The 144,179-nt window shown below is 38.9% G+C and overlaps 1 protein-coding gene across 1 annotated transcript; it reads left to right on the plus strand.

Moving 5' to 3' along the window:
* The first annotated feature begins 23,263 nt into the window (after positions 1–23,263).
* LOC118584135 (hippocampus abundant transcript-like protein 1) lies at positions 23,264–69,885 on the plus strand. The gene is made up of 12 exons (XM_036188152.1): positions 23,264–23,727; positions 39,950–40,045; positions 49,331–49,393; positions 49,791–49,918; positions 52,371–52,485; positions 56,953–57,171; positions 58,560–58,673; positions 60,384–60,455; positions 62,001–62,113; positions 64,523–64,620; positions 66,926–67,068; positions 68,097–69,885. The coding sequence occupies exons 1-12, from the start codon at positions 23,614–23,616 to the stop codon at positions 68,343–68,345; spliced, it is 1,524 nt and encodes a 507-aa protein (XP_036044045.1). The 5' UTR covers positions 23,264–23,613; the 3' UTR covers positions 68,346–69,885.
* Positions 69,886–144,179: the final 74,294 nt, after the last annotated feature.

Raw genomic sequence — 144,179 nt, forward strand, 5'->3', positions numbered from 1 at the left:
ACCACAACCAGCCATACATGATTGATTTTTTTTCCATGTATCATCAAGAAAGTTCTACTGTATATATACTGGTCTATAAAGTAAGTTTAAGGCCAGCCAGAGTTACATGCAGAAACTCCCTCTTAAAAATCTTCTAAAGTTACATCCTATTTATTCAAGTATTCAAAATTCATTTTAAGGAGTGGCTTCATCTTGTTTGGAAAGATGTTTCTATACCTATTTCAGGTCATAATGCAACCTCAAGAAGAAAGCATTTCCTGTTTCTGAGACAGTTGGGAAATTCAGAGGGTGAGCCAAATGGCAACACCCTGGGGCCCAACTATATTATCTCAACTGGTATGTCAGATAATAAAGGCTGTTACAGGGGACAGTTTGATCTGGACTGAATTTTATTTTGACTATTTCCCAGGTGGGTGAGCAATATCACTATCCAGGTTGGAAACACTATCTTGCTAACATTGGTGAGTGGTTAGACTGCTTTCCCAGCTAGTCTCTTGCAATCAGCTAGAGCAATCAGGCCTTAGAAGATAAAAGCAAAACAAGAAACAGCTTTCTTTTCATTTATAGTTCCCCAAACAAAGGAATTTCTTGGTCTTTAGTCTTCCTTTCTCTTTTCATAAGTCATTTTAAAGACCTTTGGTAGCTCACATGATACAAGATATCTTTTAAAAGGAGATCTTGGGACTAGTGTCTGAAATATATAAAGAATTCTTACAAATCAAACTACCCAAATAAAGTATGTGCCTTAGTAGAAGGCTTAAGTTTCTTATGTCTGCTGTATTCGATTCATTTCATTTTGACCTTTTTTTTTTTTAACACAGGGTCTCATAGGCTGGCATTGAACTCACAATCCTCCTGCCTCAGACTCAGAACTTGAGTAGACACTTTCCAGAAAAGATATACAAATGTACAACAAATACACCAAAAGATGTTCTGTATCATTAGGGGAATAGAAATTTTAAAAAAGGGAACTTTTAACACAACACTCATATCATCTCCTTCAAGGAATATCAGAAGAGGTGGTAGGAAGAATATAAAAGACTAGCAATAAGAAGGAGGACCACAGGCTGGAGAGATAGCTCAGCAGTTAAGAACACTGGCTGCTCTTCCAGAAGTCCTGAGTTCAACTCCCAGTAACCACATGGTGGCTCACAGCCATCTATAGTGGGATCTGATGCCCTCTCTGGCATAAAGACATGCATGCAGATAGAGCACTCATACATAAAATAAATAAATAAATCTAAAAAAAAAAAAGAAGGGGGACCATGAAACACTGTCTTATGGACACAATATGGCTTTGCACTCATGAATTCACAACAGCTGTGATTGGCTGCATAGGACCTAACTGAGGCCAAGCCAGTAAACATTCAGTCATAGCTGAGTAGTTCTTGGCGGGCAGGGGAGCTAATGACAATCAAAGGCTACTGAGGGGGAGTAAGTCATTGTCTTCAGTGATGTTGTAGCCACTGGTGATCCATGCATTCAAGTGGCCCTTGCTAAGGTGTGGGAGCCTATTTTCAGGTTCCCTAGTGGCTTTACCCAGCAGGTCTGCATAGAGAGGATGAATGAACCATGAGCCTGAGTGCAGGTGTTTAAAATGGTCTGCACTTGGCTGTGCTGGGGGGAGGGCTTTTGCTCCACCACTTGGCATTTCTATAAATACCATAGGGCAGAGACAGTGAGGGCCCCATTGGAATAGGTTCCAGGCCCTCTTGAGGCTGTCCGGTATTTTCTAACTGTTTATCTCCACACTCTAAATTCTTCTAATATTTCCTACTGCTCTCACTTAAGAGCACTCTCTGGAAATGTGGGAGTGGTGGATAGTCCCCCGCACTAATGCCAGTGGATCACAAAACAAAAACAAAAGAACATGAAAATGGAATAAGGATTTGGTGGGGGAATGAAGCAGGTGGTAGAAAGAAGTTAAGGGAGGGTAGAGAGAAAAGTACATCCCACATGCATTTTATTCATATATGGAATTGTTAAGGAATGCTACTAATAAAACCCATAATGAGGGTACCATTTAATATCCACAAGTATAATGACAGTATAACTATAACTTTTAAATTAAAACCTTTTGTGTGTCTAAGATTTTTTGTTTGTTTGTTTTCTTTGCTTGTATATCTATGTACCATTTGTATGCCAGGTGCCTGCAGATCTCCTGAAATTTGAGACCATTGTGAGCTGTAGTACAAGTGCTGGGATTTGAACCTGGGTCCTTTTGAAGAGTATCCAGTGGTCTTAACTGATAAGTCATCTCTCCAGTCCCCATAATACTTTTATAGCTTTATTTTTGTGATACTGAAGAATGAATTCAGGTCTGCATGAGTCTAGATAAGTCCTCTACCACTGATATATGTCCCCATCTGGAAAATAATAAGTGTTGGTTTGAATGTGGAAAGTGAAACCTTCCTACACTGGTGGCAAAAATGTAAAATAGGACAGCTACAGGTGGCTCCTTAAAAAAGTTAAACAAGAAATAAGTAGCTAATAATCCCTCCCCTTAGATAGGTACCAAAGAATTGAAAATGCACAATTAAATGTGGTATATGCATTTAATTGAATCAGCTTAAAAAGGGGGAAATTTGACAAATGCATGAACCTCAATGACACAAAAGGGTAAATTTGAATAATTTCATTTATTTAAGGTATCTAAAATAATCAAAATTGAAGAAATAGAAGAATATTATTCTCCAAGGGTAAAAGGGAATGGGGAGTAGAAAGTCAGTTTTTTGTGGATTCAGAGCTCAAGTTTAGAAGCTTAATAGTTACGGAAATGATTGATAGTAATCAATAAATAGCAATGCAACTTTGCATTTGAAAACAGTGATTTCTGTTTGAAAACAGGGATATCTTACCAATATATGTGTGTGTGTGTGTGTGTGTGTGTGTGTGTGTGTGTGTGTGTATGTGTGTGTGTTTAAAATCAGGCGTGGTGGAACATACCATTAATCTTAGCACTCAGGAGGGAGAGACCAGTGAGTTCTAGGCCAACCTGATTTACACTGTAGGTTTCAGACCAACAAGGAATACACAGTGAAACCCAGTCTTAAAATATATATATATATATATATACTGGGGGACTGGCAGGATCAGGAAAACTCAAGCTACAAATGGTACCCAATGGCTCAAGTTTCCACCTTAAACCTGAGAATATTTAATAAGCAATTCAAAATGGAGCTAAAAACAGCTTCTTAGTTGCCTCTCAAGTTGGCAGGTTTCTGGCATGTACATATGACTAGCAGTATGTTGGGAATGAGGCGTCTGCAAGTGCTACATTATGCTGCATGGTGGGTTTAGCCTATGCTAGTACAAAAAAAGAAAAAAAGAGAGGTTTCTCGGCTACATGCTACTTTGATAAAAGCATAGACCCGCTGTTTCTAAGAGTTAATGGCTCCTAGGGCTGGTGATAAATGTACCACCACCATGTTGGGAAGCTGAGGTGGGCGGAGCCACAAGCCACAGCAGCCATTTTGGTCTTACAAATGCTACAGTTTAAAGCAATAGTTACACATTAAGACAGATTCAGATGAAACAAGACTTGAAGTGCTTTACAATGTGTGTAAAAATGTACATAGGCTTGGAAGAGAGACAAAAAGGAATATATGCAGTTATATAAAGAAATACATAGTTTTAAAAAATAAAGTCCTTAAAGAGACAGTAAAGGTAGTCTAAAAAATAAGCCATGTAAAGAGGGATATCATACAGAGAATCTGGATTATGCTGTCTTTGGTATTTTTAACTGCAGAGAGACATTTGATTGTAAAGGCTGCTGAGTTAAACCAATATGTATATTTTAAAGATACCTTGACTTCAAAATTTGGATGTAAGGATATGTTGCTTTGGAAAGGAGGCTCTGCTTTTGTTTCCACAGAAAGCCAGAGGCTATGGATTTGTTCCAGATTAAGATACATCAGGTTTGACCAGCCAAGACCCCCTGAAAAGTCTCCAATGACACCATGGCCCAGATGATCCAACATCCAAAATGATTTCAAGGCAAATGACTCAGAGGATACACCCTCATGGACTACTCCAAAATCCTAAAATTTTTTTTGTGTCCCCATAGATACAGCGCCCCCCTCCAGCAGGAAGGGGGGACTACACCCAAATTCCCAAATATACCAAGCTGGCTTTAGAGATGGAATTGGCTCACTCCTTCTCTAAATCCAAGCATATTGCTTAAAAAAAAAAAAAAAAGGTTAAGAGATTCTTTTGTCCCATATCAGAAGAGCCCTCTGGTGTGAGACAGAGAAAAACCAATTTTTATTTAATACAGGTTGATTATAAATGTGATCTCTTTCTAAAGAAGAAAAGGGGATATGATATAGATATGACAGAATGAACCTACTTTTAAAGAGCAACAACTTGTTTGAAATGTTTTACATTGGTATAGATTTTAGTTTATTGATACAAGTTTAAACTTAATTTTGTTATACTGTATATATATATATATTTCTATTCTTGTTTGAGGTATTATGTTTGTGTAACTCATTTGGATTGTAATGGATAATGAAAAAATACAGATTAATAATTAGTCTTCTATGATAATCATACTTGTAGTCATGTTAGTTAAGTTTTCTAGGTATACATAGATATATTTCAGATAGACAGGTAATCTTCAAACACACTTCAAAGACCTACAGAATATGACATTTAAAATGTTTTAAAAATTTAGACTTTCTGGACAATAAGACATGTCTGCTCCTGGCAGCACCAATTTACTTCAGAGAGGAGGATGGGCATCGAAGACACTCCATATGGAGTTTATCTTCACCTTGGCAAAAATAGCCATTTGGACAAGAAACTGTTCTTTTCTGGACTGCTTGATCAACTGGACATACAGTACCCATAGAAAGGTGACCATAGAACTTTGCTTGGCGAAATAGTCCTTCAGGTTCCTGCTTTGCAAAGGAAACTGCCAGGCAGAGAGACTCTAGATCTATGGGCTTAAGACAGATGCCCTAACTTTACAAAGGAACATTAGGTGACTGTCCAGGCTGCCAGCTGTCTCTGTCTACCCTGCAAGACTCCCGAAAGTTGCTTGCATCCTTCTCCCGGTTCTCAGGTAATAGTATATCTTCGGGAGTCTTTGATGTAGCTGAAGACTAGAGTTATAATTTCCTCAGTTATGATAAAAGATAAGTTAGATATAAAACCTTAGACTCACAAATATAATAGAGATAGGATATCTTTAATATTGCAACTGTAATTCTTGCTAATTGCTTTTTTATATGTAGTTTTACTATGTTAAAGTTAAAACCTTCCTTTTTGAAAAAAAAAGAAAAAGGGGAAGTGCTGTGGATGATTGATTGATAAATAAAACACTGATTGGTCAGTAGCCAGGCAGGAAGTATAGGTGGGACTAGCAGATAGAAGAATTGGGAGAACAGGAAGGTGGAGAGAGAGAAGAGATGCTGCCAGCCACCGCCATAACAAGCAAGATGTAAGTTACCAGAAGGCCACGAGCTATGTGGTGTAGCTAGAGTTTTCCTGCCTGGCCCACAGTCAGGACAAATCTCTGTCACTTGCCAGGCCCATAGATACTCAGACCCAACCAAGTAAGCACATAGAGACTTACATTGTTTAAAAACTGTATGGCTGTGGCAGGCTTCTTGTTATCTACTTCTTCTATCTTAAATTAACCCATTTCTATTAATTTATACTTTGCCACGTGGCTCATGGCTTACCATTACCTTACATCCTCCTAGTCATGGCGGTGGCTGGCCGTATATCTCTCTCCACCTTCAACTTCCCAGAATTCTCTTCTCTGCTTGTCCCGCCTATACTTACTGCCTGGCTACTGGCCAATCAGCATTTTATTTATACAGAGTGATATCCACAGCACTTCCCCTTTTCTTTTTTGTTAAAAAAGGAAGGTTAACTTTCACATAGTAAAATTACAGATAACAAAACAATTATCAAGCAAGAATTACAGTTACAATATTAAAGAAGATATCCTATCTATCTTATATTTGTGAGTCTAAGGTTTTATATCTAACTTATCTTTTATCATAACTGAGGAAATTATAACTATCTAGTCTTCAACCACATCAAAGACCTCAGAAGGATATAATATTACCTGAGAACTGGGAGAAGGATGCAAGCAACTTTTGGGAGTCTTGCAGGGTAGACCGAGACAGCTGGCAGCCTGAACAGTCACCTAATGTTCCTTTGTAAAGTTGGGGTATTTGTCTTCAGCCCACAAGGCTAGAGTCTCTTGGTCAGTTTTTTCAGTGTCCTTTAGAATGTCTGGCAGTTTCCTCTGTGAAGCAGGAACCTGAAGGACCATTTTGTCAAGCAAAGTTCAGTGGTCATCTTTCTATGGGTCCTGCATGTCCAGTTAATCATCAGTCCAGGCAAGAACAGTTTCTTGCCCAAATGGCTATTTTTGCCAAGGTGAAGATAAACTCCATATGAAGTGTCTTCAATGCCATCCTTCTCTCTGAAGTAAATCGGTGCTGCCAGAAGCAGACATGTCTCACTGTCCAGAAAGTCTAAATTTTAAAAATATTTTAAATGCCATATTCTGTAGTCCTTTGAAGTGTTTGAAGATTACCTGTCTATCTGAAATATATCTATGTATACCTAGAAAACTTAGCATGACTATAAGTTTAACTATCATAGAAGACTAATTGATCTGTATTTCTTAATTATCCATTACAATTTAAAATGAGCTATACAAACATAATACCTTAAACATGAGTAGAAATATACACACAGTATAACAAAATTAACTTTAAGTTGGTATCAATAGACTAAAATCTATACCAATGTAAAACATTTTAAATAAGTTGTTGCTCTTTAGAAGTAAGTTCCTTAATCTACCCTTTCTTCCCATTATATCTATATCATATCCCCTTTTCTTCTTTAGAAAGAGATTGCATTTATAATCAACCTGCTTTAAATAAAAATACTGTTTTTTTTCTGTCCCATATCAGAGGGCTCTTCTTATTTGGGCTTCTTGTTATCTACTTCTTCTATCTTAAATTAACCTTAAATTAACTAACCTTAAATTAAACTAACCTTAAATTAACCTATCTCTATTAATCTATACTTTGCCACATGGCTTGTGGCTTACCATTACCTTACATCCTCCTAGTCATGGCGGTGGTTGGCCGTATATCTTTCTCCACCTTTCACTTCCCAGAATTCTCTTCTCTGCTTGTCCCACCTATACTTATTGCCTGGTTACTGGCCAATCAGCATTTTATTTATACAGAGTGATATCCACAGCAATGTGGTAACTTATAGACTGATAGACATGGGTTAATTTAAGATAGAAGAATTAGATAGCAAGAAGCCTGCCACGGCCATACAGTTTGTAAGCAATATAAGTCTCTGTGTGTTTACTTGGTTGGGTCTGAGCGACTGGGGGACTGGCGGGTGAGAGAGATTTGTCCTGACTGTGGGCCAGGCAAGACTAGGAAAACTCAAACTACACTACAGTATGAATGAGCTCAGAAAAACGTGCTTTCTAAAAACAATCCAGGTAAAAAAGTTACTTAGAAAAAGAGTCTAGATTCTTGGAACAGTTTTTGGACAATCAACATTTAGTACCTTTCAATAGTTTCAAATGCAATTCACTGACTACATACCAGAAAACCAAAGTCAAAGTTAGTATTACATGTCATTTTAACCAGAGTTCACATATCCAGTATTTTCTTCTTAATCAGAGATTTTCAGTTTATTGCTAATTGATCACCACTTTTTAAGTCCTGAATATCTCCCAAAGACTTAGGCTGGTCCTCAATGTGGTGCTATCTCTAAGAGAGAGGGTCTAATAGGAGGCTCTTAAGCCACTGAAGCCATGTCTTTGAAGAGTTGTGTGGGCTCCTGGCCCCTCTTCTTCCTCTCTTTTGCTTTCTGTCTTGTAAGTGGGCTTGCTCTATCAGATATTCCCTGATATTGACAGTAGGTGCCCAAAGTAATGGTTGAGCTCAACTTTGGAGTGAAATTTCTAAAACCACAAGGGAAGCCTTTTATCCTTATCAGTTAGTTATTTAAGATACGTGTTATATTGGTAACACTACAGCCCACAAAGAAAGCAAAAATCCACAAACTATTCTGTACCTGGTTTTTTCTTTTGGGCCACCAACCAGCTCCCAAATTGTGACACAGAGACTTATTAGTTTTGAATGCTCGGCCTAGATTAGGCAGGTTTCTGGCCAGCTCTTTTAACCTAAATTAACTTGTTCTTTATCTACCTTTTGCCTTGGGCTTTTTACCTTTTCCAACTTTCTTGTTGTCTCAATGTCTGGCTGGCTGATGGCTGCCTGACTTCTGGCCCTGGATGTCTCCCTTGTTCTTTCCTCCTTTTCTCATTCTTCTTTCTTATTTTCTTTTTCTAGCCTAGATTTCTCCTCCTATTTATTGTCTCTTCCTGATAGCCCTGCCTATCCTTTCTCTTGCCTAGCTACTTGGCCATTCAACTTTTTATAAGACCAATCAGGTGCCTCAGGCAGGCAAGATGAAACAGATGCAACAACATATCCTTACATAATGAAACACACATCCTTACATCATTAAACAAATGCAACATAAAGAAAAGTAGCATACCTTTACACAGTTGAGGTAATATTCTGCAGCATAAACAAATGTAACACATCTTTGCTTAGTTAAAATAATATTCCACAACACTATTCAATATCTCTGTTTCTGTTTCAGTCTGTCTCCATCCACCACCACCATTCTCTGTCTCTGTCTCTGTCTCTCTCTCTCTCTCTCTCACACACACACACACACACACACACACACACACACACACACACACAAACAGCACAGAGTTTTAAATGGAACTATTAAATTTTTTTGTAATTTGTTTTTGATACAAAAATATACTTCCCAGGAGATAGTAGACAGACTTTAAACATATTTTTGTTAAACTCTTCAGCTCATTTAACTTGTGTACCTTATGAAATATTACTATCCTGTGACCTACTTGCTAAAGCCACCAGTATTCACTATCAACTCACTAATCAAATATAAATCACAATCTGAAAGAAAGTTCTTAGAGTTTCTGTTTGTTTGTTTTGTTTATTTGAGACAGAGTCCCAAGTCACCAAGATTGGTCTTAAAATTCTGATCTTCCTGTCTCTACCTCCTAAATGCTGAGATTACAGATGCTTATCATCATACCCTGTGAAAGTTCTTATTCTATGGTCCAATTAAAATAAACATGTCATTCAGAGTTTCTGACAAGAGATTTAACAAGGGTCTGTCTCACATTAAAAGGATGCTATTGAGGCAACACTTTCTCTTCTGTGTTGCTCTTCTTGCCTGGAACTTAAGATGCTGAGATACCAATATGTGCTCCTTGATTAAGATAAGAAATTGTAGGAGGCATTACTGAAGTGGCAAAAGAGTCATTGAAGTGTTATAAAAGAAGAACTTTTACAAAAAGGACACCTTTGGGGGGCCAGGTTGACTATAGGAAAGAGTACACTCTAGCACAGTGTTTCTCAACCTATGGGTTACGACCCCTTTGTGCCACATATCAAATATCCTGCATATTAGATATTTATATTACAATTCATAACAGTAGCAAAATTATAGTTATGAAATAGAAACAAAATAATTTTATGGTTGGGGTCCTCACAACATGAGGAACTATATTAAAGTGTCTCAGCATTAGGAAGGTCAAGACCACTGCTCTAGGGAAAAAGGCTTAGTAATTAGTCATTTGCAGACTATTTGGGGCCATATGAACTCTGAGAAACTAGTTACATATCTCCAGGAAAATACATACTCTAGAATAAACACCAAAGCTGTAGGTTCCCTGAGTTCATAGTATGATCTAGAATTAAATGAGTTAAAAAGTATTGTTCTGCTGCTGGCTTATGTGTTTATCTAATTATTCTTTATCAATAATAAATCATGGGTCAAATAATGGGATAAGAACCCAAATGATCAGCGAAGTGGTGAGAAGTGACTAGTGACTTCCTATCTCTTCCATTCATCCATCCAGAAGATCCAGAAGGCTGAGATCCTCTCTAAGCCCTGCCTTACTACTTCCTGTCTCTCTATCTGTCCTCAGTCCTCCAAAATCTCTAGGATTAATTTTGGTCAGCTGGTGGCTCTGCCCTCTGATTTAAAACAAGCTTTATTGTCAGAATGTGATCACAATATCACTCAACAGCTGACTGTTGTGGCACATACTTGTAAACCCAGCACTTGGAAGGATGAAGCAAGAGGATTCATGAGTTTCAAGCCAACCTGTGATAGCAGTCTATTTCAAAAAACGGGAAGAAAAAGAAAAAAAAAACAGAGTGCTAAGATAAATTACAAATTTAGGAATAAAAGAAAGATGTGACACTAATTGAAATGACATTAGAAGATAATTTTCCAATAAGCCATCTAAACATCGTTAGAAAGCCGTTATGACTATTTATCTTTGGTATTATATTATTCATTAGGCCTTAGTATTTAACATCCATAAAAAGTTTGAAGTTAGGTAGAAATGATGAGTTAGTTGATTGTCTTTTCTGGGATGAAAACTTACATGATAAATTCTACAGTTTAATTAACTAGAACTGTATTTAATATGGCAGCCATTTCTTAGGATTCAAATCTTGGGCTGTAGGTATAGCTCAGTGGCCAAGTACCTACCTAACATGCAGTTACCTGTGTATTCAATCTACAGCATCACAGATTTCAATTCAATTATGCAATATGCTATTCTATCATGTTTGCACTAACTTTAACAATCTTAGCTTTCCAAATTCTCTCTCTCTCTCTCTCTCTCTCTCTCTCTCTCTCTCTCTCTCTCTTTTGCTGGAGCTGAGGACCTAACCCAGGGCCTTGTGCTTGCTAGGCAAGAGCTCTACCACTGAGCTAAATCTCCAACCCCCAAATTCACTCTTTAAGCCATTTTTATGAGTTCTTTTGGTTTTTGTTTTGTTCATTTTTTGTTTCTGTTGAGACTAGGTCTCACTATATAGTTCTGGCTGTCCTGAACTCACTATGTAGACCAGGCTGGCCGCGAACTCACAGAGATCTGCATGTCTCTACAGTGCTAGGACTATAAGACTACACCTGGCCTGGGTTCCTTTATTAGTGAAATAAATGTAGTGTAGCCATATGCTCAGTATTTTTGTGTGCATTTTTCTACACAAATGTAGAAATGTAATTCTGTAAATGTTAAAGAAAAATCTTACACAAAGTACACAGAGGATGCAAGCAAATGGAAGGTGATATTGAGGGTCATCATGGAAAGATCTGGTGGAAAAGATACCTGAGCTGAGTGTTGATGTAACAGGAGTTGTAACCAGGTTGGAGAGGACAGAGAAAAGGAGGATTTGGGCAAGGGAACAATAAGACTTGGGTATAGATGGTGTCAAATGAGGCTGAGAAGCAGGAAGAAGTCAGATCCTAAGCTGCACAGGTCATAATAATGAGCAGTCCTATCCTGCATGAAAGCATAGATGTGACACAATAAGATACCTTTGTGTTTTAGGAAGACCTGTTTTATCTGGAGAATGTATGCTTATGTGGAAATGGAAGATAAAGACACTACATACACAAGTAATAAGGCCATGAATTAAGGCAAAGCTGTAGTGAGGAGCAGGAACAGAGTGATTTGTAATAAATAGGGCACTACAGTTGCTTGTGTATAGTAGGAGTGGGAAAAAAGTGGTAGGAGGTGAGTGAGATATATGCAAGATTTGATAAGTAATCATGAGTGGGAGGCTAGGATAAGGAGGGGTTGACCTACATTAACAACAGTTCCTACTTTGGGCAAAGAGATAGTATCACTACTATTGTAAATAATGCAGGGACAGCAATTACCAGGTGTATATCCTTCCAATATGATAAACTAGGATGATAGCAAAGAATTCCTAGCTTTTTACATGGTTACACACATTAGAGTATTGGTGAAATTATTAAGGCCACTCCATGTAGTTAAAAGGGAGGTTTATTTTGTAGGGTAACTTACAAATGAAGGGGTAGGTTGCAGGGTCTGGCAAAGGTATAGCACAGTCCGGCGGTGTTCTCTGGAGAACTCTGCTTGGTCTACCTCCTGCGTCCAGGGTCCCCGAACCAAGAGAGCGACCTCCTCTTGATCCTCAGTCTTCCGCTCCCTCCTCTGCCCCGCCTTGTGGGCGTGATCATTACTGAAGCCTCAATGGGGGTTGGAACTTCCAGGCCAATGGTGGGATGGCTATCCACTACATCTCCCCCTTTTGTCTAAATAAGAAAGTTCTAACCTAATACAAGAGTATATACAAAGAGATGGTTATCAAATATTGTCCAGGAGTAATGAGGGATAATGACTTAGATAAGTTGGAATTACAATAAGTGCAAACAATATGAAGCAAAAAAACACATATTAAAATCCAGGGAAGTCTAGGGCATGGGTAGGTGGCATGTTACAAGGATCATTCCAAAAGGTGTACTATCCTAAAGAACCTGAGTCTAATACTAAATATATTCTATCTAAGATATTATATATGTATATATACTAAGTTGTAACTATAACTGTTAATCTCCAACCTCATCAAAGACCTGAGAAGGAATATAATAATACCTGAGAAATGGGAGAAGGACGCAAGCAACTTTTGGGAGTCTTGTAAGAGTAGACAGAGACAGCTAGCAGCCTGGACAGTCACCTAATGTTTCTCAGTATCGTTGGTGCATTCAAATTGGCTACAGGCCTAGAGTATCTGACAGACCATTTTCAGAAGCAGGAATTCTGAAAGACCATCTTACCCTGGCTTGGCAAAGTATGGTGGTCGCTTTCCTTGTGTCCCGCTTGTCCAGAAAGGACAGCATTTGTACTGTCAGCAGTTGAGGCAAGGGCAGTTCTTTGCCCAGTAGGCCATTTTGTGCCAAGAAGACAAACTTCCAAATGGAAATGTCTTAGAAGCCCAACATTCTCTCGGGATCAAATTGGTGCTGCCAGGAGCAATTGTGTCTCACGTCAACAGAATTCTAAATTATTTAAATGCCATATTCTCTAGGTCCATGAAGTGTTTGAAGATTACCTGTCCATCTGACCTATGTGTTTATAAATCTGGATAACCTAACTAACATAATTATAGAGATGACAAGCATAGGTGACAATAACTCTGTAAGTCTCATCTACCTAAACAACCTAAGGACTAAGGCTTCCTATAAATAAGGCAAACAGTCTGTAAGCAAATGTACAGTAAAAGGACAATGACTTCAAATTGTGACAATACACGAAATATCTTTAACAGAGGTAGGAATGTATAGTGCAATATGCAATATGATAATAATCCTAAATATATATCAGTATGCAGAATATCTTAAACAGAAGTAGAACATACATACAGTATGACAGACATAAATTCACATTTGTATCAATATACAAATATTTCAAATAAGAGTAAAAATATGTGTACAATATAACAAACATAGTTCTGCATTTGTATCAATATACAAATTATCTTAAATAGGAATGTAAAAAGTTCATATTTGTATCAACATATAAGAATTCATAACAGTGCAAAGGCTGCTATATTATTAAATTTGTTTACTAATGTATGTGATAGTCTACCATAATATCTTATACGTATTCATTCCATTTCTTCTTTTCCCCCTTTTTTTTTTTTGAGACACATTGTCTTTCCTTAAGGAGAGTACTGAGTTTAACCATTTCTTCCACCCCCAACCCTAGAACCATTATCCATAACTCTGAGAAATATGAAACCTAAGGGATAAGGGGCGTTGTGTGCTTCCTGCTGTTTAGGGGGCGATGGTATCTCTGTTGGGTATTGTGAGAAAGCTCAGATAGTTAAATCTCAGTTAGATTAACTGTAGATTCTGCAGCAACTCTTAGCGTAATGGGTAAGATTGTCTGAAATTCTGGCAAGAAGTGTAGTATGATGATGATTATCATGGCATCATTCTGGATTGGGTAGAGTTGTTGTTGTTGTTGGGGCTCCATCTTCCTTCTGGAGACTTCAGAGATTGCTATTGGAAAAAAACTTATTTTTTATCAGAATGGAAGGTTTGGATTTAAAGATGTCATGACATGTAAGAAAGGATTCCAAGAAATCAAGAATAAGCATGGAGAGAATTAGAATCTTGAAGATAATGGTCCCTTATAATTGGTTTCCTTCTGTCTCACACCAGAGGGCTCTTCTGATATGGGACTGAAGAATCTCTCAAACTTTTTTTTTTTTAATCAATATGCTTGGGTTTAGAGAAGGAGTGAGCTAGTTCCATCTCCAAAGCCAGCTTGGTTTATAATTAAATTGGAACCACAACTATTCTAGATTGATAGAGATATAGATGTTAGACAGTTATATCTTACCCTGTGTAGATTGGTACCAATAGATTCTTTCTTTCTGCTGTAAACATCCAGATATCCAAGGCCTTATGATTTCTGGAAGATGGGTATTTCCATTATCCTGGAAAGACAAAAACAGAAGCCTACCCCAACCTTTGATTGTTAACTTTTTCTTACAACCTGAGGAGACGTCATATTGGTGGATGATCTTTTATTTCTCCTCATCAAGGGGTTTCTCCTGTTCGAATCGAACTTTTATTAATTTTGTTGGTATCCATAGCTTTTCTTCTCCTGTGGAAACAAAAGCAAAACCCCTTCCCCAACGTAGGACATATCCAGGTTTCCATTCTGAGGTCAACACATCTTTGAAATAAACCGGTTGGTTTAGCTCAGGAATTTTGTCTGTCGTCCAATGTCTCTCCACAGCTGTTGTTCCTTTCTCATCAGCATTGAGAAAATTCAAGGTTAATAAAGCACTATGCAATCTATTTCTAGGAGTCATTATTACCTGTTGCTGTTTATTTAGCATATCCTTTAAAGTTTGATTGGATCTTTCTATGACTGCTTGGCCTGTGGGATTGTGTGGTATGCCTGTAACATGCTTTATATTGTAATAAGCAAAGAACTGTCTCATTTTATTGGAGACATATGCTGGGGCATTATCTGTCTTAATTTGTACAGGTATTCCCATGATGGCCATAACTTCTAATAGGTGTGTAATCACAGAATCAGCCTTTTCAGAACTCATAGGAGTTGCCCACTGAAATCCTGAATAGGTGTCAATGGTATGGTGTACATACTTTAATCTTCCAAATTCTGCAAAATGAAACACATCCATCTGCCAAATTTCATTTCTTTGCATACCTTTTGGATTGCTCCCTGCAGGTAATGGCCAACCCAGACAGGTTTATTAGTTAGCCATTTTAAAGGTAAGGCAGTTGGTACTTCTGAGAGTTCAACAGCAGTTGTGCTCTGTTTGTGTACAGCCTGAATGGTTGGTGACTGGCTTTTATAGCATGTTATGATATTATTCCTAGAAACATGCATTGGCCTGTATTCCCTTTCTGAGAGTGTAGGAATTTTAATCTGGGTATTCCACTGTTGTAACAGATCTCGGCCCCATAGATTTACTGCTACATTCGCTACATATGGCTTCAGCCTTCCTCTCTATCCTTCTGGCCCTATGCATTCAACCCATCTCGAACTCTGTTTTATCTGAGATAGGGTGCCAATTCCTAAAAGTTGGACTTCTACCTCTTGAAGAGGCCAATTTGGATGCCATGATTTTGGTGTAATTGTAGTCACATCTGCACCTGTGGCTACCAGGCCCTCCAGAACCAAGCCATTAATTCGAATTCTAAACTTTGGTCTTTGTTCATTTATGGAAGTCTGCCAAAATATTTGTTTTATTGTGTTCTTTGTAAACTGTGATTCATCTGTCAGAGCTGTTTTATCATCCATTGCAGTATTGGTTTTTACAATAGGCATTGGTTTATTCAGTTGTCCTGGAGAGGAATGTCTTCCACAGTGGCTGGGAATGTTCTTACCACATTTGATTTGGGGGCCTGCAAGAGGCCCCCTGAGGTGTTTCCCGCCAGTAAAGGGTTGCCTCGTATATCTATTTTTGATCTGCACTCATTGGTCCAATGTCGGCCTTTGCCACATCTTCTACATAATCCAGGAGGTGGTTGGGGTCTCCTGTTTAGGCTATTCCTAGAAGGAGTATTACTTCTAGGATTACCCCATGTACAGTTTTTACTTATATGACCTGGTGTACCACATTTAAAAGATTTGGTACCATGGGGCCTTCCTTCACCTCTGGGATTTGTCTCTCCTATCCAAGCCTCATTACTGTAGTTAAGAGATTCAACACCATTAGTATATTGAATCCATTCTTCCAAAGGAGCTGATCTGATCTTTAATGGTGTAAGTATTCTTTTGCATTCTGCATTAGCATTGTCAAATGCCAAGGACTCAGTTAATACTTTTCTTAAATCTTTATCTGATACAGCTTTTGTTATAGCTGTGTTCAGCCTTTGTAAAAAATCAGTGAAGGGTTTGTGCGGTCCCTGAAATATCTTTGTGTATACCTCAGTTGCTTTTACAGGTTCTGGAATTTTTTCCCAAGCATTTAGAGCTGCTGTACAGCATAGGGATATTGTATGCTCATCATAAATGGCTTGTACATTCCTGTCAGCAAAACATCCCTCACCAAGTATTTGATCTTGGGAGATCTCAAAACCTCTGAGTTTACCTTGTTGTTCTAAATTTCTTGCCTCTTCTCTCAACCAGCTTTTCCACTGTAACTGCTGGCTATATTCTAGAACAGCTGAAATTAACTGATGCCAGTCATCTGGAATGATTCTTTGTGAGGTAGACCACGAATTTAACATCTGTTTTACATATGTGGAGTGTATCCCATATGTAACTACTGCTTCCTTTATATTTTTAAAGTCCTTTGTTGAAATTGGTTGTAATGTATATGTCATATATGGCTCGGGGTTAGTGTCATCTGCTGGCTTCTCATGGATGATAACAGGATAAGCCATTGTATGAGAGCCATTTGGAGATGTTACAACCTGTATGGTCTTGCCCTTCTGCTTATTAGATCCCTTGTCATGTTTATTGAGAGTTTCTTCCAGGGCTTGTAAACGAGCATCTAGGGTCTGTTCCAGGGACTAAACCTCCTCTCTTGTAAGGGATTCCAGATTTTTCATGGAATCATGGAAGTTTTTAATGTTCTTCTGAAATACATGATTCCATGGACCTTATCTTATCAAGTAATGATAATTTTTCTTCCTTATATAGTGTCTGAGTAGCTACAACTTCACTCTGGAGAGTTAGTGTTCTATCCATTAAATACTCATATTTATTATCAATAAAAGCAATTTTGGGTACAAGCTTGTTTTGTAAATTCTGGTTAGCAGATTCCAGAGAGAGAATATTTTTATGTAAGTCCTGCCCAGCAGATTCCAGAGAAAGAATATTTTTCTGTAAGCCTTCATTGCTATCTTTTAAAACCTGTAAATCCTGGTTAGCAGATTCCAGAGAGAGAATCTTTTTATGTAAGTCCTGGTCAGCAGATTCCATAGACAGATTCTTTTTCTGTAAGCCTTCATTGCTAACTTTTAAAGCCTGTAAATCCTGGTTAGCAGATTCCAGAAAGAGAATCTTTTTCTGTAAGCCTTCTTTGCTATCTTTTAAAACCTGTAATTCCTGGTTAGCAGATTCCAGAAACAGAATCTTTTTCTGTAAGCCTTCATTGCTATCTCTTAAAACCTGTAAATCTTGGTTAGCAGATTCCAGAGAGAGAATCTTTTTATGTAAGTCCTGGTCAGCAGATTCCATAGACAGAATCTTTTTCTGTAAGCCTTCATTGCTAACTTTTAAAGCCTGTATCAGTCCCAATAATGACTCATCTTTGTTCTTACTATTAAACCAGTGTTTGAACATTGTGTGAATTATTACAATGAATGTCAAAATTGTACAGGCCAGATATGTCTTAAGAAGGTCATATATTTCCAGGAAAATGTCATTCATCATACAGGCAAAAAGGTTTTTAAATTCTTGTGAGGTAATGTTGTCAGCCATATTACAAGAATTACTCAAAATTTGTTAGTCAGTTTTAAGGTATAAAATTATCAAGTACTTTTACTTGAAAGAAGCTTACCTTTCCGTGGTTTTGGGTGGTGCAGTAGCACTTTTCAGCCAGCAGGAGGCGTTGGTATAGCTCCAAAGCAAGGCCTGCTAGCGACCTTGGCCACTCACAGCGGTTTTCGCTGGTCTAGGGGCTAAGCTAGGGAACTGAGACCGGACTAGCTGTTCCCTTTTTCGGGAATGGAACCGTGTAGGCATCCCCTGGTTAAATGGAACTTTGAAGGTGGGTTTAGGTACCCGCCAGCCGGGGAGGAGGCTGAGGGAGGGAGCTGCCTAGGCCTTTGGAATTTGCACCACGTTGGGCACCAGATATTGGTGAAATTATTAAGGCCACTCCATGTAGTTAAAAGGGAGGTTTATTTTGTGGGGTAACTTACAAATGAAGGGGTAGGTTGCAGGGTCTGGCAAAGGTATAGCACAGTCCGGCGGTGTTCTCTGGAGAACTCTGCTCGGTCTACCTCCTGCGTCCAGGGTCCCCAAACCAAGAGAGCGACCTCCTCTTGATCCTCAGTCTTCCGCTCCCTCCTCTGCCCCGCCTTGTGGGCGTGATCATTACTGAAGCCTCAATGGGGGTTGGAACTTCCAGGCCAATGGTGGGATGGCTATCCACTACATTAGAGAATTAACTTTTTTGTTTACCTGGGAAACTCAAACTTCCAATTTTCCTTTCTTTGAGATTGGGTCTTAGTATGTAGCCCTGGCTGTCCTGGAACTCCCTAAATTGACCAGGATGGCCTTGACCTGCCTCTGCCTCCAGAGTACTGGAATTAAAGCCATTTATCATCAAGCCCAACCTATCGTTTCTTATAAAATGATAATTCACTCACTCTGGGAATCTCCTCATCCTTTATTCTATCATTTTAAATAAGTATCTTTTTATGACTTCACACCAATCTGTAAAAATAAATGTAATCATTACTTTTCGTAACATGTTCTACAATTTGTAAGATATTAATCAGTGTTCTGAGAATAAAAGTGGTATGTGCAAGTAAATTTGGAAAACAATGATTAATCTCTCTCTCATATATATCTACATATATCTATATATCTATATCTATCTATTTATCTATATCTATCTATCTATCTATCTCTCTCTCTCTCTCTCTCTCTCTATATATATATATATATATATATACATTTGGAGAATCATATAAGAATCATGGAAATCTAGTAAAAAGAAATAATTTTCATTTTGCTTTTTAACCAAAAGTTATTTTCCACCAGGAGACAGATTTTTTTCTTGTGTATCTTTTCATTAATATGAATTTAGCTATGAGTCAAAACAAACCACTTCTGGTCAGACATATATTTGTTAGTGAAAATCATTATTTTTCTAAATCTATAAGATGCTAAATTATGTAGAATCCATGCTATCCATTTGAATTAGTATATAATTAATCAATTCCTATGGTTTAAATATCATGCAATGAGCAATCTCTTTTTAAAAAGATTTATTTATTTATTATGTATAGTTTTCTGCCTGCATGTCTGTCTGCATACCAGAAGAGGGCACCAGATCTCATTATTATGGTCGTGAGCTACCATGTGGTTGCTGGGAATTGAACTCAGGACCTTTGGAGAGCAGCCAGCTCTCTTAATCTCTGAGACACCCCCCCCCTCTTTGTTATTTTTTTCAAGACAGGGTCTCTCTGTGTAGCTCTGGCTGTCCTGGAACTCTCTCTATAGAGAGTCCCATACCCCAATTCTCCACATCAAGGCATCAGACATGGTTATATATTTTTATGTCTATAAGTGTTTTTCCTCTGTGTGTGTGTGTGTGTGTGTGTGTGTGTGTGTGTGTGTGTGTTGTACATGTTGAGCCTAGAGAGTGTGTTGGACTCCTGAAACTGGAGTTACAGACAGTTGTGTGTTGCCACATGTGGGTGCTGGTGATAGGAATTCACGACACACCTCCATGGTTGGGCATGTTTGTGCATGCCTGGCAGACCTAGTTGCTTGCGCCTAGCCATTTCCAGGTCAAAACGTCTTGCATGACCAGGACCCCAGTGGCTTTGTGTGGTTTCATAAAGCGCGCATCGCAACCATGTGACTTACACACATGTGTGGATAGCCACATGGGCCTGTGTGCACAGGCACGGCCCAGCCTTTATAAGCTGGTGCCATGTTTCCAACTCCATCTTTATTCATGTGTCTTTTCACAGGCCTGTCACGTCTGTCTCTCTTTCCTATCTTAATAAAACTCTTGTTAGTGGATTCTGTCGTGTTTTGTGACATTTCCTCGCAGGGTAAGAGCACCGCCAAATAACTAACAGCTGGGAACAGAACCTCTGTCTTCTTCTGCAAGAGCAGCATGTGCTCTTACTGCTATCTCTCCACTTCTCAAGGTTACATTTTAAAACATTGCATTTTAATTGGTATTTTCACGGACTGGAATTTAATAAAGGAATATCTGGAAGATGAGGGATCTAGGCTGGCATTTTAAGTAAATAGTATTATATGTTTTTGTCTTGGTATGGAGGGCAGAATCAGAATTAACAAAACATGTGTGAAACAGGCAGGAACACTTTGGCTCAATAAAAGGAGATTGAGAAACCAGCCCATTTCCATTTTGTTCCTAGGAGCCATTTAAGTCCAATTTAAGTTTCTGTTTACTATAAAACCTGAGTTTCTGTTTCTCTGAGCTTGACTACACCCTACCCCAGTAACCATAGAATGTACCCTAAACCAACCCCTATGGAGAGCTACCTGTTTTTGGAAGTGTTCTATACCCTTTGATCTATAACTCACTTTCCTAAATGCCTGGTCTCACATTGTAACCACGCTTATACGAAAAATTCCCTACCCTATGGTTTTGCCCTATATAAAGGATATTGGCTTCTTTCCAGGTTCCACCAAGCCCCCACGGTCCCAAAACCCACGTATAAAATAATCATACAGACACTTATAATTATTTAAACTGCTTGGCCATTAGCTCAGGCCTACCATTGTCTAGCTCTTACTCTAATATTTAACCCATTTCTGTTAGTCTATACTTTACCACATGGCTTGTGGCTTACCGGTGTCTTTATATGTTGCTTCTCATGGCAGCAGCTGGCAGTGTCTCCTCCCAGCCTTCCTGTTCCCAGCCTCCTCCTCTTCCTTGTCCCGCCTACCCTATCCTGGCTACTAGCCAATCAGCACTTTATTTATACAGAGTGATATCCACAGCACTTCCCTTTTTTTTTTTTGTTAAAAAAGGAGGGTTAACTTTCACATAGTAAAATTACAGATAACAAAACAATTATCAAGCAAGAATTATAGTTACAATATTAAAGAAGATATCCTATCTTATATTTGTGAGTCTAAAGTTTTATATCTAACTTATCTTGTATCATAACTGAGGAAATTATAACTATCTAGTCTTCAACCACATCAAAGACCTCAGAAGGATATAATATTACCTGAGAACTGCAAGCAACTTTCGGAAGTCTTGCAGGGTAGACAGAGACAGCTGGCAGCCTGAACAGTCACCTAATGTTCCTTTGTAAAGTTGGGGCATTTGTCTTCAGCCCACAAGGCTAGAGTCTCTCGGTCAATTCTCTCAGTGTCCTGTAGAATGTCTGGCAGTTTCCTCTGCGAAGCAGGAACCTGAAGGACCATTTTGTCAAGCAAAGTTTAGTGGTTACCCTTTTATGGGTCCTGCATGTCCAGTTGATCAAGCAGTCCAGGCAAGAACAGTTTCTTGCCCAAATGGCTATTTTTGCCAACGTGAAGATAAACTCCATATGAAGTGTCTTCAATGCCTATCCTCCTCTCTGAAGTAAATTGGTGCTGCCAGGAGCAGACATGTCTAACTGTCCAGAAAGTCTAAATTTTAAAAATATTTTAAATGCCATATTCTATAGACCTTTGAAGTGTTTGAAGATTACCTGTCTATCTGAAATATCTCTGTGTATACCTAGAAGACTTAACTAACATGGCTATGAGTATGATTATCACAGATGATTAATTATTAATCTATTTTTAATTATCCATTACAATTTAAAATGAGCTATACAAACATAATACCTTAAACAAGAGTAGAAATATACACACAGTATAACAAAATTAACTTTAATTTTGTATAATAGACTAAAATCTATACCAGTGTAAAACATATTAAGTGAGTTGTTGCTCTTTAGAAGTAAGTTCATTAATCTACCCTTTCATCCTATCATATCTATATCATATCCCTTTTTTATCTTTAGAAAGAGATTGTATTTATAATCAACCTGTTTTAAATAAAATAGTGGTTTTTCTCTGTCCCACACCAGAGGGCTCTTCTGATTTGGGACACAAGAATCTCTTAATCTTTTCTTTTAACAATGTGCTTGGGTTTAGAGAAGAAGTGAGCCAATTCCATCTCCAAAGCCAGCTGGGAATTTGGGCGTAGTTTTTCTTACTACTTCCTGCTGGAGGGGGACGCTGTATCTTATGGGGACATAAAGAAAATTTTAGGATTATGGAAATTGGCTTGGGACTGGTATCATGAACCCCACCTTAGGGAGAGACAGCTTCTGATTTGGCTCTGATGTGTGCCCCAATAAATCTTGTTTTAATTTGGTCATAATTTGGGTCGGCGGTCTTTCTCCTCACATCTGTGTGATTAACAATATAATTTACAAAAAATGGCATGTACTTGGATAACAGTATAATTTACAAAAATGTACCTGACTTCTTTAACATATCTCCAATTATATTTAACAGTTGAGAACAATGACCTTGTGGTGACTCAAACCTACATCCAGTACATGGGGAGACTGAGGCAGAATCATCATCATATATTTAAGGTAGGCCTGGGCTATATACGGGGAAAGTCCCAGGTTTTTTTTTTTTTTTTAATTTGTTTGTTTGTTTGTTTGTTTGTTTTGGTGTGTGTGTGTGTGTGTGTGTGTGTGTGTGTGTGTGTGTTTTACTGGGGATTGAACCCAGAGCCAAGTGAATACTTGGCAAGTGCTCTACCACTGAGCAATATACCCTGTGGAATTTTGTGTTAATCTGTGCAAGGTTGGGGGCTTCTGAAATCCTCTTTATTGTATACCACTTCCCCATTTCAGGATTCCAGATCCAGGGTCAGGTTGTCCATTTTTACAACTATTATCAATTATCTAACTTACTTGGGCGAGGGGAGAACTCAGTTTTCTAAGGTGCCTGAGGCCCCAAGTCAGATCCCTAAGATCCACATAAAAAGAACGGTGTGATGACGCGCTCTTGGTATCATAGTCCTGGGTAAGAGCAAACAGGCGATCCCGAGGACTCACTGGCCAGACTAGCCTAATCAGGAGAGCCTTGGGTCCTTTCAGTCTCGATTAAAAGCAATAGGCCTGGAGTCCCTAAGAGATGACGCGTTTTTGATGCGCTACGCAGACTGGGGCGGAGCTTGGTTGAGCTACTTGAGAGGGGTGGGCGTTCTAGGCGGGAGCCGCCTTTGCTTAGTGCTTTGGGCTGGTCGCTGTCCCCAGATCGTTCTGGTGTCACTGATAACTGCTTAATGCCAGTGTCGGGGTCCTGTGTTCACGGACCTTGTGTTGTCAAGGGTCTTGTTTGCTTCCTGCACGGCTCCAGCCTCGGCGTCCCCTCGGCAGCCGGCGTCGCCCCTGGCGCCGCCGCCTAAGTGGCAGGCCGCCGCGGACCGCGGAGCCCATGAAGGCGCGGGCCCCGCCGCCGCACTTGCGGCGTTGCCTGTGTCTTGGAGCTACTCGAACCTGCCAGGGCATGACGGCAGCATGAGCACGGACGGGGAGTCGTCGGAGGAGCCGGGGTGGAAGGCGGTGGCCTCACCCAAGGCGTCAGCCATGCCTGAGAAACGCGGGAGCTCTCAGGCCGCGAGCGGGAGCTGGGTGAGTTTTGACTGGGTTTGGACCTGGGCTCTGGAATTTCGGCCTTTTCTAGGAGAGCTAGGTTCTTTGAAAAGCTAGCCTTCCTAGTAACTAACTCCTCCTTAGACCCTCTGGGAGATTTTGTTATTGATTCAGGAGCACCCAGATACGGGACAGTAAATGTAAGAAATTTAAGTATCTTGGAGTTCTTCATTCTGTGTCACTTGACAGAATTTTCTGGGCGCAGATTTTGTCCAAAGCAACTTAGACAAATGGATAGGAACTTTTAAAAAATCATCATCTGGCCTAGTCTCCCGAGTAGCCTACAGGGATGTTGGAGGTAGAAGCCTTTCTGATCCTTCCCCCTCCTCTGGGCTGCAGAAGAGTGGTCTACAGACTGTGAGGAAGCTGGTGATCTCTGCACCCAAAGGAGTAACTTCGGCCTGATCTCTAGAGATACTTAAGTTGAAATGATTTTGACAGCAGCACAGGAAAGCTTATTTTCATTGGCCTGAATTCACAGTATGGGCCTTAATCAGTGCCACCTTGGTTTTCTGTGGTGGGAAACTAAGCAAAGAAATGACATTTTCTTCAGTCTTAAGTATAAAAAGAGTTTTGGGAAAGGATCTACTTAGGACCTAAAACATAAAAATATGTTGCAGGGAGTTGAGTACAAACTCTTGCTATCATGAGAAAGTTTGTTAAATGAGAAATAGGAATTTTAAGAAAGATATATGCAGTCAGTTTTGTCAATTCTTTCAATATTTATGCTTGCATATTTAATGTATGTTAAAGAATACTGAGTGGCTACAGGTGCTTGTTTAATTATATGAATTCACTTTTGGTAGAGTTGGGAGGGTGGAGAATTAGGAGCAGTATTTTATCCATACAAAAATAGTGAGGTAAAGCACAATCACATAGTATTTAGTAAGGGCTTACAAGTCTGCAGGGTTCTGTCTGCATTCTTGTGATACATTTCCTTGACGTTCTAGACCTAGACTAGAGCTGGTTTCTAGTCCTAATTCTATGGAATGTTGCTACTCAGTGCCTAATGTGTAAAATGAGCGTGTATTGAAGAAACATGGAGGGATCATTTTTTTTTTTTTTAAAGCTACGGCTTTTCTAATGTGGAAAGCTTACTTAGTGAGCTGAGTTGTATAAAATTTGTATTTCTCATTAAGTAGGTAATACTTCTTCCTACCCTTTAAATGAAACTAAATCACCAGTTCCCCTTGTCTTACTCCGGTGGATGGACAGTAATTACTAGCTAGTGGCCAAGCCACTAGCCTAAGAAATGTCTTCCTTCATGTCTTCCTATATTTACAATAATGCATCTATGTGTACAAATTTTAGCTTCTTGTTCTTTCCTTTGTATCTCTAGGGTTAGTTCCTCAGCATTTTTTTTTTGCCTCTATTGATGAGACTCTTGTTACTACCACTCTGCCTTCCTCCACATTGCTGGTTAGTGAGAATTAGCATGTTAATATGATTGGTAGTGCCATTTCCCCATCCTCTCCCCAGTTGATAGTCTGTATTTCTTCAGCATTTAGAATTAGAAGTAAACTGAAAAGGAGAAGCATCTTAGCATAATAATTAGGTGACCATGCTTGGAATTCCAGTTTCCATCTTCATTACCTATGTTACTTTGGGTGAGTTACATAATCTCTCTCCTAATAGTATGTACCTCATACATTGTGAGAGTTGCTGCAACCTAGTACCTGATAAGGCCTGAATATATATCTGGGGATATTCTTGATATTTCTTGCATGTGTATAAATTTTTTTTTTAAGTTTATAATGTATTTGTATGTATATGTTTGTGTGTGACAGCCAGGAGCTTTTGTGGGATATTTACTCAAAGAAACCTAGACTCTGTTTATTCCTTAACCTTTCTTTGGATCCTAATGCTTATCCTATTTTGGACAAAGGTAAATTCCTCCCAATCTTTCCTCGTCTCTGGTGATAGTCATTATTGATTGATGAGAATACTGTTTTTCTTGGGTTTTGTTTGTTTGTTTTCCTATAGTTAATGAGATGACTGGCACGTGCAGGGCCCAATGGAGGATGTAAAAACAATGAATACTTTTAATCATAGATGTTTATGTCATATGCCAGAAGCCCTAATTATGCATTTTTAATTTTTGTAGTTTCTTTCTAGCTTCAAGTACTGTATCCTACAACTTCAATGATTTGATTTTATTCTTATAAGTTATTTTCTTTTTCTTTATTACTGTATAATTATACTTTTGGATTCTTTGGTATTACTACTAGTCATAGTAAAGACTTCCTGGGCACAGAGCTCTTATTCTATCAACAACTTTTTTCTATATCCTTTGGCAAAAAAAAACATTGTCAAAAAGACATCTTCTGAAAAATAGAAGAGACTTAAGCATTCATGGAATCAGGCATTTCTTCTATGAGATCTTTTGTCTAAAAGAGAGGTGTGCTTGTTAATTAAGCTTACATTTTATTATTCTTTCTGTCCTTCCTTGCTATGAATTCACACACAATTTGAGGTGTTTTGTCAAAACTATTTTAATTATTGAATATAGATTTTTCTATTATAATTTTTATAGCCAAGTAGAGGAAGTTCTTTTGCAGTCATTTAATTTTTTTAGATTATTTTATTTTATGTGTATGAGTGTTTTGCTTGGATTCATGTATGTATGTATGTATGTATGTATGTATGTATGTGCCACATGAGTGCCGAGTGCCTGCAGAGGTAGAGAAAGGCATTATGTCCCTTGGAACTGGAAACATGGTTGTGCACCATTGTGTGGGTACTGGGAAATAGATTGGGGTCTTCTGGAAAAGCATCAAATACTCCTAACAGCTTGTGCCATCTCTCCAGCCCGTTTTGCAGTAATTTATTCTTGGGCATCTGATCACAATTAATGATTCATTGCAAAGAAAATATACTATTCATTGTAATATTTCAAGATGTTCATATAATGGACTCTAAGAAGCCAGTACTTGGATTTCAGTAAAGAGCACTGATAAGGAGATTCAGAAAATCAGTAATATTCTGGTGACAATTGTTGTCTCTTAAGATGGCTCAGTAGGTAAGAGTATTTGCTGCCCAAGCATGCAAACCTGAGTTCATGTTCTTAGCACTTGGGTAAAAAGCTTATCAGTCTCAGCATTGACAATTATAAAGCTAAAATATAAATCAGCTCTGCATTATGGAATATCAAATATTCAGGCAATATTTAATTCTTTAAGTAAAAATAAAGCATATCCATTTTCTATTAAATTTCTTTCACCTTTAATAAATAGTAAAATTATATCTATATTATATTAAAGATTTGTTTTAAAATAGATTTATTTATAATTTATTGTACCTTTTTTTTTTTTTAAACAATTGTATAACAGTTTACCAGGCCAAGAAGTGTCTATATACCATCCCTAGATACACCATCTCTGGTTTACTTAGTACACTATAAATGCTATGTAAATAATTACTGTATCATTATTTAGAGAATAATGATGAGAAAAAATTTTGAATTTCTAGTTTTCTCCTAATATTTTCAATCCATAGTTAGTTGAGTCTGTGAATGGATGTGGAACTTACAAATTTTGGAAGGTTGGCTATATAATAAATATAATATTAGCTGAAGACAACTGGCTTACACAGAATTATAGAACTTTGCTTTCCATAGCTAAATTTTTATTTTATATTACAAAACTGTCAATCACATAAAATTCGATGTTCCAAGGACAAGTTTTTCCTTTTCTTAAATAATATAGTCTACTTTCTTAAATAGGCTATTTTCTTAAACTAATATAGGCTACTTCAAGGGACTATAACATTTTATCTTGTACCAGAAACACATTTGTATTCCCCCTCTCCCCTTTAAAAAATAATAACCTTTTATTTCATAAAATGCATATGATTTATTTTTCAGTTGAAGTGGCCATGCTGTCTATCCTTTAGTTTTGGGCACCCTGTAAAGAAAGAAAACAGGCTGTGGCCTAGAGGACAAATAGCTGGTGGCACACACTACAAAAAAGGACAGTATCTCCCTTGTCCTCCATGCTTTCAGGGATTGGATTGGTATTAGCTGTGTTCTTTGATGTTTAGGTTGGGGATCATGTGTGGAACAACAATCTTTTTCCAACACAGTTAAGACTGAGAAAAGTTAATGCTCTACTTATCTGAACTTTTCAGTTTATATTGAGAAAAGGGTAAAACATCTATGGGGACTGACTTTTTGGCCATTTCCACAGTAGCCAGGCCAGACTTCTTAGTGTAATAAACAAGGGTGAATGGTAAGTGAAGATCTGAATCTTGCTTTACTTGAGAAGCTGACTAATGTTGATTCTTGTCACTTTTTGCTCAGGTTTCTGGGCTGCTTGCCACTGTATATTGTAGTTCGAGTTTTCCTGCCTGGCCCACAGTCAGGACAAATCTCTCTCACCTGCCAGGCCCAGAGACGCTCAGAACCAACCAAGTAAACACACAGAAACTTACATTGTTTAGAAACTGTATGACCATGGCAGGCTTCTGGCTATCTACTTCTTCTGTCTTAAATTAAGCCATTTCTATTAATGTATACTTTGCCACGTGGCTTGTGGCTTACCATTACCTTACATCTCCCTTGTCATGGCAGTGGCTGGCAGTATCTCCCCGCCCCCAGCCTTTACTTCCCAGAATTCTCTGCTCTCTTGTCCCGCCTATACTTCCTGCCTGGCCACTGGCCAAACAGCATTTTATTTATACAGAGGGATATCCACAGCAGTATATGCTGATTCTGTTTGAGGATAAGCAGCATACTATAACTGATAGGAACACACACTCAGAAGGTGTATGATCATCTTGATTAAGTGACAGATCATTTATTGTTTATATTTGAGTTTTCTCATCTGTAAAATGTAGGTAATTGCTTCCATCTCAAAAGGAAAAGATAATTATATATATTATATGATTTTACTACTGTTATTATAGGGTAATTTTTGCCTGGATTTTGTTCAGTGACTTTTGTAATACTATCACTAGCCTATATTTCTTATACTTAGTGAGTATGTTTGCTTGGTAACTTTATATTCCAGGAAGTGAGAGCTGGAATCATTTTTTCCCTTGTGCACCACTGTCCCTCTTCATTTAGCTAATACTAATAGAGCTCAACAAATAGGTGTTGAGTTAGTCACTTGCAGGTGACTGTTTTTATTGTTAATGAAAGTTGGTAGAGAGGGGGAGTATTGCCAGAAGTAATTCTTGGTATTATGATTTGCTTAAGTTTTTGGTTGGTGGTAAATGGTTGGTTTGAAAAGTTGTAAAGAATGATTATAAGTATTTAATGAATGCATAGTCTATCCAACTTAATAAGTACATCTAACCTAATACAATGCTGAAAAAGTGATTTCAGAAAAGATAATTAATCTGGATAAGCAGTAAAATTTCATTTCCTTTTTATGTTTCTGTGAATCTTGTGGCAGTTCTTTCTAACTGCGAAGTACCTATTTTCTATTAGAATATACTTATATTTTTTTAATGTTAGAAGTACAATATCAGTACTATACACAGTCCTGGGATTTTATGACCTAATGTCCGTTCTTCCTGCTTTTTAATTGAAAACCTGAAGTTCAAAACTTTGGTGACTTTGCCAACAAAATGCTGCAATTTGGGGCAAAACAATGGAATGTCAGCAGTTTCCCAAACCTAATCTACCTGAAATGTATGCATTGTAGAGGCCATAGGCATTAGTTGAATTGTTAGATATGAAATATGGCATAAATAAGCTTGACCATAGGCCCTCAATAGATCAAATAGATACAAATATTAATGCAGAACAGAAAAAGGAGATTCATTTGATGTGGCTGGGTTGCTGTTCTGTGGATGTGACTCGGCTTATAGAGTGCCAGCTTATCATAAAAATAGGGAGATGGAAACACTCAGGTCTGTAATGTAATATACAGATGTTAAAACTAGAGGAATAGGACTTTAAACTTATCTTTGGCCAGCTTGATGCCTACTTGTACTTAACATGAAGCCCTGTTTCAGAATAGCAAAAGAAAACTTAGATCATTGTGGCTTCATTGGGAGGAAGAACAGCTAAAGAGGTCTTGCGGTTCTCTTTATCATTTCCTGACACAAGATTTAAGTTTAAATAGAAGGCAAAAGTTATCTAAAACCAAGCAGTCCTGGTCAAGGTATAGTCTTGCCCCTCACTGATCCATCATTGTCTAATTTCCAGAATACCTACAAGGTATTCTGACAGGTCATATCTGTGTGTAATCCCTTTCTGAGTGAGAAGTTCCTCCTCTGGTAACAGGCTTTGTTTCCTTTTCCCCAGAACAATTCTTGTGCAGTCATTCTGATCTCTTGAGGACTGTTGTTTCAGCAGCTAAAGGAAGAGGCCAAACTGTCTCTTACAATATGTTTGTTCCTTCTAAGTTCATTGCAGTACTTGCCTAGTTTGAGTGCCTGTAGAGAACAGGTCTGGGAGAAACTTCCATGATGAGTGACTTGGTTATGTGTTCCAGTTAGGGTTTCTGTTGCTGTGATAAACATCATAACAAAAATGATTTCTATTGTGGTTACAGAACACCATGACCAAGGCAGCTCATAAAATAAAGTGTTTAATTGGATTTATGGTTTTTGAGGGTTAGAGTCCATGATAGTAGAACAAAAGCATGATGAGAAGACCCAATGAAAGCCTACATCTCAGTCCAAAAGCAGGAGGCCAAGAGAACACACTGGAAATGGCATGGAATTTTGAAATATCAAAAACTTTCCCCAGTGACATACCTCCTCTAACAAGGCCAGGTCTCCTAATCCTTCTCAAACAGTTCTACCAACTAGGGACCAAGTGTTCAAATATATGAACCTATGGGGTCATTCTCATTCAAATCACCACAAGAACAAAAATTTTATTTGGTTTGAACATTTCATTCCCAGCCTATCATTTTTAAGAAGGCAGGATTCTAGCAGGTCATAAACTTGTTCTCAGGACCTGAGGCACTGACTATGAGGAATGACGCCTACTGAATTGCTCTCCATGGCTTGCTAAGCTTGAATTTTTATGTAGCCCAAGACTCCCAGCTCAGTGTGGCACCATCCACAATGTGCTGTGGCCTCTCATGTCAATCATTAATCAAGGATGCCCTATAGACTTGCCTACAGACCAGTTTTTTGGAAACATTTTCTCAACTGAGGTTCCCTCTTCCCAGATGACCCTAGCTTGTATCAAGTTTATAAAATAATTTAAACAGCATATTATGGTACTTGGTTTACCTACCCCACCTCCAACCAGATGGTATGTTAACATGAATTTCTGCTTTGAGCTAAAAATTGCTTATACTCAAACTTAAATGTAGGTGGAAAGCAAGTCAGTTTCTGTGAATTGTCCTGTTCTTAGGTTGCCCTTCTGTAGACTTGGAGAATTTGTACTAATAATAATCATGACATTGGCTGTGATCTTGCAAAAACACAGGACATTTCAGGAACAGCAGCATGGAAATAAGGAGGTACAAATGGAATACTCTCATTCCTTCTATAAACCTTCATTCTTCTCTGTGTGTTCTAGTTTTTCATTGTCACTAAATTTTCTTTGAAGCTGTTGGCATCACAACTTGCAGGTGCTTCCCAGTCCTACTGAGAACTCTTATACACTCAGTAACATCCTTCTTAGATTGTTCTACATTTTTTATGAAATACCTATATTTGGAGAACCCTGAACTGGGTAATTCTCTCTCAGATTAATAGTGTTTAGTGGACATTTCCCGAAGAATGATGCAGCCCTACCACCTTGAGGGAATAACCATCCTATATCACCAGAATCAGGGTTAGGACCAGTGCCACCTAAGTTATAAAGGAAATAATGTGGATACCCAAAGTCCTCAGTTTCCTCACTCCTCCCTTACCTTTCTTTTACTGAGAAATGTAGAAATGGATTTCCTACTAAGAAAATGGAATCCCCTAGGGTTTTAGAATCATATTTGCCAAGATTAACAACCCATAAGCTTGCCACAGTCATCATCATCATTATGTAGATTCCCTATGCCAAAATCTCTTGCTTTTCATCTCTGAGCTTCATAGGCCACAGACTTATTGTTTAATTACCCCAACTGTAAATTAACTGGTAATTTTACATTTTGCAGGTGAGTTCAAACTTAGACAGTTTTTCCCAGACTGCAATTTAGTTTTTACCTCTACAGGACTCAAACCTATATTAACTAACATGCCATAGTCTTACACATGAACCTGTGGAGCTCTCTCCAATAAGATTCAATCTCTTGAAATAGGTACTCTTCCATAGGGAGCTCAGTGACTCAGAATACCTCATTATACTGGTCATGGAGACTCACCCTTTTTTACTACCCACTCATCCAAGCCACACATGTTCCTCTAACTCTCTTCCTCTACTACCTCTTAAGAGACCATCTCAGGACCTGGGGAAGCCAGGTATACTGTAGTTCTAGATCCCTTATATCTGACTACAGCTTCCATATCTGGAGATAAGGCAAGTAGGAGCCACTGAGAACTGCTTTTTTTTTTTTTTTTTTAATGAGTTCTGAAGTTCTGTTGGTTTTAACAAAATTCAGTGTTATTTACCTACTGTGAGTATCCTATGGAATACATTTGCTGCCTAAAAAAAAACCTACCTAATGATCCACTAATTCCATATATGCTTTTGGTTCTTTTTTTTTGTGTGGTTTATGTTTAGAAGAAGTGGGGTCAAGTGGATGTTTTGTTATATTATTTAATAATAGAGACTTCCTTTCCTTTAGTCTCAGCTGCTTTTGAAGATGAGTAGCCTAAAGACAAAAGTGTGCTTGGTGCCCCTTTACATGGCAATATACTTTCTCTCCCTACCCGCCCCTTCCTACCCTCCCTTCTCTCTCTCTCTCTCTCTCTCTCTCTCTCTCTCTCTCTCTCTCTCTCTCTCTCTGTGTGTGTGTGTATGCATCCTCATGGAAAAATACATATAACAAAATTTATTCATTGCATATTTTCAGTGTTGTGCAATCAATCTCAAGAACTTTTTACATCTCAAAAAAAAAAAAAAAATCTGAAACTCTGCGTCCATTAAGCAACTCTTCATTTCTCACTAAATGGCAGCAACCTTTCTTTCAGCCACTGGCCACTTCTACTTTCTGTTTCAATGGGTTTGACTACTTTAAATATTTCATGTTTCTGAGGTCACGTTTTATGCTTTTATGACTGGCTTATTTAACTTAATGTTTCCAAGATTAATCCATTTTGTAGCATGTTTAATGTGCTTATATTTGAAGACAGGCAATACCCTTCTCCCCTGGGCCTTGTTGTTATGTCCTTCAAAATGTGATGTAGTTAATCTTGTACTGAGTCAGTTCAATAAAGGTGTTTATCAGTTGTAGGAGTATGCTGGTAGAATTTTGGGGGTCATTTATGTATACTATCATAACGTGCAAATAGTGATACTTTGACTTCTTCCTTTCTAATTTGTATCCCCTTGATTTCTTTTAGTTAACTTATTGCTCTAGCTAGAACTTCAAGTACTATATTGAATAGAAATGGATAGAGTAGACAGCCTTGTCTTGTTCGTGATTTTAGTGGAATTGCTTTGAGTTTCTCTCCATTTAGTTTGATGTTGGCTGTTGGCTTGCTATATATTGCTTTAATTATGTTTAGGTATGTTCCTTGTATCTTCGGTCTCTTCAATACTTTTATCATCAAGGGTTATTGGATTTTGTCAAAAGCATTTTCAGCATCTAATGAGATGATCATATGGAGGTTTTTTATTTTGTTGTTATTGTTGTTCAGTTTGTTTATATAGTGAATTACATTGATAGATTTTCGTATGTTGAACCATCCCTGCCTCTCTGAGATGAAGCCAACTTGATCATGGTGGATAATCTTTTTGATGTGTTGGATTTGGTTTGCGAGTATTTTGAGTATTTTTGCATCAATGTTCTTGAGGGAAATTGATCAGTTATTCTTTCTGTGTTGAGTCTTTGTGTGGTCTGTGTATCAGGGTGACTGTAGCCTCATAAGAATTTGACAATGTTCCTTCTGTTTCTATTTTGTGGAACAATTTGAGAAGTATTGGTATTAGTTCTTCTTTGAAAGTCTGGTAGAATTCTTAGCCGAAACCATCTGGCTCTGGGATATTTTTTGGTTGGGAGACTTAATGACTGCTTCTATTTCTTTGGAGGGTATAGGTCTACTTAAATAGTTTATCTGGCCTTGATTTAATTTTGATATGTGGTACCTATCAAGAAATTTGTCCATTTCTTTTAGATTTTCCAATTTTGTGAAGTGTAGGTTTTTGAAGTATGACTTGGGTTTCTTCAGTGTCTGTTGTTATGTCCCCCTTTTTGTTTCTGATTTTGTTAATTTGGATATTCTCTCTCTGCCTTTTACTTAGTTTGGATAAGGGTTTAAGACTCATTAGAAAGTTTCATCTTTATCAGGAGGACAAAGATGATTATAGTAGTTAGCAATTGCTGCACAAACTGCTTTGACTTAGCTGCCTAAATCAACCTCCTTTGTTGATAGTTCTCTGGGTGTACCAATTTGAATGGAATTCAGATCAGGATTTTGCTGTTTTCACTTGGGTTTCTTGTGCGTTATCTGGAAGCTTGATAAGAATAAGCCATCTTAGATCACTACCTCCAAAGTATGACAGCTTGATGGTTGCTGATGTAAGCTTTAATGGGAAAAGTCTTCTGCATTCTCACCTTCCTGTGACTACAAGACATTTTTTTCACATGGTGGTCTTGAACTCAAAGTGTTTAAGTAAGCCTCTGTTATTTCCCTTAACTTTTGTTGGTCAGAACAAGTTGTTGAGTCAGCCTCTGTCTAGGGAGGAAGAAATACAGACTTCCACAATTTATTTTTCTGTTTTAAATTGTGCTGGAGATTAAAACAAAGGTCTCATTCCAGGCTAAGCATTTGCTCTGCCACTGAGCTATATACATCTCCAGCCTTAGACTTCCTTTTGATGGAATCGGCCACAGTGTTATATTGTGAAAAGGTCCATGGCTAAGAGCAATTTGTAGGCTATTTTTTAAGCTCTTCAGTGGAATATAGGGCCAGTGTAGAACTATCAATGAGTGGATGGTTAACAAAGATTTAAGGGGACAAGGAAAAGTAGTAAGAGAAGACAGCTGACCCAGAGAGGTTGCCCTAGATCCGTCTCAACTGATATAATTGGCTAATTGGCTCCAGGGAAAGGCAGAGTCCACTTGGCTCCATGCTTGTGATCATATTTGCAGCATGTTTTGTTTTGTTTTGTTTAAGAAGGACAGAAAGGAACATATTGTTACCAAGTAGGACAGGTCCTTGGTCTGCTGGGAGACTCAGACTAGTAGGCCAGCCTCTAGCATGGAGCCAATGCTGCTGCAGCTCATACTGCTTGGTCTTCTGTGGGAGGAGAGAATGGGGCTGTGGCACTGCCCATAGGCTGCAGGCACAAGGGTCTTGCCAAATGAGCTAGAAGGGCACCCGGGGCCAAGGGCAGGAGGTGTGCAGTGATCTTGAAGGACCCCAGGGGATTGTGAGTGAATCCCCAGACAATTGGACATTGAGCAATATATATTGTTGGAGTTTGGTTTTTCTTGGTTCAGATTGTGATTGTGCCATGATTCTTCCCTCTGAATTTTTATTTTAACAGGAGTCCACAGCAGAAAGACTGAACTTTTAAAGAGATTTTGTATGTTTAAAGAGATTTGATATTTTTAAAAGAGACTTAATCAAAACATCTAATGTGTTTGAATTTGTAATGACTGTGGGAATTTAAAGTTAATTATATTTTATATTGCAATATTAATATTAATGTGCCACCTTAGAGATAAATAAGAAAGGAACGGTTCCAATCGAAAAGTGATGTGTTTGTGTGTCAAGTTGACAAGGGGTCAATTGTATTGGCTAGTTTTATGTGACACAAGCTAGTCATTAGAGAGGAGGGAGCCTCAAATTACAAAATTCCTCCATAAGACTAGACTGTGAGGAAGCCTATAGAGCCTTCATAATTAGTGATTGATAAGGGAAGGCCCAGTGCATTGTGGGTGGTGCTATCCCCTGGGCTGGTGGTTCTGGGTTATATAAGAAAGCAGGCTGAGCAAGCCATGTGGTCAACTCCTGCCTCCAGATTCCTGACCTGCTTTAGTTTCTGCACTGACTTCCTTTTATGATGAATTGTGATATAGAAGCACATACTGAATAAACACCCTCCCACCCCCTGAAAAGAAGAAACATAAAAATAAAGAAGAATGCAGAGTTGGAAAGGGCATAGGAGTTTGAGGTGGATCTGGAAAGAGGGGGGTGAATGTGATCAAAATGTATTGTAAGCATGAATGAAATTTTCATAAAATTAATAGATATATTAAAAATATAAAATATAAAATATAAAATATAAAATATATGCTTATATTTTAGGAGAGATGTTTGTTATTTTAAATAATTTCTAATTAATATTTTAAGTATAATGATAGTAAACAATAAGGTATTTTTTTTTTCAAAGTGTTAAAAATGGCATGATGGACATAGACTTCATTATGTATCTGCAAGTTTGGGGTTTTGTTTTTGTTGTTTAAGACAGGGTCTCACTATATAGCCTAGGCTGGCCTTAAACGCACAATCCCACTATCTCAGCTTCCTAAGTGCTAGGATTACAGATATGCAGCACTGCAGTATGTCTGTTTTTATAGTTAGTTAGCATTGTATCCACATATCTGCATTCTAATGGTCTTCATTAAGCAGAATCCTAGGTTGAGAGGAAAATATACTGCTGAAGCTGTATGTGAGAGCTGGATAGGATAGTATTATCTCCCTCCCATCCCCACCTTCCTGCTGAGGGCCCTTTGAAGGATCTTTAAGCCAAACATTTTGAGACAGTAACACAGCTCCCTTAGAAGTTCAGTGAGCTCTGTGGCACTGGACAGTTGTTAGTGAACATCTTGACTGGGTCTCCACCCAAAACCAGTGATGTGACAGGCTTAAGGTTATACACTATAGGAAGTGTCAAGTTAATTCACATTACTATATCTAGGCAAATTTATACAGTGTCTTTCTGTAAACCTGGAGTAAATAAAATAACTACATAATTAGAATTTTTTATATATCAGTTGCATGATGACCATGCAGTTATGTGGCTGACATTAATACACACTATAGCTTCATTGGCCCTTTATTAAATGCTGCTTCTAAAGCTGATTTATCTATTCATTCCATTGAAAAGGCCAGCTATTCCACTCTGGGACATGGCAAACTAGAGGTACAAACCAAAGGCCTCAGGACGCTTTCATGCTCATTGTCCTTTAGAAGAAACAGATTTTTTTTTTTTATTCTTGTACAAGTTCTTATCTGAATACTCATATTATCCAAGAGACCAGGTGGTACAAAAATTACAGTCAATGCATGCATATACAGATAGTACTAAGAACTATCTCCCACTAGGATTGAACTTCATAGCTGTTCTTTAGCCGAAGACACTGTTAAATTTGAATACCAAGAAGGTTGTTTCAGAACTAGGGTATGTGCTCTACATTCCCATTCATGCCACTAATATTTGTTGAATACTTGTCAAATCTAAAGGAAACTCCATTTCCTCAAATCCTGGTGGTTAGACTAAAGCCAACATTCCTCAGGAACTTATGAAGCTGGTTTGGTTCCCCTCTACCATAAGGAACCATTTCCGTTATCATTGGCAGGGGGGACAAATGTTTATCTATAGTGCCTATTAGCATACCAGAGCACATGCTGGCTGTCTTAATGTTTTATTGCTGTGAAGAGAAACTGTGACCACAGCAACTCTTATGAAAGAAAGCATTTAGTTGGGGCTTACTTACTGTTTCAGAGAGTTAGTCCATTATTACCATGGCAGGGAGCATGGCAGCATTCAGGCAGAAATGGTGCTGGAGAAGTAGCTTAGAGGATCAGCAATCAGCAGGAAGAGAGAGCCACAGGACCTGGCTTTTGAAGACTCAGAACCCACACCCAGTGATACATTACCTCTTACAAGATACACTTAGTCCAACAAGGCCACACCTCCTAATCCTTCTCATGTAGTGCCTCTCCCTGATGACTATGCATTCAAATATACAAGCCTATGGGGGCATCCTTATTTAAACCATCACACTGTCCTCCAGGCTATCTCAGTATCACAAGTACCCCTTATACCTTTCAAAGTCCATGCTAGCATCCTAGCCCTTCTATCTCCCCTGCCCTAAACTCCCTCCAGCTCAGGAGCTTCCCTACCCCAGCTACTCATTTTTCTTATAGCCCTGGTATTTTGGCTATGCCCTCTCTTGATTCAGTCTCTCACTCTTTGTCTCCCTTTTGCTTTCTCTCTCTAACCTTCCCTCTGTGTCTCCCTCCTCCCCCTTAGTCCCCCCCCCTGGGGGGGGCATTTCCTGTTTTCTTCTTTCTATCTCTGCTCTGGACTCTTCCAGATGTCTCTGACTGTTCTCTCTCATATCTGCAATAAAAATCCTTCCCCTAAACCATATCATGAACTAGTCCTGTCTCCAGTTTATGCAGTACTGACTTTTACAGAGTAGTTGCTTGGGATGGATCAGAGAACATAACGGGCAGAACACTTTACTTTTTGAGGATATTTCCATTCCACAGAGTTAGATGATAAATAGAAACAAGTCATCAATTTACTAGAAACACTTTAGAAAATATCAATGTAAAGGGAGACCAAGGTTAGGAAGTTGAAAAGGAGCACTAGGAAGCCTTGTTATAGCAAAAGCTTGTGCTGAAAGAGTAAAAGTGAAAGATTAGTACCATTAAGGAGAGGCCTCCTGCTGTGTTTGCAACTATGGGAAGGGTGCCTTGTACCTGACCCATGCCCCCAATACCTTCTCAGCTAAACTTCCAATTCCTGAAAGGATAAGGCAGTGGCTCTCAACCTTCCTAATGCTGCCATCCTTTAATACAGTTCATGTGGTGACCCCCAACCATAAAATTGTTTTTATTGCTACTTTGTAACTGTAATTTTGCTACTGTTATGAATCATAATATAAATATCTGTGTTTTCTATCATCTTAGGTAACTCCTATGAAAAGGTCATTTGTGACCCACTGGGTTGAAAACTGTTGCTCTAGGTTTGTTGTTGTTGTTGTTTTCTCCTGGAAAGCAGTTGTTACAATTTACAAAACCTGAAGCTAGTGTAGTCTAAGGAGATAAGGGTTCATCCCAAATTGGTAGTAGAATTAGTAGGAATTTAGTAATAGTGTAAGCCATACTGTGCTGTCTTTGAAGGTATGAGAGACAGGTTGTCATGAGTTCTTCCTCCATGATCAGAGAGCTACTGAGGCCAGGCAATATGTGGCAGTGTTAGAGTTGCTGCAAGAAGTCCCTAAGAGGCCATTGAATGAAGCTATATAAGAAGCCTAGATTACAGTGGAAACACTGAGATGTTGTAGATGCTAGAGCCTTTGGACATCTGCCAAGAGGAGTTACATAGATGGGGTAGAACCAGCCCTAGAGAAAGATTGCAGGTAACAAAGCTGGAGGGACTGAGCCTTCTAAGCTCTCTGAAACTAAATCATGAGTTAAAGGTCATGGAGCTACAGGGTGGTGGTTGTTCTGCTGGGTTTGGGTCTTGTTTTATTTCTCTCTTTTGGAAGGAATTGTGTATTCTGTACCATTGTTTGTTAGAAGCGTGTAATTTGCCTTTTGATTTTACAGAGATCACAGTTAAGAAATTGCCTTGAGTATCAAAAGAGACTTAGAACTTTTTAATGCTTGTTTGTTTTTTTCAAGACTGGTGTCTCTATGTTGTCCTGGCTGTCCTAGAACTCTCCTGTAGACCATGCTGGCCTCAAACCCGAGATCTGCCTGCTTCTGCCCCCTCAGTGCTGAGATTAAAGGTGTATGCACTGCCTGGCTTTGACTTTGGACTTTAATGTGGTGTTGGTACTGTTAAAAACTACCAGGCTTCTGCAGTTGGACTAAGTACATTATGATAATGGCTGTGAGCCTGAGGTGCTGCAGCAGAGTGGAATAGTTTTGAATGAGAAGTGTCCTGGTAGTCTCTCTGTAGTCTCTCAGCCATCTGCTCCATCTGCCTTGTGCCATTATAGACTCTCTTTCTGCAACTATAAGTCAAAATAAACTCTTTCAAAAAGTTGCTTTTGGTTATGGTTTTTATCACAGTGATGAAAAATAACTAATATGTAGCTTTATCTCTGGTCCCTAGAGTATTATTTTATCTTGAGTGATATAGGTGGTCTAAAGTTTGTATATTTCCTTATGCCATTTCAGGTTAGGCCTCTTTACTATTGTTTTTAACTGCTTTCTTTTTTTTTTCCAGCTACAAGGCTTTGGCCAACCAAGTGTTTTCCATGCTGCTATTGTCATCTTCTTGGAATTCTTTGCATGGGGCCTGTTGACAACTCCAATGTTGACTGTAAGTATCATTGAACTGTCTTTCATCTTATACATGCTGTATATGAAATACAAGGCATTATTGAAATTGTATCTTTATTCGGATGTTAGTGGCCTTTGATTTAAGGACCCAATAAATAGAAGATTGGTAATAATGATAAATATAAGAATGATCATGTGCCTGGTTTTGATAACTTCTCTACAGCAGTTTCTTTAAACCAAGTATTAAATATCTTTATTTTTTTAATTTCTTATTTCTTTTTTTAAATTTATGTATATGGCTCTTTTGCCCGCATGTATATGTGTGATGGTTTGAAAGAAAATGCCCTCCAGAGGGAATGGCATTATTAAGAGGGGTGGCCTTGTTGGAGTAGATGTGGTCTTGGAGGAAGTGTGTCATTATGGAGGCAGGCTTTAGGTCTCATATATGCTCAAGGTACTGCCCAGCATCTTAGCCCACTTCCTGTTGCCTGCAAGATGTAGGACTCTTAGCTACTTCTCTAGCACTATGTCTACTGCATGCTGCTTTGTCCCACCATGATGATAATGGACTGAAACTCTGAACTGTAAGCAAGCCACCCTAATTAAATGTTTTCCTTTAAGAGTTGCTGTGGTCATGGTGTCTCTTCACAAAATTATAGAGACTCTTAACTAAAACAATATCTATATACTTCTTGCTTGCTTACTTTTGGAGATATGCCTACTGTGAGAGACATCAAATCTTCTGAAACTGTTATTCCAGATGGTTGTTAGCTGACATGTGGGGTACTCAGAATTGAACCTGGGTTCTCTGGAGTGGTGGTACAGATTTTAAGAATTGTTTAACAGTTAAGGTAAGTTTTAAATGCCTTTGAAATTAAGTTTCAGTTGTCTTTACTTGTTTTTAAAAATAGGCTAAGAGCAGTGACACATGCGTTTATTCCCAGCATTGGGGAGGCAGAGATAGGTGGGCTCCGAGTTTGAGGCTAGCCTAGTTTAAAGTGAGTTCCAGAACAGCCAGGGCTGCAAAGAGAAATACTGTTTCAAAAAATCTGAAAACAACCAAAACAAACAAATAAAAAAACCCTAATACTTGTCTCTTCTTCAGTCATTATTTTGCCATACCAGAAAGTTCCTTTTCATGTGTGCAATTTTTGTCTCAGTTAAATCTTGAAAATACAGAGGTTTTCAGGGGCCATTAACCACTTAGCTTATAGAAGACTTTATACATTGCTGAGTATAAACATCTTGGTTGATAGTTACATTGAAGGCTTGAAACACATCATTCCATGTTTCCTGAGTTTGTAAGGGAAAAATAAAACCTAAATCATTCATCAACAAACCTTTATTTTTAATGTTATTTATTTCTTTTGTACTTTGAACATCTTGACTATGATATAGCTTATCAATTTATGCTTCCATTTCTTTCTCTAAGTTTGAGACATGTTCAGATATGTTTTCATGAAATAAATTATCTTTGCCTAAATACATGGCCCTCAGTTTCCTCTTCTGCCCGACTGATTTCTCAGGTTTGGTCTCTTGAATATGTCTCAGACTTACAAGTTTTGATCATACTTCTTGACTTTTTTATTTGTACATATGTCCAAATATGTTATTGTCTCAGCCTTGTTCTCCATCCTTGAAATTTGTTTTTCTGCTTGATCTTGTCTGCTTATGTTTTCCACTCTCCTTTTTTTTTTTTAACTTAAGCAATTGATTTTTTTTTTTTTTTTTCCAGAATTTGTGTTTAATTCCCTTTCAGAGTCTGAACTTCCTTGCTGAATTTCTCCTTCCTAAACTCCTTTCTTAACTTCCTTGCTGAATTATGTTGGTAATATTCTTGAGTAGGTCATCCTGAATTGAATCCCTTATTTCATTCATCTGCTTGAGTCTTCAACATGGTCTCTGATCATTTGAAAAGTAGGAATCTGCAATATTTTTATTTGGCATTTTTAACTATCTCCCTATCTTTTGTTTCCAGTATTGAGGAGTTGTGAGTCTGTAGAGAGCTAGTTTCTTTGTTGTAATTTGCACATCTGTTGGGATGGAGGTGTCCTTCAGTTTTATCTTTCCCTCCCCCTTTCTCCACTCTTGTTTATTTGTTTTTGTTTTGTTTTGTTTACACGAATCCTCCTGGTGTCCTGTCTTCATTTGGATATTTGTTTCCTACTGCTATTTCAGGGAGAAGCCGACTGCAATAACTTACACAACAATTTGACAGCAGCTCCTGTGTTAACTTGTATTAGCAAACATCTGTGCCCTTCATTTGTGTTCCTTTAAAGGTTAAGAGGCAGCTGTACTTGGGTATTGGTTGATGAAACCATGGTTTATAGGTTTCTTTTCATTTGTTTTGTTTTTGTTTTTTGGTGTTTTTTCATAGCTGCTGGGAAGGACAGATTAAAGTAAGACAGTAGAAAAATTTATGGGGCTAGAGGTGTGAGTATTAGTATACAAACAGATGTTAAAACTTTACCTAACAAGATAAAAGTTAAAATACAATAATTAACGAAGTATAAAAGTGTAGATATATTGAAATAAGGGAGGAAATTAATAAAAATTAGCAATAAAATAGTATCATGACCTCTGCCAATGTTTCTTCCTATTTGAGAAGATACTGTTTGTCTCTGGGGAAAGGACTGGTGGTCTCTGTAATTCAAACAGGTTAAATCAGTAGAGTTTCTATTGTAAGTCCACTTTCTGACAGAATTTCCCAGTATGTGCTCATCCCTCATAACCCCCATGTGCAAATTACAACCTTTGCTCTAGTGTTTTGGGAATTGGTATATGTGAAGGGCTTTCTGTGACTTAAGGCTCTGAGGAGGGGTCTAAGGCCTTTTCTCCAGCTGCTTATATTTTCCTTTTTCCTCCTATCTCCTACCCTTTTCCTTCTATCACACTCAAGTTTCATGGGACACTTTTCCAGAATAGCTTCCCTAAGCAAATAAGGAGCCCAGGGAGAGGTAGACATAGAGGATCTCTTAGCTGCAGACTTCTGTACCACATTTACATTACTCTCTCCAGTTGGCTGTGTCCCACTGCCTCCCTCATATATCTTATCTAGCATTTTTAATTTCCCTCTAATGTTCAAAGCAGATAATTTTTGGGGTGGTAGAATGTTCCTGGCAGACTCTGAAACAGCCTGCTGAGAATCTGCTCTATAGCCTCTTGAGTTTCTGAGCAGTTAGTTATGCTGCTTGTATAAATTTACTTAAAATGAATATGTAAGTGTGAGGAATATCCAGTTGCTAATATAATTTCATTGTAATGTTATTTAAGAAATGTAGCTAAGTGAATGAGTGTGTTAATTTTTCTTCTGTGGGTTCTTCACTTTTGGTTGACTTGCCTTAATGTATTCTCTTGGTTCCTGACTTTCTCCCCTACTGTTCACCCCACAATGTGTTATCCCTATTCTGTTTTTTGATTAAGGAGATTGACTTCCTCTTTAAGAAAAACATTTTGCTTTGGCATATGCCATTCATTTCTGTCCTTTTTGATTGCTTTTTTAAAGTGATAATTTGTGATTCTTTGATAAGGAAGGAACAAAATTAGGAATAATTTAGTCACAGCTAGTACTCATTTATCCTCTTTTATGTTTGTGTGTCATTCTATTTATTCCTTGGCATCTTGAACCATCACCCACAGTGGTTTAACTATTAAGATGATAGCATATGTTTGTTTTTCGTTTTTTATCTTAATGTAACAAGTGGACAGCACTCTTTTGTTTATTTTTGTTTGTTTGTTTGTTTTGTTTTTTGAGACAGGGTTTCTCTGTGTAGTTTTGTGCCTTTCCTGGATCTTGCTTTGTAGACCAGGCTGGCTTTGAACTCACAAAGATCCACCTGCCTCTGCCTCCCAAGTGCTGGGATTAAAGGCGACTACCGCCCGGGTTATTTTTAATGAGGCAAAACCAGAATAATAATAATAATAAAAAAGCAGTGTTGGGATCATGATTTGGAAACTTAGAATACTATATACATATTAATATTTTGTCCAGTTTAACTAGTTCTTCATCAGAGAATAATTAGGATTTTCTTGGAGTAGTGAAAAGCAGTTTACTTATTGGTCCACAGTCTTTGAGATATGTTACTTATCTTAGGTAGCCATGGCTTAGCTTACTGTTTTAATTCATTTATTTGATAATATAAATAAAGTTTGCATCAGTAATGTCTTGTAGCAGTTTTATGAAATGTCTTTCATGTGGGCCTACCTTCTAGTACTAGTAGTAGTATTAGCACATTAAAAAGACTTGTCCCTCATTTACATGCACTTTGAGGGTCTAATCTTAATTTAGTATGAATAATGTGATTAAACTAATACCTAGGGTACATTTAAATCAACTGCTTAATTGAATAAACTATATTTAATAGTCTTAGAAACTAGAATTTCTTTTCTTTTAATTTATAGAATTTATTTTTCAAGCTGACTTTGAAACCTTACTGGACACTTAAGAATTGAGTATTTCCTACTCATTTATCTTTTTCATGTGGTGGTCTGAAAAACCCAGACTATGCTTTGAACACTTTCTTGTGACATTCACTTCTCTTATCCTTTATTCTTAACTGACTCTCAAGATAATGTGCCTATTCATTCCTTCACTTGACTAACATATATTTTTCTCTTATCTTCCACTTGATCTTTGACTAGCTTTCTTGTCTCTTTAATAAGTATGTCTTTCCAGGATTTATAATGGCTGGAATGAGGTACAACTGTCTACTAGACCTTTTGGTCACATTAAATAGTCACTTTGTTGGATAATTTACTCTTCACGCAGTGGGGGAAAAACAATAAACTAAATGTTGTAACTAGAGTCATGTGTATACTATCTTGATTTCTAGAGTCATGAGATGCCACAGACTGACTTGTTAGCTTTAGTAGATGTACTTGTTGGATTTTGTAAGGTTTTTTTTTTGTTTTGTTTTGTTTTTTTTTTTTTGTTTTTTTTGTTTTTAAATAAAGTTTCCAGAATGAGCCTATATCCAGGACCCTGCAAGCCTCACAGCGGGAAGATTATTCAAGAGAGGTGAAGAATGAAACTCCAATCAGTACCATGTTTACAGGCACTGGGTCAAAATTTCCAGTCTGACTTTGGGGTTTGTTTTTCTTACCCATTTAAGCAAGTAAAGCTTTGGGAAAAGGTTCTGTGTGAGAATTAATACAACAAAGCTTTAGATATAACTACAATGAAACTCCCTAGCAAAGTAGCAAAGCACTGTGACCTTTATGACAAGAATAAGTTCTATTGGCTGATAAACAGAATTTAGGGCTAGGGCCTAGAAAGGAAGTATTTGTAATAACCATAAGAATAGATTCTCTTGGGAGGATGCAAAGTACATGGAACCTCTTTCATATAGTTTCTATTCACTGAGAGACAAAGCTCAGGATTAGGGCCTAAACAATTCTCAGGATTTGAGGGAAATTCAGGTAGAGGCTGGCTCCTAATACAACAGCACAGGATCACCAGGTTGTTTGACAGCTCCAATCTAGTATTTCAGGTGACCAGGAATCATTCATGAAGAAAATAAGCCCACATGACTGACAATCCTGGTTTCTCCAATGCGTACTCTAAGCTGTGCTTCCTACAGGCTCATTTATGAAAAAAAAATAATTATTAAAGTCAGTAAGTGTAGCAGGAATCTTAAAAGTTTTTATTAATGAAATCAAACCTGAGGCCAGTTATTGGGTTGAATGCTGGAAGATCAGAGAAGCAGAACAAGCCACAGTTTCCTCACCTCTCCAGTTCCTCAGCTGGTCTTGTTTCCTCAGACTGCAACCTTCTGTGTCCTCATCCCAATGGCTCTCACCTGAACTGCTGCTCCAAAGCCTAAAAGCCTAACCAGCCAAATGCTTAACTAACTCTGGTCTTCACACCTTATATATATTTCTCTTTCTGCCATCACTCCCTGGGATTAAAGGCACTTTCTGGGATTAAAGGCGTGAGTCTCCATGCTGGCTGTATCTTTGAACACACAGAGATCTGCTGTGGGCTGTTCTGTATGTCAAATGTGTTACTCTGATTGGTTAAAATAAATAAAGTACTGATTGACCAGTAGCCAGACAGAAAGGATAAGGTAGGCGGGACAAGGAAGAGGAGAAGGCTGGGAACAAGGCTGGGAGGAGACACTGCCAGCCGCTGCCATGAAAAGCAACATGTAAAGACACCGGTAAGCCACAAGCCATTTGGCAAAATATAGACTAACAGAAATGGGTTAATTTAAGAGTAAGAGCTTGATTATTTTATATGTGGGTTATGGGACCGCCGGGGCTTGGCCTGGAGAGAAGCTCTCCAACTACCGAGATCCGCCTAGCTCTGCCTCCCAAGTGCTGGGATTAAAGGCGTGCACACCACCGCCCAACTTCTGCTATGGCTTGCTCTGACCCATTTTCTAGCCACCATTTCTGGCTCTGTTCTAGTGGCTGTCTGTTCTCTGACCCCAGATAAATTTATTAGGGTGCACAATATTGTAGGAAACACAATACCACCACAAGTATCACTCACTAACTATTTGATCAATATTATTTGTTAAATCTTTGTTTACTATTGTGTAACTGACAGTGTACAAAACATTAATCTAATCAACCAGATGCAATGAGCTTTTCTTGGCATTTATTTCTCTTACTAATACATATTTTTGTCTGTCACACATTTTAAGTTTATTTATTTAAACGAATGCCTGTACATGTGTGTACAAGTGCCAGTGGAAGGTGTTATTTATTTGAGGCACTATTTACTGGGTACAAGAGAACATGAGGTACAACGGAACCCACTATGAGTTTTTATTAGGGGAAGGAAAAGAGGGATTATGCAATAGGCCAACTAGAAATGAATGGTGTGGAAAGAGTGGGGAACAAGAAGAACCCGTTTATAGGTGTCTCCCCCACCAGCATTGCATATGGATTTGTGGCTATGCCACACGTCATACATTACCTGATCACACTGCATGCAAATTACGTGATCACCCAGTGCACAGATGTTCTGCTTGACAAACAGTGTATGTGCGGTCATGTAGCTGGGGGATGGCTGCCTTCTGAATTATAACAGAAGGCAGAAGAGGGTATAGGATACCCTGGAACTGGAGTTACAAGCACTTGTGAACCCTATGATATGAATAATGAGAATTGAACACTGATTCTCTATGAGAACAGTGAACGCTCTTAACTGCTGAGCCATCTCTCCAGTTCCGTGTGTATATGTATTTTTATATATGTAAACAAGGCAATACTTGAGCAAAGACAACAGCTGACTTCCAACTTTGCTAATCTATAATAAAATTATAAAAAGTGACAAGACAGTATAAAATAACTATTAGTCTCCTTGTCTTCAAATTTGTGATATATGCATCATTATACTGCCTCTGGCATCAATTACACCAGAAACAAAGCCATTAGAACACATTTGCGTTCCCTATAAGTTAGTGGTCTGTAAACTGTAGTCCCTGGGCCATATCTAGCATGGTGTTCTGTGTGCTTTGAATGGCTTTTATAGTTGTGATTAGTTGGTATAAAGCAGCTAAATGTTACAATTTTTAAACAGTATATTGTTAATATTTTAATTGATATTTAGTTGGATTTCCTCTGATTCTCCACTCTGATGCCCCCCCCCCCCTTTCTGGATCTCTGTATTTCCTTCTGTAATGGATTTACAAAGACCTTTTTGTTTTGTGTGACTTTGGTGCAGTTCTGCCTTGTAGAATGTTGTTTGTAATACACAGCTGATGGAGATCTTCAGTCTGGTGAAGAAACATTTTTATTTGAAGATTTGTACTAATTGAACCTTTTAGAAGTGAGGTAGATTATCTTTTCCTTTTTTGTCAGTCATTTTGGTACATTTTAACAACTTTTCTCAGTCTTTCTACTGAATTTGATATATCTGTTTATATTTACAAGTGAGGGTATAGATGAGGAATTGAGAGATAGATGTTTTTTGGGACTAGGCAAATAATGTAAATGTGTGAAGTTGGGTGAGAGTGTGCTGCTGTTATAGTTCCAATGCCTGTACCCTCAACAACAGTAATCATGGTCTTTTTACTAGCCAATTAGCCACAGTCTTTTAAGCTCCATGTTTTAAAGTCTGTGGGTTGCTCTCAGAAACTGGAGAACCACATGGAATGGTGAGGAAATTATTGAGGAGGCGTGTGCTTACTTATTCATAAGGGTGAGGACTTTGGGGAGGGTATGTACCTGCATGTACCCAATCTGCACCACACTGTTTTAACTGAAACTAAAGGATATTTTGAAAGTATATTAGCATAGGAGTCTGCCCTTGTAGAAACTCCTATTCTTTAACATTTAGTGCAAGGACTGATTTTAGGAACTCTTGATCTGTTAATGGATAGACACTCTTGGGTTTTCTCTAGAATACTGAGGGTTTTCCAATGTAGTTAAAAGGCTTTTTGCTGCTTTTAGTGGCTCTAATCTAAAGCACTGTTTGGTTTGAATTCCACTCCATTTAATTCTGTAAATGGCCCATTTTGAGGACCATGCCTGTGATTATTATCTTGTGGCCAACTACAAAGGCATTGAAAACAATATATCTGGGAGAGTTGTTGTTGTTGGTGTGTGTGTGTGTGTGTGTGTGTGTGTGTGTGTGTGTGTGTGTGAGAGAGAGAGAGAGACTGATTTTAATAATGCATTCCTTATAGCTGTTTTTTGGGTTTTTTTTCCCCTTTCATTTACGAGTTTTGGAGGTCTGGAAAATTAATTTATTGAAAGTTCTCTGTCAACATCTATTAAATTACTTCAACCGTTATTTGTAAAAAAAACAAAAAAACAAAAAAAGAAACACAATGGTCTGTGTATAGGGATGGGAGAGAAAGAAAGATTGATGGATGGATGGATGGATGGATATTCCTTCCTAAGAATAATTAAAGGGGCTGGAGAGATGGCTCAGCAGTTATGGGTATTTGTTGCGCTTTCAAAAGACCTAGGATTGAGTCCCAGCATCCACATTGCAGCTTAGAACTGTCTATAACTCCAGCCCTGGGGTATCAGATGCCTTCCTCTGGACTTTGTGGGCACCATGCTCTAAATATTTTATGACAGAAGCACCTATGAGTGCTAGGGCTTACCTTGTCTGGTTCTTACCTTAGTGTTTTATTATGGTACTAATTTTTCATGGCTTCAAGGTGTTGTGCTTTTGTTTTATTTTGTTTTTGAGAGACAAGATTTTACTCTGTAGCTCTTTCTGAAGTGGTTTTTGTTGTTGTTTAAGAATTCATTAATATTTTATAATTTTATACAGTTCATCTTGTTAACCTTCCAACAATAAAGGTGAGAATATTTATCTTTAATTTATATTTGAATATTTATTGATATTTGTTTGACTTTATAGGTTTTACATGAAACATTTCCTCAACACACGTTCCTCATGAATGGTCTCATTCAAGGTGTAAAGGTAAGAAAAATTGTGTGAAATTACAATGAACCAAAACTAGGAATTCCTAGTAAGTCAGAATAAAATTCAACACGAATACTTATATGGCATAAAATAATTTAACATTAAAAAGCCCAGTGAATACTCTAAATGACTTAGGTCATTTTTATCTGTATATACATAACAATCTGCAAATGTTTAATAATTATATAAACTTTTAATTGCTCTGCCAGGCAACAGTTCTTCTATTTAGCCCTTCAAGCTTGTATGATATTTGTGCATTATACTGTGTGTTAAACAACATAATTCAAATTCAAATTATACTTTATTAATTTAAGTAACATTAATACATATAGAAAGAATTATAAGTAATAGAGGGATATTTTAAATCTAACCTTTGCTTCTGTTTGTTCTCTAGGGCCTGCTCTCTTTTCTGAGTGCTCCACTCATAGGAGCTCTCTCAGATGTGTTGGGCAGGAAGCCCTTTCTCCTTGGCACTGTCTTCTTTACTTGCTTCCCCATCCCACTGATGAGGATCAGCCCTTGGTGAGTTGCTGAACTCTTTACTCTCATACTGGTCTGTTTTGAGTCTTATGTAAATAAAAACAGGTTGGCCGCCACTCCTAATCCAAATATCCAAAATGTGAAATGGTCTAAATCCTAAACTTTTTAATGGCTGACATAACACAAATCTGATTGATTCAAGTGTATACATACTTTACCTTATAATGAACAAGTATAAAATAAAAATAACGAAAAAATATTTCAAATATTAAATAAAATGACTTTTAGACTATGTGTATTAAACTGTGTGTATAAGGAGTATGTAGAATATGGATAATTTCCATGTTACACTTGGGTCCTATGCTTAGGATATCTCATCATACATTATGCCAAATTCAAAAAGGAAAAAAATCCAAAACAGTTCAATCCCAATCATTTATGAACTCACCCTTTACTTTGATCTACAGAGCATTCTTTAACAGTTTCAAAGTAAACTACTTGACTTAGTTGAAGAAATTCAAGGTGTGTCTCTAGGAGAAGCTGTAGGTGCTGTGATATCAGTTATAGGAGGCCAGTGCTGAAAGTGCATTAGCAGCCCCTGCCCCACTACTTGGCTTGGTTGACTTCATGACTGTATTATTTTTGTCATCTCATTGCATTGTGGCACTGAATGAGCATTGTTTATATAAGAATAAATAGGTGTCACTATTTGTATATTCCATAAAAACCCTTAGCTTATTCTAAATCATGATATGAATTTGAATTAATTTTTCCTCTTCAGTATGATGAATCCAGGTAATTTAATTACCACAGATGTGTTAGGACTTGCTCAAGCTTTTTTGTTTTCCTTTATTTTTAATTTAATTTTTTTTTTAATTTTTAGACCATGGGATATTATCTTAGCCATGATGCTGAGATGCTCTTGCTGTGTAAAAATACTTTCATATGATTATCAGGAATTCTTGTTAATATTTGTAAATTTGTTGGATACCATAGTAATTTTATCTTCTACCAAGTAGTCAATTCTTGTAGAATACTAATGTATCATCATGTCTTTCTGATAAATTAGAGATTTTTTTAAGTCCCCTTTATTAGCTTAATATTGATTTAAATCCTGGATATTTGTTAGTTTTATTCTTATATATTCTATTCATTTGTTATAGTACAAAATAGCCTTTTATCCCAATTGCTTGCTTTTCTAAGTATATTGATGTCATAATTTAATTAATATAAATAAATTTACTTTATTCCTTCTAGTTTTATGCTTTTTACTGCTTTTTAAAATCTTAACTAATGAATACTGTTTAACTAAAGTTATGATTGTGGGGTTTTCTTTTATTTTGTAAAGACTTGTAATTTTTTTGTCATTAGGCCTCAAGGTAGCCTTTTCTTTCTTTTTTTTTCATTTTAAAAAAAATTTTCTTTAAAAATATAGTGCTGAGAATTGAGCCTGGCTCTGGAAAAGCAGCCAGTGTATCTTTTTAGCCCTTTATTTCTATTTTATTCAAGGGTTTTCACTTTTTTAAAATAAAGATTTATTGATTAGATATGAGATGTTGTTAGATGGCTTTTAGCATAAATGGGAGGGGGGTTGTTTGTTTTGCTTTGTTTTGTTTTTGTCCCCTTAAGACTGTTAACAGTGCCCATGAGATGGCTCATTGAGTGAAAACATTTGATGTCTAAGCATGATGACCTGAATTCAATCCCTGGAATCCATAGTAGAAGGAGAGAACCAATTCTTTTCTGACCTGCACAGGACATGATGCCACATGCATGGCTGTACTCTCACATCATATATATATATATATAGAGAGAGAGAGAGATTCAGTTAACAGTAGTAGCAAAATTTAAAAATTTTTAAAGACTATTAATATGGTTAATTATATTACTGACTGTTAAAGGAATTACTTAGTAATTTTTTTAAATATTAAAATATCTTTACATCATAGAATAAACTCTACTTTGTATTCTATAATCTGGCTTTTGCTATTTTAGTTGGATTTTTTCAATATATTTACACATATTATAGAAATTTTTGGTTTGAATTATATTAACATTTTTTGTTATACTGTTTTTGTATAGATTCTTTTTTTATTTTATAATTAATTTTAATATCAGCCACAGATTCCCGTCTTACCTCCTCCCACCCTTGTATAGATTCTTAAAAAGGAAACTTGAAACATTATTATATTTCCTACATTTAAAACTGCAGCTGCACTTAAAACTGTAACTTTTATTTAATCTCTTCCTTTTTTTTTCTCTTCTGCCATTTTTTTTAGGTCAGCATGTACTTCTTTCAGTATTGACAAAACTCCAGTTAATTTTATATTTATCTTTAAATATATATAGATACCTGAGTTTATTTTCATTAGTTTATAATATCCACATGATGTCTTTGACTTTGATTATAAAACTCTTGAGCAATTAAAATAATCTTTCAGTTAATAGAAAATGATGTTTTTAATCATTTTTTTTTGAAACAATCTTTTTATAGGTGGTATTTTGGCATGATTTCTGTATCTGGAGTCTTCTCAGTCACTTTCTCTGTAATATTTGCCTATGTAGCTGACTTCACTCAAGAGCATGAAAGAAGTACTGCTTATGGATGGGTAAGATGGTAAACTTTTTGTTTGCTTTGAAACAAAAACTTACCTAGCCAAGTTGACTTCAAACTTAGAATCTTCCTTTTGTAGTCCTTGAGGGCTGGGGTTATGTTATTGTATTGGCTAGTAATTTATTGTATTGTGTAGCAATTAACCTGTCTTACAAATTTTTGTTATTTTGTGATAGGACAGGCTAAGCTCAAATTCAGTATCTGAGGATCACCTTGAACTCCAGTTCTCCTCCCTCCACTTCCAGAGTGCTAGGATTATAGGCATGCATCATCATGCCCAGCTTGTAGACTTTATAAAAACTAGAGTAATAAATAGCAATCTATTAAAAATTTGACAAGAAATTGATATTTTAAAATAACATCAGAAATAGATTTGAGAAATATGCGAATCTCAACAATGTGTCTCAGGCACTCATTTGAGACATAACACTATAGAAAACAAAAGGCTATTCATTTGTCAAATGGTTGTTGAATAAATATCAAAAGTTTTAAGAGACATTTATTTTTTGATAATTTAACATTAGACAATCTCATTTTCTCAGTCGTGATAATGATATCGTAGTTATATAGGAGAAGAAAGAACTATTAGAAGATAGCAGCAGAAGCATTTTGGGCCAGAAGGGCAGAAAACCATATCTTTGCAAGTTAACTTTTCTTTCCTTTTATTTTTATTTTTTAAGACATGGTTTTACCATGTAGCCTTGGCTGGCCAGTTTGGCCTCACACTCAGAGATCTGCCTTCTGAAAGGTACTTTCAAATGGTTTAGAAATAAGATAGATTAAATGAGTACATTCAGTGATCAGTTTTATGTAAGTTACTACTGTTCCACAAAACACTTTATTTTGTTGACTTCAGATACCAATGATTAGAAAACTTCTCTTTCCCCTCTGACTACTGTCTGCTCACTCTGTCCCTTCCTATCTCCTGTGAATATTATAAATTGAAGCCACTTGTGCAGTGCTGTGCAGGATAGAGGAAAAAGTGAATAAGAAGGCTTTGAAGAAGGAAAAATATTCAAGGTGGGCTGTAAGTGTCAGCCATCAGAGCTGTGAAGAACACCAAGGTCCTATACCTTATAGTAGTGCAGCTTTCTATTCCACCTTCTCCATTATGGGAAATGTCTGTGGACATACATACTAATTTCCCCACAATGTTATTAGACTATAAAAATGTTAATGGATACATGAGAGCATAAAACTTGAACATATTAATGGAAGATCACTCATGTAAGGTTTTGATGTATATACATCATATAATGTCTGACTGACTAGACATTTTGTTTCCTTAAAAGGTTAAACATTTTTCCCTTTCTTGGCATTTACTTGTTTACTGTGTGTGTGTGTGTGTGTGTGTGTGTGTGTGTGTGTGTGTGTGTGTACACAAGTGCCATAGCATGCATGTGATAGTCAGAGAACAATTTTCAAAAGTCACTACTCTTCTTCTGTCATGTCCTGGGAATCAAACTCTAGTTACCAGGCCTGTACCCGTAGCTGCTGAGCTATCTTATCAGCTCTGTTTATCTTTTCCTTATGGGGGACTTTTTCAAAGCTGTTTATTTTTTGCTTTCAATGGAAAAATAATTTCATGCTAATTATGAAAAAGGTTTTGATAGTCACCAAAAGTGACTGTCATGTAATTACTTAGTCACTAGCTCAGTTTCTCATTGTTGATGGCAGTTAGGATTAGTGCTTATTCATGGGACATGGCAAGAAGCCAGTGAGTGAACATCTCAACTAATACAGTGTCATCCTAAAGTGTGATCTCTTTAGCTCCTGCAGCTCAGAAGTAGGCTACTGAGTTTGTCCCAGGCCTAAGACTGCCACTAACTCCCTTACAGCCTGTATAGCTTGCAGAGAATTTCCTGCCGATTATTTTCAGGATGTGTTAAATCAATTCTAAAGGGTACTTTTGATATCCAGTTTAGATTAAAATATGCATTCCTTTCTGAAACTCCTTCAGGAAACCAAGAAAGAGGTTCTTTAAGGGTCATAGCAATGAGTTATAGTATTGGTAAGTTACTCTTCACTGCATCTGGTAAATGAATCTATGGTATGACTTCACCACAACAGAGTCTTAATGAATGTTGTTAACTGTGGGTTTCGATAATTTTAAACAAAAACTGAAAAAGTATTATCCTTGTGAACCATAAAGTGGCCTACTTAGCAGAATTCTCAAGTGCTGAGACCTGTGACCTCATAAAAACCTAAGTAACATTGTTTCCTTAATACTTGAGGATGCTACCCTAGTTAGTGCTCACATAGCAACTGAAAAGAGTATAGCACTGTTCCCATAGCTGTTTGCATGTCTTTGCAATTTGTGATGCAGTTATATGGCTGCCTGGACTTCTTCAAATAGTGTTAAGGTCTCTGTCATCATCACATACTTGATAAATACTGAGTTTCAGGGATTTTTATTTCCTAAATTAAAATTCTCCATATCTTTATATCCCACTCCAGAAGTCTTTTTTTCTATTGTTTTTAGCTTTTAAAGCTTTTTAATGTAGCATTAGTTTTATATGTATTATATTTTTATATTCAATTGTGGGATAATAGATGATACCAAAATGTCATTGGCTTACTGAGAATCATAGTCAGATACAATGATTTCTAGTGTTTCTTTTTAAATAACACTTACTCTTAAAATTTCATACATGTATATAATATATCTTGATCATATCCATCCCACACTCTCCCAGAACCCCCCATCACATCTTCCAATTTCATGTCCTCTTTATAATGTTTTGTTTTTTATTTTCTTAACTCACTGAGTCCTTACGTGATTTCTTTTGTTTCTAATAGACTATCTTATTGGTATGCTTTTGGTACTCTAATCTGTGGTGATAATGTGTTCCCCAAAATATTGTGCACCCTAATAAACTTATCTGGGGTCAGAGAACAGAACAGCCACTAGATATAGAGGCCAGAAAATGGTGGCACACACACCTTTAATCGTATCACTTGGGAGGCAGAGATCCATCCAGGTCTCTGTGAGTTTAAAGCCACACTGGAAACAGCTAGGCATGGTAACAAGAGCCTATACCCAGGAAGTGATGGCAGGAAGCACAAAGGTATTTAAGGCGTGAACTAGAGCCTGGTTAAGCTTTTAGGCTTCGAGCAGCAGTTCAGCTGAGATTCATTCTGGATAAGGACTCAGAGGCTTCCGGTCTGAGGAAACAGGATCAGCTGAGGAATTGGCAAGGTGAGGTGGCTGTGGATTGTTCTGCTTCTCTGATCTTCCAGCATTCATCCCAATACCTGGCTAAGGTTTGATTTTATTAATAAGACCCTTTAAGATTCATGCTACACTAATCTGCTTATAATTTAAAGAATGAATATCTACATTGTATTTCTAAATGGAGAACATAGGGGTGCAGTGTAATAAGGCTCACCAGCTGTGGCCTCTAACCAGAAAGCTTCAACCTCTCCACAGATCTTTATTTTATTTTATTTTGTGTGGGTGTTAGTATGAGTGGTTCTAATGATCACACCCTGGGTCTTGCATATGCTAGCCAAACAGTCATCTATCACTTAGCTATATATCCCCAGCCTTCATTTTTTAATTTTTATTAGTGTATTTATTTTCGTTACAGCTTTTTCTCTTGAAAGCAGCTACCTCTCCTCACCCACTGTAATAATGAAATGGTCATAAAGAGATAAATGGGTATGTGGGAAAATACAGGAATCAGGTATAGTACCTGAGAAATTTATAGATTTCATCATTAGCTCTTCTGAAATTTTGGGGTTTTTTTTGAGACAGTCTTATTATGTAGCCTAGAACTGGCCTTCCTACTGTAATTACAGGCGTGGACTACCATGCCTCATGTTAGGCAAGTGCCATGCCACTGAGCCCTGCTGGAATTGTTTTCATAACCTTCTTTGCACATCTCTGTTTTCCAATTAAACAAACAAAACCAGTGAATGTTTTATGAGGAAAGCTTCTACAGTGTTAATTTATATTGTATTTTAATTATAGCTCCCCAGAATATCTCTACTTCGTTAATAGTGGGTGAACATGTTTTAAGCAAAATTGCTTTCCTTCTCTTTCATTTTTTTGGTGCCTGTCCTGGATCTCGCTCTGTAGACCAGGCTGGCCTCAAACTCACAATGATCTGGCTGGCTTTGCCTCTCTAGTGTTGGGATTAAAGACATGCACCACCACCACCTGGCCCTCTTTTATTCTTAAAATTTGCCTGAGTCTAAGAGAGGGAGAGATGGCTTAGTAGTTAAGGGCAGTTGTTTTTGTAGAGGACTGCTCATAACTATCCAAATCTCCAGTTCTTCTTTGGACCCCTGTGGGTACTAGGCATTCACTCAAGCAAAATACTCAAAATAAATCTTAGTGATGGGGGAAGGAGAGGATATCTGGCTGCATACATGCTGCAGATGGGACTCTGGGGAAGAACATGTTCTCTCCACTGATGTTCATATTTAGGATTTTAAATGACTGTGCTTTTTCCCATAGGTCTCAGCCACCTTTGCAGCTAGTCTGGTTAGCAGCCCAGCCATTGGAACATACCTCTCTGCAAATTATGGAGACAGCCTTGTTGTGCTGGTAGCCACAGTGGTGGCTCTACTAGACATCTGCTTCATTTTGGTGGCAGTTCCAGAATCTTTACCAGACAAAATTAGACCTGCTTCCTGGGGAGCTCAGATTTCTTGGAAACAAGCAGATCCTTTTGCGGTAAATTAAGACATGAAAATACTTACTTCCTCTCTCTCTCTCTCTCTCTGTGTGTGTGTGTGTGTGTGTGTGTGTGTGTGTGTGTGTGTGTATAAAACTTTAATTACAAGTAAGAGGCTGAGAGACTGAGATATATAATTAAGCTTTGTAAATCATAAGAGACAAAATACTACCCTCAAGGACATGATTGTTTTTATCATTTAATAAAATGAATGAAGATAGTTGGAGAGGGAGGTAATAGGGAGTATATCACACTAACAAGAAATAATGCTAGAAAAGTTTTTCTACCTCTCTCTCTCTCTCTCCCTGCCACACCTACTTATATAGAACAATTGTAAACCACATTGTGTGAGCTTGTGTAGGCCAGGGGTAGATGTCTGATGTCTTCCTCTATCACAGTTGGTTTTATTTTTTTTAGACAGGGTTTCTATTGAACTTGGAGCTCATCAGTCTAGCAAGACTACCTGCAAATTCCAAGGATCTTTGTCTTCCCAGTGCTAGGGTTATAGGCATGCACCATAATGCCTGGCTTTGTAATGTGGGTGCTGCAAATAAAACTTGACTCCTTATACTCTTTATACTTGTACAGCAGGCACTTTACCAACCATTTCCCTAATCCCTTGAAATTATTTTCTGAAATGATCACTCAGAGTACTTCCTAGAGATCTTGCCTGTTCCTTTGTGTGTTAGTTATATTGTTAGATGGTGAGAGACGTATTTGGGGAAGGAAGCAGCAATGGGCTAGAGAACCTGCAAGTTAAATTTTTTTTTTGCCTTGTAATGATCAAGTTACATGTAGAAACTTCTGTAAAATAGAACTACTGTGGCTTATTTTTCAGAGCAGCTGTAAGGACCCCAGTTAACATGTGTAAATTAACTGGTCTAATGTCTGGTGTAGTAAAGTTTCAGTAGACGTTAGTTGTTTTGGGCATTGATTATATAAAGTTTATAGATGGTGACCTTGTTGCTTTGACACTTGTCATTCCTGTTCAAATAAAAGTTTTAGACATACCAATTGTCCTCCTGGTTTCGGGCAACTTGACTATCCACAGTTTGAAGAATACAGTGAGTTTATGTATGATGAAAACTGTGGAAGAGGCAGAAAAGAAGATCAGAATATCAAGTCCATCCTCAGCTGCATATCAAGTTTGAGGCCAGCCTTAGCTACATGAGAGAGAAAGAAAACCTTGTAATTAAAATCACTTAAAAGAAGTTACTTTACAAATCCAGAGAAAAAAAATGATTTTTCTTAGAGAGTTCTGTAGAAATATTTTTTCAGGGCCTGTTTATAGGATGTTCAGGATCTCTTGAAGGAGATATATGAAAATAGTGAAGCCGGTATCACAAGAACACTGACATTTGTGTTTTTGCTTTCTGCGTATTCCCAGTCATTAAAGAAAGTTGGAAAAGATTCTACAGTTTTACTCATCTGCATCACAGTGTTTCTCTCATACCTTCCTGAAGCTGGACAGTATTCGAGCTTTTTTCTCTATCTCCGGCAGGTGAGTAGTAGCCTTTTAACATGTAGATTGTCAAAGATTGGATTTGTCTAAGATAGGTTGGGGAAACCACTGTAGAAAAGGAAATATGAACTTATTTCTAGAGACTTCACAAAGTTAGGGACCTGTAATCCAATGATGACTTCAGTGGTGGCCTCATAAGTAACTGGAACTACAGGTGTGTCTAACCATGCTTAGCTTCTTGCTGAGGCAGGAGTGTTCCTTATATCCAGGATTTAAGAACATAGGAAGACATCTACTATGGAAAAGTTCCTATAAAGAGAGAATTTATTAGAAACAAAATTCCGAGGCTTTTGAGCTTGTATACCTGGTTAGTTGGCCTACAATTTACTGTGTAGACCAGGCTAACCTTAAACTCAGAAATCTACCTATCTTTATCTTCTGAGTGCTGGGATTAAAATCATCCACCACCAAGTCTGGCTCTGAGACCCTTGTCTAAAATAGGATTTAGATTGAACCAAATTAAGAGAAGATAAAGAGCTGTCATATCTCTTCCCCATAGGAACACAACTGGTACTAAAGTGGTTCATTTGGTATGATTTATGAGCCTATATACTTTTTTTGTTTGTTTTTGTTTTTTCCGAGACAAGGTTTCTTTGTGTAGTTTTGGTGCCTATCCTGGAACTTACTCTGTAGACCAGGCTGGCCTTGAACTCATAAGAGATCCGCCTGGCTCTGCCTCCTGAGTGCTAGGATTAAAGGCGTGCGCCACCACCACCCAGCGAGCCTATACCTTCTATACATAAGTACCACACAGTCTGTAGTTTGTGATTAGTTCACTCTTGGTATTGCTTCCATGTTTTAGCAGTTATACATAAAGCTGATAATAGGCTGCCTTCACCTCCCTAAGTGCTGACATTATAGGCATAAGCTACCCTACTAATTCCAGATTTTGTAATTGAATATGATTAGATAGTAATAGAAGAGCCAGAGGTTCTAGCTCTAGTATTTTTTTTTAATCTAATTGGGAGGAAGATACTCATTTATGAAATAAGAATCTATAAAGTTATTTTTAGTGTATTTTCCTGTATTTTATAGAATTTCAGTAGAAGACAAAATAATGTATCCTTTTAAAAATTATTAGTCATTTTATAGTTACTGTTACAATTAGATGTTTAGAGGTCAATTGCCAGTCAGACTTGGCTGCTTACTTAGTAGAAGTATATGGGAGCATTTACGGCACACCCGTCTCTGGACCACAGAGTCCAATGTAATTGGTCTTTAAGGGGTTCTGGCATTCTATTGTTCTCTTTTCTCCCCTTCTTTCCTTTTTTTCTGTTGCTCACATAATTTTAAAATGCAACCAGATTCAAAAGCTGCTAACTTCACTAATAGTCCATTTCTACCTTGGCAATATTAAAAGTCTAATTGTTTTCTTTTACACTCTCTCATTGTTTCCACACTGGGATTGACTAATTAAGAAAGGAAATACTAAACAATAGGCAAAATAAAATTTTCAAAAAATTCACAATTTGTGTTTACTTAAAACTTTTATTTCAGATTTAAATATAAATTCCAGGTTAATTATTTTCAGCTTCTGCCACTGTCCTAATTTCTACTGCTTTTTTGAACTTTCCTCAACTATTTTTCCTGTCAGTTTTAACAGGAAAAAGAAATCAATTCTTATTAATTTTATATCTCTAATATCTCTATTATAAAGTGATTTTTGTTTGGTTTTTTTCATTTCTATAGGTCATAGGTTTTGGATCTGTGAAAATTGTAGCATTCATAGCTATGGTAGGAATTCTGTCCATTGTGGCTCAGGTGAGTGTTTTTTACAACATATGGCTTAAAATGACAAAGCTTTCCCCCACCCCCAATCCTGATAACCTCAGATCTATAGGAAGCCAAGGATACACGTTTCAAAGAGTTTCTCCACACTGCTGGCTCAGCTGCTTAGCTCCTGCTGTGACACATCTTGCTCATGTAGAGAACCTCACCAAATTCAGGAAGCTGACAGGGACACAACTCACAGAACTGGTTGTACATAAAATATTAATGTCCTCAGAATTCAGTAGAACTTCATACAAATTTCATTAGGCTGTTCTTTGTAATTTGTGCTGGATCCATTCTTCTTACTTACTTCCAAAACAACTGGGTTAAGGGGATGGTGAAGTGACTTGGTAAAAGATGCTTGTTGCCAAGCAATAACCTGAGTTCAGTTCCTGGAACCTACATGGTAGAAGGAGAAAACTGACTCCTGCAAGTTTTCCTGTGACCTCCATATATATGCTGGGACATGTATACACACAGGTAACAACAAATAGTTATAAAAACTATTTCACAGGAAAAATAATCAGATACTGCAGAATTAAACAGCGGAATGTGTTTCAGTGTTTCTTTAATGGTGAAAATTAATAGAAATAAATGTTTTATAGATCCTTCTGTCTCCAGGACTAAACAAATAAGAATCCTCAAATTAGAATATATATAGTGAGTGAATAGCCATAAATACTTTCCCACCTATTATGATTGTCAGTCCAGAAAGGCAAGGGTATATGTCCAGCTGTGCTTCAGGGAGAGTCACTGTAGCTTATGTGAATTGCCCAGAGGCTGTTCACTTGAAATGGCTATCTAGGCCAAGCTACATGTTCTCCTGTGATTAACTCTCTGCAGAAGAAATGAGAAGTCTGGGAAACTAACTGGTCCTACCAAATGAAAGAATGACAAGGCTCTTAGGAGTACATAGAAACAAAACCTGTTCCTTGATGTTTTTGTTTTAGCTGTATTAGCAAATGCAAATTATATTAAACTTCCAAGTTGATTATGATTTTCATTTGTTTTTTATATTAACCTTAGCTGTTTCTCTGTGTCTTTATCTTGCTTTTCATACTGTCCTTACAAGCTATATTTAACAGAATATATATTTATTAAAAATGAAGCTCATATCATTCTTGATTTTGTAAAATTGTTAACAGTGAGTGAATAGTAAACCTTGCTGAACATTAAGTGCTTGTTGACTTTTCCCCTAAGAAAACTAAGGTATAATCCTCTCAGTCATGATAACTGGAGTACAGCTGTATTAACCTTTTGGGAGGTACTAGCAGAGCACCAGTTAAATAGGATTCTCTGGAAGGAGGTCAAAGGCCCTAGGCCCCAGGTCAGCACTGGAGCCCTTGAACTCCACCCCTGAAGAGTTATTACTACTGCCTGCCCTTCGGGGGTTATAAACAGAGAGTGTGCCCTTAAAAGTCTTTAGCCATCAGTGAGTGAACTTCACTAAAAGAGTTTATGCTCTGAATTTGAGTTTGTGATCAAATTCATTATGTGCTCATATGGCTTCTCAAGGTTGTCTTCTTTCCTTTACAGACAGTTTTCCTTAGCAAATTGATGAGCTCACTAGGGAATAAGAATACTGTCCTCCTTGGCTTGGGTTTCCAGATGCTCCAACTTGCCTGGTATGGTTTTGGATCTCAGGCCTGGTAAGCTTCCCCTAATTCACGTATTATCAAAGCAAGCAAGCAAAACGCAGTGAATATTTACAGACATGATGAGCCTTAAAGGATCTAAAACTATTTGACTATGTTTAAAAGAAGGGTTACTTCACTAGTTGGATGTATTCAGCATTTCACTCTTGGGCAGGAGTGGAACTATAAGATTCAAGATGACTTGTAAAGGTTTCACTAATTCTGGAGTCATTGCTTAATTGAAAGTGTGTTGTCATCTACCAGCCCTCCAATAAAGTTCTTGTGCACTCAGGATTTCCGCCATCTCTCACACACACTCTCCTCCTCTCCCTCCTTTCTCTCTTTGAGGTTGGGTGGGTTTGTGTTTGTTTTTTGAAACATCAAACATTGTAGCCTAGGCTGACCTCAGACTTGTAGCTGTTCTTCTGCCTACGCCTGCTGAATGCTGGTATTACAGTTTTGAGCCACTATGTCTGGCTTTGTTTCTACTTTCTTTTTTAATTGTTTAGAATGTCATATATGTATATATGTTTTGATCAGATATATTACCCATTTCTCCCATTCCAATTTTCCCCCTGTGCCCACCACCACTTTCCCCTAACTTCTTGTGATCTTTTGTTTTTAAACCCACTGTGTCTACTTGTTACTATTTGTATATGCAGAGATATAGGACATCTACTGAAGCATGAGTAACCTCTAGGGCTTCATCCCTGAAGAAAACTAACACCCTCCACCCCTTTTCCCCAGAAGCCATCAGTTGTCAATAGCTCTTCTGACTGGGGTGGGGTTCCATGAGCCTCTCGTCCATCCATGCTGGTACTTTGGCTGACTGGATCTTGTGCAAGTCTTGATGAGTTCATGTGTGCAACAGTGCTGCCACATCTAGCAAATACTGCTTCACTGAACATGTTCACTACCTCTAGCTGTTAAAATTTTTCAACTTACTTTTTTTGAATGATCCCTGAGCCTTGTGGGAGGAGTTGTGATATGGATGTCCTGTTTAGAGCTGAGCACTGCAGTCTCTTATTCTCTGTACTTCTGCTTCTTAAACACATTTATCCACTTTCAGGATATGACATAAAAAGACACTGAATAGCAAGAGATTAAGCATGCTTTGCTGGTATACTTAACTTAGGCAGTAATTAACAATCATATAATAAATCAGTTGATGATTACCAATATCTCCTCCAAAGTCATATAAGTATCCTGCATCAATTTTCTTTTAAGTATTCATATTTTAGCTTCCTATAAATGGGAAGAAAGGCCAAATTAAGGCCTATTGATAAAAAAGAACACAAAGTCCTGAGTTCTAATTTTTTGTATGGCAAGTATCCTTAGGTGCCTTATTGCCAAATACTGTAGAGTCTCAGTCTGCATTTAGACATGAATTAGTCCTCATTTGCATTCATAAATGGAGCCTTTAGAAATGCCTTATTGGTTCGAGGTTAGTTGGGAAGCAGATATATGAATTTCTGAATTTCATTTCATTTGAATCATTTGTTCTGTGTTACATTTGGCCTAAGATTAACTAGATTGATTATTCTATTTTGTATTTGTGTGTGTATGTGTGTGTGTGTGTGGGTGTGTGTGTGTGTGAGAGAGAGAGAGAGAGAGAGAGAGAGAGAGAGAGAGAGAGATGGAGGGAGGGGCGGGGTGTCCTGTGAACTCTGGTTCATTATCTAGCTAGTCTAGTCAAAACACTTTATGATGATAAGATGTTTGATTGTCAATAAAGACCACTCCCAAGGAAGTATAGCTCAGTGGGGCACAAGAGCCTTTAGACCTACTTTAGCTCTCATACATTATGATGACTCACACATAAACCTTTTTTTTTTTTTCTCCACTGAGAAAAGGACAGATGTCTGAAGCAAACAGTCTTTGTTTATTCATTTGGTAACAGACAGTGCTATCAAGCCTGACAGACCACACAGCCGAAGGGCAATTGTGAAAGATCAGTTTTCAAGAAATAAGAGAAAGCCAGTGAGGAGGGCAGATGGAGATGTGGTGTTTATTTAAAACAAAAGAATAGACATTCTTTTAAGAACTTGAGCCTACACTTGGAAATAACAATGGGGCAACCTGGGAGAAGAGATTTTTGAAGAAGTAAAATAAGGAAGTAAAATATTCTTTGAACTGCATCTCAGCCTCTGATCAGTATTTGTAGTGTGAATTCTTTCACACAGAGACTTACTTTGTAGCTCAGACTGGCCTTGAACTCATACTGCTTCTGCCTACGCCTTTTAGATGCTGAGATTACTGGGATTACTGAGGAAGCTATGCCTTGTCCAGGAAATTCATTTTTTAAAGAGGGTAAAATAAGTAAAATGAAACATGAGGAAATACAAAGTATTTGCCCTGTTACCACTGACTGTATTGATCAAAAGTACCTGAAAGCCTTACTGCAGCCTTCCTTAATATTTTTAGGATGATGTGGGCAGCAGGAACCGTGGCTGCCATGTCCAGCATTACATTCCCAGCAGTCAGTGCCCTCATCTCTCGGAATGCAGAGTCAGATCAGCAAGGTAAGATTTGTACCTCTTGCATTTTGTACCTTCAGCTGGAACCTCTCTTCTCTGAAATATGAAATCCTGCATTCCCCATAACAATAGCAGCTGACAGCAGTGAGCCCCATTCATAGCAGCATACCTACTTAGTCAAGTACAGAAGTTCTGTTTTCCTCTTTGCTCACACTCACATTTTAGCAATTCACACTCAGCCATTCTGGTTATTAGTATTAGTTAGAAAAATCCATTTCTAGTCTCAATTCTGATTACATATGAATTATAAGCTTATAATCTTATTTCAACAGATTTGTATTAAATAACAATAGCAAATTAGCAATGTAATATCCACATAGTCGCTAAAAGTTAACTTGAAATAATTCAGTCTCAGGAGCTTAATTTAAGAAATGGATCTTTGAAGAGATTAAGATAACTCTGGTTGTTAGTAATTGGATATAGGGAGAGATGAAGTAGGTTAGAACTGCTGTGTAGAAAGCAAACTTTATTCTTCCTTCCTCTGCTATTTCCTTTGCGGCCAGTTCTGATTTATTTTCTTCATCTTCTAATAGCACACCTTACTATAGTCAGGAAGTAGGAGATTTTATCTCATTTATTGTTTTATATTTTTATTTCATTGTAAATATTCATTGTTTCAGGAAAATGGAGAATTTTAGAGGAGTGTGTGTGTGTGTGTGTGTGTGTGTGTGTGTGTGTAAGTGTAACAACACAAATGTACATATTGGTTTGGTTTAGTGCCAGTAATAAACCCAATGCCTAGGATATACTAGGCTGTACCTCTTTCCCTAAAGAGAAAATTTTTAAAAATTCTTAACAGGACTTTTAAAAATTTCAACAAAAATTAAATTTTAAAAGATAAATTTATTCATTATCATTACACCTATTTTCCCACATAATGAATTTGCTGTTATATGTATCCATTCTTAGATTTATGGACTTAAGTGACACCCTTTGTATTGTTACTATTAACTGCAATAACTCAGCTGAGTATGAGTACTATTATACTTTCCTGTTTTTGGCTTACAGAAATATCCATTGAATTCATATGGTTCAAACTCATGTTTTGCTTACTGTATTAGAAAGTTGAGGTATCTAGAATTTGGTGCTTCCAGAATTTTTGAGTAGATATATGCATGAGATGGAAGGTTGCAGATGGTAACTCAAGGTCAGGGGGAGCCTCTTCATATTCACATGTGGCCAAGGATGTCTGAATGGAGGACATATTTTTATTGTAAATGAACAATTAAATGAGCCAAGCAGGAGATCCCAGCTGGATCAAGAACAGAAAGGGACAACAAGGAATAACAGACCATGATAAATGATGACCACATGAGAACAGGAATAGTCAGAGTGCTGGAGAGGTCCCCAGAAATCCACAATGATACATCCTCTGTAGACTGCTGGCAATGGTCGAGAGAAAGCCTGATCTGACCTAGTCTGGTGATCAGATGGCCAAACACCCTAACGGTCGTCTGGAACTCTCATCCAATAACTGATGGAAGTGTATGCAGAGATCCTCGGCCAGGACTCCAGGAGTCCAATTGTCAAGAAAGAGGAGGGACTATAGGAGCGTGAATTGTTGAGACCAGATTGGAAAAGCACAGGGACAAATAGCCAAACTAATGGAAGCACATGAATTGTGAACCAGGGTCAGGCCGTCTGGATAAGTGAGACAGTTGAATGGCTTGAACTGTTTGGGAGACACCCAGGCTGTGGGACCAGGACCTGTCCTTAGTGCGTGAGCTGGCTGTTTGGAACCTTGGGCTTACACAGGGACACTTTGCTCAGCCTGGAAGGAGGGGACTGGACCTGCCTGTACTGAATCCACCAGATTTAAATGAATCCCCAGGGGAGTCTTGGCCCTGGAGGAAATGGGAATGGAGGGGAGGGGATGGGGTGAAGATGGGGGTAGAGGCAGGATGGGGGAGGACAGGGGAACCCATGGCTGATGTGTAAAATTAAAACACAAATATAATAAATAACAAAAAATTGAAAGTACCTGATAAGGAAATAATAATTTAATATTTTCTTATTTCCTATTAAATGGTAGATATAGTACAAAAGGTTTTCAGAAACTGAATTCTTTTCTCCTTGTATACCTTAGTACAGAGAGTACTATTAAATAGACATAGTGTAACCAAGCAAACATTTGTATAATAAATTAAAATATCATGATGAACTCTAATGACTGTACTATGATATTGGCTCAGTCCAGCCAAATCTGTGTGTGATGGAGAGTACTAGATAAGTTATGTATGTTGAGGCACTTTTCTGAGACGACTGATTCCCTTCTCATTTTGTGGTTTAGGGGTTGCCCAGGGGATCGTAACAGGAATACGAGGGCTATGCAATGGCCTAGGACCAGCACTGTATGGCTTCATATTTTACATGTTCCATGTTGAACTGAACGAGTTGGGCCCAGAATTGAATTCTGATGATGATCCCCTACAGGTAATTTGATGATCTGTGTTATAATAATGGTTCTGTTTGATTATAGCATAATCTTGTGGCTTTAGATTCCTATCTATTATCATTGCATTTGACAGCAGCAAATTCTGTGTTCATTGCTTGGACTCAGAAAGGGTTAAAATGTATCTGTCCCTTATTTAGATTCTCTTTTCACCTGTATAGTCACTATGAATAGTGTGCTATTATCTGGCCAAGTTTATCCTCAATAAGATGTGAAATTACCTAAAAGTCTAGCCAAAGGGACTTGGGATATAGCTCAGTTGGTAGGTGCTTGCCTAAAATGTACAAAACTCAAAAGTGTGATGATGCATGCTTGTAATTCTAACAATCAGAAGGTAAAGGCAGGAGATCTTAAGTCTGAACTTAAGCTACATAAGTATGAGGCCAGCCTGGGATACAACAGACCCTGTCTTTAAAAAACAAAAACAAAAACAAAAAAACCCTTAAAATTAAGTTAATATGCTTCCATTTTTAAAAAGAGAAACATTTAATATGGAGTTCTGTACAAACCTGAAATTACTGATATTCATATGTAGAAATGCATGATCTGAGGTCACAAGATAAGATTACAGAAATAAAATTGCTGCTTCTGTAAGTTTATAGACTAGAATCTATTAGTTACAAATTATATAAAAAGCAGTGATTGGTTGCCCTGAGTTATTTTCTAGACACTAAAATCTGTTAGAATTTGATTATAAAATTTGATCTGATTTGATTAATGAAATATAGACTTACTGAAAAACGATTAACTGTATAGTGGCAATTAAAAAAAAAATCACTAAAAACTAGTTGGAGTTTAAAAAAAGAGCCTAACTATCACCCTTATTAGATAAAGGAAATAATGCATGCCTACAACCCTGGCATTTAGGATATATTAGCAGAGGAGTTGTGATGTCAAGGCCACGCTGGACTAAATAGCACAAGACTGTGTCTTTAAAAAGCAAACAAACAAACAAAAAAACAAAAACTTAACCAAACTTCTGTCTTCATTTGTTTTTTATATCCATCAGGGAGCTTTCATCCCAGGCCCGCCATTTTTGTTTGGAGCCTGTATAGTTCTTATGTCTTTTCTGGTTGCCTTATTCATCCCCGAATACCATAAAACCAGTGGAGTTCAAAAACATAACAGCAGCATCAGTGGCAGCCCAAGCACCCTGCCTGAACGTGGCAGTGATGAGGACATTGAGCCATTACTGCAAGACAGCAGCATTTGGGAGCTCTCCTTTGAAGAGCCTGGAAATCAGTGTACTGAACTATAGCCCAGCAGTAAGGGAAGTTCTGCAAACACCGTCTCTGAGAGCCATGGAGGAAGCTGCACCACCTGGAGACTTCATGGTGCTGGAGGGGCAATGCCAGCAGCATCCTTTGGGCCAAGTTTCATAAGTTACTCTTCTCATGCCTCTGCCCTTCCCTCTCCTGCCTCTTCCTGTTTCTTTACTCCCATTATTTTCCTTCCTGTTTATATATTCTAAGAAAGATTGAAAATGCTTCACTGAAAATAGTAGGAAGCTCTCAAGGTTATCTGGAATTTAGATTTTAAAATTTTAATAGAGAAATCATGTCTGGTAGGAAAGGTTGTCTTTCCTTTAGTAACTAGAATAAGAATGAGAGCAATTTTTCTGTGCCCTTTTTGGTAGAAGGGGTGGGACGATAGTGTTAACTGCCTTCTTTCATTCTTTTTCTGTGAATTATTTCTCTTAGTCCATAGGTGTTGGTGAGTGGTCATTCTTAAGAGTCACTTGGTATCAGGGATCTACTTTGTCCAAAGGTTAGATGAAACCCTATTTTTACCTTCTCTTTATTTTCTTTACTTGTTAAGCTTCTTGAAATGAACCTTAATAGTGTTGGTCAATGATCACCCTTATTAGATAAAGGAAATCTTTCTTAGAAAATTCAAATCATGTTGAACAGACAGCTTAGATTCTTGGTATACAAAGTAATTTTACAGGAGGGGGAGGGGGAGGAGGAGGAGGAGGATTATCAAGCCTGTAGCCCAGCTGCTTACAGATTTTAGAAGGAGGATTGCAAGTTTGAGGCTAGCTTTGGCAACATACTAAAATCCTACTCAAAGCAAAGCAACCAACCATGAAGCATTCTAGTAGCAACAAAGAAATCAGAGTATACTTGAAGAAAACTTTCTGCTGTTGTTTTAACAATGTGAACATTCCTAAGGGGGGAGAGTAACAGGTAGCAGTGGAAGCCCTTCCTATGTCTGTGTCCTGCTTATGTTTCCTTTGCTGCACTCCTGCCTTAACGTTAGTATAGGACGCTTTCATTTTCAGCTAGTCTGTGTCTCAATCTGTTTTTCGAACTTAGAATCTCATGGGAATACGCTCATCAAATTCCTTTCAAAAATATAAGGATTAGTGAAGCTCAGTTTCATGATAAGTATCTAGCTAATTTTTGAGGTGTTTTATGGACAAAGAAAACTTTACAGATTTTATATTTTGCTGCACAGTAAATGGACCATTAATTAGGGTCTATCTTTAACAAAGCACTCCTTTGAAAGTTTTATAGGTATGAAAACATGTAGATATTTGTAAGGATTTTAATTTTTTTGATGGGGGTGCTGTGTAAATCTTGTATTTATATAAATAATGAAGGTGTTGACAGAAAAATATATACAACTTTTATAAAGGATTGTGTACTGACTGAATACATTTAAAGGAAACTATATTTTGATGCCTGTTCTGCCATGAACAGATATAACATATCTTTTTACTATGCTGTTGGTTTTTAGGTTAAGCTTCTTAATGCATAATAAATTTTCAATGGATATTCAACATGTCTTAAAAACAAGTCTGTCATTACTTTTTTGGGTTCTTTTTGGGTAGCTATCAACATAACTGAGTTAGTAATCCTTCAGGTAATTAAAAAAATGTTTGTAAAAAATGGTTTTAACAGTTCCTTGAAAACTACCCACCAAATGTAAGTCATACATGAACAATGCTGCTATGGGTGTAGAAATATCTCTCCTATTCCTAATTGATAAAAGGTACATAAAACAAACCAGAGGCTGGAGAGAATGCTTGCTGCTTTTGCTGAGGAAAGAGTTCATTTCCCAGAATCTATCACTCACATCCAGCTCCAGGAAATCTGATGCCTTATGGACTCTGCAATCGCTTCCACAAATCCACACCCAAACACTCCATACCACTGTACAATATACATTTATATGGCCTGCTAGACACCCTCCCATCACTACCATATATAAACTTCGTTATCAAGACCTTCTGGAGACAACTTCTACCCAAGGCCACTATACCAAATACACTGCTAGGTGTCAGGTCCTGCTGGATACTATCTATCTTAGTCGGGGTTTCTATTGCTGAAATGAAATATCATGACCAAAAAGTAAGTTGGGAAAGAAAGGGTTTATTTGGCTTACACTGCCATATCACTGTTCATCATTGAAGGAACTCAGGACAGGAACTCACACAGCAGGAACCTATCTGATGTAGAGGCCATGGAGGGGTGCTGCTTATTGGCTTGTTCCTCATGGCTTCTTACAGAGCCCAGTACCACCAAGCCAAGGATAGCAACCACCCATAATGGGCCAGGCCCTCCCCCAATCAACCACTAATTAAAATGCACTACAGGCTTGCCAATAGCCCCATCTTATAGAGGGATTTTCTTAATTGAGGTTCCTTCCTCTCAGGTGACTTTAGCCTGTGTCAAGTTGACATAAACCCACCCAGCATTGACCTCTTATCAGCTTGACACACAAACACATTGCCATCACTATTAAGCCACAATTTTTCCTTTTGCATTCATCTCCAAGATTTCACATTTAAAAATATAAGTAACTTTAAATATCCAAGTCTTTACAAATTCAAACACATTAATAATTCAGTAGCTTTAAAATAGCCAATCTCTTTTAAAACCCTGTATCTTTTAAAATTCAAAGTCTCTCAACTGTGGGCTCCTGTAAAATCAAAAGTAAATTTCTTACCTCAAGAGAGAAGAACCAAAGCACAGTCACAATCAAAGCAAAGCCAAGCTCCAAAAGTGTAAATAGCACAATGTTCAATGTCGGGTTCATGCACGAGCTGGGCTCCTCCAAGGGGCTTGAGTCATTTCTCCACCTCTATCCTCTGCAGCACACACAGCTTGTCTTCTAAGCTCTAGCTGGCTCCACTCCACTGCTGCAGCTGTTCTTCATGGTCATCTTCAAAATAATGGGGTCTTCTGCTGCAACTGAGTGGCAGGAGTCCATCAGGGCCTGTTAGCTACCAATATATGTGGGGTATGGGCTAGGGAGCAATAGCCTGATACCTAGAAACTTTTATGTACCAGAGATGGAATGCAGCAGAGATTGATACCTCAAGTATACATAGAGTGGGAGGTGTAGTTAGAGTTTTCCTGCCTGGCCCAGTCAGGACAAATCTCTCTTACCCGCCAGTCCCACAGTCGCTCAGACCCAACCAAGAAAGCACACAGAAACTTACATTGTTTATAAACAGTATGGCCGTGGCAGGCTTCTTGTTATCTACTTCTTCTATCTTAAATTAACCCATTTCTGTTAGTCTATACTTTGCCACATGGCTTGTGGCTTACCGGTGTCTTTACATGTTGCTTTTCATGGCGGCGGCTGGCGGTCTCTCTTCCCAGCCTTCTACTTCCCAGAATTCTCTCTTCTCCTGTCTCGCCTATACTTCCTGCCTGGCCACTGGCCAATCAGAACTTTATTTACACAGAGCGATATCCACAGCACTTCCCCCCCCCCTTTTTTTTTTTTTTTTAAGGAAGGTTTTAACTTTTACATAGTACAATTACATATAACAATACAATTATCAAGCAAGAATTACAGTTACAATATTAAAGAAGATATCCTATCTATCTTATATTTGTGAGTCTAAGGTTTTATATCTGACTTATCTTTTATCATAATTGAGGAAATTATAACTATCTAGTCTTCAACCACATCTAATACCTTAGAAGGATATAATATTACCTGAGAACCGGGAGAAGGATGCAAGCATTTTTCGGGAGTCTTGCAAGAGTAGACAGAGACAGCTGGCAGCCTGGACAGTCACCTAATGTTCCTTTGTAAAGTTGGGGCATCTGTTTTCAGCCCACAGGGCTAGAGTCTCTTGGTCACTTCTCTCAGTGTCCTGTAGAATGTCTGGCAGTTTCCTTTGTGAAGCAGGAACCTGAAGGACCATTTTGTCAAGCAAAGTTTAGTGGTCACCTTTCTATGGGTCCTGCATGTCCAGTCAATCAAGCAGTCCAGGCAAGAACAGTTTCTTGCCCAAATGGCTATTTTTGCCAAGGTGAAGATAAGATATGAAGTGTCTTCAATGCCCATCCTCCTCTCTGAAGTAAATCGGTGCTGCCAGGAGCAGATATGTCTCACTGTCCAGAAAGTCTAAATTTTAAAAATATTTTAAATGCCATATTCTGTAGGTCTTTGAAGTATTTGAAGATTACCTATCTATCTGAAATATCTCTATGTATACCTAGAAGACTTAACTAACATGGCTATGAGTATGATTATCACAGATGATTAATTATTAATCTATTTTTAATTATCCATTACAATTTTAAATGAGCTATACAAACATAATACCTTAAACACGAGTAGAAATATATACATAGTATAACAAAATTAACTAAGTTTGTATCAATAGACTAAAATCTAAACCAATGTAAAACATTTTAAACAAGTTGTTGTTCTTTAGAAGTTCCCTAATCTACCCTTTCATCCTATTATATCTATATCATATCCCCCTTTCTTCTTTAGAAAGAGATCTCATTTATAATCAACCTGCTTTAAAGAAAAATATTGGTTTTTCTCTGTCCCACACCAGAGGGCTCTTCTGATTTGGGACATAAGAATCTCTTAACCTTTTCTTTTAGCAATATGTCTGGGTTTAGAGAAGGAGTGAGCCAATTCCATTTCCAAAGCCAGCTTTGATAATTTTGGGAATGTGGGCGTAGTTTTTCTTACTACTTCCTGCTGGAGGGGGGCGCTGTATCTTATGGGGATACAAAGAAAATTTTAGGATTATAGAGTAGTCCATTAGGGTGAACCTCTGAGCCAGTTGCCTTGAAACCATTCTGGATGTCAGATCATCTGGGCCATGGTGTCATCGGAGACCTTTCAGGTGGTCTTGGCTGATCAAACCTGATATATCTTAATCTGGAACAAATCCACAGCCTCTGGCTTTCTGTGGAAACAAAAGCAGAGACTCCTTTCCAAAGCAACATATCTTTATATCCAAATTTTGAAGTCAAGGTACCTTTAAAATTTACATATTTGTTTAACTCAACAGCTTTTATGATCAAATCTTTTTCTGCAGTTAAAAATCCAAAAGACAAGACAAACCAGATTCTCTGTGACATATCCATCTTTGTAAGACTGAAACGCTGCTGTGGCTGCTGGCTCCGCCCACCTCAGCTTTCCTACATGGCGGTGGAACAGTTTACTACCAGCTCTGGGTCTGGAGCCATGTGTTCCATCAACTATCAGAAGCAGTTCTATCAAAGCAGCGCATAGCCCAGGAACTTTTTTTTTTTTTTTTAACTAGTAAAGGTTAAATCCACCACGCAGCAGAGTAAAGTGTCGCTTATAGATTCCTCATTCCCGCCACATTGCAGGTCAGACGCACCCGCCAGGAACCCGCCATAGTAGCTCAAACCGGCAGGCTGCCGCTAACTTGAGAGAGACAATTAGGAAGCTGTTTTTAGCTCCGTCTTAGAATCTTTTTTTTCAGGTTTTAGGTGGAAATTCTTGCCCCACGTTGGGCGCCATTTGTAGTTAGAGTTTTCCTGCCTGGCCCAGTCAGGACAAATCTCTCTTACCCGCCAGTCCCACAGTCGCTCAGACCCAACCAAGAAAGCACACAGAAACTTACATTGTTTACAAACAGTATGGCCGTGGCAGGCTTCTTGTTATCTACTTCTTCTATCTTAAATTAACCCATTTCTGTTAGTCTATACTTTGCCACATGGCTTGTGGCTTACCGGTGTCTTTACATGTTGCTTTTCATGGCGGCGGCTGGCGGTCTCTCTCCCCAGCCTTCTACTTCCCAGAATTCTCTCCTCTCCTGTCTCGCCTATACTTCCTGCCTGGCCACTGGCCAATCAGAACTTTATTTACACAGAGCGTTATCCACAGCAGGGAGGTGTCCTACAAGGGCTGATAACTAGAAGTTTGTATGTGGTGATATTGTGTCCCCCAATATATTGTGTACCTTAATAAACTTACCTGGGGTCAGAGAACAGAACAACCTCTAGATAGACCTAGAGGCCAGAAAATGGTGGTGCACACACCTTTAATCCTAGTATTCTGGAAGCAGAGATCTATTCAGATCTCTGTGAGTTCAAAGCCACACTGGAAACAGCCAGGCATGGTGACACCTTTAATCCCACAAAGTGAGCCTTTAATCCCAGGAAGTGATGGCAGAAAACAGAAAGGTACATAAATCGTGAAAACCAGGAACAAGAGTCTGTTAAGCTTTTAGGCTTTTGAGCAGCAGTTCAGCTGAGATCCATTCAGATGAGGACACAGAGGCTTCCAGTTTGAGGAAGTGAGAACAGCTGAGGAATTGGTGAGGCAAGGTGAGGTAGCTGTGGCTTGTTCTGTTTCTCTGATCTTTCAGCATTCACCCTAATACCTGGCTCTGGGTTTGTTTTTATTAATAAGACCTAACAATTTGTGCTGTATTTATATGTTCTGGATACCCTCTACTATTGCTGCCCTGCTTGTTTTTATTCTATGTGGTTACCCCTCTTCTGGCACCCCATATAAATGTTTAAATACTAAGCCTTACTGGGCAACTCACCACTGTAGCTGACCACGTACACTTTGGATATCAGACCTTATCAGACAACCTTATACCCCTCTCTGTCAACTGAAATACACTAGTTACCTGGCCTTTGCTGGACACTGTCCTTTGGCAAAACCTCACATATACTAGATTCATACCCTTCTGAATACTCCTACCTACCACATCATCACATATGCTACAAGATAAGAGACCCTCTTGGCCACCACTCTACAATTGCAGCTCAAATATATTGCTAGGAATCAGGCTCTGCTGGATACTCTGAAGCCCCACATACAGTGCTGTTTCAAGTCCAAAAGCCTCTCCCTCCCCCAAAACACAGTGTCCCACATAAAGTCCTAAGTATCAGGCTTTACTAGACAACCTCACCCCATTGCTGCTAAGCATCTCTACTATTCACCAGAGCTTGTGGGACATTCTCTACAACTCACCTCCTACATTGCTAGGTAACACTTTCTCATACCAAAATCCCCCCAAAGTGTTTTGTATTGGGTCCTGCTGAACACCCCACTATCACTTCACATACTCTTTGGTATCAGGTCTAGCTGAATATATCCTGTCTGTCCCACATAAAGTATTAAGTATCAGATCATGCTAGACATGCTTCACCTATTGCTGACCAACATACACTGATAATTTAAAGTCCATGCTAGATTCCTTCCTGTCACCATCTCTTATATGTTTGGGTATCAGGCCCAGCTAGATAGTAGTTATGGACCAGTAACCCATGTGGTGATATTTTGAACAAATAAAATTTGCATGAATATCAGAGGACAGAACAAGCCACTAGATTGAACATAGAAGCCAAGCAGTGGTGGCACACACCTTTAATCCTAGCACTTGGGAGGCAGAGGCAGAGGCAGAGATCTGTCTGGATTTCTGTGAGTTCAAGGCCATACTGGGCTACCCAAGATTAATCCAGTCTAAAAGAGAAACAGAGCCAGGCAGTGGTGGCACACACCTTTAATTCCAACACTTGGGATCACACAACTTTAATCCCAGCACTAGGAAGGTTGAGACAGGAAGTGATATGGCTGGGCAGAGAAAGGAATATAAGGTGAGAGAAGACAGGAACTCTGGCTCTTTCAGGCTGAGGAGTTGGTGAGGTATTGAGGTGGTAGCTGTGGCTTGCCCTGATTCTCTGATCTTTCAGTCTTCACCCTGATATCTGGCTCCAGGTTTTTATTAAGATCAACTAGGATTTGTGCAACAAATTCACATAAAATACTACATAACATACTCTAAGACATATCACTGCTGCGGCTTCCAACCAACATACACTACTCTATATCAAGCCCTGCTAGGTACCAACCAACACCCACTGCTCTCCGCTATACTACTAAGGATCAGGGTATGCAAGGTTTCCATGGATGGGGGATACGGTGGAGTTCAAGCAAATCCTAAAAGATAACAGTGGATGAGATGGCAACCCAGAGGTAAGATGTGTCCAGCAGGGAATGATAATGTAGAAGCTTATATGTGGTAGTGACAGGTAGGTTGGAGGGCAGAAGGGATTGTCTAGCTTGGCCTTATGTACCCAATACCTTATGTAGGAAGGATGGAACTGATAAATACTAGTATGTATGGGACATCAGAGGATGGGGTCTCTAGCAGGGCTTGATAACTAGCAGTGTATATGAATTGGCTGTAAAGGTAGGGTATCCAGTGGGTTCTTATAGCTGTTGTTATATATGGGACACCAGGCTGGAAGGCTGGATAGAAAACCTAGAAGTTTAGTGAGGCAGTGGCAAGAATGTGTCCATACCTCTAAAACTAGATGTTTATGTGGAATGGTAAAGTGTGTGTGTGTGTGGGGGGGGGCAACAGAGCCATATCCTGTATCCTTAGCACTTTATGTGAAGAAAGAGGAAGGGTCTAGCAGAGTGGCTCTCAATCTTCCTAATCCCAAAACTCTTTCATACACTTCCTCATGTTTTGGTGACCCCTAACTATAAAATTATTTCACTGCTGCTTCATAACAATAATTTTACTATTGTTATGAATCATAATGTAAATATCTGATATGAAAGGTATCTTATATATGACTCCCAAAGGGGTCCTAAACCACAGGTTGAGATCTGGCAGAACCTGACACCTAGAGTAGCAGAATTGAGGTGGGTATCCCATATGGCCTAATTCCCTAAGAGGGTAAATTGGGTGGTAGTCAAGTGTCTTATCATGGCCTAAAACCCTAACAGTGTATGGCTGGTAGATGCTGGTTGGGAGTCCAGCAAGGCTGGGTTTCTAGAAATGTATGTTTGATGCCACGTGGTCAGATACTTTCAGGGCTTAATCCCTAACAGTTTCTGTGGGATAATAGCTGAAAGTCTAGTAAGGCTTAATACTTAGGAGTATAGAGAGGCTATTGTGTGGCAAAGAGTTACATGGCTGGATCCCTAGAGTGTGCGGTGCATGGTGGTGGAGGTGGGAAGGTGTTCAGTAGTGTGTGAACCTAGCTAATGTGGGTTTTTAATAAACCTAGCTAAGGTTTATTAAGGAATGAATTCAATAAGGTACACTCACAACACAGAACAGAGTTGAGACACCACTGCTGATTCAGCTGCTACTGCCCTACTGGTTATGTGCAAGGGAGATGGAAACAAAATGGCAAGCCATTTTTCTCTGCTGCTTACCCTTGCTCCAAGCAAAAGAGTTTGCAACCCTTGATTCATGGTTTTAAGGGGTCACAAATCTTCATAGAATACCATATCCAGAAGGCCAAAATGCTCCATTCAATTGGTCAATGGATCAAATGGCAGAATTCTCACAACATATCCCCCTTTTTGTCTAAAATAAAAAGGAAAGTTCTAATCCTAACCTAGTAAAAAACTATATACAATAAAAACTATTAACATGTTTTGTCCAGAAGGAAGGAAAGGTAATAATCTTAATAAAAATTGAAACTACATACAAGAACAAGTATCAAGTAAGGAATACATACTAGACATCCAGACCATAGGTAATTGGCAATTTTTGTAGAGATTACTCTAATAGCTGTCCTTTCCTGAAGAATCTAAGTTTTTTTTTTTAACCTAATATGTCCTTGGCTAAGATTCAGGAGGATTATAATTATAACTATCAAGTCTTCAGATAACTCTGAAAAGGAAAATAATATTACCTGAGAAAGCAGGAAGTGCAAGGAAGCAACTTATAAAAGTTGCAATGAATAACAGAAACAGATGGCTGCCTGGAAAGTCACTCAAAGTTTCTCTGCAATGTTGGATCATCCAACTTTGGCCTGTAGGCCTAGAATATCTGACAGCCCTTTTTCACAAGCAGAAAATTTTGAAGGACTGTCCTACCTTATCTTGGCAAAGTTTGGCAGTTGCTTTTCTTTGTGTCTTGCTTGCCCAGAAAGGACAGCATACTTTCTGTCAGCAGTTGAGACAAGCGTGGTTTCTTGCATAATAGACCAGTTTTGCAAAGAAGAAAACAAACTCCATATGGAGTGTCTTCAGTGCTCATTGTCCTCTCTGGAGTGGACTGGTGCTGCTAGGAGCAGATGTGTTTCACATCAAAAGAATTGTAGGTTATTAAAACAATTTAAATGTCATATTCTGTAGGTCTTTGAAGTGTTTGAAGATCACCTATCTATTTGGGAACATCTCTCTGCATGCCTAGAAAACCTAACTAACATGGCTATAAGTTGTTTGACAAATGGGTGACTATTAAACTGTAATTCTTATTAACCTATAGAGCTTAAGGACTAAATCTTCACATTATAAAAATAAACAAGTAGAGGTAACATGTTATGCAAAAATATAAACTGTAGCTGGAAGTTTTCCTGTGCCCACCTGGTCCACAGCCACACAAAGACCCAAGTAAACTCACAGAGACTTATATTAATTAAAACTGCTAGGCCATTAGCCAAGGTTTACTACTGACCAGCTCTTACAATTAAACTCAGCCCATTTCTGTTAATCTATATGTTGCCAAGTTTTCTGTGGCTTTACCTGTGTACCATTTCATGCTGCTCCCTGGACAGTGGGCTGGTGTTTCCTGACTCAGCCTTCCTCTTCCCAGAATTCTTCTTGTCTGGTTATTCCACCTATACTTCCTGCCTGGCTATTGGCCAATCAGCATTAAAAAATTTTTTTTTATTATATTTGTGTTTTAATTTTACACATCAGCCATGAGTTCCCTTGTCCACCCCCCTCCCACCCCTACCCCATCTTTGCCCCATCCCCTCCCCTCCATTCCCATCTCCTACAGGGCAAAGACTCCCCTGGGGATTCATTTAAACCTAGTGGATTCAGTACAGGCAGGTCCAGTCCCCTCCTTCCAGGCTGAGCAAAGTGTCCGTGTGTAAGCCCAAGGTTCCAAACAGCCAGCTCATGCACTAAGGACAGATGCTGGTCCCACAGCCTGGATGCCTCCCAAACAGTTCAAGCTATTCAATTGTCTCACTTATCCAGAGGGCCTGATCCAGCTGCGGGCTCCTCAGCCATTGGTTAATAATTCATGTGCTTCAATTAGTATGACTATTTGTACCTGTGCTTTTTCCAATCTTGGCCTCAACAATTCACACTCTTACAGTCCCTCTTCTTTCTTGACAATTGGATACCTTAAGCTCCACCTGGGGCCTGGCTGAGGATCTTTGCATCAATTTCCATCAGTTATTGGATGAGAGTTCCAGCATGATTGTTAGGGTGTTTGGCCATGTGATCACCAGACTAGGTCAGATCAGGCTTTCTCTCGACCACTGCCAGCAGTCGACAGAGGATGTATCATTGTGGATTTCTGGGGACCTCTCCAGCACTCTGCCTATTCCTGTTCTCATGTGGTCTTCATTTAACATGGTCTGTTATTCCTCATTCTCCCTTTCTGTTCTTGATCCAGCTGGGATCTCCTGCTCCCCTAAGCTTTCTTTCCCTCAAATCATGCCCTTCATTACTCCCACTGTCGTCGAGGTTGTTCATGTAGATCTCATCCATTTCTCTGTCATTGGGCGATCCCCATGACTTTCCTAGGGTCCAGTTTTCTAGGTAGCATCCCTGGAGTTGTGTAGCAGTCTAGTCATCTTTGTTTTACATCTAGTGTCCTCCTATAAGTGAGTACATACCATGTTTGTCCTTCTGAGTCTGGGTTACCTCACTCAGGATGATTTTTTCTAGATCCATCCATTTGCCTGCAAACCTCATGATGTCATTGTTTTTCTCTGCTGAGTAGTACTCCATTGTGTATATGTACTATATTTTCTTTATCCATTCTTCAGTTGAAGGACATCTAGGTTGTTTCCAGGTTCTGGCTATTACAAACAATGCTGATATGAACATAGTTGAGCATGTGTCCTTGTGGTATGATTGAACATTCTTTGGGTATATGCCCAAGAGTGCTACAGCTGGGGCTTGGGGGAGATGGATTCCCAATTTTCTAAGGAAGCGCCATATTGATTTCCAAAGTGGCTGTACAAGCTTGCATTCCCACCAGCAGTGCAGGAAAGTTCCCCTTGCTCCATATACTCTCCAGCATAAGCTGTCTTCTGTGTTTTTGATCTTAGCCATTCTGACAGGTGTAAGGTGGTATCTCAGAGTCATTTTGATTTGCATTTCCCGGATAATTAGGGATGTTGAGCAATTCCTTAAATGTCTTTCAGCCATTTGAACTTCCTCTGTTGAGAATTCTCTGTTTAGTTCGATAGCCCATTTCTTTATTGGACTGTTGGGCATTTTGAGGTCTAATTTCTTGAGTTCTTCATATATTCTGGATATCAGCCCTCTGTCAGATGTGGGGTTGGTGAAGACCTTTTCCCATTCTGTAGGCTGTCGCTTTGTCTTGTTGACCGAGTCCTTTGCTCTACAAGCTTCACAGTTTCAACAGGTCCCATTGATTGATTGTTTCTCTCAGTGTCTGTGCTACTGGTGTTATATTTAGAAAGTGATATCCGGTGCCAATGTGTTCAAGAGTACTTTCTACTTTCTCTTCTACCAGGTTCAGAGTAACTGGATTAAAGTTGAGGACTTTGATCCAATTGGACTTAAGTTTTGTGTACAGTGACAGATATGGATCTATTTGCAGCCTTTTAAACGTTGACATCCAGTTATGCCAGCACCATTTGTTGAAGATGCTTTCTTTTTTCCATTGTACATTTTTGGCTTCTTTGTCAAAAATTATATGTTCATAGGTGTGTGGGTTAATGTCAGGGTCTTCAATTCGATTCCATTGGTCCACATGTTGGCTTTTATGCCAGTACCAAGCTGTTTTTATTACAGTAGCTCTATAGTAGAGCTTGAGGTCGGGGATTGTGATGCCTCCAGAGGTTGTTTTATTGTACAGGATTCTTTTGGCTACCCTGGGTTTTTTGTTTTTCCATATGAAGTTGAGTATTATTCTTTCCAGATATGTAAAGAATTGTGTTGGTAATTTGATGGGAATTGCATTGAATCTGTAGATTGCTTTTGGTAAGATTGCCATTTTTACTATGTTAATCCTGCCTATCCATGAGCATGGGAGATCTTTCCATTTTCTGACATCTTCAATTTCTTTTTTCAGGGACTTAAAGTTCATATCATATAGGTCCTTCACATGCTTAGTTAGAGTAACCCCAAGGTATTTTATATCATTTGTGGCTATTGTAAAGGGTGATGTATCACTGATTTCCTTCTCAGCCTGTTTATCTACTGTATATAGAAGGGCTACTGATACTTTTGAGTTGATCTTGTATCCTGCAATGTTGCTGAAGGTTTTTTATTAGCTGTATCAGTTCCTTGTTGAATTTTTGGGGTCACTCATGTATACTATCATGTCATCTGCAAATAGGGAGAGCTTGACATCTTCCTTTCCAATTTGTTTCCCTTTAATCTCTTTATGTTGTCTTATAGCTCTGGCTAGAACTTCAAGTACTATATTGAATAAGTAGGGGGAGAGGGGACAGCCTTGCCTTGCTCCTGATTTTAGTGGTATTGCTTTGAGTTTCTCTCCATTTAATTTGATGTTGGCTGTTGGCTTGCTGTAGATTGCCTTTATTATGTTTAGGTATGTTCCCTATATTCCTGATCGCTCTAAGACCTTTATCATGAAGGGGTGTTGGATTTTGTCAAATGCCTTTTCTGCATCTAGTGAGATGATCATGTGGTTTTTTCCTTTGAGTTTGTTTATATGGTGTATTACATTGACTGACTTTTGTATGTTGAACCATCCTTGCATCCCTGGGATGAAGCCTACTTGATCATGGTGGATAATTGTTTTGATGTGTTCTTGGAGTCTGTTTGCCAGTATTTTATTGAGTATATTTGCATCAGTGTTCATGAGGGAGATCGGTCTGTAGTACTCTTTCTTTGTTGCATCTTTGTTTGGTTTGGGAATCAGGGTAATTGTAGCCTCATAGAAGGAGTTTGGTAATGTTCCTTCTGCTTCTATTGTATGGAACAATTTAAAGAGTATTGGTATTAAGTCTTCTTTGAAGATCTGATAGAATTCTGCAATGAAACCATCTGGTCCTGGGTTTTTTTTTGGTTGGGAGAATTTTAATGAATGATTCTATTTCCTTAGGGGTTATTGGACTATTTAAATAGTTGGGTCAGGTCTTGGTTTAACTTAAGTATGTGGTACCTATCCAGAAAATTATCCATTTCTTTTAGATTTTCCAGTTTTGTGGCATAGAGGTTTTTGAAGTATGACCTGATGATTCTCTGGATTTCCTCATTGTCTGTTGTTATGTCCCCCTTTTCATTTCTGATTTTGTTAATTTGGATAAGGGCCTGTCTATCTTGTTGATCTTCTCAGAGAACCAACTCTTTGTTTCATTAATCCTTTGTATTGTTCTCTTTATTTCTATGTTCTTGATTTCAGCTCTCAATTTGATAATTTCCTGGCATCTGTTCCTCCTGGGAGACTTTGCTTCTTCCTGTTCAAGGGCTTTCAGGTATGCTGTGAAGTCATTAGCATGAGATTTCTCCAGCCTCTTTATGTGGGCATTTAGTGCTATGAATTTCCCTCTTAGCACTGCTTTCATTGTGTCCCATAAGTTTGGGTATGTGGTGTATTCATTTTCATTGATCTCTAGGAAGTCTTTAATTTCTTTCTTTATTTCTTCCTTAACCCATTGATGATTCAGTTGAGCATTATTCAGTTTCCATGAGATTGTAGGATTTCTGTAGGTTTTTTTTTTTTTTTTTAAATCTAACGTTAAACCATGGTGGTCTGATAGAACACAGGAGGTTATTCCAATTATTTTGTATTTATTGAGATTTGCTTTGTGGCCAAGTATGTGATCGATTTTAGAGAAGATTCCATGGGGTGCTGAGAAGAAGGTGTATTCTTTTTTGTTTGGGTGGAACAATCTGTAGATATCGATTAGGTCCATTTGAGCCATAACATCAGTTAAGACCATTATGTCTCTGTTAAGTTTCAATTTGGCCGATCTGTCCTGAGGTGAAAGTGGAGTGTTGAAGTCTCCCACTATTAATGTGTGGGGTTTTATATGTGATTTAAGCTTTAGTAATGTTACTTTTACATATGTGGGTGCCCTTGTGTTTGGGGCATAAATGTTCAGAATTGAGACTTCATCTTGGTGGATCTTTCCTGTGATGAGTATTTAATGCCCTTCATCATCTCTTTTGATTGATTTCAGTTTGAAGTCTATTTTGTTGGATATTAAGATGGTGACACCAGCGTGCTTTTTAAGACCATTTGATTGGAAAGTCTTTTCCCAGCCTTTTATTCTTAGGAGATGTCTGTCTTTGAATTTGAGGTGTGTTTCTTGTATGCAGCAGAAAGATGGGTCCTGCTTTCATATCCATTCTGTTAGTCTGTGTCTTTTTATAGGTGAATTAAGTCCATTGATATTAAGGGATATTAATGACCAGTGATTGTTCATTCCTGTTTTTATTTTTATTTTTTGTTGGTAGTGTGTGTACTTCTCTTCTTTGGGGTTTACTGTTGTGGTGTTATCTATTGCCTGTGTTTTCATGGGTGTATCTGCCTTCCTTAGTTTGGAAATTTCCTTCTAGTGCTTTCTGTAGGGCTGGGTTTGTGGATAAATATTGTTGAAATCTGGTTTTGTCTTGGAAGGTCTTGTTCACTCCATCTATGATGACTGAAAGTTTTGCTGGGTATTTTAGTCTAGGCTGGCATCCATGGTCTCTTAGTGTCTGCATTATATCTGTCCAGGTCCTTCTGGCTTTTAAAGTCTCCATCGAGAAATCGGGTGTTATTCTGATGGGTTTGCCTTTATAAGTCACTTGGCCTTTTTCTTTTGTTGCCCTTAATATTCTTTCTTTATTCTGCATGTTTAGTTGTTTAAGTATTATGTGGTGAGGGTGTAGTGGATAGCCATCCAAGCACTGGCCTGGAAGTTCCAACCCCCATTGAGGCTTCGGTAATGGTCATGTCCACAAGGTGGGCCAGAGGAGGAAGCTGAAGATCCAAGATAGAGAGGAGGGGCACACTCTCTTAGTTTGGGGATGCTGGACACAGGAGGTAGACTGAGCAGAGTTCTCCAGAGAACACTGCCAGAGTGCGCCATACTTATGCTAGACCCTACAACCTACCCCTTCATTTGTAAGTTACCCCACAAAATAAACCTCCCTTTTAACTACATGGAGTGGCCTTAATGATTTCACCAATATCTGGCGCCCAACATGGGGCAAGTTCCAAAGGCCTAGGCGGCTCCCTCCCTCAGCCTCCTCCCCGGCTGGCGGGTACCTAAACCTGCCTGCAAAGTTCCATTTAATCAGGGGACACCTACAAGGTTCCATTCCTGAAAAAGAGGACAGCTAGTGGAGTCTCAGTCCCCTAGCTTAGACCCTAGACCAGCGAAAACCACTGTGAATGAGGCGTTCCCACTCCTCCCTGAGTGCTGGCTCCCCACCATCTTGGCTCCTGCCTTCAGTTGCCACCAGCCAAGGTTGCCAGCAGGCCCTGCTTTGGAGCTATACCAACGCCTCCTGCTGGCTGAGAAGTGCTACTGCAGTCCCCCAAACTATGGAAATGTAAGCTTATTTCAAGTAAAAGTACTTGATAATTTTACACCTTAAAACTGACTAACAAATTTTGAGTAATCCTTGTTATATGATGACAACATTACCACACAAGAATTTAAAAACCTTTTTGCCTGTATGATGAATGACATTTTCCTGGAAATAGACCTTCTTAAGACATATTTGGCCTGTACAATTTTGACATTCATTGTAATAATTCACACAGTGTTCAAACACTGGTTTAATAATAAGAACAGAGATGAGTCATTATTGGGACAGGCTTTAAAAGATTGTAGTTAGAGTATTCCTTCCTGGCACAGTCAGGACAAATCTCTCTTACCCGCCAGTCCCACAGTCGCTCAGACCCAACCAAGAGAGCACACAGAAACTCACATTGTTTAGAAACTGTATGGCCATGGCAGGCTTCTTGTTATCTCCTTCTTCTATCTTAAATTAACCCATTTCTGTTAGTCTATACTGTGCCACTTGGCTTGTGGCTTACCAGTGTCTTTACATGTTGCTTTTCGTTGGCGGCGGCTGGCGGTGTCTCTCCCCAGCCTTCCACCTCCCAGAATTCTCTTCTCTCTTTTCCTGCCTATACTTCCTGCCTGGCCACTGGCCAATCTAACTTTATTTACACAGAGCAATATCCACAGCAAAAGATAGCAATGAAGGCCTACAGAAGAAGATTCTCTCTCTGGAATCTGCTAACCAGAATTTACAAAACAAGCTTGTACCCAAAATTGCTTTCATTGATAATAAATATGAGTATTTAATGGATAGAACACTAACTCTCCAGAGTGAAGTTGTAGCTACTCAGATACTATATAAGGAAGAAAAATTATCATTACTTGATAAGATAAGGTCCATGGAATCATGTGTTTCATAACATAAAAACTTCCATGACTCCATGAAAAATCTGGAATTCCTTACAAGAGAGAAGGTTTAGTCCCTGGAACAGACCCTAGGTGCTTGTTTACAAGCCCTGGAGGAAACTCTCAATAAACATGACAAGGGATCTAATAAGCAGAAGGGCAAGACCATACAGGTTGTAACATCTCCAAATGGCTCTCATACAATGGCTTATCCTGTTATCATCTATGAGAAGCCAGCAGATGACACTAACCCCGAGCCATATATGACATATACACTACAACCAATTTCAACAAAGGACTTTAAAAATATAAAGGAAGAAGTAGTTACATATGGGATACACTCCACATACGTAAAACAGATGTTAAATTCATGGTCTACGTCACAAAGAATCATTCCAGATGACTGGCATCAGTTAATTTCAGCTGTTCTAGAATATAGCCAGCAGTTACAGTGGAAAAGCTGGTTGAGAGAAGAGGCAAGAAATTTAGAACAACAAGGTAAACTCAGAGGTTTTGAGATCTCCCAAGATCAAATACTTGGTGAGGGATGTTTTGCTGACAGGAATGTACAAGCCATTTATGATGAGCATACAATATCCCTATGCTGTACAGCAGCTCTAAATGCTTGGGAAAAAATTCCAGAACCTGGAAAAGCAACTGAGGTATACACAAAGATATTTCAGGGACCGCACAAACCCTTCACTGATTTTTTACAAAGGCTGAACACAGCTATAACAAAAGCTGTATCAGATAAAGATTTAAGAAAAGTATTAACTGAGTCCTTGGCATTTGACAATGCTAATGCAGAATGCAAAAGAATACTTACACCATTAAAGATCAGATCAGCTCCTTTGGAAGAATGGATTCAGTATACTAATGGTGTTGAATCTCTTAACTATAGTAATGAGGCTTGGATAGGAGAGACAAATCCCAGAGGTGAAAGAAGGCCCCGTGGTACCAAATGTTTTAAATGTGGTACACCAGGTCATATAAGTAAAAACTGTACATGGGGTAATCCTAGAAGTAATACTCCTTCTAGGAATAGCCTAAACAGGAGACCCCAACTACCTCCTGGATTATGTAGAAGATGTGGCAAAGGCCGACATTGGACCAGTGAGTGCAGATCAAAAATAGATATACGAGGCAACCCTTTAATGGTGGGAAACACCTCAGGGGGCCTCTTGCAGGCCCCCAAATCAAATGTGGTAAGAACATTCCCAGCCACTGTGGAAGACATTCCTCTCCAGGACAACTGAATAAACCAATGCCTATTGTAAAAACGAATACTGCAATGGGTGATAAAACAGCTCTGACAGATGAATCACAGTTTACAAAGAACACAATAAAACAAATATTTTGGCAGACTTCCATAAATGAACAAAGACCAAAGCTTAGAATTCGAATTAATGGCTGGTTCTGGAGGGCCTGGTAGACACAGGTGTGGATGTGACTACAATTACACCAAAATCATGGCATCCAAATTGGCCTCTTCAAGAGGTAGATGTCCAACTTTTAGGAATTGGCACCCTATCTCAGATAAAACAGAGTTCGAGATGGGTTGAATGCATAGGGCCAGAAGGACAGAGAGGAAGGCTGAAGCCATATGTAGCAAATGTAGCAGTAAATCTATGGGGCCGATATCTGTTACAACAGTGGAATACCCAGATTGAAATTCCTACACTCTCAGACAAGAAATACAGGCCAATGCATGTTTCTAGGAATAATACCATAACATGCTATAAAAACCAGTCACCAACCATTCAGGCTGTACACAAACAGAGCACAACTGCTGTTGAACTCTCAGAAGTATCAACTGCCTTAACTTTAAAATGGCTAACTAATAAACATGTCTGGGTTGGACAGTGGCCTTTGACAAAAGAGAAGCTACAAGCTTTAGAACAGCTGGTTCAAGAGTAGTTAGATGCTCAACACATTGAAGAATCTACCAGCCCTTGGAATTCTCCTGTATTTGTTATTTAAAAAGTCTGGTAATTGGAGAATGCTGACAGATCTGAGAGCTATTAATAAAGTAATTCAGCCAATGGGCTCCCTACAGACTGGGATGCCCTTGCCCTCTCTGCTACCCAAAGAATGGCCTGTAATAGTTATTGACTTAAAAGACTGTTTCTTTACTATACCATTACAAGAAAATGATAAGAGAAAAATTTGCCTTCACAGTTCCTAATTATAACAATTCTCAGCCAGTCAAGAGATATCAATGGAATGTTCTCCCACAGGGAATGTTAAACAGCCATACCTTATGCCAATACTTTGTGCAAAAACCATTGGAGATAATTCGTGTTAAGTTTCCACAATCCATAATTTATCACTATATGGATGATATCCTATTAGCTGATCCAAAGTTAGACACATTAGAAAGCATGTTTGAAGAAGTAAAAAAAAAAAAAAAAAAAAAAAAAGTTTTGCCTCACTGGGGACTGCAAATTGCTCCTGAAAAAATACAAAGAGGAGATTCTATTAATTACTTAGGATATAAGATAGAGTTACAAAAAATTAGACCCCAAAAGGTACAATTGAGGAGAGATCGATTAAAGACTCTTAATGATTTTCAAAAGTTTTTAGGAAGCATTTCCAACTTATTGGGTATCATGGCAATACCCGAACATGGACTACAAAATTTGGCTAATACTCTAGAAGGGGACAAAGAATTAGATAGTCCAAGAGAATTATCAGCCGAAGCTGAGAAGGAATTGGCTCTAGTAGAAAAGACAATTCGAGAAGCACATGTGGATCGTGTGGATCCAGAACTTAAATGCATTCTTGTCATATTCCCCTCCAGACATTCCCCCATAGGTATTTTGATGCAGAGGGAAGATATTATATTGGAATGGATATTCCTACCACGTAAACCAAATAAGAAATTAAAGACTCATATAGAAAAGATCTCTGATTTGATTCAAAAAGGTAAATTAAGACTTTGTCAGTTGACAGGAATGGACCCAGCAGAAATTATAGTACCTTTAACTAATGAGGAAATTTCATCACTATGGAAAGATAATGAATACTGTCAGAGAGCCTGCAATAGAGAGATTAACAACCATGATCCCAAAAGCAAGAGGATAGAATTTATAAAGAAGACTGAATGGGTCCTTCCTCACAGTGTACAACACAAGCAATTTCTGGAGTCCTCACATTCTATACTGATGCAAATAAATCAGGGAAAGCAGGATACAAATCAGGAGACTTAAGCAAAGTGGTACAAGGTCCATACAGCTCTGTACAAAAGGCAGAACTGTATGCTGTTCTTATGGTACTGATGTACTTCACAGAACCCCTCAATATAGTCACTGACTCTCAATATGCAGAGAGAGTTGTTTTACACATTGAAACTGCTGAATTTATTCCTGATAATACAGAATTAACTTCATTATTCATACAATTGCAGGAAATCATCAGGAAAAGGGAACATCCTATATATGTAACACATATCAGATCCCATACAGGTATGCCAGGACCTCTAGCACAAGGTAATGATGAGATTGATCAGTTACTAATAGGTAATGTGCTAGAAGCCTCAGAATTTCATAAGAAACACCATGAAAATAGCAAAGGTTTGAAGAAGGATTTCTCCATTACTTGGCAACAAGCTACAGATATTGTGAAAAAAAAATGTCCTACTTGTTCCTTCTATAACCAAACTGCATTGCATGCAGGGAGCAATCCAAAAGGTATACAAAGAAATGAAATTTGGCAGATGGATGTGTTTCATTTTGCAGAATTTGGAAGATTAAAGTATGTACACCATACCATTGACACCTATTCAGGATTTCAGTGGGCAACTCCTATGAGTTCTGAAAAGGCTGATTCTGTGATTACACACCTATTAGAAGTTATGGCCATCATGGGAATACCTGTACAAATTAAGACAGATAATGCCCCAGCATATGTCTCCAATAAAATGAGACAGTTCTTTGCTTATTACAATATAAAGCATGTTACAGGTATACCACACAATCCCACAGGCCAAGCCATCATAGAAAGATCCAATCAAACTTTAAAGGATATGCTAAATAAACAGTAACAGGTAACAATGACTCCTAGAAATAGATTGCATAATGCTTTATTAACCTTGAATTTTCTCAATGCTGATGAGAAAGGAACAACAGCTGTGGAGAGACACTGGACAACAGACAAAACTCCTGAGCTAAACCAACCGGTTTATTTCAAAGATGTGTTGACCTCAGAATGGAAACCTGGATATGTCCTACATTAGGGAAGGTGTTTTGCTTTTGTTTCCACAGGAGAAAAAAAGCTATGGATACCAACAAAATTAATAAAAGTTCGATTCGAATAGGAGAAAGCCCTTGATGAGAAGTAAAAGATCATCCACCAGTGTGACATCTCTTCAGGTTGTAAGAAAAAGTTAACAATCAAAGGTTGGGGTAGGGTTCTGTTTTTGTCTTTCCAGGATAATGGAAATACCCATCTTCCAGAAATCATAAGACCTTGGATATCTGGATGTTTACAACAGAAAGAAAGAATCTATTGGTACCAATCTACACAGGGTAAGATATCACTGTCTATCATCTATATCTCTATCAATCTAGAATTCCTGCTTCTGAAAATGGTCTGTTAGATACTCTAGGCCTGTAGCCAATTTGAATGCACCAACGATGCTGAGAAACATTAGGTGACTGTCCAGGCTGCCAGCTGTCTCTGTCTACTCTTGCAAGACTCCTGAAAGTTGCTTGCATCCTTCTCCCATTTCTCAGGTATTATTATATTCCTTCTTGGGTCTTTGATGAGGTTGAAGATTAGCAGTTATAGTTACAACTTAGTATATATACATATATAATATCTTAGATAGAATATGTTAAGTATTAGATTCAGGTTCTTTAGGATAGTACACCTTTTGGAATGATCTTTGTAACATGCCACATACCCATGCTCTAGACTTCTCAGGATTTCACTATGTGTTTTTTGCTTGATATTGTTTGCACTTATTGTAATTCCAACTTTTCTAGGTCATTATCCCTCATTACTCCTGGACAATATTTGATAACCATCTCTTTGTATATAGTCTTGTATTAGGTTAGAACTTTCTTATTTAGACAAAAGTGGGAGATGTAGTGGATAGCCATCCCAGCATTGACCTGGAAGTTCCAACCCCCATTGAGGCTTTGATAGTGGTCACACCCACAAGGCGGGGCAGAGGAGGAAGTGGAAGAACCAAGATAGAGAGGAGGGGTGTGCTCTCTTTGTTCGGGGACGCTGGATGCAGGAGGTAGACTGAGCAGAGTTCTCCAGAGAACACTGCCAGAGTGCGCCATACCTATGCTAGACCCTACAACCTACCCTTTCATTTGTAAGTTACCCCACAAAATAAACCTCCCTTTTAACTATGTGGAGTGGCCTTAATAATTTCACCTATACGAGGGGACTTTTTTGGGGGGTCTAGTCTGTTTGGTGTTCTATAGGCTTCTTGTATCTTCATAGGCATTTCCTTCTTTAAGTTGGGAAAGTTTTCTTCTATGATCTTGTTAAATATATTTTCTGTGCCTTTGAGTTGGTATTCTTCTCCTTCTTCTATCCCTATTATTTGTAGGTTTAGTCTTTTCATGGTTTCCCAAATTTCTTGGACATTTTGGGTCATGACTTTGTTGGTTTTAGTGTTTTCTTTGACTGATGAATCTATTTCTTCTACCATATCTTCAACACCAGAGATCCTCTCTTCCATCTCTTGCATTCTGATGGTTATACTTGTATCTGATGTTCCTGTTTGTTTACTCAGATTTTCTATTTCCAACATTCCTTCTGCTAGTGTCTTCTTCATTTTTTCTATTTCCCTCTTTAGGTCTTGGATTGTCTCCCTTGCTTTTTCATGATTTTCATTCAGGGAATTATTGTTTTCTTCTGCTTTAATTGTCTTTTCCTGTAGTTTTTTATAGCGTTCTTCCCATTTTTTGTTTGTCTGTTCCTCCACTTTATTTTTGATTTCTTCTATATAAGGCTCTAGCCTCTTCATGATGTTACTTACAAGGTTGTTTTCTTCTTCTTCTTCCATTCCGTGATGTTCAGGTCTAGCTGTTGAAGAAGGGCTAGGTTCTGGTGATGCTGTAGTTCTCTTTATTTTGTTGTATGTACTTCTGCCTTGACATCTGCCCATCTCCTCTTGTGTTGGTTCTTGGTCTTATCAGTGTACTTGGTCCAGAGAGAGCTGACAGATTTAGGGAGTCTCTCTCTGGTCCAGATGGAAGCTCTGGGCCAGATGGGAGCTCTGGTCCAGATGAGAGTGCTGGCCAGATAGGAGCTGGGGGGCTGGACTCTGAGTCTCAGGAAGTCCCTGGGGTCTCCATATCTTGTCCAGATGGGAGTTCCAGGACAGGATGGAAGCTCTGGTCCAGATGGGATTTCCAGGGCAGGATGAAAGCTGGGGGCTGATCTCTGATTCTTAGGAAGTGGCTGGGGTCTCGGGCAAATGGGTGTGGGGACAGGGTGTGGAGACTGCAGGGTCTGTCTGCAGTCTTGGAAAAGGGGAGCCTTACCACAGGGCCCACCAATTGGCTGGAAACTGGGTCCAAGTTGGGCAGGTCCTCCCTGGATGGCTGGTGTCCAGGGGTGGGACCCAGGGGCAGTTGCCTCTCTGACTATAACCCCTGGTACTCACCTCTGGTCCAGTTGGGAGTTCTGGGGCAGATAGGAGCTGGGGGCTGGTCTCTGAGTCTAATCAGCATTTTATTAAACCAGTGTACAAAAGCATTATCCCACAGCATTTCCCCTTTTCTGTTTAATTAAAAAGGAAGCTTTGCTTGCTGCGCGGTGGTGGCGCATGCCATTAATCCCAGCACTTGGGAGGCAGATGCAGGCAGATCTTTGTGAGTTCGAGGCCAAGTGAGTTCCAGGAGAGGCGCAAAGCTATACAGAGAAACCTTGTCTCGAAAAACCAAAAATAAAAATAAAAAAATAAATAAATGAATGTTTTAACTTTAACATAGTAAAATTACATATAATAGGACAATTATCAAGTGAGAATTACAGTTACAATATCTAGTCTACATATATTTGGTGAATTCAAGGAAAATGTTCTATTTATCTTGTATTTGTGAGTCTAAGGTTTCATATCTAATTTATCTTTTATCACAATCAAGGAAAATTATAACTATCTAGTCTTCAACTACATCAAAGACCTCAGAAGGATACAATATTACCTAAGTAAACAGGAAGTGCATTGTAAGTAACTTCCAAAAAATCTGAAAATGGCAGGGACAGCTGCCTGCCTAGACAGTCATCTATAGTTCTGCAATGTTGGGGCATCCATTCTTTAGCCTAAAGGCCTAGAGTCTCTCAGTCACTTCTCTCTGTATCCTGTAGAATGTCTGGCAGTTTCTTCTATGAAGCAGGAACCTGAAGGACCATTTCACCAAGCAAAGTTCAGTAGTCACCTTCCTATGCTTCCTGCATGTCCAGTTGATAAAATATTTTTCTCTTTCTTTCTCTCTCTTTCTCTCTCCTTCCTTCCTTCCTTCCTTCCTTCCTTCCTTCCTTCCTTCCTTCCTTTCTTTCTTTCTTTTTTTTTTTTTTGTTTTTTTTGAGACAGTGTTTCTCTGTGTAGCTTTGGAGCCTTTCCTGGAACACACTCTATAGTCCAGGCTGGCCTCAAACTTGAACTCAAGAGATCTGCCTGCCTCTTCCTCCCAAGTGCTGGGACTAAAGGCATGCACCACCACCACCTGGTTACACAACATATTTTTAAAGCAGTCCAGGCAAGGCAGTTTCTTGCCCAGATGGCTAGTTTAGTCAAAAAGAAGATAAACTCCATATGAAGTGTCTTCAATGCCCATCCTCCTCTCTGAAGTAAATCGGTCCTGCCAGGAGCAGATGTGTCTCACTGTCCAGAAAGTTAGGGTTAGGTATTTCTTAATTATCCCTTACAATTTGAATGAGCTGCACAAACATAATGCCTTAAACAAGAGTAGAAATATACAGTATAACAAAATTAACTTTAAATTTGTATCAATAAACTAAAATCTATACCAATGTAAAACATTTTAAACAAGTTGTTGCTCTTTAAAAGTAGGTTCAATAATCTACCCTTTCATCCTATCATATCTATACTATCTCCCTTTCTTCTTTAGAAAGAGACTGCATTTATAATCAATAACAATTTGTAACCAACAACCTAAACAAACACAAACATCCATAATCCATTTTTGGGGAATGTGGGCATAGTTTTCTGGGCTACTTCTTGCTGGGCTGCTAGTAGTCTTACGGGGATCCTGAGAAAAAATCGAGTTAATGGTCAAGTCCTGGGAAGACCAGCTATAATCTTTATTGATAGGTACCATCTGTTAAGGTTCAAGAAGTCTGACTTGATCCAATCTGATCCATCTTAACCTGGAACAAATCCTTATCCTCTTGCTTCCTGTGGAAACAAGAACAGAGCCTCCTTTCCCAAGCAACATATCCTTAGATCTAAATTTTGAAGTCAAAATACCTTTAAAATGTACATATTGGTTTAGCTGAGCGAACTTTACAATCAAATGTTTTTCTACAGTGAAAAGACAACATAATCCAGATTCTCTGTGTAATATTCATCTTTACATGGCTTAATTTTATACTACCTTTACTTTACCTTTAAAGACTATAGTTTTTAAAACTATCTATTTATATAACTGTTTATATTCATTTTTTCTCTCTTCCAAGCCTATGTACATTTTTACATACACTGTAGACCATTTAAAGTCTTGTTCCATTTGAATCTGTCTTATTGTAAATCTATTGCTTTAAACTGTAGCATTACTAGGACTGAAATGGCAGCTTTGGCTGCTGGCTCTGCCCACCTAAGCTTTCCAAAATGGCAGAACTACATTTACAGCCAGCTCTTGGAACCATGCTCACTGCCAGCTCTAGGAAGCAGTGGCTCTATGCTTCCATCTAGCAGCGTGTAGCTCAGAAACCTCTTTTTCTTTCTTTCTTTCTTTCTTTCTTTCTTTCTTTCTTTCTTTCTTTCTTTCTTCCTTCCTTCCTTCCTTCCTTCCTTCCTTCCTTCCTTCGTATCTTTCTTTCTTTCTTTCTTTCTTTTCTTTCTTTCTTTCTTTCTCTCTCTCTCTCTCCTTCCTTCCTTCCTTCCTTCCTTTCTTCCTTCCTTCCTTCCTTCATTTGTTTCTTTCTTTCTTTCTCTCTCTTTCTTTCTTTCTTTCTTTCTTTCTTTCTTTCTTTCTTTCTTTCTTTGTCTGTATTAGCAAAGGCTAAATCTACCACACAGTATAATGTGTGGCTTGGAGATGCCTCTATGTACTGTGGCAGAAATCTGCCATGCTGCAGATCAAGCCTGTATGGGCCATGAACTAGCCATAGAAAAGCTCAAGGCTGCAGATTGCAAAGTCTCTGTATCACAGCTTTCTTAGAGACACAACTAGGAAGCTGGCTTTAGCTCCGTTTTAGAATCTTTTTTTTTTTTTTAAAGCTTTCTCAGCTTTTAGGTCCCATGTTTTGGTGCCATTTGTAGCTGAAGTTTTTAGGCCAGGACACTTCAGCTATAGAAACAATGTATAGTATAAGGACAATTGTGACAATATACAAAAGTATCTTAACCAGAGGTAGAAATGTATAATGCAATTTGACAAAAATAACCTTAATTTGCATAAAATATACAAAAATATCCTGAACAGAAGTGGAAACATATATATAGTATGAAAAAAATAATTTTACATTTGTATCAATACTAAATAGAAGTAGGAACATATATACAATATAACAAAAATAATTTGAAATTGTATCAATATACAAAAATATCTTAGAAATGGAAACATATATACAGTGTAACAAAAATAACTGAATTTGTTCATTTTACAAGAATCCATACCAATGTAAATAAATAATCAAAATGAAATCAAGCTTTGGATCCACATGATCCACACGTTCTTCCTGTACTTTCTTTTCCATCAGAGCCAATTCTCTCAGCTTCGGCTGATAATTCTCTTGGACTATTTAAGTCCTTGTCACCTTCTAAGGTTTTGAACAAGTTACTCAGTTCATCATTTTTTACCCCAACAACAGTTTGTAGATGAGAAATGTCTCCAAATAATCTTTGAAAGTCATTAAGTGTCTGTAATTGGTCCCATCCAGAGAGTCCTGCCTCTAGGACCCAGGCCCTGGGACACATCCAGTCCCTAGGAACCCCCACCCAACTCTGCCCCAGTTACTGGTCATCAGGAAAAACTCCTGTGGGAAGGCCCCCACCAACCCAACCCCCCATCAGACCCTGTGTAGTGAGCACATACCCCAGTTACAGGGGAGGAATAATCACTCTTGGTTCAGACTTGGTATAACACTCATTTATTCACACAGTAAGATGACAAGCAATATTTATCCTGTCTTCCAAGTGGAAGCAGGAATACCTCTCCAGGTATACAGGTCCGGACTTGCCACGTCTGTTCCTCTGGATCTTGGGTCAGCCTTCCCCACGTCTGCACTGGGGACAGGATCTCATGTCTCTGGCAGAGGAGAGTCGTCGCATGTGAGGGTCTGACAAGCTCTGTTTGTTGGGTCTGGGGCTTCATCTTTTATATTCTTTCCTGGCTAGGTTTCTAGTCTTATCCCTACTTCCACACATAGCTTATAGCTTATCACTACTCCATTTGTGGCTTTCTTATGGCATTCTATTGCTTATCACTCCTGACCAGGGTTGTTCACCCTAGGCCTTACATGTTCCTTACACCCTGCAATCTACAAATGCCACAGCCTACTCCAATACCCATCCGCCTGTGACCCCAGTAACTTCCTGAGACATGGAAACCAAACTGCCAGCTCTCATTGGACCAGGAGTAACTTCCTGATACACAGAATCTGCCAGCTTTCATTGGACCAAGAGTGGCTTTCTGAGACATGGAATCTGCCAGCTCTCACTAGACCAAGACAGGCTTCCTGAGACATATAATCTGTCAGCTTTGACTGGACCAAGAGCCCTGATAAGACCAAGAGAAGCTCCATGAGTCACTGAATCAGCTAGCTTGGATTGGACCAAGAGCGGCTCCTGGAGATACAGAATCTCCCAGCTCCAATTAGACCAAGAGCTAAGATTGGACCCAGAGGGGCCCCCTGAGACACAGACACAGCAAGCACAGATTGGACCAATAGCACCTCCCTCAGGAATAGGCAACTCTTGTACCTATTGGAGGAAGAGATGGATAGACACCAGTGCAAAAGTACATACAACAACAAAAAGAGCAATATGGCATCACCAGAACCTAGCCCTTCTACAACAGCAAGACCTGAACATTGCAATGTAGAAGCAGAAGAAAGTGACCTTAAAAATAACTTCATGAAGATACTAGAGGCCTTTAAAGAAAAAATGAAAAAATTATTTAAAGAAATTGAGGGGAAGACAAACAAAAAATGGGAAGAAATCAATAAATCCCTTAAAGAAAGCCAAGGAAACTATGAAAAAGCAATTAAACATCTGAGGGAAACAGTTCAAGACCTGAAAAGTGAAATAGAAACATTGAAGAAGGAAAAAACAGATGGAATGCTGGAAATAGAAAATCTGAGCAAATGAATGGGAAACACAGATGCTAGCATAACCAACAGAATACAAGAGATGAAAGAGAGAATCTCCGGTGTAGAGGATACAATAGAGGAAATAGATTCATCAGCACTAGGTGTCAGGAACTATGGGGGTCCAGCCCCTCTGTAGTCCCTTCCCAGGGTCCAGGAAGAATCTACAACCAGCTGATAATTAATCTTTGATGAAAAGAAATGAATCTATGCACACAAAATTTCTTAGTCCATACACTTTATTATTCTGTATCAGTTCTCTCTCTGCACAGCTTCTATTCTGCTCTCATGTCTAGCCCCTTTCTTTCTAGATTTCTCCCTATATTAATATGCTGTTCCCTCTAACTTCTATCTTAATTCTCTCATCTTAGTTCTGCCCCATCTATGTTCTCATCCATCTAGTTCTTTGCCATCTTAGCTCCTCTCTCATCTCCTTTCTATCTTGTTCTTCCCCATCTAGCTCTTCCTCATCTTCCATCTCATTCCTCTTGCCCTTCAATCTAGTTCTTCCCTGTCTCAGTTTGTTCCTCTCAAGTTCTTACCTTCTCTTTTCTCTTCTCCATCTCCTTATTCTCAGTCAGTGCTCTTAACCTCTAAGCCATCTCTCCATCCAGTCTCTTTATTCTCTCAGTTCTCCCCAAGTCTCTCTGGAATCCAGTTATAAACCCAAGCAATAGCAATCCTCTGGCCTAGCAAAGTCACCATGCTTGAATTCTATGGGGTCATAAAGGCAGGTAAGAATTTTCCTCAGGCAATGACCACCAGACTTTTTTTTACAATGCAAAATGGGAGTCATAAAAGAGGAGGTCAACTGAGTGCTAATGACTGGTTAGTATATGAAAAGGGGGGTCTATGGTGCTCAGTCTACATTATGAGAAGTGGATAGGTAAGAAGTTAGGGGGCTATTAGTAAGGTTGTATAAAAGAGAAGGGTCTCACCCTAAATTGCACAAGAATCTGCCTGACCTAGGAGACAGGTGTTGTTTCATTTGGCCTTGGATGCTTGATAGGCATTTAATATAAATATACTGTTAGGAGTTCTGGGAAGCACACAAGAAAATCATTTTAGGAACCAGATAATTATATATATATATATATATATATATATATATATATATATATATATATATATATATATATATAAGCTAAAATATCACCAAGACTTCTTAAGTCATGGCTTGACCTTTGAAGAAGTCCTTGACTTTTCCAAGTAGTAGCTTTTGTGATAGTAGCTGAATTCCACTACGTTTTGCTGTGGCTTGCAGCAATGGAAGAGAAACTCTCTGGTGTAGAGGATACATTAAAGGAAATAGGTCAGTCAAAGAAAATAGCAAAGCTAAAAAAACTCATAACACAAAATGTCCAGGAAATCTGGGACACCAAGGAAAAGGCCAAACCTAAGAGCAATAAGGATAGAAGAAGGAGAAGAATACTATCTCAAAGACACAGAAAATATATTCAACAAGACCATAGAGGAAAACTTTCCCAATTTAAAGAAGAAAATGCCTATGAAGATACAAGAAGCTTATAGAACACCAAACAGAGTAGCTCCCCCCCAAAGTCCCCTTGCCACATAATAATTAAACCACTAAACATACAGAATAAAGAGAGACTATTAAGAACAGCAAAGGAAAAAGGCCAAGTGACCTATAAAGGCAGACCTATCAGAATAACACCTGACTTCTCAATGGAGACTTTGAAAGCCAGAAGGACCTGGACAGATGTAATGCAGACACTAAGAGACCATGGATGACAGCATAGACTAATATATACAAAAAAACTTTCAATCACCATAGACGAAGTGAACAAGACATTCCAAGACAAAACAAGGTTTAAACAATAACTATCCACAAATCCAGCCCAACAGAAAGCACTAGAAAAAATTCCAACCTAAAGAAGTCAGATACACTAATGAAAACACAGGCAATAGATAACCCCACAGCAGTAAATCCCAAAGAAGAGAAGTACATACACACTGCCACCAAAAGATAACAGGAATTAACAATCACTGGTCATTAATATTCCTTAATATCAATGGACTTAATTCACCTACAAAAAGACACAGGCTAACAGAATGGATATGAAAGCAGGACCCATCTTTCTGCTGCATACAAGAAACACACCTCAACTTCAAAGATAGACACTCCTTCACAGTAAAAGGCTGGGAAAAGTCTTTCCAATCAAAAGGTCTTAAGAAGCAAGCTGATGTAGCTATCTTAATATCCAACAAAATAGACTTCAAACTAAAATCAATCAAAAGAGATCAAGAAGGACATTACATACTCATCACAGGAAATATCAACCAAGATGAAGTTAAAATTCTGAACATTTATGCCCCAAATACAAGGGCACCCACATATGTAAAAGAAACATTATTAAAACTTAAATCACACATCAAACCCCACACATTAATAGTGGGAGACTTCAACACTCCACTCCCACCACTGGACAGATCTGCCAGATTGAAACTTAACAGAAAATTAAGGGACTTAACTGATGTTATGACTCAAATGGACTTAATTGACTTCTACAGAACATTTCACCCTAACAAAAAAGACTATACCTTCTTCTCAGCACCCCATGGAATCTTCTCTAAAATTGACCACATACTTGGTCACAAAGCAAATCTCAACAGATACAAAACAATTGGAATAACCTCCTGCATTCTATCAGATCACCATGGTTTAAAGTTAGATTTCAACAACAAAAATTACAGAAAGCCTACAATCTCATGGAAACTAAATAATGCTCAGCTGAATCACCAATGGGTTAAGGAAGAAATAAGGAAATTAAAGACTTCCTAGAGATCAATGAAAATGAATACACTACATACCCAAACCTATGGGACATTATGAAAGCAGTGCTAAGAGGGAAATTCATAGCACTAAATGCCCACATAAACAAGTTGGAGAAATCTCACGCTAGTTACTTAACAGCACACCTGAAAGCTCTAGAACAAGAAGAATCAAAGTCACCCAGGAAGAACAGATGCCAGGAAACAATCAAATTGAGTGCTGAAATCAATAAAATAGAAACAAAGAGAACAATACAAAAATTAATGAAACAAAGAGTTGGTTCTTTGAGAAAATCAACAAGATAGACAAGCACTTAGCCAAATTAACCAAAAGGCAGAGAGAGAGCATCCAAATTAGCCAAATCAGAAATGAAAAGGGAGACATAAAAACTAACACTGAGGAAACCCAGAAAATCATGTCATACTTCAAAAACCTTTATGCCACAAAACTGGAAAATAAAAAAGAAATGGATAATTTTCTGGATAAGTACCACATACCTAAGTTAAATCAAGACCAGACAAACTATTTAAATAGTCCAATAACCTCTAAGGAAATAGAGTCAGTCATTAAAAGTCTCCCAACCAAAAAAAGCCCAGGACCAGATGGTTTCAGCACAGAATTCTGCCAGATCATCAAAGAAGACTTAATACCAATACTCTTTAAATTGTTCCACACAATAGAAGCAGAAGGAACATTACCAAACTCCTTCTATGAGGCTACAATTACCCTGATTCCCAAACCAAACAAAGATGCAACAAAGAAAGAGAACTACAGACCGATCTCCCTCATGAACATTGATGCAAAAATACTCAATAAAATACTGGCAAACAGACTCCAAGAACACATCAAAACAATTATCCACCATGATCAAGTAGGCTTCATCCCAGGGATGCAAGGATGGTTCAACATACAAAAGTCAGTCAATGTAATACACCATATAAACAAACTCAAAGAAAAAAACCACATGATCATCTCACTAGATGCTGAAAAGGCCTTTGACAAAATCCAACACCTCTTCATGATAAAGGTCTTAGAGTGATCAGGAATATAGGGAACATACCTAAACATAATAAAGGGAATGTACAGCAAGCCAACAGCCAACATCAAATTAAATGGAGAGAAACTCAAAGCAATTCCACTAAAATCAGGAGCAAGGCAAGGCTGTCTGCTCTCCCCATATTTATTCAATATAGTACTTGAAGTTCTAGCCAGAGCTATAAGACAACATAAAGAAATTAAGGGGATACAAATTGGAAAGGAAGAAGTCAAGCTTTCCCTATTTGCAGATGACATGTTAGTATACATGATTGACCCCAAAAATTCAACCAAGAAACTGATACAGCTTATAAATACCTTCAGTAACATAGCAGGATAAAAGATCAACTCAAAAAAATCGGTAGCCCTCCTATATACAATCAACAAACAGGTTGAGAAGGAAATCAGAGATACATCACCATTTATAATAGCCACAAATGACATAAAATACCTTGGGGATAACTCTAACTAAGCAAGTGAAGGACCTATATGACAAGACCTTTAAGTCCCTGAAAAAAGAAATTGAAGAAGTCTGAAAATGGAAAGATCTCCCATGCTCATGGATAGGCAGGATTAACATAGTAAAAATGGCAATCTTACCAAAAGTAATCTACAGATTCAATGCAATCCCCATCAAAATACCAACACAATTCTTCAGAGTTCTGGAAAGAATAATACTCAACTTCATATGGAAAAACAAAAAACCCAGGATAGCCAAAAGAATCCTGTACAATAAAACAACCTCTGGAGGCATCACAATCCCCAACCTCAAGCTCTACTATAGAGCTACTGTAATAAAAACAGCTTGGTACTGGCATAAAAACCGACATGTGGACCAATGGAATCGAATTGAAGACCCTGACATTAACCCGCATACCTAAGAACATATAGTTTTTGACAAAGAAGCCAAAACTGTACAATGGAAAAAAGAAAGCATCTTCAACAAATGGTGCTGGCATAACTGTATGTCAACATGTAAAAGGCTGCAAATAGATCCATATCTGTCACTGTTCAAGTGGATCAAAGACCTCAACTTTAATCCAGTTACTCTGAACCTGATAGAAGAGAAAGTAGGAAGTAGTCTTGAATGCATTGGAATAGGAAATCACTTCCTAAATATAACACCAGTAGCACAGACACTGAGAGAAACAATCAATCAATGGGACCTCTTAAAACTGAGAAGATTTTGTTGAGCAAAGGACCTGGTCAACAAGACAAAGCAATAGCCTACAGAATAGGAAAAGGTCTTCACTAACCCCACATCTGACAGAGGGCTGATATCCAGAATATATAAAGAACTCAAGAAATTAGACATCAAAATGCCCAACAGTCCAATTAAGAAATGGGCTATAGAGCTAAACAGGGAATTCTCCACAGAGGAAGCTCAAATGGCTGAAAGACATTTAAGGAATTGTTCAACATCCCTAATAATCAGGGAAATGCAAATCAAAACGACTCTGAGATACCACCTTACACCTGTCAGAATGGCGAAGATCAAAAACACTGAAGACAGCTTATGCTGGAGTGGATGTGGAGCAAGGGAAACTCTCCTCCACTCTTTGTGGGAATGAAAGCTTTTATAGCCACTTTAGAAATCAATATGTTGCTTTATTAGACTGCTACACAACTCCAGGGAGGCTACCTAGAAAACGGGACCCTAGGAAAGACCCAGGGATCACCCAATGACAGAGAAATGGATGAGATCTACATGAACAACCTGGATGATAGTGGGAGTAATGAAGGGCAAGATTTGAGGGAAAGAAAGCTTAGGGGAGCAGGAGATCCCAGCTGGATCAAGAAGAGAAAGGGAGAATGAGGAATAAGAGACCATGATAAATGAAGACCACATGAGAACAGGAATAGGCAGAGTACTCCAGAAGTCCCCAGAAATCCATGATGATATATCCTCTGTAGACTGCTGGCAGTGGTCAAGGGAGGGCCTGATCTGACCTAGTCTGGTGATCAGATGACTAAACACCCTAGCAGTCATCTTGGAACTCTCATCCAATAACTGATGGAAGTGGATGCAGAGATCCTTGGTCAGGCCCCAGGTGGAGCTCCAGATGTCCAACTGTCGAGAAGGAGGAGGGACTGCAAGAGTGTGAATTGTTGAATCCAAGACTACAAAAAGCACAAGGACAAATAGCCAATCGAATGGAAGCACACGAATTATGAACCAATGGCTGAGGAGCCCCAGCTGGATCAGGCCCTCTAGATAAGTGAGACAATTGAATAGCTTGATCTGTTTGGGAGGCTCCCAGGCTTTGGGACCAGGACCTGTCCCTGGTGCATGAGCTGGCTGTTTGAAACCTTGAGCTTACACAGGGACACATGCTCAGCCTGGAAGGAGGGGACTGGACCTGCCTGTACTGAATGCACCAGGTTTAAATGAGTCCCAGGGGTGTCTTGGTCCTGGATGACATGGGAATGGAGGTGGGTTTGGGGCGGAGGCGGGAGGACAGGGGAACCCATGGCTGATGTATAAAATTAAAACACATAATAATAAAAAATTATATAATCTAGGAATGAATAATGGCTCTCAGCTGTGGAATTCCAGAAATCATACTAAGTGAACTATGCCAGGCCCCCAAAGACAAGTAGCACGTGTTTCCTCTCATACATGGAATCTAGGGTCTAAAAAGCAACAAAGAAAGATGTGAAAATAAAGGAGGAGTCCTGGGGATGTGAGAAAGAAAAGAAGGAAGTAGAGAATGATTTTTTAAAGGGGCTAAAGTGTCTGCCTACAAAATGCCTCAGTTGATAATCTGATGATCTGAGACTGATTCTCAGATTCCACATTATATATAGAGAGAACCAACTCCTTCAAGTTGTCCCCTAGCGTCCATGTGCATAAAATAAATAAACAAACAAACACATAAATAGATAAATGTAAAAATGTTTTCAAGAGAAAGTTATAAGAGGGGAAATAAAATCATATATTATATTGACAACATATTCAAGCCTCTTTGTATAATTAGTACTCAATAATCAAAATTTAAATATAAAAAAAAAAGAAAATTGGGATTCAATCTCCCTCAAGACCCAGCTATACCACTCTTGGACATATACCCAAGGAATTCTCAATCATACCACAAGCACACATGCTCAACTATGTTCATATCAGCATTGCTTGTAATAGCCAGAACCTGGAAACAACCTAGATGCCCTTCAACTGAAGAATGGATAAAGAAAATATAGTACATATACACAATGGAGTACTACTCAGCAGAGAAAAACAATGACATCATGAGGTTTGCAGGCAAATGGATGGATCTAGAAAAAATCATCCTGAGTGAGGTAACCTAGACTCAGAAGGACAAATACAGTATGTACTCACTTATAGGAGGATATTAGATGTAAAAGAAAGATAACTAGACTGCTACTCACAACTTCAGGGAGGCTACCTAGAAAACAGGACCCTAAGAAAGACATGGGGATCACCCAATGACAGAGAAATGGATGAGATCTACATGAACAACCTGGACGTGAGTGGGGCTAATGAAGGGCAAGTTTTGAGGGAAAGAGAGCTTAGGGGAGCAAGAGATCCCAGCTGGATCAAGAACAGAGAGGGAGAACAAGGAATAAGAGACCATGATAAATGAAGACCACATGAGAACAGGAAGAAGCAAAGTGCTCGAGAGGTCCCCAGAAATCCACAAAGATACCTCCACTGTAGACTACTGGCAATGGTTGAGAGAAAGCCTAAATTGACCTACTCTGGTAATCGGATGGCCGAGCACCCTAACTGTTGTGCTAGAAATCTCATCCAATGACTAAGGGAAGTGGATGCAAAGATCCACAGCTAGGCCCCAGGTGGAGCTCCAGGAGTCCAATTGTTGAGAAAGAAGAGAGATTGTATGAGTGAGAATTGTTGAGATCATGATTGGAAACAGCACAGGGACATATAGCCAAACTAATGGAAACACATGAACTATGAACCAATAGCCGAGGAGCCCCCAACTGGATCAGGCCCTTTGGATATGTGAGACAATTAAATAGCTTGAACTGTTTGTGAGGCACCCAGGCAGTGGGACCTGGACCTGTCCTTAGTGCATGAGCTGGCTCTTTGGAACCTGGGCCTTATGCAGGGACATTTCACTCAGCCAGGGAGGAGGGGACTGGACCTGCCTGGACTAAATCTACCAGGTTGAGCTGAATTCCGGGGGAGTCTTTGCCCTGGAGGAGATGGGAATGGGGGTTGGGCTGGGGGAAGGTGCAGAGGGGGCCGGGAGCAGACAGGACAGGGGAATCCATGGCTGACATGTAAAATTAAATATAAAATAAAATTTAAAAAATATTCCATTTTTAGACTGCCTAATATGTTATCAAACAGAGACCTAGTTCTTTCCATGGTAAAAATATTTCCCATTTTTTAATTTGGGAAAAATTCTCTTTTAACTAATTTCACCCTTTAAGGTATCTTAATTGACTTACCAAATCTGTTTGACTGCATAGAACAGTAGAGGTCTGAGGGAATTTCAAATCAGCAACCTAATGTGGTTGCAGTCCAAGATGTAAATCCAGAGAGAGAAAGGTGGTTAGAGTCCACTACCTACCAGGAGATAGAACACCAAAGAGATTCTGGTCACCTGCTTAGGCCTGAGTCATGCAACCAGGCCTGGGGCCAGGGGCTCCATAAGCCCACAAACAGTCCAGCCACATGTAGCTCCAGCCACTTGCAGCTCTGGCCAGGTACATCATTCATCTCTAGTGGATCTGGGGCCTGCAAGGCCACAGGCAAGTGGCTTTTTTGTGAATTCCTGCCCAACAGTTGGATGCCAAATGTAGATGAATTTCTAAATGGTCTTATTAAATAGAAAACACAGAGCCAAATATAGGCGTAAAAGCCTTAGAGATCAGGGAAATAGGAAAAGCCACCAGCCAACTTTACCTCACCAACTCAGCAGTTTCCAAATTCAAGCTACTTCCTGTCTATCCACACTTTTATATGTCTTGCTTTTCTGCCCTCTCATTGGTTCTTAGCCCAGCTACCTCACTTCCTTGTCACTGTCTGTCTGTATAGACCTCCAGGTATCTATGGTTGGTACTGAGATTAAAGGCATGAATCACTACATTTGGCTCTGTTCACTAGTATGGCCTTGAACACACAGAGACCCTGCCTGCTAAATGATTGGATTAAGGGCATGTGCTGCCTGACTTTGTTTACTTAAAATGGCTGGCCTTTTCTCCCTGATCTTCAGGCAAGTTTTATTTATCAAAGCACAAATAAAATATCACCATACCTAGGATACATAAGGATACCATATCTCAAAAAAGAAACCCATCTGCCATCACAAATTATTATCAGGATGACTACTGTTATAAACATCTTAAATAATTTTAGTAAGAATGTGGTGAAATTAGAACCATTTTGCATTATGGTCAGGAAGGTGAAATCATGTAAACATTAAAAAAATCAGATTTCTGTAGTTAGAGTTTTCCTGCCTGGCCCACAGTCAGGACAAATCTCTCTCACCCACCAGGCCCATAGATGCTCAGACTCAACCAAGAAAGCACACAGAGACTTATATTACTTACAAACTGTATGGCTGTGGCAGGCTTCTTGTTATCTACTTCTATCTTAAATTAACCCGTTTCTTTTCATCTATACTTTGCCATGTGGCTCGTGGCTTACCAGTACCTTATGTCTTTTCTGTCATGGCAGTGGTGGCTGGCTGTGTCTCTCCTCTTCCAGCCTTCACTTCCCAGAATTCTCTTCTCTCTTGTCCAACCTATACTTCATGCCTGGCTGCTGGCCAAACAGCATTTTATACAGAGCTATATCCACAGCAGATTCCTTTAAATACTGAAAATTGAATAATCCTGAGAGCTACCAATTGCACTTCTGGATCTATACTAAAATAACTGAAGGCAGAAAACTGAAGAGATGTATGTAAACTCATCTTCATAACAGAATAATTCACAGTAGCTAAGGGGGAAACAAATCAAGTGTCCACAAATGAAAAAAATACATAAATAAAATGATATGTATTTTATTTTGAACATATTATAGACTATTATTTTGCTTTACAAAGAAAATTCTGATACCACTTCAACCTTGATAATTCTTGAAAGTACTAAATTTACAAAATATATCAGTTTCAAAATCCTTGATACTGTAAGATTCCTCTATGTGAGACTCCTAGAGAGGCAGAATGCTTGAGGCCTGAGGGCAGAGGAGGATAAATGGGAAGCTGTTATTTACAGGAACAGAGTCTGGGTTTTTTAAAGATTTATTTTTATCATTTTTATGTATGTGTATATGTATGAAACATGGATGCATATACTATATGTGTGCAGGTACCCTTAAATGCTAGAAGATGGTGTGGGATTCCCTGAAGCTGTACTTAACAGGTTGTTGTGAGCCAATATAAAATGTCAAAAGATTACTTTACCATTTATTATCAAGCAAAATCCATGCACAAATAACGCAAGATAAAATGAGGAATCTGAACTGAGTCACAAGAAGCCAGCCACCACTGCTTCTTACTAGTTCAAAAGAGCCATGCATCCCCAGGCCCGCCTTTTCTTTGAGTCAGGTCCATTCCCTCTGAAAACCCTGAACCAAAATGCTCCTTTCAGTTGGCTAGCAGACAGGTGACAGAATTAATTGCCCTAAACAGTGAGCTGTCTGACATATGTGCTAGTAATCAAACTAGTCTTCTGGAAGAGTAATAACTTTTAATGACTGAGTTTTCTTTCAAGTGCTGAAGACTTGTTTATTCATTTAAAGTAGGTGTATGCATGTGAACCTGTGAGAGTATATGTGTACCACCAAAGTTTGTTTTGCAATATGAAGAAGTTCTGGGGATTGTAAAATAATCTGAATGTATTAGCAAAACTGAACTATAAATTGAAAATGTTCAGATAGTAACTTATACATTATTTGTATTATATTACAATATAAAAGAAAAAGTTAGCCATATTTGGGGAGCTGGTCTCCAAAACAGTATTAGGCATTCTTGGATCTATATGCCTATTTCGTACCTTTATGACTGCAATTTTATAATAGTCTTAAAATCAAACAATACATATGTTTCCAATAAACATAGTGGGCCAAGTTTTCTAAACAGTATTGTGCATATGCTCAATGTCAGGCCCTGGACAGGTGTAGATAACATAAAACTATCTGCCTTAATACAAAGTTTTGACAGAAGAAATGGACAGAGACATCATTTTTGCACACTGCAGCATAAAATAGAAGAGTTCTGGAGTAGTAGAAATAAAAGCAGTCTTGAAAAAGAAAGTAGATTTAAGCAGTCATACTATTTCCAAGTGCATACTCCAAAAACTATATAGTCAAAATTTTTATGAGAACTAGAGGTGTAACTGTGTTAAAGCACATGCTTAGCTTGCATGAGGCTCTAGTTACTTAATCTGGGGCAAAAGTCACAGAAATATTAGAATCGCACAGTGAGTAGTGGCCAGAAAATTCTGACCAGCATTTGAATGGCAGCATTCTCATTTGGACTTGATAATAACAATAAAATACCACCTTTTACCTGGTGACTCTGATCCTAATAATGAGATTAATAATAGAGATATTGGAAGAACATTTCAAATGACTCTCTTCTTTCATCTTCAGATACTTATAAGGAGTACAATCTCCCATGATTGTTTCCTTTCTTCCACTGCTACAGTGAAAAAAGAATTCTAAATGTAACTTTGTGGACAAGGATTTGAGGTTCTCCACTGAATCACTATGTGGCTTTGGTAGTCATTATTCTCTTCACCTCTTTTTGTCCTACCGACCTGTAAGTATAGCATTGAAACAAATATTCATATTTCAGTTCTTTTCAGGTTTATTAGAAAAATTATCAAGAAAATTTTCACATTAAAATCCACATTGTGTGGATACAGGAAACCACATAGTATCCTAGGTATGGTTTCCTTTCTGTTGGGAAATCATTACCAATACAGTATCTTATACCACAGCTATTTGACTTCCTCACTCCATTGTGAAATATTTTTAAGACAAAAAGCTCACCAAATGTAAAACAGTGAAGGCATTCACTGACAATAAAGTGAAAAAATCACATATATCTTAAACACAGAAGTCAGTATTCATGGCTCGAGATCCCAGGGAGAAAAATTTTAAAAATGTGCATGTCTTTTGTATTTAAAGTTCAGGCCTGCTTCTGACATTTTCAAGGTCTTGTGCAGCAATGTAAAGGAGGCATTTAAGCTATAAATTAAACTGTTAGAAGAAACATTATATTTCCATCTTGAAAAAAATGTACATTACTTAAAGTGGGTTTAAAAATCTATGTTTCCTATGATAAAAATGGCAAAAACTATATAGTCAAAATTTTTATGAGAACTAGAGGTGTAGCTGTGTTAAAGCACATGCTTTAACTAACTATACATTTTGATGATAAGCTTGTGATTTGGGTATGTGTAATAGAATAAAAACATACATATTACAAGAAATGTTTGGTGCAATTACAATAAAAATCTTGTTGTTCTACCTACACACATAAAAACTTGAGAACAGTATATATCACTCAGAATTATGGGATATTTCTCAGATATTTTGCATATAACTATGGTAGATTCCAAGACAATATGAAATACTTATGGTACCTCAGAACTATAAAAGAAACAAGAAAAGGAATCTCAGCAGGTAATGTTTTAATAAAGTTATGATAATATTATAAATATTTGCTGGGTTAATAAAATTGTTCTTTTCCCTAAGTACTCCCTCCTCTTGAGACTTCTAGATGGAAGAGAGGCTACTTTGACATTGGCTCATATTCTTGCAGTGCTTAGTTATTTTATGTTTTGAGATATAGATAATCACTCCCTTGGTAGACAGTAATCCATATTGAAGTGAGCATAAGGGATTCCAGGTTTGTGATATGCCAGCACTGAGCCTAGATCCTAAGGGACAAAGTGACTGTGGCCTGTGGAAGGGAGTGGTAGGTGTTTGGAGTGTGAAATGGAGTAGGATGTCAGGGCCAAGGGCAAAGATAAATAAAAAATATTGAGACAATTCATAAACACATTAAATCTTTGGGTAAATTATGACAAGGACAGGATTTGTTCAAACTGGTTCTATCCATCTTAGGTAGTACTTTAATTCTTATCAACTGATAGTATGTAACTATAAATTACAACTCCATAGAATAGAACTTATATATTTAAAAAGTTGAATTTGCATAAGAACAATAAAAGACAGTAAACCTATTCATTAGTAAATTGTCAGATTGTTTAAAGTGTTATTGTTATTAATTGAATTTGAAATGTCTGAGTTCATGTCTTGTTTGCTTGTTCCCAGCCTAGAAGGTTACACCTGTTTTAGGAGGCTATGGAAGACTTTTAGGAGTGCCTTACCATGATGTACTATACCATGAACTGTAAAAGAAACACCGCCCCCCCAAGCTGCTTTTGTCCAAATATTTTATTTCAGAAACAGGAAAATGTCTGCCATTTTAGAAGAATTTGAATACCTAAAGAATCACTTAACCACAACTTGTAACTATATTTTTGGTTGTTCTTATTTCAAAGTTGTCATTCTGTTATTTAGAGTTATTTAGGTTCTTGCTCTTTGTTGGGCTTTCTGAGGGTGCAAACGCTCTGGCTTTTTTGGCTACACATTTTTCTTCCCTAACATGGAGAAGAAATGTCATTTTTCCCCATATGATATCAGACTTCTCAATTTTCCAAGTAATGATGTAGGTGCCACAGACCAAAAATGTCATTTCCTAGAATCAAAGTAAAGGATCTGATATAGTGCCCACTGCTCCCTCTAGGAATAAAGCATTACTTTTTCCTTCCATATTAGAATTATTACTCTATATGCATTTCAAGAAATGAATATTTGATTTCTTAATGTGTTTGAAGTTATAATTTGGGGCTGGAGGTGGTTAGGAGCATTGTCTGTCTGCACTTCCAGAGGACCCAGGTTCAATTCCTAGCACCCACATGGTGGCTCACAACAACCCATAACTCCAGTTGCAGAGAATCTGATACACCCTTCTGGCCTTCACAGGCAACCAGGTACACATGTGATGCACATGTATACATGTGGGCAAAATATCCATACACATAAAAATAAACAAATCTTTAAAAATAAATTTTAAAAATGAAGTTACCATTTGTTAAAGTACAAATGACTTTTCAAATACAAAAAAAAACCCTTTCTTTCTAGTTAAAATACAAACAAAAATAAACTTTTGAATATTTAGTTCATTCAGAAATTCTAGATTTAATCAAGTTGAAATGCAATGGCTTTTAGGTTAATTGATTTCTTATTTTTTCTAGTTCTACTAGTAATGATTTTGTATCTATTCCCCAGGAGATCAAATATTTGAATCAAAGTTATGACCATGGTTTTATCATGATGCTGCCTATTGAAGTCTCTGTAAATGACAAGGGTGTGGTGGTATTGTGTTTCCCAAAATATTGTGCACCCTAATAAACTTATCTGGGGTCAGAGACAGAACAGCCACAATATTAAAAATAGAGGTTAGGCAGTGGTAGCAGACGCCTCTAAACCTAGCATTCCAGAGGCAGAAATCCCTCTGGATCTCTGTGAGTTCAAGGCCACATTGGAAACAGCCAGGCATGGTGGCTCATGCCTTTAATCCCAGAAAGTGAGCCTTTAATCCCACGAAGTGATGGCAGAAAGCAAAAAGGTATGTAAGGCGAGAGGAACAGAAACTAAGTTAGTTAAGCATTTGGCTGGTTTAGCTTTCAGGTTTTTGAGCAGCAGTTCAGCTGAGACCCATTTGGATGAGAACTCAGAGGCTTCCAGCCTGAGGAAACAGGATCAGCTGAGGAACTGGTGAGATGAAGTACCTGTGGCTTGTTCTGCTTCTCTGATCTTCTAGTGTTCACCCCAATAACTGGCCTCAGGTTTGATTTTATTAACAAGACTCTTTAAGATTCCTGCTACACAGGTTGCTTTTTGAAATGTTATTTACATAATACTTACTTGGGTGTGAGACTGGAGAAATGGCTCAGTGGTTAAGTTAAAAAACACTTGATGATTTTGATGGAAACCTAAGTTCAGTTCCCAACACCCACATCAGATGACACACAACTGTAACTTCAGTTCCAAAGGATCCAATGCCTAGCCTCCACAGACATTCACACACATGGACATGGACACACACACACACACACACACACACACACACACACACACACACACACACAAATAAATATTAAAAAACTATTGCTTGGTTATAGATATTGTTGAGACAGGATCTTACTCAGTAGCCCAAGTTGGTCTAGAATTCATGGCAATGCTCCAGCCTCAGCCTCCCAATTACTAGAATTACCTGCATGAGCTTATGACACCTATATCTTTACCATAGAAAAACCTACAGAGAAAATACTCTACCATTTAATATTTAAAAGTAAAATTTGATAATATCTATTAAAATGTTTTTAAAGGAAGCCAGAGTAAATTCTTGTTTTATTTACTTCTCATTTACTCACTTAGGCCACTGAGTTTAGAAATCATTTACATAAGCCATAAAACAACAGGCCCTTACTCTACTTTACTCTAGATATTTCCCTAATGTCTAATCATTATGGTTATGACTGTGTAAGTCATTCTTTGGGAATTTGGAAGTAGCTTTGTCTATCAAATTAATTGAAGTCGCTGTCTTTTTTCCTTGAACTTACCCAGCTGTCTATTGGATAACCTTTTGATATCAAAAGGAAAATTCACACTAATACATCATGTAAACATGTATTCTATATTGCCATATCATCATATGTATACATAGTAGGTGTCTTATTCAGGTTTTCTATTGTTGCAGTGAAAAACCATGACCAAAAATAAGTTGGGGAGGAAAGGATTTATTGAGCTTATGCTTTCACATTGTAGTCCATCACTGAAGGAAGCCAGATCGGGAATTCAAACAAGGCAGAAACTTGGAGGCAGGAGCTGATGCAGAGGCCTTGGAGAGGTGCTGCCTCAATTGGAAGCTACTTTGGTAGCCCTAATTGGGTCTGCCTCTGTTCTTCTTTATCAGCTGCACTGGTAATGGGCACAGAGTGATTACCTTAAAGTAGAAAATATTGTATTTTGTTGGGAATAAAACAGAAACTTCTATAATGTAGTCATTTCAAAATTTCATTATTCTACAAAGATTTCTCTAATAAATTATGCATGGATTCATAGCATATGGTACATAAAAGCCTCAGCCATGAAAGCCAAATGTGCAGCTCTGCAACCAGAGATGGTAACTACGTGCAAGGTTCCTAGCTCCAGAGATGGGTATAGGCCAGGTTGGGCAGCAAGGTGTCTCTTTGTAGGTTAAAGCCTTGTGTCTAAGCTGAGCTACTCTGTCCTCCCAAGAAGAGAATGAAGATCTTAGGGAGCCTTAACACCCACATAGAGCTGGGCAGATGTTCTTTCATTTCCTCAAAGGCCTTGGGATAGGAATGACACAAGCACAGCTATCCTCAGCTCTGAGGACAATACTATATCTACTATATCTATGGACTATGGTTACTGAATATTAGTAAATAGATGTATCTATTCATAAACATTTTGAGACTCATGTGGTTTCTGATAACGGTATCTATCATCTCTTAGTAGTCTCTGAAAAACAAAACCTTTTGCTGATAGTTATATCATTGTCTCATGTGGAATCTTCATCTATTTACTGGAGTGTAGATTTTTCCTGCCTGGCCCACAGTCAGGACAAATCTCTCTTACCCACCAGTCCCACAGTTGCTCATACCCAACTAAGAAAGCACACAGAGACTTATATTACTTATAAACTATATGGCTGTGGCAGGCTTATTGTTACCTAGTTCTTCTATCTTAAATTAACCCATTTCTATTAATCTATACTTTACCACATGGCTTGTGGCTTACCTGTGTCTTTACATGTTGCTTCTCCTGGCAGCGGCTGGCAGTCTTTCCTCCCAGCCTTCCTGCTCTCTGCCTCCTCCTCTTCCTTGTCTTGCCTACCCTATCCTTCCTGCCTGGCTACTGGCCAATCAGCACTTTATTTATTTTAACCAATCAGAGCAACATATTTGACATACAGAACATCCCATAGCACTGGAGCATTATATGGATTTACCCTTGACTTTCACTTAATTCTTTAAAACATATATTAGTTCTTTGAGAATTTCATGCAGTGTCCTTTGATCAGATTCACTCCCTCCTTCAATTCCTCCCAGACCAACCTTCCTTCACTACGCACACATTTTTGTGCCTGAACTGTTACACCTTTTTGTTGGTTGGTAACTCTTATAATGAAGGAAGCTGTTCCATATTATTGGAAAAACACAAATATGAACCAACTTACCCAGGTCTAGAGGTATCCTAAGCCAACAGAGATGAAAAGGTTTCTTTTAAACATAACATATAAAAAATATGGCTCCCAAAACAGAAACCAAAACCTTTTAAAATTTTTTAGTATCTGGGTTCTTAGAAGTCCTACTTAGACCCTGCAGCTTCAGGTTTCCACAGACATATGCTAGTTCACAACTAGTGACACAGAGTGTCTACCTGTCACCCAATAGCATCCACATTATCCATATGTACTTATTTATTATAACTTAATATGCACATATTTATTTAAAATTCTATGACAAACTCAAATTCTAATTTGGGGTGCAGCAGGAAAGGGGTAAAATATTCCAAAACCCAAATTATACCTAACTCCCACTCCAAGGTCACCAACATGATCTCTCACATCCTTTAAATACAATCAGCTCTATACATAACCATGAATATAAATTCCCCTAATTTCAAATTACTACACAGACACTATGATTCACATAAGTGAATACACACTACACACTCTCACCACTCAATTTAAAACACTATTATAAACTATAAATTCATACATCTTATTTTCCATTTATGTCTGGAACACATTGAACAAATCACACATTGTCTCTGAATTCCCACAAACACATGAGGTCCATAAGCACACCATTTCATATGAGAATAATCACCTAATGATTTTTCATGCTTTCCAAAATCAACACATACACATAACTTCTTCACATTCTCAAATACATTGACTCCTAATATTCTATCAAACGATTATGTGATTTTACTATTTGGTTCTCACAGAATGCTTCCCTTAATTGTCACTCTTATGTCCAAAGAGACAAATCATAGAATAAAAAAGGCCTGTTATTCCATTACGCTAAGTTCTAATAGATTTAGACTATGAAAGCTGACTGTTATTTTTACTTACATGGATGGACAAAGATTTGTAAGTAAAACAAAGATGAATGTCAAAAATTTGCCTGCTTTTCAATTACATGAGTTACTTCTTTGGTGAATTGGGTAATGAATGCTTTGTAAAGACACAGGAAGCTTCCTGAGAGTGAAGAAAAAAAAGATAAAACACACTTTCAAAGTTCACAGGACATTTATTAAATTCCACAACATAGGTCAAAAGTCAGGCAATTAACAGAAGAATGGGAGAAGCCCTAGTCTGGGCACTTGCCAATCCCTGGGTTGTAAAAACCTTCCAGGCAGCTGGGTGGTGGTGGCATATATCTTTAATCCTAGCACTCCAGAGTTAGGAGGATTTCTAAGTTCAAGGCCAGTCTGGTTACAGAATAATTTCCAGGATAGCTAGGACTATACAGAGAAACCCTGTCTTGAAAAACAAACAAAAAATAAAACAAAACAAAAAAACTCCCAGGCTTCAGATTGGCTTCTGGATGACATTCAGTCTCTCAGGGTAGCACCACCCACAAGACACAGGAAGTTAGAGCTGAGTTTCAATTACTTCTTTCTATGTAACAGGCCCTGGATGCTGCCATGGTCAGCAGATGTTAGAATGATCCCTCTAAGCTCCTGCAGCACCCCCTACATCAACATCCTGCATCCTCTAAGCTCATGCCTGCATCAGTGTTACTTGCTGATGAGACAGTGGACACTGGGAGGCATGGAAGGTGATCAACAAGTACCAGAGTACCTCAGCCAAGGGAGAGCTCAGGTGTGAGATCCCAGGTGAAACCTAAGCTTTGCAAGAAGAAAGAAATACCACATGAGGATCACACGGCAGCTTCTTCACAAAACTATTTTGGCCATCCTTTCTTTAAATCAGTGTGTCCTAAATGGTCCCTTAAGAAGAAATTCAAATTATAAACGTTTCATCCATACATTTAGAAATCACCTACCAAAAATTTTGGAAACATCCTGGCTTAAAGTACTCTCCTCTCACTGGACCAACACCTGTCTCTTTATTCACATCTTACAAAGAACAGTGTGTCCTCTTCAGGCTCATCTGCAAGTTCCATTAAAGAACACTTCTGGCAAAGAATTTCAGATCTTGGAAATACTCTGAGACATGATTTGCCCAGTCTCTTTTTTCTAGAATCTTTCTTCCTGTATTTACTGTACTAAGTATATTTACTTCAAACAAAGAGCTCTTCCAATAAATTTTGGTTCACAAATGCTTTCTCTAAAAATTTTTGCTGCATCTTTAAACAAGCCTTAATTATCTATCTGAGTCCCTCTAAAGTTTAGAGGGGTTTAAGTTAAACCTCCTTCTTTTAACCTCTCCCACCAGCAGTAACACCACTGACTCCTATCAAGGAAAGGAGGCTCACCATTCAGAACGTTTTGTTGACTTTCACTGGATACCCCTTCCACATCTCTACAGAACAACTGAGTAGCAATCCTTTTTTAAAAATCACAACACAAAATAAGAGTATTGATGTGAGAAATCCATGGGTGTTTGCTTGAGGAGTATTAGGTGCCCCGGACAGCGGAGTTTCAACAGGGGCGACCCACCTGTGGGAGCGAATGAGAGACAGGAAACACAAGAGACTGACAGCAAGACAAAATTCTGATCAAGCCACCAATCTTTATTTTTCTCCGCATGGCTTATATAACATAAGGGGGAAGGGGCAGGAAGGAGGGAAGGGGAAGTGACGTGGAAGGTGTGCAGAACATGGGAGATGTGCAGGTTGTGCAACTGCAAGATGTCTGCTAAGGTCAGGGGCCATTTGTTCTGTTGCTAGGCTACCTGACCATGGAATGCTCTTTACATTTGGTTGCCATGGCACCTGACTGTGGAATGTTCTTATCTTTGGGAGCCTCCAGTTAGCAAACAGGTGTTACTGCTCTGGGGAAGGGCGGTGGTCTTATGACTTGTTCTCTGGCTTAGCTAGTACTTTCCACGGTTCATGTTTGGTTCCTGAAATCTTGGTCTCTAACAATTAGGGAATTTTTTAGGACATAAAATGAGGAAATACACTCACAAGTACAGAACTCAGTTAATAGCTGAAGTCATTCTATGATCTGACCAGAAGTGAATCCACCTGGCAGTTTGATCATGCCAGGAAACAGGAAGCAGAGAGAAGGGACCTCATGACTTCTCTTCCTTTCCTCTTAAGAGGTCATGTACAATAGCAAGAAGCATCACCTCCTTCAGGTCGCATAGCCCAAGGTAATGGGCAAAGCAAATACCACTGCATTTCCCCTTTTTGCCTAAATAGGAAAGAAGGTTCTAAATTTAATGTAAATATATACAATAAGAATGATTATCAAGTATTGTCCAGGAGATATAAAGGGTAGTAACATAAACAAAAACAACAACAATGGCAAAAAAAAAAAACCTAACAAGAACAACATCAAACAAGAAACACATACTAAATGTCCAGAAATGGATCACAGATAAATGGCAAATTACCAAGATTACTCCAATAGCTATTCTAACCTGAAGATTCTAACTTTAGTATCTAATACGTTCTTAGCTAAGATATGAGAGGACTATAACAGTAATTATCTAGTCTTCAACCCCATCAAAACCTGAGAAGGAAAATAATATTACCTGAGAAAACAGGAAGTGCAAGAAAGCAATTTCTGAAAAATTGTGAGTATAGATAGAGACAGCTGGCAGCCTGGACAGTCACCTAAAGTCTCAGCACCACTGGGGCATCTATTTTTGGGTACAGGCCTAGAAAATCTGACAGACCATTTTCAGAAGCAGGAATTCTGAAAGACCTTCTTACCCTGTCTTGGCTAGGTTCAGAAGTCACTTTTTCCTTGTGTCCTGCTCATCTGGAAAGGGCAGCATGAATACTGTCAGCAGTCGAGGCAAGAGCAATTCTTTGCCCAGCAGGCCATTTTGTTCCAAGAAGAAGAAGACAAACTTCCATACAGAGTGTCTTTGTAGCCCAATGTAGTGCTCTGGAACCCCCAAGTTGGGTAACTGTGCCCTGCTTGTTGACCTTGAACTTGGTGTCCTCCCTATGCTGATTCCCTGCCAGTCTCCAGAGGTTCTTTGTTTGTGTATCCTGCATTTGGTTTAAACAGCTTAGATGCAAGAATGTAGAACATTTAGTAGCGAACTTCTGCCCTCTGGGGTTCCTCCATTGTGCTGTAAGCCTGTATTTAAGGTTCCCTCCCTTCTTCAATAAATGGCATTTGGCATCCTTTGGCATGAATGACTCTCTGTCTTTTGTCTCTGTTTTTTGATCCACAGCCCCTCGCTCATACATGGTAAACCGGATGGTGGTAGCGTGGGAGCTGCCACAACAGCCCAACATTCCCTTTGGAGTAGATTGGTGCTGCCAGGAGCAATTGTGTCTCATGTCAACAGAATTCTAAGTTAACAAAACATTTAAATGTCACATTCACTAGGTCTATGTTTGAAGATTACCATGTGACACATGTTTCTGTAAATCTGACTCAATATTGTTTATGTGTTGGATCTATTCTTCTGTGGGTGTTAATCTGATCTTTAAAGGTACAAGTATCCTTTTGCATTCCATATTAGCATCATCAAAAGCCAAATATTGAGTTAATATTTAACTAATATAATTATAATTATGAAAATCATGGGTGACTATTAATTTTCAGGTCTTATCTACCTGAATAACCTAAGAACTAAGGCTTCACATTAATAATGTAAACAATCTGTAAACAGAATGCACAGTATGACAATGACCTCAAAATTGTGACAATATACAAAATATCTTAAACAGAAGTAGAAATATAAAGTGCAATATGACAACAATATCCTTGATATGTGATGATCCACACCTTTTTTTTTTTTTTTTTTGATTTTTTGAGACAGGGTTTCCCTGTACAGCTTTGCACCTTTCCTGGATCTTGCTCTGTAGACCAGGCTGGCCTCGAACTCACAGAGATCCGCCTGGCTCTGCCTCCCAAGTGCTGGAATTACATGCATGCACCACCACCGCCCAGCCAATATCCTTAATATGTATCAATATACAAAGTATCCTAAACAGAGGTAGAACATATAGATAGTATGGCAATTGTAAGTTAACATTTGTATCAATATACAAAATATTTCAAATAGGGTAGGAACATTATATTATAATTATATCTTTGAATTTATATCAGTATACAAATTATCTTAAATAATAATAGAAAAATAGTTTGCATTTGCATAAATATACAAGAATCCATATCAGTGCAAATTAAATAAGGCTGATAGTTTGCTAAATTAATTTACTAGTAGCTACAATAATCTACCTTAATATCCTATATCTATCTATTCCCCATTTTTCTTTTCTTAAAGGGAATCCTGAGTCTAAATTTATTGTTCCACCCCCAACCCTATAATAACTTATCAATAACCTTGAGAAAATGAAACATTTGGGAGAAGGGGCATCATTTTCTTAAAATTGCTTCCTGATGTTTAGGGGGTGATGGTAGTTCTGTGGGATCCTGTAAGAAAGCTAAGTGGTTAAGTCTCAATAAGACTAACTGTAAAGTCTGTAGCCAGTCTCAGAGTAATGAGTGAGTGCTGTGGGATGGCCTGTATGTCAAATGTGTTCCTCTGATTGGCTAAAATAAATAAAGTGCTGATTGGCCAGTAGCCAGGCAGGAAGGATAGGGTAGGCGGGACAAGGAGGAGGAGAATTGTGGGAAGTAGAAGGCTGGGTGAGAGAGACCTGCCAGCCGCTGCCATGACAAGCAAGATATAAGGTACTGGTAAGCCACGAGCCACATGGCAACTTATAGACTAAAAGAAATGGGTTAATTTAAGATATAAGAACTAGATAGCCTGCCACAGCCATACAGTTTGTAAGCAATATAAGTTTCTATGTGTTTACTTGGTTGGGTCTGAGCGTCTATGGGCCTGGTGGGTGAGAGAGATTTGTCCTGACTGTGGGCCAGGCAGGAAAACTCTAGCTACAAATGGCGCCCAACAGCTTAAGTTTCCACCCTAAACCTGACAATATTTAATAATCAATTCAAAATGGGGCTAAAAACAGCTTCCTAGTTGTTTCTCTCAACTTAGTGGCAGCCTGTGTGTTTGAAATACTCTATGGTGAGTTCCTGGCATGTGTGCGTGTTACACAGAGATGTTTCCAAGCTGTGCACTATTCTGTATGTCGGATATAGTTTTTGCTAGTTTAAAAAAAAAAAAAAAAGGTTTCTGAGCTACATGCTGCTTTGATAGGACTGCTTCTGATAGTTGATACACATGGCTCCAGACCCAGAGCTGGCAGTAAACTGTACCACCACCACTTTGGGAAGCTGAGGTGGGTGGAGCCAACAGCCACAGTGGTGTTTCAGTCTTAAAAATGCTACAGTTTTAAGCAATTGATTCACAATAAGACAAATTCAGATGGAACAAGACTTTAAATGCTTTACAATGTGTGTAAAAATGAATGTAGGCTTGTAAGAGAAAAAATATAAATATACAGTTATATAAAGAAATATATAGTTTTTAAAAATAAAGTCTTTAAAGAGACAGTAAAGGTAGTATAAAAAATAAGCCACATAAAAATGGATATTACACAGAGAATCTGGATTGTGTTGTCTTTGGGATTTTTAATGACAAAAAAAAAGATTTGATCATAAAATATGTTGAGTTAAACAAATATGTAAATTTTAAAGGTACCTTGACTTCAAAATTTGGATATAAGGATATGTTGCTCTGGAAAAGAGTCTCTGCTTTTGTTTCCACAGAAAGACAGAGGTTGTGGATTTGTCCAGATTAAGATACATCAGGTTTGATCAGTCAAGACCATCTGAAAGGTCTCCAATGACGCCATGGCCCAGATGATCCAACATCCAAAATGGTTTCATGACAACTGGCTCAGACGATATTCCCTCATGAACTACTCCATAATCCTAAAATTTTCCTTGTGTCCCCATAAGATACAGTGCCCCCTCCAGCAGGAAGTAGTAAGAAAAACTATGCCCAAATTCCCAAATATTTCAGACTGGTTTTGGAGATGGAATTGGCTCACCCCTTTTCTAAACGCAGATATATTGCTTAAAAAAAAAAAAAAAAGCTTAACAGATTCTTGTGTCTCAAATCAGAATAGCCCTCTTGTGTGGGACGGAGAAAAACCAATATTTTTATTTAAAACAGGTTAATTATAAATACAATCTCTAAAGAAGCAAAGGGGATATGATATAAATATGATAGGATAAAAAGGGTAAATTGCTGAACTTTTAAAGAGCAACAACTTGTTTAAAATGTTTTACATTGGTATAGATTTTAGCTTATTGATACAAGTTTAAACATAATTATGTTATATTATATATATATATATATATATATATATATATATATTATATATTATATACTCTCCTTTAAGGTATTATGTTTATGTAAATCATTAGATTGTAATTGATAATTAAAAATACAGATCAATTAGTCTTCTATGGTAGTCAAACTTATACTCATGTTAAGTTTCCTAGGTATACATAGATATATATCAGATAGACAGGTAATCTTCAAACGCTTCAAAGATCGATAGAATATGGCATTTAAAATATTTTTTCCTTTATTATTATGTGTTTTAAATTTTATACATCAGCCGTGGGTTCCCCTGTCCTCCCCGCTCCCGCCCCCAGCCCCACCTTCCCCCCAGCCCCTCCCCTCCATTCCCATGTCCTCCAGGATCAAGGTACCCCTGGGGATTCATTTAAACCTGGTGGATTCAGTACAGGCAGGTCCTGTCATCTCCTTCCAGACTGAGCAAAGAGTCCCTGTGTAAGCCCAAGGTTTCAAACAGCCAGCTCATGCACTAAGGACAGATCCTGGTCCCACAGACTGGGTGCCTCCCAAACAGATCAAGCTATTCAATTGTCTCACTTATCCAGAGGGCCTGATCCAGCTGGGGGCTCCACAGCCTTTGATTCATAATTCATGTGCTTCCATTCATTTGGTTATTTGTCCCTGTGCTTTGTGCAATCTTGGATTCAACAATTCACGCTCTTGCAGACCCTCCTCTTACTCGACAGTTGGACACCTAGAGCTCCACCTAGGATCTCTGAATCCACTTCCATCAGTTATTGGATGAGAGCTCCAAGACGACTGTTAGGGTGTTTAGTCATCTGATCACCAGACTAGGTCAGATCAGACTTTCTCTTGACCATTGCCAGCAGACTACAGAGGATATATCATTGAGGATTTCTGGGGACCTCTACAGCATTCTGCCTATTCCTGTTCTCATGTGGTCTTCCTTTATCATTTATCATATATTCCTCATTCTCCCTTTCTGTTCTTGATCCAGCTGGGGTCTCCTGCTCCCCTAAGCTTTCTTTCCCTCAAATCTTGCCCTTCATTACTCTCACTGTCGTCGAGGTTGTTCATGTAGATCTCATCCATTTCTCTGTCATTGGGTGATCCTTGGGTCTTTCCTAGGGTCCTGCTTTCTAGGTAGCCCCCCTGGAGTTATGTAGCAGTCTAGTCATCTATGTTTTACATCTAGTATCCTTCTATGAGTGAGTACATACTGTGTTTGTCCTTCTGAGTCTGGGTTACCTCACTCAGTATGATTTTTTCTAGATCAATCATCTCACAGATTTAGGGAGCCTCTGGTCCAGATGGAAGCTCTGGGCCAGATGGGAGCACTGATCCAGATGGGAGGGCTGGCCAGATAGGCGCTGGGGGTCTGGATTCTGAGTCTTGAGCAGTCCCTCTGGTCTCCTTATTTTGTCCAGATGGGAGCTCCTGCTGTCCAGATGGGAGTTCCTCTTGTCTCTGGTCCAGATGGGAGTTCCAGAGCAGGATGGAAGCTTGGGGCTGGTCTCTGATTCTCAGGAAGTGGCTGGGGTCTCCAGCAGATGGGGGTGGGGGCAGGATGTGGAGACTGCAGTGTCTGCCTGCAGTCTTGGAAAAGGGGAGCCTTCCCGCAGGGCCCGCCGATTGGCAGGAAACTGGGGCCAAGTTGGTCAGGTCCTCCCGGAGTGGCCTCTGTCCATCATTGGGACCCAAGGGCAGTTGCCTCTCTGACTATAACCCAGGCACTCACCTCTGGTCCAGATGGGAGTTCCGGTGGCATTTAAAATATTTTTAAGAATGTAGACTTTATGGACAGTGAGACATGTCTGCTCCTGGCAGCACCAGATTTACTTCAGAGAGGAGGATGGGCATCGAAGACACTCAGTGTAGAGTTCATCTTCACCTTGGGAAAAATAACCATTTAGACAAGAAACTGTTCTTGTCTGGACTTCTTGATTGACTGGACATGCAGGACCCATAGAAAGATGACCACTGAACTTTGCTTGACAAAATGGTCCTTCAGGTTCCTGCTTCGCAGAGGAAACTGACAGACATTCTACAGGACACTGAGAGAAGTCACCGAGAGACACTAGCCCTGTGGGCTGAAGACAGATGCCTCAACTTTACAAAGAAACATTAGGTGACTGTCCAGGCTGCCAGCTTTCTCTGTCTACTCTTACAAGACTCCCGAAAAATGCTTGCATCCTTCTCTCATAATATTGTATCCTTCTGAGGTCTTTGATGTGGTTGAAGGCTAGATAGTTATAATTTCCTCAGTTATGATAAAAGATAAGTTAGATATAAAAACCTCAGACTCACAAATATAAGATAGATAGGATATCTTCTTTAATATTATAACTGTAATTCTTGCTTGATAATTGTTTTGTTATATGTAATTGTACTATGTAAAAGTTAAAACCTTCCTTAAAAAAAAAAAAAAGGGGAAGTGCTGTGGATATCACTCTGTATAAATAAAGTTCTGATTGGCCAGTAGCCAGGCAGGAAGTATAGGCGGGACAGCAGAGAAGAGAATTCTGGGAAGTAGAGGCTGGAGGAGACACTGCCAGCCGCCGCCATGAGAAGCAACATGTAAAGACACTGGTAAGCCACAAGCCATGTGGCAAAGTATAAACTAACAGAAATGGGTTAATTTAAGATAGAAAAGGTAGATAACAATCAGCCTGCCATGGCCATACAGTTTGTAAACAATGTAAGTTTCTGTGTACTTTCTTGGTTGGGTCTGAGCGACTATGGGACTGGCGGGTAAGAGAGATTTGTCCTGACTGGGCCAGGCAGGAAAATCTAACTACAGGACATGGTCAACAAGACAAAGCGACAGCCTACAGAATGGGAAAAGGTCTTCACCAACCCCACATCTGACAGAGGGCTGATATCCAGAATATATAAAGAACTCAAGAAATTAGACATCAAAATGCCCAACAGTCCAATTAAGAAATGGGCTATAGAACTAAACAGAATTCGCCACAGAGGAAGTTCAAATGGCTGAAAAACATTTAAGGAATTGCTCAACATCCCTAATTATTGGGGAAATGCAAATCAAAATGACTCTGAGATACCACCTTACACCTGTCAGAGTGGCTAAGATCAAAAACACAGAAGACAGCTTATGCTGGAGAGGATATGGAGCAAGGGGAACTCTCTACTGCTGGTGGGAATGCAAGCTTGTACAGCCATTTTGGAAATCAATATGGTGCTTCCTTTGAAAATTGGGAATCCATCTCCCCCAAGCCCCATCTGTAGCACTCTTGGGCATATACCCAAGGAATGCTCATTCATACCACAAGGACACATGCTCAACTATGTTCATATCAGCATTGTTTGTAATAGCCAGAACCTGGAAACAACCTAGATGCCCTTCAACTGAAGAATGGATAAAGAAAATATGGTACATATACACAATGGAGTACTACTCAGCAGAGAAAAACAATGACATCATGAGGTTTGCAGGCAAATGGATTGATCTAGAAAAAATCATACTGAGTGAGGTAACCCAGACTCAGAAGGACAAACACGGTATGTATTCACTCATAGGAGGACACTAGATGTAAAACAAAGATGACTAGACTGCTACACAACTCCAGGGAGGCTACCTAGAAAATGGGACCCTAGGAAAGACCCAGGGATCACCTAATGACAGAGAAATGGATGAGATCTACATGAACAACCTGGACGACAGTGGGAGTAATGAAGGGCAAGATTTGAGAGAAAGAAAGCTTAGGGGATCAGGAGACCCCAGCTGGATCAAGAACAGAAAGGGAGAATGAGGAATAACAGACCATGATAAATGAAGACCACATGAGAACAGGAATAGGCAGAGTGCTGGAAAGGTCCCCAGAAATCCACAATGATACATCCTGTGTAGATTGCTGGCAATGGCTAAGAGAAAGCCTGATCTGACCTAGTCTGGTGATCAGATGACTAAACATCCTAACAGTCATCTTGGAACTCTCATCCAATAACTGATGGAAGTGGATGCAGAGATCCTCAGCTAGGCCCCAGGTGAAGCTCCAGGCATCCAACTGTCAAGAAAGAGGAGGGACTGCAAGAGCGTGAATTGTTGAATCCAAGATTGCACAAAGCACAGGGACAAATAGCCAATTGAATAGAAGCATATGAATTATGAATCAAAGGCTGTGGAGCCCCCAGCTGGATCAGGCCCTCTGGATAAGTGAGACAATTGAATAGCTTGATCTGTTTGGGAGGCACCCAGTCTGTGGGATCAGGACCTGTCCTTAGTGCATGAGCTGGCTGTTTGGAACCTTGGATAAGAGCAAAAAGCAGCCACATTCTTCACTAAAATATCACAAAAATGATCTCTAGGTAACTAAAATTCTTCTCCTCTGAAACCTCTTGAGCTAGGCCCTGACCATTCAAATAATTCTTAGCATCACTGCCTTCCATGCTCTTACTAGTATGACCCATTAAGCAGTGCTTAAAGCATTCCACTGCTTTTCTAAACCACTGTCCTATGGTCCATATTACACCAAACAAAAACATGGTCAGGCCTATTACAGAAATACCCAAGTCCCTGGTACCAACTTCTGTCTTAGTTAGGGTTTCTACTGCTATGAAAAGACATTATGAGCATGGCAACTCTTATAAAGGGAAACATATAATTGAGGTGATGGCCTATAGTTCAAAGGTTAAGTCCATTATCGTCATGGTGGGGAACATGGCAGTGTGCATCCAGACATGGTGCTGGCCACATCTTGATCAGAAGGCAACAGGAAATGGACTGTGACACTGGATGTGGCTTGAGCATATATGAGACCTCATAGCCCACCTCCACAGTGGTACTTTTCCTCCAACAAGACCACACCCACTTCAAGAAGACCATACCTCCTAATAGTGCTACTTTCTTTGGGGGCCACTTTCTTTCAAACCACCATAGAGATACATTCTATAAATTCTGTTACTCTAGAGAACCCTGACTAATACAAATTTTGGTGCCAGAAGTTGGGTATTGCTGTTACAACCCTGATTATGCTGTTTGTTGGAGAAATGTAGACTTTGGGACTTTGGATTAGGAGAGAAGTCGAATGCTTTAAGCATGGTTTAATGGGCCATACTAGTAGAAGAAGGGAAGACAGTGATGCTGATAGCAATGTAGATTATAATGGCTGGGCTCAAGGAGTTTTAGAGGAGAATATTAGTAAGCAGTCTAGAGATCATTTTATGATAGTTGGTGAAGAATGAGGCTGTTTTCTGCCCTTTTCCAAAAAGCTGCCTGAGGCTAAACTGAAGAGTTTCAGGTTAACAGCATTGGCAGAGGAGATTTCAAAACAACCTAGTATTGTTTGTGTTTTATAGTTCTTAATTGCTGCTCTTATGAAGATCTATCATGAAACAGAACAAGCTAAATAAGAAAAAATACAAGATGTATAGTTTGAAGAGAAAAGGGGTAGCAAGAAGTGTAATGAAGCTCAGTCCTGTGTTCAAGGAGATAAATAGATTAAAGAAAAGCCTGATGATAAATGTAATAAAGGAGTGCTGACCTCAGGGCAAGACTCCACTCTATTAAGCTTCCAACTTGTGAAAAGGAATTTAAAAAAAGCTTAGAATCTGGTGTGCTGGAGGTAGAGGCAAGTAGATTTCTGAATCTGAGGCCATCCTGGTCTCCTGAGCAAGTTCCAGTACAGCCAATCTTAGGCAATAAAGAAAACCATCAAAACCAGAAAGCTGGTGAAGACATATTTGAATTAGGGGGCCATGTTTTATATCCAGAAAACAGAAGAACTTGGCAGTCAAGGATACAAGTAAGGGATGCTGGAATCTCCCTTTATGGCTAAGAAAAGGTGCTGAGGCCACATGTGTGTCTGGGGTGACCCTGCATGAAGACCTAGAGAAGCCATTTTGTAATGCTCTGAAGTGAAGCCTGAATTTCACTGGAGACTCCAAGATGTTGGAGATGCCAGAGCCATGGGATACCTGCCAAGGAGAGTTGATTATGAAAACAACCCCAGAGAGAGAACTGTGTTCCAGTCAACAAAATTGAAATGTGTTGGAGATCTGAAGATCTTGACATCAGACATGGAGATATGAGTTTGGAGTTAGCCCATCTGGTTTTTTAATCTTTCTTTGATCCAATGTTTCCTCACTATGCTCCCTTTCCTCCCTTTAGGAATGATAATGTATATTCTATGTTATTACATATTGGAAATGTGTGATTTGAGTTTTTATTTTGATTTTACAGGGGATTATAGTTAAGAGATTTCCATGAGTCTTTGAACATTGGACTTTTAAACAATGTTGCAACTGTTATAATCTATGGGAACTTTTGAAGTTGGGCTGAGTCTATTTTTTGTATTGTAATGTGGCTGTAAGTTTATGGGGGCCTGGGAATGGAATGTGGCCATTTGAATAGGAATTGACCCCATAGGTGCATATATTTGAATGCTTAGGGAGAGGCATTGGGAGGTGGCCTTGTTGGGGTAGGTGTGGCCTTGTTAGAGAAAGTATGTCAGTGAGGGTAGGCTTTGGGGTTTCAAATGCTCAAGCCAGGCCCAGTGACTCTTCTTACTTCCTATAGATTCCAATATAGAACTCTCAGCTACCTCTTGAGCCCCATGTCTGCCAGTGTGCCTCCATTCTTCATACCATGACAATAGTGGACTAAGCCTGTGAATGTATGCAAGCCTATTAAATGATTTCTTTTATGAGAGTTGCTGTGGCCATGCCAATAAAACACTGACTTCACAACAATAGAACACTGGACTTAGACAGCAAACATTCTACCTTTAAACTATATCCGAAACCTTTTTTTTTTCTTTTTGAGACAGAATCTCATGAAATTAAACAGGCTAGCATTGATTTCACTCTGTAGTCCAAGCAGGACTTGAAATAGTGATCTTCCTGCCTTAGCAACCTGTCCCCTTGTAGATGGTGCTACAGTCCACTGCCACTAGCTTATAGCTTTATTTTTATTCTAATTTAAAGTTGAAGGAAGTTATTCAGACCTATATGCACTAGAAGCACTGGTGAAAGTCCTTTGTTCATGAACTCTGACAACAAAGATTCCTGGGATATGGGCAAAAACAATCCCCCAAGACTAGTCCAACACCAAGTTCCTATAACTGTTCAACTAACAAGTTTAGCTAACCACATCAAGATTTAAAAAAAAAATACCTAGTGATCATGGATGTAAAAGGGAAAATGGCAGTCCATATTGCCTGGCTTGGAGAGATAGACATCCTGGTGCCATGCCAGTCACTCTGGAATATGCTTCTTTTGCCTGTGAAGAAACATGGGGCCTCTGATTCTCATGAGTGTGATTCCTCCAGAGAAACAGTTGTATACTGTCTTGGACCTGAAAGGTACATTCTTCAGCCTCCCATTGGTAGAGGTGAGTCAACTCATCTTTGTCTTTAAATGGAAAGACCCAGAGGGAGGTTACTTTCCTGAACCAGGTTGCCCCAAGGATTTAAAAATTCTCCAACACTGTTTGAGGAGACACAAAATGCTGACTTCCTGCATTTTCATCAGAGGTTTCTTGGGAAAATAGATTATAAAAAGACCACTGAGGGACTGCTGCAAGAGTTATAGACCTTGTGTAACAGAATGTTGGCTAAGAAAGACCAATTTTGTACATCAGATTTGGCTAACAGCTAAGGGGAGGCAAAGGGAGCCTGTCTCTGAGTAGGATTACTGCCATCCTTCATATACCAATCCCAAAGACTAAGAGACAGTTTTAGAGTTTGTATATATGGCTTGGCTTGGCTATCTCTGGATATCAGCATTTGTGGAAACAACAAGGCCTCTATATATGAGCACAAAGTGGGGCACTGAGTCTCTAGTCAGAACTGAGACCAAACAAAAAGCATCAGGCTTTAAAAACAGCTCTGACTTTGCCTCTAGCCCTTCCAGATGTCTCAAAACCTTTTCATCTGTTTGGCCATGAAATAAAATACAAAAGGGGTTTTAACCCAAACTTTGGGGCCATGCAAATGTTCTGTGACATATCTGTCCAAATGATTGGATCTTGTAGCCACAGGATGACCTGTAAATGGATGTTTGTAGCACAAATTGTTACATGGTCTTATTAATAAAAACAAACCTGGAGCCAGGTATTGGGTGAATGCTGGAAGATTCGAGAAGCAGAACAAGCCACAGCTTCCTCCCCTGTTCCTCTGCTGATCCTGTTTCCTCAGACAGGAAGCCTCTGAGTCCTCATTCAAATAGATCTCAGCTGAACTGCTGCTCAAAACCTAAAATCTTAACCAGCATCTAGTTCCTCATTCTCATGCCTTAAATGCCTTTTTGTTTTTTGCCATCAATTCCTGGGATTAAAGGCATGAGTCACCATGCCTGGCTGTTTGCAGTGTGGCCTTGAACTCACAGAGATCCAGGCAGATCTCTGCCTCTGGAACACTAGGATTAAAGGCGTGTGTGCCACTATTTTCCAGCCTCTATATCTAGTGGCTGTTCTCTGACCCCAGATAAGTTTATTAGGGTGCACAATATTTCGGGGAACACAATACCACCCCAGATGTTTCCTCTCCCAACTGCCCAGTCCCAAATAACCAACTCAGAGACTGAATATTAATTAAAATGCTCTGATTGGTTAATAAATAAAGTGCTGATTGGCCAGTAGCCAGGTAGAAAGTATAGGCAGGACAAAGAGAGAGGAGAATTCTGGGAATTGGAAGGCTGCATCAGGAGATGCTGCCAGCTGCCACTGCCATGAGAAGATGTAAAGTACTGGTAAGCCATAGCCATGTGGCAACTTATAGATTAATAGAAATAGGTTAATTTAAGATATAAGAACTAGATAACAAGAAGCCTGCCATGGCCATACAGTTTATAAGTAATATAAGTCTCTGTGTGTTTACTTGAGTCCAAGCAGCTAGCCACAGGGCCATAGGACTTGAATAGAACCAGAAAAACTTTAGCTACACATTGGTCCAGGGATATTGTGGGCAATGAGAGCATAGCCAGGAGAGGGACACTATACAATAACTAGAGATAGAGAAGTTGCTTAAAGAATGACTAGTGTCCCAGAAAGAGAGAGCTGGAATGTGACACTTCTTATAGGCATGAGTCTAGAGAGGCTAACTAATCATAAGGTCATTTCTAAGGAGAAATCTAAATACAGCATATATGAGGATAAAGCCATACAAACTGTGATGCACAGAGTATAAAAGGAATCAGACACCAAAACCCAAGTTGCAGCATAGTGTGTTATTGTTGTGATGCCCAGAACAAAGTCTACTTATTAAAGACTTATCCATGGGTTCATAGGTCTTCACTTTATGCATCTCTGAGATAAACTTCTATCCAGAGGATGACTAGAACACGTCTCTGAACCAGAAACTCAGCAGAGGGTAGTTTCTTGCTCAGATGGGTTTCTTATTTCAAACTGTAATCTTGATCCTAGCTCTGTTGTTCCAGGGTATATTTTCCAAACTGGTCTCATGTAGTATTTAATGTTTTACACATCTTCTAGTGTAGTATGAATCTTAAAGAGTCTTATTAATAAAACTCAAACCCGAGGCCAGTTATTGGGGTGAATGCTGGAAGATCAGAGAAGCAGAACAAGCCACAGCTATCTCACCTTGCTAGTTCCTCAGGTGATCTTGTTTCCTCAGGCTGGAAGCTTCTGAGTCCTCCTCCACATGAATCTCAGCTGAACTGTGTTGCTCCAAAGCTTAAACTAACTACATGCTTTTTCCTCTTTAGTTCCTGGTCCTCACGCCTTATATACCTTTTTCTTTCTGCCCCCACTCCCTGGGATTAAAGGCGTGGGTCACCATGCTTAGCTGTTTCTAAAGTGGCCTTGAACTCAGAGATCTGGCTAGCTCTGCCTCCCAAGTGCTGGGATTAAAGGTGTGTACCACCACCACCCAACTTCTGTTATGGTTTACTCTTCCCATTTTCTAGCCACCATTTCTGGCTCTGTTCTAGTGGCTGTCTGTTCTCTGACCCCAGATATGTTTATTTCGGGGAACACACAATATTTCAGGGAACACAATACCCACCACATTCTAGCAAATCACTAACAGAAAAGGCAATTAAAGAATTTCAGAGGGAAAGTATCTTGGTCAAGGTGACACTGGAGACCCTGTCACTCAGCTGCTCCACATTGCCTTCTGGCAGGTGAGCTACACCTCTCATATCTTCAGCTACCCTATGAAACTATCTCAGCACAGAGCAAAACTCTAGATGTACATGGTAACAATAAGAATCAATAGTATTCCTCTGTCAAGATATCCCATTCATTGCTCTCCCACTCTGTCCTTCCCCAAGCTTGGCTATCCCATTCTCTCACATTTTCTTATCCCTGACCCCCAACCACCTTCCCCCCGCCCCATCCCTAGTTTACTCATTGAGATCTCCTCTGTTTCCCCTTCCCAAGGTGATCCATACATCTCTCTTAGGATCCTCCTTGCTTCTTAGCTTCTCTGGAGCTGTGAGTTGTAGTATGATTATCCTTTGCTTTACATCTAGCATCCACTTATGAGTGATTATACCATGTTTGTCTTTCTGAGTCTGGGTTACCTCACTCAGGATAATATATTTTCTAGTTCCATCCATTTGCCTGCAAATTTCATGATGTCATTTTTTTTTACAGCTGAGTAATACTCTATTGTGTATATGTAGCATATTTTCTTTATCCATTCTTTGGTTGAGGGGCATCTAGGTTGTTTCCAGGTTCTGGCTATTATGAATATCTTGACAGAGGGAGACATTATGGGGTAAGGGAGAATTCTAGTGCTAGGGAATTCCCAAGAATCCACAAAGATGACCCTAGATTAGACTACTAGCAACAGTGGTGAAGATGCCTGAACTGGCCTACCCTGGTAATCAGATTGGTGAATACCATGACTGTCACCATAGAGCCTTCACCCAGTAACTGATGGAAGCAGTTGCAGAAATCCACAACCATTCACTAGGCTTAGCTCTGGGAGTCCAGTCAAAGAGAGGGAAGAGGGAGTATATGAGTAAGTGGGTGGTCAAGATCATAATGGGGAAATCTACTGAGACAATGGAACCAAGCTCAAAGGAACTCACAAACTTTAGGCCAACAGCTATGGAACCTACATGGGACCACAGTGGACCCTCTGCATATGGGAGACAGTTATGTAGCTGGGTCTATTCAAGGGGCCCCTGGCAGTGTGATCAGGATCTATCCCTGGTGCCTGAGCCAGCTTTCTGGATCCCATTACCTATGGTTGCTCACACCTGATAAAGCAGGGAGGGGGTTGGTCCTGCCTCAACTGAAGTACCAGGATTATCTATCCACCCATGAGATAACATACTGTGTTGGAGTAGGGGATGAGGGGTTGGGAGGAAAAATGAGGGGAGCAGGAAGAGGGATAAGGGGGCATTTGTAGTTGGTATGTAAAATGAATAAAAGATTTAATTAAAAATGCAAAAAAGAATCAATAGTATTAATAGACAGAATTATAACATTATAACTCTCCAGTTTAGCAACACTGGAGAGGTCTACCTCAGAGAATTATAAAAATAAATGAATATTTTAAATTGTGTTTATTTAGAAAGGATAACTGAGAGGATGACTAAGAGATCGATACTCACCAAGTTGGGGCAGGACCAAACCCCTCCCCCCTGCATCATGGCTGAGTAAGGCATTAACCATAGGGAATAGGCTCTAAAAAGCCAATTATGATCAATCCACATGAGTTTATTAAATGGGTGACAGAATTTATTAAGATATAAATTGAGGAAATACACTCACAAATAGAGAATGGAGTAGACAGCTGAAGTTGTCTCTGATCTGACCAGGAATGAATCCACCTCACAGGCAGGAGCATGGAAAAGGGGCATGTGACCCTTCTTCAACTCCTTATAAGAGGTCATGTACAATGTCAGGAAGCACCATCTCTTTTGGGCTATATAGCCTAAAGTCATAGAGCAATATGGTGGAGCAAATACCAGGACATTTCCCCTTTTTATCTTAATAAGAAGGTTCTAATCTTAATACAAACTATATACAATAAGAATGATTATCAAGTATTGTCTAGGAAAAAACAAAGAGTAATAACATAAACAAAAATGGAATTACAACCAACAAGAATAACATCAATCAAAAAAGACATGCTAAATGTCCAGAACACTGATAAATGGCAAATTACTGAGATTATTCCAACAGCTGTCCTGTCTTGAAGATTCTAACTCTGGTATTAATATGTTCTAGCTAAGATACCAGAAGATTGTAACTGTAACTATCTAGTCTTCAATTCCATCAAAGATCTGAGAAGGAACATAATAATACCTGAGACAGTGGAAAATGCAAGCAAGCAATTTCTGAAATTCTTGCAAGAATAAACAGAGACAGCTGGCAGTCTGGACAGTCACCTAAAGTTTCTCAGCATTATTGGGACATTCATTTTGGTTATAGGCCTAGAATATCTGGCAGACCATTTTCAGAACCAGGAATTTTGAAAGACCATCTTACTCTGTCTTGGCAAGATTCAGTAGTTGCTTTTCCTTGTGTCCCATTCATCCAGAAAGGACAGTATTCATACTGTCAGCAGTCAAGGCAAGGGCATTTGTTTGCCCAGCATGCCAATTTGTGCCAAGAAGAAGACAAACTTCCAAATGGAAATGTCTTAGAAACCCAACATTCTCTCGGGGTCAGATCAGTGCTGCCAGGAGCAATTGTGTCTCATGTTAACAGAATTCTAAGTTATCAAAACAGTTAAATGCCATATTCTTTAGGTCTATGGAGTGTTTGAAGATTACCTATCCATCTGACATATGTTTCTGTAAATCTGGAGAACCTAAGTAACATAACTATAGAAATGACAAGCATGGGTGGCTATAGTTCTGTAAGTCTTATCTACCTAAATAACCTAAGGACTAAGGCTTCACATTAACAAGATAAACAGTCTTTAAAGCAGATGTACCATATAAGGACAATGACATCAAAATTGTGACAATACAAAATATCTTAACCAGAGGTAGAAATGTATAGTGCAATATGACAATAATGTCCTTAATCAATATGCAAAATATCCTAAACAGAGGTAGAACATAATACAGTATGACAAATATAATTACTACACTTGTATCAATATACAAAGTATTTCAAACAGGAGTAGGGATATGTGTACAATGCAACAAATATAGTTTTGTATTTGTTTCAATATTAAAATTATCTTAAATAGGAATATAAGAATAGTTTACATTTGTATCAATATACAAGAATCCATATCAATGCAAATTACCTAAGGTTGATATTTTACTGAATTAGTTTACTAGTAAATACAATAATCTACCTTAATATCCTATACCTATCTATTCCCCTTTTTCTTTTCTAAAGGAGAATGCTGAGTCCAAACTTCATTGTTCCTCCCTCAACCCTATAACCATCCATCCAGTACCCTGAGGAAAATGAAGCCTTTGAGAGAGGAGCATCATTTTCTTATAATTACTTCCTGCTATTTGGGGGCGATGGTATCTCTGTGGGGGTCCTGTAAGAAAGCTTAGATAGTTAGGCCTCAATAAGGATAGCCAAAGAGTCTACAGCCAGTCTCAGTAATGGATAAGATTGTCTGAGGTTCTGGCTAGAAGTGTAGCATGATGGACCATCTCATCTTACAACTGTCATGAAGAATTTTCAGTCCAAAGCTGATCCTTGAGCAATATTCTTAGACACCATGGAATCTTTCTGGACTGAGTAGAGTTATTGTTGTGGGGCCCCATTTTCCTTATAAAGACTTCAGAGATTGCTACTGGGAAGAGTTATTTTCACTTTGAAAAATTTGAACATTATTAATATCAAAATGGAAATTTTGGATTTAAAGATGACATGATGGGTAAGGAAGGTTTCCAAGAAATCAAGAATAAGCATGGAGAGAAATAGAATCTTGATAACAATGGTCCTTAGATTATTAATTTTCTTCTGTCTCAAACCAGTTGTCTCTTCTGATATGAGACAGAATCGCTTAATTTTTTTTCTTTTAACTACATGCTTGGGTTTAGAGAAGGAGAGAGCCACATTCCAACTCCAAAGCCAGCTTGATTTATAATTGAATTAGGGCCACAATTATTCTAGAGATAAAGAGATATTTATGTTAGACAGTAAGAGATTACCTTGTAGTATTTATTAGTACCAATAGGTTCTTCCCTACCATTGTAGACATCTAAGAGTCCAAGGCCTTATGATTTCTTGAAGATGGTTATTCCTATTATCCTGTAAAGACAAAAAATAGAACCCTGTCCCAACCCTTCTTTGTTGAGTTTTCCTTACAACTTGTAGAATTGTCACATCAGTGGATGAGCTATTGCTTCTCCTCACCAAGGGGTTTTTCCTGTTCAAAGTGAATTTTTATTAATTTTGTTGTTGGTGTTCATAGCTTTTCTTTTCCTGCAGAAGCAAAAGCAAAACCCCTTCTCCAATGTAGGATGTATCCTGGTTTCCATTCCAAGGTGAACACATCTTTGAAGTAAACAAGTTGGTTTAGCTCAGGAATTTTTGTTTTGTTTTGTTTTGTTTTGTTGTTGTTGTTGTTATTCAATGTCTCTCTGCAGCTGTTGTTCCTTTCTCACCAGCAGGTGAGAAAATTCAAGGTTAATAAACCATTATGTAATCTATTTCTAGGAGTCACTATTAACTATTGCTGTTTATTTAGCATATCCTTTAAAGTTTGATTGGATCTTTTTATGAGTGCCTGGCCTGTGGGATGTGGTATACCTACCTGTAACATGGTTTGTATTGTAATGAGCAAAAACAGCAACTCATTTTATTTGAGACATCTGCTGGAGCATTGTCAGTTTAAATTTGTACAGGTATTCCCATGATGGACATAACTCCTAAGAGGTGTGTAACCACAGAGTCAGCCTTTTTAGAACTCATATGAGTTGTACATTGAAATTCTGAATAGGTGTCAATGGTATGGTGTAAATATTTTAATATTACAAATTCTGAAAAATTAAACACATCCATCTGCCAGATTTCATTTAGAAATAGAATCCTTCTATTTAAATCCTCACTGCTACTCTGTGAAGCCTGAAGTTCTTGTGGTAAGTTAGCAGATTCCAAAGTAAGAATCCTTTTATTTAAGTCTTCATTACTACCTTGTAAAGCCTGTATCAGTTCCATTAATGTCTCATTTTCCTATTAATATTGAGCCAATTTTTCAATGGTATGATGTGAATTATTACACTAATTGCCATAACAATGAATGTTATATACATCCCAGGAAGGTCATATATGTACTGTAGAAATTCATTCATCATACAAGCAAAAAAAATTTAAATTCCCGAGATGTAATATTTTCCACCATTTTTAAAGATATAGTCAATATTAGTCAATATTTGTAAAGAAAATTTTATTAATTTGTGATTTTATTAATCAGTTTAAAGTGTAAAATTTTCAAGTAATTTACTTCAGATAAAGTCCCCCAAATATTGTCCTATGTGTCCAGGTGTTCCAGATGTAATTGACTAGGTTGAATGAATTGGTGGTTCATTTGATGATTTTTGGATTACTTGGACAGTAGCTGTCACAGGTCTTGCACCAAAACAGGTCTGGTGCAAGCTAACTCAGGTCCCTGAATGGATCTTGTAAATTAAACACTTATCCAGGCAACCCCTGAGCACCAGGTAGGGTTGCTGGGACGACAACAGGTTATATTCAACAATGAGGAAATACACAAATGAGCTGGAAGCACTCAGGTGCAGTCACACACCTGGAAGGAGCCACCTGTCTGGTTGGTGTTCTAGGGCTGGTGACAACAGTTATAGATAAAGTCAGGACATGGAGCCAGGCCTGGACTTAACCAAAGTGGTGGAAGCTGGCAGGTGGGAGGCTGGCACACTCTTGTGGGCAGCAGCCCAGGGTGTTCCACAATTGGCAGCAGCTACACTGAACAGATTTAAAAGTAAAGGAACAGTCTGCTGGTAATCTCTAACCAGGTGGGGAACTGTGACCCTATCTAGTCACTAAAAGCACAGAACTAGAAAGGTGCCTTGTGTGGGCACCTTTCTCTGGTGCTATATCCACAGAAGAATGCATGTTCTTCTGGCAGTGGTTACAAGAACAATTGTCTTGTGAGTTGTCTGGCCAGAGAGTGATTGACTCACATGCTGCTTGAGCTGCCTGGTCTACAGGCTCCAAGCAGGGCTGCTGTATGCAGCTGGTTACCTAAGCAGGGGTCAAGCCATTCCTGGGGGGCTTGAGCTGTGAAGGCTCTACAGGATGGAGAAACTCACCAGCAGCAACCTCAGTGCCTTAAGGTTTGGTTATGCAAGTAGCCCCAGTGAGGACACATGGGGCTCAACTCCATGTGGTTGGGACCAAGTGCCTTGAGGGTGCTAGTAAGGCTGATCTGCAGTGAGCACACAAGCCTCTGAGCAAAACTACTACCACTGCTGCAGAGGCTGCAGGCAGGAGCTACAGAGTGTGGGGTCTTTTTTGTCATGTGAGCACCACTTATTATAATCAATCCACATGAATCTACTAAATAGGTAACAGAATTTATTAAGCTATAAATTGAAGAAATACACTCATGAATATAGAATGGAGTAGACAGCTGAAGTTGTCCTCTGATTTAACCAGGACTGAGTCCACTTCATAGGCAGGAGCAGGGAGAAGGGGCATGTGACCCTTCTCCAACTTCTTATAAGGCATGATGTACACAGCAGGAAGCACCACCTCCTTTGGACTGTATAGCCCAAGATCATGGGCAGAGAAAATACCACTACAAAAGTCAGTTCCTGTACCTGGGTTAAGTCCTGGCCTTATTGCCAGGGGACCCACAAACACATCAAGCCACACAACTGTCACCCACATTCAGAGGACCCAGTGCAGTCCCATGCAGGCTCCCCAGCTGTCAGTCCAGAGTCTATGAACTCTCAATAGCTTGGATCAGCTATGTCTGTGGTTTTCCCATCATGATCCTGATCCCCCTTGCTCCTTTAATCCCTCCTCCCTCTCTTCAATTGAATTCCAGGAGCTTGTCCAAGTGCTTGGCTATGGGTCTTTACATCTGCTTCCATCAGTCATTGGATGTAGGTTCTATGGATGTTCTGCCCAGATTGGGACCCCCAAAGAGACCACCAGAGACTGAAGATGTCCAGAATGCAATAGCAAGGTTTATTTGGTGCATGGGCGTAGTTCAAGCTAGCAGGGAACCCTCATCTACCATGCCCATGGTGAGGCAGGGAGGAGAGTTCCTCTTTCTTGGGGAAGTTAGTTTTTATAGGCAAAATCTACAAAATTCCTTAGAGGGGAGGGGGTTAGTACAAGTCCATTCTTGATTGGTCCAGTTTTTCCTGGGCCTGGACTTTGTCTTATTTCAGCTTATTTGTTTGCCCTGTCAGGAGTGTTACAACCCATCCCTGGGGTCTGGTCATGTTACCTCCAGAGAGGGGCATCTTGTGGTTAATTGGTCACCACCAGACATCCTGACTTTGTTCTTTCGAAAACACCTGACTTCACCCTCTCCAGGAAGGGGAAACTGACTCAGTTCTGTTTATCTTTAAGATATCTCTTCCCTCAGCTCTTTTGGGTTTCTGGGGGAACTGTGTCTGGGCCTTTGGTGGGGGTCTTTCAGATGACAATTAGGGTAGACATCAATCTGAGTACAATGGCTTTGTTGACTACCCAAGGGAGGCCTTATTTCCTAGGAGTGGAAGATGGGGGTGGGATGGAGATAAGGTGGGGGGGCAGTGGGAGAAGGAGAGGGAGGGGGAATAGGGGTTGGTATATAAAATGAAAAGAATTTTTAATAAAAAAAAGAGATTGATGCTTATTGTGTATGTAGTTTGTCTAAATGCTTGTTGTGAGTGCCTCTACTGCGACTAAACCTGAGTCTGGACACTTACCACATAGAAAATCAGTCTTTGGGAAACAGAAATTAGAAAAAAGAAATCAGGCTTTATTGAGGATACCAGTCACCTAGGTGACAGCCTGCTATAACAAACCATGAAGTGACTACTGTTATTCAGCTTAACACACACATGAGCAATTGGTGAGCAATTACCAGATATAGGAGGAACTGAGAAATATTAGTTCCCAGGAAAATATATGGTTGAACCCTTTTGATAACCAGTTGCTTTAGTTTACACAGAAGAATCATAGCAAGCAGTAAAAATATGTATGAAATGTAGGATGGAAAGGGGGAGAGAATAAAAGAAGGAGCACGGTTGATGTATGGAATGAATCACCTGACTTTAAATTGACTTGAGTTAGCTTTAATCAAGAGCAACTATGAAGAAAACAAATGCCTTTGCCTTTTGATTTTATCATTGAGAACCTGAGGTATTGTGTGCATCATTTTTCTCTTTGACAGTGACTTCCTTGATTCAAATGTGTCCTATGAGTAAAGGGCAAAAGTGTTGTAGCTCTAATACTCTTTAATTCTTTCTAATTTCTTTTTCCTTTGAACTCTAGTGGGTTTTTGTTGTTTGTTTTTTTACAATTAAAATTTTTTTTGTTCATTTTACATCCCAACCATAGATCCCCCTCTCATCTCTCTTCCCACTGCCCCTCACCTTCCCCCTGACCCACCCCTCATCTGCTCCTCAAACAGAGTAAGTTCACCTGTGGGGGGACAGCTAAGCCTGGTACATTCACTTGAGACAGGACCAAAGCCCTTCCCTCTTTATCAGGGGTGAGCAAGGTGTCTGATCATAGGTAATGCAATCCAGAAAGCTGGCTCACGCACCAGTGATAGATCCTGATCACACTGCCAGGAGCCTCTCAATCAGACCCAGCTACACAACTGTCTCCTGTATGCAGAAGTTCTAGTCCAGTCTCATGCAGGTTCCACAGCTGTCGATCTAAAGTCCATATGTAGTGATATATTGTGTACCCCAATAAAGTGTACCTGGGGATCAGAGGACAGAGCCAGCCACTAAATTAGACATAGAGGTCAGATAAAGGCATACACCTTTAATCCTATAACTTGGGAGGCAGAGATCCATCTGGATCTCTGTGAGTTCAAGGTCACACTGGGCTACATGAGAGAAACAGAACCAGGCAGTGGTGACACATGCCCTTATTTCTAGGAAGTAATATGGCAGAACACAGAAAGGTATATAAGGCCTGAGGAATCAGGAACAAACTCTCTTGGGGCTGAGGATTTTGTAGAAGTAAGAACGTGCTCTGATCTTTCAGCTTTCACCCTAACATCTGGATCTGGGTTTTTTATTATAAGACCTTTTAAGATTCATGTTATATCTGATGCCCAATGTTTGTGACTCAAATTCAGGAAAAAGCTGCTTGCCTGTAGCCTTACAGGCCCAGCTCAGTCATGAGCTGCATGCAGCCAGAGTCTCTGCCTCATGTGGGCTGAAGTTCCTAACCAGCTGGACCCAGATGACTGGATCTTTTTCTTCTCAAATGACCAATATCCATGTGAATTTTTCTTTTCCTGTGAAAACAAAAGCATAATTATTCCCAAACATAATATATCTTTGACTTTTATTCTAAAGTCAAAGCTTTTCAAAGTATGCAAATAGGTAATTCAACATTCTTTTTCAAGCAATACCAGGGCAGAGAAAGGTTAAGGAGGGAAACTGCTGGCCAGCAGAAGAGACCTTGACATTATCACAGTGAAAAAGAACTTGGCTTAGGAAGGAAGAGAGGGAGATGTGGGCCCAGAGTGTGTCCTTGGTTGCCAGTGTTCCTGAAAAAAAGTTTTTGTTAACTCCTCTGACTATAGTAATTAACAACTAACATCAGATTCTCTGTTCAGAGTTCACACAGTTTGTCAATTGCAGGCAGTCCCCATCACCCTGCCCTTAGCTCCCATCTATCTCTGCCTATCTGTACCAAAAGCATACACCCCTACCCACTGTGAGAGCTGCTGGCTGGCTGCAGGCTTGATAGCAAGAGAGCTATGGAGGGAGGTGGCCCTTGCTGTACCTCTCTCTCCTTCTCTTCTAGGAAAATAAGGGAGGTTAGTAGACAGAAACAAATAACATTTACAAAGACAACCAAGTACTAGTACATCAGCACTGAGACAACAGCCTCACCCATCTAACAGATGGCCTCTCTTGCAGTACACAAGCCCCACCTGGCAGGGGATACATGATTATCTCAGTTCAGTCAGGGGAACCCAGTGCCCTTAAACATATGGGACAGAACAGTAACATAGTAACAGTCAGAATATAGACCAAGACCAAGACCAAGACCAAGAGCACTCATTTATCTATTGGTTGGGTGCAGATCTGAAAATGAGTCACTGGACTCTTGGCTTGTGGTTGCCACCATTTTAGCCTCTCCAGAGAAACCAGAGTTATCCAGTCTCCCTCAGATGGGTCTCCTGACCCCTCAGAGGAGTGCTGGGCTATCTTCTAGGGCCCCAACCCACAATCTGCCAGTGCATCCACCATAGATCTTATGCGGGCTTCACAGACAGAGCTCCTATTGCCACAGATGGACAGAAACCAAAAAAACTTGCTGGGAAAATCCAATGTTACTGATAATAGGCACTGTAAGACTCAATGGAGGGTGGTGGTGGTAGTATTGGGAATTTTGGTGGAACTTCCAAATATTGTACTCAGAGTCCCCCAAAGACCACCAAGAGACCAAATCCAATGCAATAGCAAAGAGTCTTTGTATTATGAGTTAACTGGGAACTCTCCATACATTTGACTCAGCAGCAGAACATGAGAGACCCTGAGTAGAAATGGGGCAGGATTTTTAAAGCAAGGAGAGCTTGGAGTATACAGACTACATAGGAACAGACCCAGGATTGGTTTATGTGAGTGGCAATCATGTTAGTAATTTTTAATTGGCTAGGGTTAGTTGGGGGTTACAGTTACCATTTTTTGGGCAGGCCTGGACAAGTCCCAGGCTTTGTCCTTGAGCTACCATGGAGGCTGGTAGCTATCATGTAGCTGGTTGGTAGTCAGTACATGGCCTAGAATGTATTGACTGTGAGAGCTGACTCAGTGGCCCAGGCTCTGTTCTTTACTCATGCATGTAGCTCTAAGTTGGTGAGGGGTCTTATACAGTAAACAATTGGATGAACCTTGAGCAGTCACAGTACATGCAGAAAGGGAGCTACTACAAGGACCGTGTCTTTCGTTCATGGCCCTCCCAGAAACTGCTTGCTCAATTATCAGGAAACTGAATTTGAGGCCTGATCTCTGAGAGAAGACTGAGCAGCCTGTTATGGCATCTGCTTGGTCCTTTCAGCATTAAATAAATTAAATTCTATAGTTTCTCACCATGGAAATTTATTTGATATATACATTTTTATTTGCATTGTGAAAAATATCATGCATAGGGCCTAGGGTTATGCCTTAATTTGTAAAGTATCTGCTGCTGTGGGATGTTCTGTATGTCAATTGTATTGATCTGATTGGTTAAAATAAAGTGCTGATTGGCCAGTAGCCAGGCAGGAATGATAGGGTAGGCAGGACAAGGAGGAGGAGAATTATGGAAAGTGAAGGCTGGGGCAGGGAGATACTGCCAGTTGCCACCATGACAAGAAAGAGATAAGGTACTAGTAAGCCACGAGCCACGTGGCAAAGTATAGATTAATAGAAATGGGCTAAATATAAGAGTAAGAGCTAGACAATGGTAGGGCTGAACTAATGGCCAAGCAGTTTAAATAATATAAATGTCGGTGTGTTTATTTTACAAGTGGGTTGTTGGACTAACAGGGCTTGGTGGCACCTGGAGAGAAGTTCTCCAACTACAGTCTGCTGTGTAATTGTGAGGACCTGAGTTTGGATACCTAGAATCCAAGTAAAAAGCCAGAGATGGTGTCATATTTCTGTAACTCCAGCACTAATGGGCCAGAGGCAGGTGGATCCCTGAAACTCATTAGCTAGTCAGCCTAGACAAATTCATGAGCTTCAGGTGTGGTGATACTATATTTGTAAAATGTGATTTTATTTGTATATTAATAAAGTTGCCTTGAGGTCAGAGCAAGCCATAGCAGAAGGTGGGTGGTACACGCCTTTAATCCCAGCACTTGGGAGGCAGAGTTAGGCAGATCTCTGTGTGTTCAAGGACACAGCCAGCATGGCGACACATGCCTTTAATCTCAATACCAACCATAGAAGACCTGGAGGTTTGTACAGACAGGCAGTGATGAAGAGGTCATGTGGCTGGGTTTACAACCAATGAGACAGCAGAACAGAAAGTCTATAAAGAGAAAAAACACACAGAAGTAGGTCTCTTGCAGAGGAAAGACAGCAGAAGCAGTGAAGGGTAAGGTTTTCAGCTCTTGTTCTGACCTTGTGGCTTTTAACTCTGCAATTGGATCTGTGTTTCTTATTTAACAAAATGGTTACATCTACATTTGGCACCCAACGTGGCAAGAATTCATTAACAAACTGCTTGCCTTGGCAGTGGGTCCAGCTGCTCGCCTGGGTGGGCCGGCTCCCTAGCTCAGGCCTAGCTAAGCTTAGGACTCAAGCCCAACCTACCTTAGCTACAAGAAGTTACCACCGCAGCTGGAGTTACTTGTTTAAAAAGCCTGTGCTACAAACAACTCAGGCCTACGGGAGCTACCGCTACTTGAAGTAGCTACACGCAACTGCAGATAGGCTGCTTTTGGCTGAAACGCCAGCACACATAGTTGGTCAGAGATTAAGGAAGCCAGAGCCCAGGCTCCACTTGGCTCAAGCAGGAACATGTGGTTGGATTCAAGCTTTTAGTCAGAACGTGGCTATGCTTTCTCTCCCTCTCTCTCTCTCTCTCCCTCCATCTCTCTCTCTCTCTCTCTCTCTCTCTCTCTCGATTCCCACCTCAGATGCTAGGTAGCTGTTTTGAA

The sequence above is a fragment of the Onychomys torridus genome, chromosome 5 (genome assembly GCF_903995425.1).
Source record: "Onychomys torridus chromosome 5, mOncTor1.1, whole genome shotgun sequence".
Lineage (NCBI taxonomy): Eukaryota > Metazoa > Chordata > Mammalia > Rodentia > Cricetidae > Onychomys > Onychomys torridus.

Coding starts and splice junctions, on each gene's coding strand:
- LOC118584135 (XM_036188152.1), top strand. CDS start 23,614: ATGAGCACGGACGGGGAGTCGTCGGAGGAGCCGGGGTGGAAGGCGGTG. Junction 58,674..60,383: donor TTTTTCTCTATCTCCGGCAG/GTGAGTAGTAGC, acceptor TCATTTCTATAG/GTCATAGGTTTTGGATCTGT. Junction 60,456..62,000: donor TTCTGTCCATTGTGGCTCAG/GTGAGTGTTTTT, acceptor TTTCCTTTACAG/ACAGTTTTCCTTAGCAAATT.